Raw genomic sequence first — 144,179 nt, 5'->3', positions numbered from 1 at the left:
TATGTTTACTTAGCGAGAATATTTGTCTGAACTGTTTTACGGGGATGATGGCGAAGTGTGATTGTGGGCAAGTTTTTTTGTTTGTTTGTTTAGATTGTTTGGAGTACAAAGCAGAGTGAGCGTGCGCCGCTGAGGTTCAGCGAAGAAATTGAACATATTTTTTGCGGTGCCTTGTGTTGGCGGCCGTTTTTAACGGGGCCCGCTCGGGCTGCACATCAATTTTAGTTTAATAATTAATACATGTGTGGGGACAGCGCCTGTTAGCTCTAAGCATCAACCGTATGTAAGACGCATATGCTTGGGCATGTCGGTAGTTCATTTACTTTCTTTTTTTTCTAATAGCACAAAAAGACCGAGAACAGAAAACAAGGGCGTGGTGTCCATGTCGTTCTTTTCGGTTCTTTTTCGTTTTGTGCGGTAACACTGCCGTGATAACTCGGGTTGATGCATCGGGTGACAACACAGCATATTGTTTCGCGTTAGGTGCGCCTCGCGAAGTTTGCCTACTTGCTAATACATTCAATTTCGTTAAATTTGTCTTCACCGGTATTTTCGTTCACCCGCAACGTAGCGTGACACTGCCGACAGCCGTGCCTATGTAGCGGATCGAGCACTGAAGTTGGACTTTTGTTTGAACAGACTTTTAGTCTGTGTGTGTGGTCGAATTGCCTACTTGAACAGCGCAAACGCTTGTTTGAACATAACTGCTAACGTTCGAGCACATTTTCAGATTTTTTCCATCATGTGTAACTTTCAAAATGTTCTTGTTATTCAGAGTTTTATTGCCATCGCCTCGCTTTGAAGTTTAACTTCGCTAAGTACTTCAGATGTTAAAGGTATTTTCGCTATGTGAAGCGTATTATTAGTTTTTTGTTGCACAAAAACACTTTATTGTTATACATACTGCACGGTATCTAAGCATGTGTTGCAGCCAAAATGTAAGACTGGGCAGCATATCTATCTGGGAACACAACACGCACAGCCACTGAACAGCCTACGCTGCATCGGGAAGGAGTTATGCTTTCTCATCCTGACAGCTTGATTAAAATAAATGACCCTAATTTAGCAGTATGCAATGGTCTTTGAGTGAAGGTAACAGAGTCACTTTATTCGGCATTTCCCAGCCAATTTTGCGGCTATGGCAAATGTGTTTGAAAAAAAATCGTGCTGATTTAATGCACTGAAAACAATGAACTGCTTGAATAATTCGGAGAGAAAAAATATTTTGGTCACCTGGTTGCCTTTCAAACTTTCCAGACTGTTGTTTGAGTGTTATTTGTGAAAAAAAATATTTTACAAGTACCGCACCTTTTTTATACCAATTTTGGTACATGTAAAGTAAAGGAGCTTATGTAAGGTGTTTGAAACTCAGCAATATTAATACAAATTTTCGGCCACATACGTCTGCTTGTCTGAGTTTCACGTCGGCAAGCGGGCGTACAATTTTGTGCGCTCCTTCCTTTCGTCGCGGTCCACAAGACTGAAGATTGACGATTTTTTGACCCACGAAATTACCCTTGGGCCAAAAGGGACACCTCAGGGGGCGGTGATCTCCCCGACGCTGTTCAATATCTGCATGATCAACCTGTCGAGGGCCTTGAACAAAATCCCGAACATTAACCACACGATCTACGCAGACGACATCACAATCTGGTGCCTCAGCAGATGTGAGGGTCAGGTCGAGAGTGCTTTGCAAGAGGCCATCGATGTGACGGAGCGCTATCTCATCCCCACCGGGCTAAGGTGCTCGCCCGCTAAGTCCGAGCTCTTACTGTATAAGAAGAGGCCCAGAGGCGGTTCTCACCGGTCCTGGAAGCCAGCAATGGAAAGCCACATTACGTTATTCACCGGTAACGGCTCCCCAGTTCCGCGGGTGGACACTATCAGGGTCCTTGGAATGTTTATCGAGTCTAACGGAGCCAATGGAGCCGCCGTCAAACGCATTTGTTCCAAGACCGAAAGCGCCCTCGGACTGATTCGAAGAATCGCTAACAGGCACCGCGGAATCAGGGAGGACAATCTGATCCGGATTATCCACGCATTCGTGCTATGCCACCTCGCTTATTCGGCGGCTATGCACAACTGGCTCGTGTCGGAGCGCAACAAAATCAATGCCCTAATCAGAAGAGTCTTCAAGCTGGCCCTTGGCATTCCCGTTCGAACGCACACGGAAGACCTCCTGAAGTTGGGAATCCACAACACGTTCGAAGAAATTGTCGAAGCCCAAGAGTTTGCACAGTTTGTCAGACTGTCTGGCACCCCAACGGGTAGAGCCATACTCGGCATGCTGGGACGAAACCCCACGGTTGTCGGTCCTGACGCTGTGAAGCTGCCCAACGACGTAAGATCCAAGATCCAGATTGCGCGGATGCCGCGCAATATGCATCCAACCTACAACGAAGCACGAAGACGAGCCAGGGGTAAATCTCTGCTCGCCAGTGCCCGCTTGGACAAGGATCGAGCCTGCTTCGTCGATGCTGCTTCGTACATTCAAGAAGAAGCCTTCTCCTCAGTGGTCGTCGACTGTGATTGCAGAGTCATCAGCTGCGCTACCATCCGCACTTCTAGTTCCAGCGTTGCAGAGCAGGTTGCCATTGCTCTTGCATTGACGGACGGTGTACATGACACAATTTATTCAGACTCCAAGGCCGCTATCAAGGCCTTCCAGATGGGCATGGTGGCTCCCCAGATCCTACAGATTATTCAAAAAGTCAAAGACCTCAAAAAAAAAATCACTCATTGGTCTGGTTTCCTGCGCACCTTGGAACCATTGAGGGTGCCTCGCTCAATCCCAACGAGGAGGCGCACTCGGCTGCACGAGGTTTGACTGACCGTGTGCCGGGTAACGCGTCATCTCCTGGGCGACCTGAGCCTCTCTGCTCGTACTACGAGATATGCAAGCACCACTATCTGTCAAGAAGACTGCTGCCTCTACCACACTCCTCGCTATGCAGGGCCCAAGCTGTTACTCTCCAACTGCTACAAACAAACACTTACCCGAGCCCTGCGGCACTGCACACAATGTACCCTGAACGGTTTCCAAGCCCGGACTGCCCCCTGTGTGGTGGTTATGCGGACTTCGAGCATGTACTGTGGGGCTGCGCCTCTGCCGGTCCCCCTTTCACCCAAGAGGAAATGAAGCGACTCATTAAGGCCCAGGACCAGACCTCTCAAATCCTGGCCGTCCAGAGGGCCCGCGCGAGGGCCGTCAGGTTTAACCTGATGGTCCCCGAGTGGGCCTAGCCAGGTGACGCTGAGTTTACTCGCGCCTATTGTGGACCGAATAAAGTTGTTTCACCCACTCACTCACTCGCCACATACGTCTGCAAGAATTTAGCCAAAGTGTGTTATGTTTGCATTTTCTCATTGCTATACTGCACTTTGTATGAATATCTGAGCTGTGACTACTTACTTCACAGAAAAGATAGTTTGATGAAAAATTATTTTTAGACATCTTAAGCTGTTAACCTCTACGAGAAAAGATCACTCGTTTCACAGAATTGTCAATTTTGTCCGTATTGAGACGCAATTTGCACCACGTGGTGGTCCAAATAAAAATCACCTTTTACCTGAATTGAAAGGAAATAAACAGTTCTTTATATATGAAAAGTTTCATCATTACAGTTTCTATTTCAAGGAATACAATATTTCTTGAATTTTCCCATCAACGGCGATGGGGAACTTCGAGGCGTCGGCTTCTGTATGACCAAATGGCGAATGGGGAAATTGGAACTTCAAAAATTATTTAGGAGCAAAGCTCTTGAGGCCGTGGGTCATTCCCTCCTCTGTAGTCGTACTAGTATTATGTAGCCACTTGATGAGTTGCACAATAGGTAGCGTTAGTGGTTTTCACAGCATATACACGGACAAAATGATGATTCGTGGGGCGAATCGTTCGTCCGTACATTTGTGCTTTCGTCCGTTCGTCTGTGCATCCATCCGTCCGGGCTTCCGTGTGTCGGTCTGTCCGTGAGTCCGTCCGTCTTTCTGTTCATCCATACTGGCGTAAGACTGTCTGTCCATTCGTTTGTGCGTCCGGACGGACGAACGCTACGTCCCACTCATCATCATTCACTCCGTGGATATGCTGTGACCTTTTCTCAAAACATAAATTGCTATGACAAAATTTGGCACATGAAAAGAACTGTTTCTTTGCTTCAATTTAGGTACAAAGTCTATTTTAATTCAACCACCACATGGTGCAAGTTGCGTCTCATTATAGACAAAACAATTATTTTGTGAAACTTGCGATTTTTTCTTGTAAAGTTTGACAGCTTGAGAGGTCCAAAATATTTTTCCTCTAAGTATACCTCATATGGATTAAGCATTCACTCCTCAGATATTCATTCAAAGTGCAGCATTGATATAGAAAAATGCAGATATAACACATTTCGGCTAAATTATTTGAGGCGTATGTGGTCGAAAAATGGTAATAATATTACTGAGCTTCAAACACTAAACACAAGCCCTTCACTTAACTTGTAGACCAAATTTGGCACGGAAGAAGATACACTTATGAAATAATTTTTTTCACAAACATCCAGACGAGATTCCGGGAAGTTTAGGAGGCAGTAACGTGACGAATAAATTATTTGTCTGCGAAATATTCTTGCAGTTACCTTGTTCAATGCAGTAAAATCAGTGCGATTTTTTTTTTCGAATACATTTGCGGTCGTCACCAAAATGGCTGGGACGTCTGATGTGGAATGACCCAAGAGCCAATTCTTCCATTACATAATCGTGTCAATGTCAGCCCATTCAAGAACACTAGTATCATTCGCATTTTAATACGTAACTGTACAGTACTTAATTTTACAAGTTACCTGCACTGAATACCTTCTCAATGCGCATACCGTCATGTATGCTCAGTGGCATTGAGCTTTGGGCAATACAGATAAAATATGTATATGTCGTTGCACGTCGTACTGTATTCCTTTTAATAAACTAATCGAATGAGTACCATGGTAGATCTGCAGAAATACACATGCAGCTGTGTTGATGCATACTTAAGCATAGAACTTGACATTCACTTAGATTGGTGGTTGCATGCAGCTTACGGAACATTATCAACTTGGAGCAGCACCTTTTTATTTGCCTGCGCGAACAAGCTGAAAGGGTAAAGTAGGGTTCATATCTACGGCACGAAAGACATAATGATTCTGCCACAGCGCGCTTTTTCTGGCGTTTATTGCTCAGCATACCTTTTCTTGCATTTTTCACTGCAGGGGAGCCCGATGCCACTGAATATGCTTGCTATGCAGTACATTTATACTTACACATAAGAAAGCAGTTAGTTATGCAGGGTGCATGCTGTATGTTGCACTCTTTGTGAAATTTCAGTCATTGTTCCTTGTGTATTTATTTTAGGTTTCCGGGATTGAATTTCCTGTACAGAAAGAACAGCTTCGCCCCACTTCTTTCGAAGGCACCAGTCATCTCAGCAGCTGAAGATTATTGTGCAAGCAGCAGTGACGAGTGGTTTTGCAGTAAGAAGTATACCAACACTGACATTACATTAATACAACCCCAATTACACTACCTTGTTGAATGCTCTCTTTTTTAATATCGAAATTTATACTGCGAGATGTAATAGGTTTTAAATGTGACTCCACAAACTCGCTTACTCTTTCTACGTGTTTTTTTTTCTGTTGTATAGGTGTCAATCAAACGCCATACGTCTCAGTCGTTTGCCCGACTAGCGCAAATGTTTTGAAAGTTGTGGAAATTTATTGTATTAAAAGCAATGGATTTTTAGTATAGAAAGAAAGAAACTTGGTCCCGTGACATATTTTAAAGTTTTACAGAATGCCATCAGAGTCCTGTTTGTCAAATTTGCAGTTTTTCTATAATGAAGGCAGATGTTAACATATGGGCTTAATTGTTTTTTGCTTCGGCATTATATTCGGTTGGACCTTACCCTACAGGCTAGACTTGTGGGGTTTAACGTCCCAAAACCACCATATGATTATGTGAGACGCTGTAGTGGAGGGCTCCGGAAATTTTGACCACCTGGGGTTCTTTAACGTGCACCCAAATCTGAGTGCACGGGCCTACAACATTTCCGCCTCCATCGGAAATGCAGCCGCCGCAGCCGGGATTTGAGCCCGCGACCTGCGGGTCAGCAGCCGAGTACCTTAGCCACTAGACCACCGCGGTGGGGCTTACGCTACAGGTTACTGCTTGCACTACTGTGGTGTGTGTGTGTGTGTGTGTGTGTGTGTGTGTGTGTGTGTGTGTGTGCGCGTGTGCGTGTGCGTGTGCGTGCGTGCGTGTGTGTGTGTGTGTGTGTGTGTGTGTGTGTGTGTGTGTGTGTGTGTGTGTGTGTGTGTGTGTGTGTGTGTGTGTGTGTGTGTGTGTGTGTGTGTGTGTGTGTGTGCTTTTTCCGCCCCCTATATGTAAAAATAACTAAAAGGAAAAAGGGGGGTAGCCCGTACCACCAGGAGGTATAACGGGCTCAAGCCAATCTAACATAAATGAAGAGGGGAAAACTTCCCAAATTTTTATTTTTATTTGAAAACGCCAATTAGTTAAAAAAATAACATGGGTAAAACCTAGTGAGTGCAGCATGAAACTGTAATAAATAAACTAGTTAGCTTCTCAGGAATGAGCAGGTCGATATGCAGCAGCAGTGTATTTCCCCCACTTGAGTTTTTGGAGTTCGTGTGTGTTTGTGCGTGTGTGTGTGTGTGTGTGTTGCGTGGGTGGTGTGTGTGTTTGTGTGTGTGTGCGTGTGCGTGTGCGTGTGTGTGTGTGTGTGTGTTTATTTTAAATGCATTGTCGTTGAATGCAGAAAGTCCAAAAACAAACAACGAAGTGGGATGCGAGCCAGTGGTCTTGAGGATGGGTAAACGTTGATGAGGATGGTAGCAGTGGCCTCTGTGATGTCGAAGCCCATTTCTTCACCAGGAGTCATGTAGCCAGGCACGTCGGGCTGTCGTTCCAACCAGCGATGCAGCAGGGAACCTTGGGCAGCCTGTTTGCCGCTGCGAACTTTGACAAGGCGCCATTCGCAATAGTAACAAGCTTTAAAAAAAAAGGGGGGGGGGCAGGATTAGGTACTTGCGCAAGCGTTGCGAATCCTATAGTTCGAGTACTTAGGGAAAATGGAGCAGTGATGCTATCGTTATCAGTCGCTGAGGTTTTCCCCCACCTTTGTTGGCATAACTGCGACTGTAATCGAGAGCACTCACGCAAAAGTTGTGATAGGGAGGTGATTCGGAGTATGAAGCGACGTCCTGATAAAGTGTTGGTAGCTAATACGTGTCATGTGGATGTCATAGAAACAGAGTTGCGCATGACAGTCACTAACTGAAGTAGATACGCGCGAGATTTTCTATTGGTCAATAGCCCATTATAATGCGCAGGTAGTGTTGTATCACTTTTGGGCACACGTAAATGGGTCAATGTGTTGCGTGTTCGGGCATTCATTAAAGTAGTGTTGTTCGCTCAAGCAAGGTGCACCGCACATACACCTGTCCGATGCAGTTATATTGAATCGATGAAGATAATACTGAAAGTGTCCGTGACCAGATAATAAGTGTGTTAGGTTTTTAGGAGGCGGGAACCATTGAGGAATTTTGTACGGACTTGTGATCCAATGAAATAGCGTTGTCTCAGGTCCCTCAGTCTGCCAATGGGTGTGCCAATATGAATTCAAGATTTTATAAAACTGAGTTCGTACTGACCGAATAGATATTTTGGCGTAACGCACGAAGCCTGATTTCCCTCCTAATGCAGCTGCAGCGTCAGCTAGCTCATTTCCCAAAATTCCCATATGGCCAGGTACATGAAACATTTTTATAATTTTGCCTGACGAGATTATATGGTTAAGAAGCAGCTTAATGTTCCGAATTCTTTCATCGTTATCAGTGAGACTTGAAAGCTTCATTAGAAGCGATAGACAGTCTGTGTAAATGTGGGCTGGCGTGTTAAAGTTGTTTGTAAAAACGAAATGAAGGGCTTCTTGGAATGCTATTAATTTCGTGTCGTATGCGCTTGAAGCGTTGCGGATCTGAAATTTTCTAACATGATTTTTCCATCCTTTGTCAAAGCAATATATGCCGCACCCCCCGCGTAGGACGTGTATGAGCCGTCAGTGTATACGTGAATGGCTTTTGTTTTGAAAATAACCGCTTCTTGTGATGGTGAGAGTTTAGTGAAAGTAAATTTATATTTTTTACTGGGGTGATGAGCCCACGGACTGCATGGATATAGAATGTCAGCCGGTTTGAATGTTTTTACACCATAATAAGTTACGTTCCGGAGTATAAATAAGGAAAATTCTGCAGATTGTCTGTCCAACTCTAGTGGTAACGGAGGCGCGTTAGCGAGAATCTGTAGGGATGACGTACGTGTGGTGTAAAATGCACCTGTTAAGGAAATTAAGATGGTTCGCTGAACTGATAAAACTCGCGCCCTAATGAATTTTGATGGGAACATAGGCCACCATACCGGAGATGCATACGTGAGAGAGGGCAATATCACTTGACGGTAGAGTCGTCTAATGAGTGTACTTTTTAATGAACGGTGCGATTTAACAAATGCGAGGAGCCGGGACGTGGACACTTCAGCCTTTCCTTTAATATAGTCAATGTGGGCATGAAAATTTAAAGAGGGGTCAAATAATACGCCTAGAATCTTAATTTCTTTCTTGTGTTTGAGAAAAATGCCATCCATGCGGATAGATGGGCAGCGTTTTGATGTACCCATGTGTCCGTTATTAAAGAACACGAAGAACGACTTCTCGGCGCTTACGGTAACTTTTTGTTCTCGTGCCCAACCAGATACCAAAGCCAGGACATGCTCAGCCTTTGCTTGTAATCGGAGTCTTGACTTATCTGTGATAACAATGATGGTATCATCCGCGTACGCCTGTATGTGTACGTCGGGTGGCACGGGAAGATTGAGTAAGCTGTATATTACTATGTTCCACAGTAGCGGACTGATAGGGGATCCTTGCGGGCTGCCAATCGTTGTACGAACTGTCTCTTCTGCAACGTTGGTTGAAAAAGTTACAGTGCGGTTCGATAAAAAGGATTTGAGTAGAAAGTACAAGTTTTGTGGACACCTGTGCTTGCGTAAAAAGTTCAAGACTGCAGGATGCCAAACACTATCGAATGCTCCTACAAAATCAAGAGATATGAGTATGGTAGGAAGTTTGGCTGCCTTGTATGCAGCCAATTTGCTTCGCAGTGTGTATAGTGCTAAAGTAGCACTTTTATTGTGCGTAAAACCGTATTGATCATTGTGAAGAAAATTATTATTGTGCAGGAAATAATACAGACGAGCATTTAATAGTCTTTCTAATACTTTACTGAATACAGAGTTCATAACTATTGGTCTATATGCATTAGGCGAATTGAGCGGACGTCCTGGCTTTGGTATGAATATTACTTTCCCTCTTTTCCAAGCCTGTGGGAAGTGTCCGATTCTTAAGGCGGTATTCAAGATAAAATAGAAAAATTGAGGATGGTATTCAAATAATCCTTTAATGAACGAGTAGGTTAATCCGTCGTGTCCAGGGGCAGAGTGTGAGTTACCCTGTTTCATCGCGCACTCTATCTCAGATATTGTAAAAGGAGGGTCAAAATTATGCCACGGGTAAGGACTAGCCGCAATGTTACGCATGATAGTGTGGTGCATGTTATCTTCAGAACAGCTGTCCACTACTACCAATGTATCGAGTAGTAGCCGGGCGGACTCCATTACAGAAGCTGTGCGAGTGCCGTTAGGTAAATCTAGAGGAGGAAGAAAAGTTACTTGGTGGTGTTTTTGAAATGCGGTTTAGAAAACATCACCATATAAACACCTATTAGTGAGAAAGTCACAAATGTCTTTATCAAACGATGATTTTGCTTTCCTGATTTTGTCCTTGTAGGTTGAGAATGCATCAACGTACAATTTGCGATACATGTCTCGAAGAACGGGGTCAGCTGTTCGCTGGTATCGTCGTCGCATAGCCCGAACACGCTTACGTTCAATAGTCAATTCTGGTGTCCACCAACCATTACCTAAATTACTACGCGATGTTATGCGTCTTGAGTAACGTTGGCTTAAAGCAGAGTATATCGCATAAAACTTGTCTATAACCATGTTTAGGGCTTCAGGTGACCCAATGTTGCAGCCGAGTATCTTTGTGAACCAAGTATCGTCCTTTAATTTGTTAAGAATTTTCGTTCTTCCTAGATTAGTCAATCGTTTAGCACTGCTGGTATGTGCTTGCGAGAACGAGAATTCAATGTAGTTGTGGTCCGAGAGAGTAGGAATTTGGAGAACCTTCCAATGGTAAGCATCGCGAGTGAGGTCATGCGAAACCATGGTTAAATCTATCCATGAATCTGCATACGGAGTTGTGAAAGTTGGGGGGGAGTTGGGGTTGTTCAATATGACTAAGTCATTCGCCGTCACGAATTGGACTACTTGAGAGCCTCGAACATCCCCTATAGCTGGCCCCCACATTCTATGCTTAGAATTGAAATCTCCGGCTATGATGACAGTACAATCTGTAATCAATGAAACTACACATTGCAACTCATCCAGAACTGGGTCAATAGGTCTTTGCGGCGGTGCATACACAGCAATCAGTATTAATGTTTGGTCAAGGCTTTCACACTTTACTGCAACAACCAAATCTGTTACGTGTAAAGGGAAAAAGTCAAAATTAGTGTTGTGCACTAGAAGCATGACGCGAGGATTGTTTGGTGCGTGGAACTTTGTTATGGTGTGTGGTATGCCTTGAACAGTGCCTGCGCGGATGTGCGGGTCACACACGAAGGCGAAATTGAAGTGTTGTTGCGTCATGTGTTCTATCAATAATTTTGTGGCATCACGTGTATGGTCTAGATTAGCCTGTAAAAATTTTAAGTTATTGCTGTGAGTCATGATAGTTCTGATCAATTTTAAATAACAAGCGCAACGCCTTTCCTAAAACAAAAATGCGAAAAGCTGTAAGGAGCCTTTTTTCATGTATTGCAGTGTGACCCGCGCAACCAGCAAATATCTTGAGGAAAGAAATATCGTGTAATTTTGTGGGATTTGTAGTTACTTGTAAGTGTGTGTCATATGGTGTAATTTCGTGTATGAATATGCCGTAATTAGAAGAATAGCGGCAAAAGCAGCGACCTCCATGTGATCCATATAAATGAGTCGAAAAGGATGCGGGCACTAATGCAGGAAATCGTAAATAACACTGCACGTTATAGAGGCCGCTGCGTCCTTCTTTGATGTACACGCCTCCTGGATTATCCATAGTCTGTTCTGGCCCTCATGCGGGCGACACGTTCTCGTAATATAGGACACATTTCGTGTCCAGTTGGATTCGTTGCAAGCATTCGCTGCAAACAATTCCTGGATCGTTCGTTCTAAGAGTGCATGCTTCGCCAAGATGTGTACCCGTGCACTTCGTACACACCACTTTGTCAGGTTCGTTGGCGACAGGACAGGACTTTCTTGTATGGCCGTACGTTGCACAATATGTGCACAATGGCACATGAAAGTCCTCACTCACGCTACATGCTGTCCAACCGAGAAGAACTCGTTCCTGAGCAAGCAGTGAGCGACAGGTGGAAGGATCCACTTCGAGCACATGTGTGAAGTTGCCCGATCGCTCCTTGTACGATACTGCCACTCGGCATGTGGTCGGGTCTAAATGTAGGTTCGGATTGCGCATGTTTAGCTGTGAGATGATGTTGGCGGCTGGCATATCGGAGTCTACACCAGTGAGTTTGACGCGAGGTTTTCGCTTTTGGGGCAATCGGACTGACAATGACATGCTTGTGATTGCGTTCTTTTTAAGTGCATTTTTTAACCTAGTAATAGCGTTATGGTCGTTTGTTAATATTGTTAATCCATGACGTGTCTTTCTGATAGTCAGTTCGCCAATGTTTTCCCTAATAGGGTCAATGTTTGACTTAATAATCTTCGTGACCTCATTGGCAGGATTGGTAGACGGAATTAGTGGGGTTAGAAACATAATATGTTCATGCTCTCGCCTGGTGGTGTGCGTTGTGTGTTGGTCAGCGATTTCAGACCAGTGCGATGGCAGTACAGGGTGAGAACAAGTCTCAGGCCAAACGGGCGGGACCGCGGTAGGACGCACCGTGCTCCGCGCGGCTGCCGCCGCATAAGTCACGGCCGTTTGGACAGGCCGAGGAGCCGAGAGTGCCGCACCGAGAGAAGCCGAATGTCTCGACAGGGCCAACTGGTGACGAAGTTCGTCCATTCGCCCACCCTGGTTTTCTGCAATTGCTCGGATGTCAGCACACTCCTGTACAATTTGTCGGAGCAAACCAATGATCTGGGACCTATGGGTATTAGGTACCTTACATGAGGCATCGAATAAAATATCGTGGATCTGTTTCTGATGTGCGATCACGCGATGAAAAGAAGCTTGCGTCATTTGACCACTTTCGGCAGGCAGCCTTCCATTTTGCGCCTCACCCGCTGCAGCAGGCAACTGGATGTCAGGAACGTCGGGGATTGCGGGAACGGAAGTAACTGGCGCATTCTGCAAATCTACATCGAGCAGCGCCCTGTCCCCGTCCGGCGAATATGTCGAACCATTCGATCGAGGCGAATCCCCCGGACCAGGGTGACTGCCTGCCATTGGAGGCTGTACAGAAACGGCCTGTGGCTCAGACATACCCGAGCGGGTATGAGCCAGCCATGTTGGAACCGGCAGCCGCTGGCCTATAGTACGACTGGTAATTGCGGTCAAATGGCCACTGAGAGAGCCTCGACTCCGTGTCGAACGGAATCCCAAGGTGTTCGAAAACAACCCCTGAATAAATTCAGAGAGCAGGAAGACAGAATAGCTGACCTTTTGCAGCAAAATAGTGGAGCCTGCGTGCGTCAAGCCTCTTCTCTTTCTTCGTCGTCGTGTGTGTGTGTGTGTAGTGCCTTCCACGTCTTTGTCGTTTACGGCCCAGTCTACGTACACATATATACACTGGTCTCATGCAGCTCATTCAAGACCATGGCACCTTATTTTATCAGCTGCATGCATGCAGGTATAAGTGCAGTGGGGGACACCAGTATCTTCCTTCTTCCCTGTCAGCCGCAGAGAAGGTTCATATATGCTTCTCCCTGAGAACAATTGAGGCTGGGGCCAGTTGGCGATGCATATTTGATGGAATGAAGTGCTGTCAACGGCTCTCCTCAACACACAAGTCTAAGCGTCACTTCCTGTGTTTCTACTTTTGTTGCCCGTTAATTGTGCTTCATTTGATCAAGTATGCTCATCCATATAACTGCCATGGTTTCAAGGGGGTTTTCAGTGTACACCCCACTCGCATGGGTGTAGCTTCATCCAACACCCATAGTTTAGGGGTGTTCATAAACACCTATTAAAGTAGGGTGTGACGTTTCTTTACACCCTACGTTTTCAGTGTGTTTCTAAACACCTTATTGTTTAGGGTGTTCCTGGACACCCTAAAGGGTGTTGCCCATGGGACAAAACAAATACACCCTTACGGGTGTAAAAATTTTCTGAGTGTAGATTTCTACTCGAATTGAACAGCTTTGAATTTAACAATCAGTAATACCTTCAAATTATCGGCACGGCAATGGGTACAATAATGGCCCTCAAACTACGCTAACATATTTATGCACCCTATAGAGTCAATTTTTTTCCTCTTGTGATATCAAACTTTCCATGTATAAGTGACACCTCGACAATATATTGATGATTTGGACACATTCGGAAAACGAGCTGCTCAAATTCATACAGGCATTTAACGAAGTGCAGTCAGGCATTAATTTTACACACTCCTACTCTAACACTGAAATAAACTTCCTTGATGTACTATTCGAATGTACGATGGTACGTTGGTAACTAGCGTATACAGAAAACCTGCGGACAGGCAACAATACCTGCACTTCAAAAGCTGCCACCCGCGATATTGCAAGACCAGCATTCCCTATTCCCAAGCACACAGATTCCGATAAATCTGCTCCCGCACCGATGACTTCCACAAAAACAGCACACACATGCATGAAGTACTCCTTTATCAAGAATACCCACCAGCTATCATTGATAACGCCATCGAAAAAGCGGAAAATCTGGACCGCTACACTCTTCTAAACTACCACAAAGATGCCGAACAGCACCGCAACAAAATTGTGTTATTAACTTTCACGAGCGACGCACCGAACATAAACAAGGTCCTTTTCTAACGCACCTTCCTTTTTCCTTCACTGCCAGGAGCCAGTGTATCTAATGAATATTGATGACGGTTCCACAATTACCGGCTTTTTCATATCTTCCTATGCCACCAACATGCACTCGTAGCGCTTAAGTTTCCCCCCGCCGATTTGTGGTAAACTTCAAAGGTGGACAAGCCGCCAGAGTATTGCATTGGAAGGTGCCATACTAAAATGGTCGTCCCACTGTTCACTTGGGGGAAGGGTGGGTGCGTGTGAGGTATTGTTGACAATAATGACATGGTTCTTTTACGTTCGCCTTAGTCTCTTGAGATACTACGCCTTCGTTATCCCGTCGTGTTTTTCTTGCTTTTTCTCCTAATTTTTTTTCCCGCCGCGGTGGTCTAGTGGCTAAGGTACTCTGCTGCTGACCCGCAGGGCGCGGGTTCAAATCCCGGCTGCGGCGGCTGCATTTCCGATGGAGGCGGAAATGTTGTAGGCCCGTGTGCTCAGATTTGGGTGCACGTTAAAGAACCCCAGGTGGTCTAAATTTCCAGAGCCCTCCACTACGGCGTCTCTCATAATCATATAGTGGTTTTGGGACGTTAAACCGCACATATCAATCAATTAATATTTTTATTTTTCTTTATTTTCTTACGTTTCTCTCCCCAGGGTTTTTTTATAGTTTTCTTCCCTCCCCTTCACTCCTGTCTCAAGAAGCTATAAGAAGACATGAAAAATGTGTATATATTATGATGCCTAAAAAAAGACGGGGCTCCCATCGAAACGTTTCAATGGAGTTCTTTAGCGACGCCAGGTAGTAGGCAGACAGCCGGTACGGACGCGAATGCTCGAGCAATCCAGCGTCTACAGCTCGTGCACACGCTCGCGCTTCGCACTCTGAGATGGTCCCACTGGTCCTTGCCTTGCGAATTCCCCACTACAATACCCCGGCGATGAAGACAAGCCTTCCTGGTGACCCAAGGTGACGAAAAAGCGGGAGGGTCGTAGCAAGGCTTGAGACGACTGATGTGGACCGTCTCATGACCAAGGCGGCGCTTTTCCGTGGACGACTTGGGTGGTTTAATCACATAAGTGACAGAAGAATGGCCCTGTATGACGCTGCAAGGGCCAGTATACGTCAGTGCAAACTTGGGAGTCAGTCCGGGAGAATGAAAAGACAGTCGGAGCCACACGAGAGAACCGACGAGGAAAGTGTCCTGAACAAGATCACGGGCAAGGTGATCTTTTTGGAAGGCTTCACAATCGGCTGTGAAGAGTCGTGCAAGCTGACGGCACTCTTCGGCATGTTCGGCCATTTCAGAAACAGGGCTGAACTCGGAGGCATCATGATTGTATGGTAGAATTGTATCGAGTGTGCTGCATAGGTCATGACCATATAAAAGAAAAAAAAATGTAGAAAAGCCTGTTGTTGATTGAATCGCGTATTGTAAGCGTACGTCACGAAAGGAAGAACGACGTCCCAAATGGAGGGGTCGGAATCAATATACATAGCGAGCATGTCTCCCAGGGTTCTATTGAAACGTTCCATGAGGCCGTTCGTCTGAGGGTGGTAGGCTGTTGATGTGCGGTGTACCGTACGGCACGAATGTAGGAGCTGCTGCAGAACTTCAGACAAAAATATGCGACCTCTGTCCCTCAGGAGCTCCCATGATGCACCATGACGAAGAACGAACCGATGCATGATGAAGGTTGCAACGTCACGAGCACCAGCCGAAGGTAGCGCTACCGTTTCTGCGTACCTTGTCAGATGGTCGGCAGCCACAATCACCCTTCAATTACCACCAACAGAGCATGGTAGCGGGCCATATAGGTCAATCCCAACACGGTCAAATGGGCGTGCAGGACATGGAAAAGGCTGCAGTTGACCGGGTGAATGAAGAAATGTCTTGCGCAGCTAATAAAAGGAACATGAGCGAATGTTTGCGTACAATCGTGTACATACCCCACCAGTAATAACGTTAGCGAATCCGCTAATACGTCTTTAGCGCACCGGCGTGCGCGTTGCAGTTCAGCATGAAAATATTTGTAGATATCAGACTGCATATGGCTGGGTATGACCAGCACCCATTTACGACCCGCCACTTGATAGTTCCGACGGTATAGCAGGCCATCCCGTATGGCGAAATGCGTTGCTTGGCGGCAAAGAGCACGCGGGTAACCGGAAGTTGATGCGTCAGAAAGCATATTCAAGAGCGAGACAATCCAGGGCTTTTTTCCGCTGTGCGTATGGCATGCCTGTGACGCTGACGGCAGAGGGGGGAAGGTCAAGGGCTGATATTTCCGTATCATCAGATTTCACGGGTGATCGTGAAAGCGCATTTGCATCAGAGTGCTTTCGCCCCGATTGGTAGACGACGCGTATGCCAAATTTCTACAGGCGTAGTGCCCAACGTCCGAGGCGACCGGAAGGATATTCCAGTGAAGCGAACCAACACAGCGCGTGATAGTCAGTTACCACATCAAATATTTGGCCGAACAAATAGGGGCGAAACTACAAATACTACAAACACGTACAAACAGGGGCGAAATAGGGCCGAAAAAAAACGTCCACACAATCGCGAGGCAATATTTTTCCGTAACAGAATAGTTGGCTTCTGCTTTAGTGAGGGCGCGGCTGGCATAGGCGACCACATACTCCGTAAAACCTGGTTTGCGTTGCGCGAGTACTGCACCAAGGCCGACGCTACTTGCATCCGTGTGTACTTCGGTTGGCGCAGTAGGGTCGTAATGGCGCAGTACGGGTGGTGAGGTAAGGAGTTGGCGCAGGTTTGCGAAGGATTCGTCACAAGCTGCTGTCCAATTCGAAAGATCTGCAGGGCCAGCAAGGAGTTTGGCGAGTGGAGCGATGATGGAGGCAAAGTTCCGGACAAGCCGACGAAAATAGCAGCTCAGGCCCACAGAGCTCCGTAGTTCCTTAACTGTAGTCGGCTTAGGAAATTCGACAACAGCACAAAGCTTGTCAGGGTCGGGAAGGAAGCCGGTTTTCGAGACGATATGACCAACTATAATGATTTGTTTAGCCACGAAGTGACATTTCGTCAGGTTAACCTGAAGCCTGGCGTTTGTAAGGCACTGTAGAATCTTACGCAGACGAGTGAGATGCGAAGTGAAATTGGGTGAAAATACCACAACGTCGTCAAGATAGCACAAGCATATGTTCCATTTGAGACCGCGTAAAATGCTGTCCATCATTCGCTCGAATGTAACGGGCGCATTGCAGAGCCCGAATGGCATTACGGTAAATTCATAGAGGCCATCCGCTGTGACCAACGCTGTTTTCGGACGATCAGACTCAGCCATTGGGACCTTCCAATAACCTGAGTGGAGGTCAGGCGAGGAAAGGAATTTGCACCTTAAAGACAATCGAGAGTGTCGTCAATGCGGGGAAGCGGGTAAACATCTTCGTATTGTTGTTTAGGCGCCAGTTGTTTACGCAGAACGGGATAGAACCATCCTTTTTTTTTGACGAGTAAAACTGGGGAATACCAAGGACTACAAGAAGGCTTGATGACTCCACGCTGTAGCATGTCGTCTACTTGTTCTGCAATTACGCGACGCTCCGCCGGCGACACGCAATAAAAGCGCTGGCACAAAGGAGTACTCTTCTCCGTGTTCATTGAGTGAACAACTGTGTTCGTTCTTCCTAGCACCGCTTTGGGAAAGTCAAACGAACGCCTCAATTCGTGCAACAGGGTAACAAGCTGCTCCCGTTGAGCCGGGGCGAGATGGCGGTCAACAGAACGGTGAAATGCATCGGAAGACACGCTGTTCGAGGCAACATGAGGAATCAACGCGTTCAGCTCCATATTCGGCTTGGTGTCAAAGAAATCGGCAGGCACGATAGAACCTTGATAGATAGGCTGAATGTGGCCCAGCGTCTCGTTGCAGCGCAAACTGAGGGGGCACGAGTTGGGATTGGAAAAAATTCTTTAGGTAGTGTCTTGACAAAGCGCAAGAACGGCGAATGGTAGCGATGTGTGGCGGCGGCTGCCGAAAATGTCAGATGGCGTGAATAGGACCGTAGCGTCAGAAAGTGAAACACAGTAGGCGGGGACAAAATGGGCGCTGAAAAGAGGAAGGTCGCGACGACAAGGTTAGCCACACTAGATACGGCCGCATCAACAGAAGGCGCATCACGAAACGATAACAGCTCCACTTCGGCGCGAGCACAGTCCATGACGGCGTGATTACGTGATAAGAAATCCCATTCTAGAATGACATCGTGGGAACATGAAGCCAACACGTGAAATTCAACGAAGTACAACACGTCTCGAATCACCACTTTTGCTGTACATGCTGCGACGGGCTCAATTTGTTGGGCGCTCGCAGTGCTAAGAGAAACACGGGAGAAGGCATCGTCATTTTACGAAGGGAGCGGCAGATTCTTCGACTTATCACAAATATCTTGGCACCGGTATCAATAAATGCAAGTGTTCATACACCTACAATGATTACATCGATAAGGTTGGTGGGAGACAGGCAAGGACTTAAGCGATTAGACGACGACGCAGCTCGTGCCTCCGGAGCTGCGGCAGTTAGTTTTTCGTCTCAATGGAGGTGGGTCGTCGACGCATAGGTGATACAGAACGACGACTTGTTGAAGGGGAAGGCGAGCGGGAAGTAGAACGTCAAGAAGTGGAGGTTCGGGCACCGGAAGCAGCTTGCGCGTCACGTTCGTGAACTTCAGGTGGCACGTGCGGTGCGTGGTATGGAGGCCGAAACGAGTATTCAGAGTATCTTGGTGCGTTAACTGCGAAGCGCCGACGACATAGACGTGCAACGTGGCCTGGAATTCCCCAAGAGTGAATTCCGCAAAAGTAACATATGGGCCGGTTGTCAGCAGTGCGCCAAGGATTTCCGGCGTGCTGCTGTGTAGCTGGAAACGGCGCGGTGGACGGTCGCACAGGTTTTGGCGTATACAACGGCAGACAAGGCGGAAACATTGCCGCAGCGGCCGCATAAGTCAGTGGCGTGGCAACAGGTGTTGGTGGAGAGGCAGACGTATACGTAATGGCAACGCCTCGGAGACCTGCTCCTGAATAGCCTGTTTCATGGCCGGCGTTAGGCGGTTCGTCGATGCTTCGGTGGTCTGTAGATACAAGAGACATGAAAGCTGTCGTGCGACCTCTTCGCGCACATATTCTTTTATCTGCTCCAGCAGGGTGCTGTCACCAACGACGGCCAGGGCAGCGAGAGAGTCTTCTGCGGTCGTCGACCTTTGAACTGATGCACGTAGTTTGCGAATCTCTTCCAAGCTTTGCCACAAGGTGACCAGTTCGTATACGGTAATTGGACCCTTCGCCAGCAACATTTGAAAGGCATCATCGTCTGTGCCTTTCTAGATATGCCTGATTTTGTCTTCTTCGGTCATGTCAGCGTTAAAGCGCCGGCATAAATGCATAACATCTTCAAAATAGCTTGTGAAACTTTCGCCCTGCCTTTGTGCACGTCCGCGTAGGCGCTGTTCAACACGCAGCTTGCGCTCTGCTGGGCGATCAAACACCACTGCCAGGGTGGTCTTGAAAGCGGCCCAAGTGATAAATTCAGCACGGTGGTTTGTGAACCACAGGCTGGCGACTTCTTTCAAATAAAATGGGACATACTCCAATTTCGAGGGGTCATCCCGCTTGTTGGCAGCGCTCACTTTTTCAAACAGATGCAATCAATCTTCCACATCTTGGTCCTCGGTGCCGCTGAAGAAGGGGGATCCCGTTGGCGCAGGGTCGTAAGCACGATGACCAGTAGAGATTGGGTCATGCCTTGCTGGGTGGTGCCTTGCTCGGTCGTCTGATCAGGCATTGCTAATGCAGTGGGAAGCTTCCGGCTTCGAAGTTCCAGATTTGCGTACCCAGCACACTTCCACCACTTTGCAAGAAAGTTTATTAGTAGGCAGACACAGCCGGCACGGACACAAGTGCTCGAGCAGTCCAGCGTCCACAGCTCATGCACACGCTCGTGCTTCGCACTCAGAGATGGTCCCACTGGTCATTGCCTTGCAAATTTCCCACTAATATATATATATATTCAAATAGAGGTGTTGTACGTCGGAAAAAGCTTCAGACGCAGCTTGGCAAAATATGCTTTATCAGGCAGGTCTGGCTAATGGCGAGCGGCGTGCGCGAGCTACTACTGCAGTCACCGATCATCGTCGTCTTCTTCATTGCCAGCCGAGCGTCCGTTATTCAGATTGATTAATTCATTACAATTACTCCCCGCGAAATAAGGAGCCATCCTGGCGACCTATGGACAAGTAAACACGGGAGGGTCGTAGCAGGGCTTAAGTCTCGAGACGTGGACAATTTCCTGGCCACGACGACGTTGGTCAGAAGATGGTTCCAGTGGCTCAATGAGGTAATTCACTGGTGACGTTTTTTGTAGCACACGATATGGGCCGTGATACTTGGGGACCAACTTGGTACAAAGGCCAGGTGTAGCAGAAGGGACATGCAGCCAGACGAGTGAACCTGGATCGTAGGAAGTAGTGTTAATTGATGCGTCATGGTGGTGCTTTTGGCGTCCTTGGTCTTGGGTTGTGAATGATCTGGCCAGTTGGCGGCATTCTTCAGCGTATGTAGCGGCTTGAGACAAAGTCGTGGACTCTGAGGAGTCAGGTTTGTATGAAAGAATGGTGTCCATAGTGCAAGAAGGTTCGCGTCCGTAAAGGAGGAAAAAAGGAGAGAACCCAGTAGTGCTTTGAATGGCGGTATTATAGGCGAACGTGATAAACGGGAGCACTCGGTCCCAATTGGAGTGGTCAGACGAGATATACATAGACAGCATGTCACCAAGGGTGCGGTTGAAGCGCTCTGTCATTCCATTGGTCTGGGGATGATAGGCGCTTGTAGTGCGGTGAACGACGTGGCACTCACGCAGCAATGCTGTGATGACGTCTGACAAGAATACGCGACCACGATCGCTCAGTAACTCCCGAGGTGCTCCATGACGTAATACGATGTTGTGAAGTACGAAAGTCGCAACGTCTTTTGCTGTAGACGAGGGAAGGGATGAAGTTTCGGCATACCGCGTGAGATGGTCGACGGCAACTATGATCCAGCGGTTACCGTCAGCAGTGTTGGGAAGGGGACCATAGATATCGATGCCGACGCGGTCGAATGGTCGGGATGGGCATGGTAAGGGTAACAAGGTACCGCTGGCGTGATAAGGGGGAGTTTTTCGTCTCTGGCATGTCGAGCAGGCCCGAACGTATTGTCGTATAAATCGGTACATGCCACGCCAGTAATATCGGAGACGTATGCGAGAATAAGTCTTCAGGAAACCTGCGTGTCCACATTGGGGGTCGTCATGAAACGTGGAACAAATTTCGGATCGCAGATGACGTGGAATCACGAGTAGCCACTGACGTCCACCCGGTGCGTAGTTGCGTCGGTACAGCACGTCGTCGCGAGTGGCGAAGTGCTCGACTTGCCGACGCAACGAGCGAGAAGGGGGGGAAGCCGTCCGCCCAGCCAGGATGTCTAGAATCGAAGCAACCCACGGGTCCTTGCGTTGCTCTGATGGCATGTCGGCGATGGTGACGGCAGTGGCATCACAGGTTAGCCTTTCGCAGCAGTCCGGGTCAGGGGGTAGGGGCGAACGGGATAGGGCGTCTGCGTCCGAATGTTTCCGGCCGGAGCGATAGACCACGCGAATATTATATTCTTGGAGGCGTAATGCCCATCGGGCGTGATGAAAGCTGTTTTCTCGCGATCGGCCTCTGCCATGGGTACCTGCCAGTATCCAGAGCGCAGATCTAAAGAAGAGAAAAATTCGGCTCCCTGTAGGCAGTCCAAGGCATCGTCAATGCGTGGCAGCGGATAGACATCTTTGCGCGTGATTCGGTTGAGACGTCGGTAGTCCACGCAAAACCTGATGGATCCGTCCTTCTTCTTCACCAACACAACTGGAGAGGCCCAGGGACTGCTTGACGGTTCGATTATGCCACGTGTCAGCATGTCGTCAACCTGTTCATTAATGGCACAGCGTTCGGTAGTTGACACACGATATGCACGCTGCCGTAATGGCGTCTCTTGACCGGTATCTATACGATGAACAACAGATGACGCTCGACCTAAGGAAGGCTGATTGTGGTCAAACGAGGCCCGAAAACGCTGTAGGAGCTTGATCAGCTGTTCCTGCTGCCCAGGCGTGAGGTTGCAATCAATGGACTTGCGGAATACATCCATAGGTTCATTAGCGTCAGCTGCGGGTGTAATGGCACAAGTCGGTAAGAATGGCTTGTCTGGATAGATCGGGTCTTCGAAAATACAATTTAAGGTCTCAAGGCTCCCCAGACACTCGCCGCGTAGCAGGATGTATGGGCAAGCAGAAACGGTGCACGCATAAAGTACCGCCGAACCATTGGAAAAGTTGATGACGGCAAACGGGAGGACGATGGTTCGGTGTTGCACACTAGCTATAGTTGGTTGGAACAGGAGCGTCGAGTTCGTGGCAGCAGGGGAAAACACAGGCACTAGGACGGCGAACAACGGCGCGATGTGGACGTCAGCTGCGGCAAACACTTTTGAGGGACTGTGGTGGTCGATATCAAGGCACGGATTCGTCAACGTGAGTTCAGCACGAGCGCAGTCGACGAGGGCCTGATGGGTAGAAAGGAAATCCCATCCTAGTATGACGTCGTAAGATGAACGTGGGAGAACAACAAAGTTGACAGCGTACCAAACATCTTGAATAAGAACGCGTGCTGTGCACTGAGCTGTCGGCGCGATGAAATGGGAGGTGGCTGTACGCAGAGCAAGATTCGTAAGTGGCGTTGTAACTTTTCTCAAATCGCGACACAGTTTTTCACTAATTACAGAAACGACGGCGCCTGTGTCGACAAGTGCACGTACAGCAACACCTTCTACTAGCACATCAATTTCGTTGGGCGGACAAAGAGGAGGTCTTGGAAAGTTCAACGACGACGCAGTTCTTGCCTCCGGAACTGCGGCTGTCAGTTTTCCTCTCGAGCGGGGCTCGTGCGCCGAAGCATCGGGGAGACAGATCGGCGACGGGGTGGTAATGACCGGCGAGAATCGACAGGGCGTCGTGGGGACAATGAGTCGGTGATATGAGAAGATGGTCGCTGGGGATTCTGGGCAGCTTGGTAGTTTGCAGAATTCCCATGATCTGGAGGCTGGAAGTTGCGACGGCGACAGTAGCGTGCTATATGTCCCACGAAACCGCATGCGAAACAGATGGGTCGATTATCCAAGGTGCGCCATGGGTTAACGACAGAAGGTGCAGGTGGCGAAACGGGATGGGGTGCCGTGTATGTAGGCAGCGTCGTAGGGTAGGAGGACCCGGTACCCCGGTATGCGCCAGAGACAGGTGGGGCTGGGGGTCTAGCAACGACGGCAGCGTAGGTCAACGGCGTAGGGACGGGTGGCGATGGAGGCAGTGCCTGCGTGACCTGTGTCTCAATGACCTGGCGTAAACGTGGGTCTAACGAGGTCACTGGCGCGGATGCTTCGGCCACAAGAGAAAGCTGACGCGCAACTTCTTCACGAATGAATTGTTTTATGTGGGGCAATAAGACGGTGTGATCAGCAGCGACGTCGTGCACGAGGGCGGAAACTTCAGCCGTATCTTCAGCGGCCCTGCGCGTCGAGACACGCTGCTTACGCAACTCGTCATACTCCTGACAGAGCTGGACAACATCGGTGACGGTCTGTGGGTTCCTAGCGACGAGCATCTGGAAGGTGTCGTCGTCAACTCCTTTGATGATGTGCTTGATTTTGTCGCGTTCGGTTAGAGATTCATCGACGCGCTTGCAAAGAGACAAGACATCTTCAATGTAACTCGTAAAGGTCTCATCTCTGCGCTGGACTCGACTACGGAGACGCTGTTCCGCGCGAAGCCGGCGCACGGCGGGACGACCGAAGACCGCGGCGATGGTGGTCTTGAAGGCGGACCAGTTAGTGATTTCGCCGTCGTGGTTCTTGAACCAGAGGCTGGCCACATCAGCGAGGTAAAAGCGCACGTTTGTGAGCTGGTCGCAGGCGTTCCACTTGTTGGAAGCACTTACGATTTCGTACTCGACGAGCCAGTCCTCGACGTCTTGTTCGTCGTTGCCGCGAAAAATTGGTGGGTCGCGTTGCCGAGGTACGCCAGTACAGTAGACTGTCGTTGGTAAGGCAGCTTGAGAAGGGCCAGGAGCAGTCATGGTGAACGGTGAGGGTAGCGTCCGATTGCGAAGTTCCAGGTTGATGGGAACCCCGGCACCTCCACCACTTCAAATAGAGGTGTTGTACGTCGGAAAAAGCTTCAGACGCAGCTTGGCAAAATATGCTTTATCAGGCAGGTCTGGCTAATGGCGAGCGGCGTGCGCGAGCTACTACTGCAGTCACCGATCATCGTCGTCTTCTTCATTGCCAGCAGAGCGTCCGTTATTCAGATTGATTAATTCATTACAATATATATATATATATATATATATATATATATATATATATATATATATATATATATATATATATATATATATATATATATATATATATATATATATATATATATATATATATATATATATATATATATATATATATATATAAAGACGCTGGTGCTTCGGCGCGCGGATAGCTAGAGCAAGAAGAGAAGAACGAAGTACAGAAGAACAGCTGGGCCAGGATCGGGTGTTGTCTCTTTTCTCTCTATTACAATGGCGCAGCCGACGAAGAAGTAGGCTTACGTCCCGGCTTCGTCATCTAGGACAGCTGCGATAAGCGCCGCTTGAGGACGGTGTCAAGGCCTCTTTGGCAGCTGTTCACCTGCCGCCACTGCCACCACCATTCGGGGACGGCATCAAGGCACCCTTGGCGGCTGCAGTACACGTTACCGGTACCATTTCACAAGAGATGCCGTCCACGCGTCCTTGGCTATAGATTCTGCCGTCAGCGTAAGCCGACAAGTGAACCCTCTGCGGGATGCCACCGGTACGTGTCTTCGTGGTTCATCGGCAGTGCGGGCTTCTCCATCAAGGAACGCCGTTCACGCTTCCTTAGCGATGGGGTCCCACCCGCCGCTTCAGCCACCTTTCAGACCACCTGTGGACGGCGTCCAGGCCTCTCCTGTGGTTCTAGGACATGACCTGATTGAAACCCTGCCACCGTTTCACGGCAGAGATCCACACCGGGTGGCGGTGTGGTAACGGCGTTGAGGCTATGTGCCCGCGAGTAGTCCGCCACTAGGTCAGCCATTTCAGCGAGTGTGTCTACTGGGACATCTCCTGCAGCTACGAGGACCGGGACCATGCTCTGCGGTAAGCGCTGGAGGAACAACTCACGTAACAGCTTCTCCTCTTGAGGGGCGGAGGGGCCGCCAAGGAGCTGGCGCATGCGTCGCAGGAGCTGTGATTGGCGACGGTCACCAAGCTCTGTAGCCGTGATGAGCTGTTGGAGTCTGCTGTGTTCGGACTCAGACTTGCGGGAAATGATAGCTGCCTTCAACGTGTCGTAGGGATGGCTCGGGTGCGGTGACGCTAAAATATCAGCTAAGTCGTCGGCTACGTCCGGAGGTAAGCAGGATACCAGATGCCAGTGCCTGGTCTGTTGGCTGGTGATTTGCCGTGGACGGAAGTGCGCCTCGACCTGCAGAAACCATGTGCTGGGGCTGTTGGGCCAAAATGGTGGCAGCTTGACATGTTGAATCGCAGTGACTGCAGCACCGCTAGGTCTGGCGTCTTCTTGGGCGTCAGGACCGGTAGGATTGGTTCCAGAGCCGACGGGATCCATGCGGGATGATCGGGGCTGTGTGTTCTTTATCGGGTCACCATTAACTGTCGGAGCTAACACGGGAAAGGTCCAGCCCTGACAGCGTTCAGTTTTCAAACTGATTTTTTTTATTATCGCGCTGCATCCGCCGCGCGGCCCAAATGCCAACTTCTTCTTCCTTGACGAGCGGCGCATTAAGGCGCTACAGCCTATATCAGACCGGAGTTGTGACATCATTTTGCTTGGTTGCACGCATCAGCGCAATTTTGTTACAACGAATTGTGTTGCTGCACCCTTCCAGGTATAGAATAAGACGCCGCGATTTTTCATAGCGACGCCTGAACTGTCCTAGTTTTGTTACATGTGCACAGAGGCACAATTCACGTGGAAACAAACTGATTTTGATTTATGTCTTTTGTGCAGGTATGCGAATGTCACTTCAAAGAGAAATATCTCCGCACAACGACAAACTATACAGATTGCGATGGTCGCATCATTGAAGCCAAGATGAAATTGACGCGACTCACGCATGATGCTGTACCTACATTTTTCCGGACAGCCCTGACTACCAGTCGGACACTCACCGATCGAGAGAAGAACCAGTAATGAAGAAAAAACGAAGAGAAGATGAGCAACTTCAGAAATCTATGGAGGAGTCCGTGCTGGCGCACAAGGCGTTAGAAGAAAACAAGATAACATGCCTAGATGACATCTCGCCTTCACCTGCTACAAGAAAATAAGTATTGGTCAGTTGTGAACACCGACGGCCATGTCATCTTTGCGCACATCGAGGCAACAATAGAAGCTCCGAATCTTGTTTCGTCTATAGTCATATCATCGGATATGTCTGTGCGCGTCTCTGTGGGAGGTGCTCGCCTTACGTCAGACGAACGGCTTGGCATTCCAGAAGCAGTTCACGACATGCGTGTGCTGGGGCAACTTCTGGACCGCGTACAAGAGTACTGTCGTAGAAGAGAGCTTGGAAAAGATGAAAAAGTGAATGTAGTGTTAAAGCTTGTGGTTTCTCTCCTCGTGGATATTTCTAAGCAAGGCCTTCTGGAGGATAAAAGAGTAGAAGCAAAAATGTTTCTCAGGGAACAGTGCCAGCTCCTGATGTGCCGAAGCAAAAGGTGAACTGTTAATTCCTTCAACTGTGTTTTACACTATTTCTCCCCATGGTTACAACTTTTTGCGAAGCAGTGGTAACATCGTATTGCCTCACCATTCGACAATTAAACGTGTATGTGTCGCTCATGATGTGAGTCCTTTGAAGAAACAAAATCAAGAAGGGCTCTTACGGAACATGAAAAGAAGGGCCAGCCTACTGAAGTTGCATGAAAGACATGTCACGGTGATGCTTGATGAAATACACTTGCAGCAATTTTTTTACTGCAAGGCAGGCAGGTTAACAGGAGCTTCTGTTAACAGCACTGAACCAGCGAAAACAGCACACGTTTTTATGTTTCAGAGTTTACTGTCAGCATTTAAAGATGTAGCACACATATTACCAGTGTCTAAAATTACAACTGAAGAACTACATGACGTGCTAAGAGAAGTAATAATTATTCTTGAGAAGTAATAATTATTCTTGAAAATTGTGGCCTTCACGTAGTGGCAGTAATAACAGACAATAACTCAATTAACAGAAAGGTCATGTCACTGTTCGCAGAAAGCAACATTTACAAATAGTGTATCCTCATCCAGCGGATCCTCAGAAATCTTTATTTCACATTGTTTGCACACTGCATTTCCTAAAATGCCTTCGAAATAATTGGATTAACCAGAAAAATTCTGACAAGTGCCCATATTATCTGCATTTTGATTGTTATGATGAGGAGAACAAAAGCTGGAAGGTGCATCGTTCACAACATTAAGAAAAACTGCATGAAGCTGAAGAAAATAGTGTTGTGAAAATTGCTTATGGGCTATTTTACAAGGCTCTGAACCCAAGCAACCTAGAGCGACAAAATGTTAAGCTCGCTCTTAAGATAATTAACACCTTCGTGTCGTCGGCTTCGAGAATTCAAGATGAAAGTTTGAATTTGGTCTTTGCTGATGGTACAGCAAATTTCATTGATTTAATTGTAAATTGGTGGAACATCGTGAATATGAAGACTCCTCATAAAGGCTGCAGTCTAAAAGATGTGTGGCAAGAGCCAGTGCGCAATATCAGCTGTGAGCAGCTGCAATATCTGGACAAGTTTGTAGGCTGGCTTGATTCCTGGAAAGACAGAAACGTGCAAACAGGAGCTCTCACCAAAGAGACCGAAACAGATTTACGGCTAACTACGTATGCCCTGATCGAGGTGTCGAGGTACTGCTTGGAGAAACCTAATTTTAGATACGTGCTTCTCGGTAAATTCCAAACTGACTCGCTTGAGGATCGGTTTTGGAGGTACAGGCGACTATGTGGTTCGCAATATAACGTGTTGATAACACAAATGTTAGAGGCTGAGGCTAAGATCCGCCTACAAAACACAGTGATTTTTGCTGACATGCCTGAATCACCGAGTCAGAATGAAAATGAGCATAATGCTGAGGAGACAATCAGGAAGTACGAAATACGCTTGACCAATGCTGAATTAAACAAGCCACAACAGGACATGGCTGCTTTGGTCTACATCGCCGGCGACTGTGCACACGCAGCTCTTAAACGACAACCATATGATGACTGCCGTGACATACTGGCAGTGAAGGAACGAGAGCTAGAAGAAAGTGAATATGTGCTGATTGACAGCATCAGTCGAGGTGGATTGAAGTTCCCACAGTCAGCTGTAATTCATGCAGTCCTCGGCGTAAAGGTTGTTTTCGACAGTGTCACTAGTAAAGAACATTAGCTTCTGTTTCATGCCGAAAGTAATCATCGATTGACTCTACTTAGTGTTCTTATGTATTTGTTGAATGACAACGAAGAATTTGATGCTTGTGCAGCTGGCCACACTCCAGATTCAGTAATGAAAAATGTTTTGCTGCCAGCCTTGAACATCCTGCTCAAAAACTACGCTTCTCTGAGAAATGAAGCGCTGAGCAAAATGAAAGTGAATGGAACAAAAAGAAAGTTAGTTACATTGAAATGATCACGTGTTTACATTTCTGTGTGTATGTGTTTGTGTGTGTATGTGCATGTATAATCACTCCCACAATAAAATTTATTTTTTGCTCAGAAACTAGTGCACGTTAGGTATCACTCTCCGAACTGCTTGGAAATGTGGATATATAGTGCACAGATTTAAAGAACAGTGATAACAGAGTTCTCCATGCTGCAAGAATTATGTTTGGTAAATTCCAATGACCAAGGTGACGAGATATTACAACTCATAAGATATTCCAACCTGTAAACCCAACTACAAAACAACAAAAAAAGCTTTCAGTTTTGTTCATTAGAATAAAAGCGCGTCTTGCGTAGCATTCGGTGACAAGCACCAGCTGTCATGTCCCGCAAACAGATAACGAAAAGGCAGCGAAAAATACGAGGACGCGCTACAGCTATATATGCGACTGTACATATGCGGTCGAGACAAAAGGCACCTCTATAGTGGAATGCCCCAAGATATGACCCAGCCTTGCATTCGACTCTTGATCATCGCATTTACTTAATTAAAGTGAATTAAAGAAAAAGCTGCGTTTATAGGTAAAGCGACCGTAATCAAGAAGCGCCGCGTACGGGCTGAGTGTGGTGACGTCACGGAGGAGCGCGGCAGCCTTTAGTAGTCTAGGGGGCGTTGTTGGAACACGCCAAGAGCCACGGTATCACGCAGAGATTCACACGACTGCCCAACACGGCCGCAACTTCATCGTGTGAAGCCTTCCGAAACCCTACGCAATGGCGAACCCCTGACGACCAGCCAATCTGCTTTTCCTGTCACCAACCTGGACATATTTCTCGTTATTGCCGTCGCCGCTGGTCCAACCCACCACGTCAGAGCTACCCTACTTATATGCGCCCTACCACTTCTGAACGTCCAGCTGCTGCACCGTCCAACTTTTACTCGCCGCCTTCTCACGAGCATCTCCCCACTGACGCCCCTTCTTCCGGACGCCGCCAATCCCGCTCTCCGTCGCCTCGGCGCTTTTCCTCGCCGAGCTTCTCTGGACGATCGCAGAAGGAAAACTAGATATTGCAGCTTATAGCAGCTTATGGAGGTGAAGCTGCAATACCAATGACGCCCGGAAACCCTCTACTGACGCTGCCCACACACCACAGTCTCATTGAAGTAAAAGTCGACAATGTTCCTGTTACTGCCCTTGTTGACACAGGTGCCCACCTATCTATTATGAGCGCACATCTACGCCACCGTTTGCAGAAGATCATGAAGCCCTCTACGACTCAAGCCATACGTGTTGCCGATGGCGGCGCTGTAGAAGTCGTTGCAATGTGCACTGCTCGTGTCAACACCGTAGTCCTTTTTTGCCGTTCTAGATGGTTGCCCCCATGACCTCATACTAGGCCTTGATTTCCTCTCGCCACACTCGGTTTTAATTAACTGTTCCCCTGGTACGCTCATCCTCGACCTTCCCCTGCTCTGTGATGTCTGTGAAAAGCCCGTCAGCCGCTTGGATCCAACCAATTTTGTTCGCTTGCTGCCTCAAGCTGTGACATTCGTCTGTCTGTCATCGACCCCTCCAGTTCTCGAGGGAGACTACATCGTTACACCGATCACAGACACACGACTGATGCGCAGTGTTACAGTGCCGCATACCACCGGCACCATAGTGGACAACTGTGTGTTTTTCCCGCTCCTAAATTTTAGCCTCATTCCTCAAGGGTTGCCCTACCAGTGTCGATTGCTCAACTCGCTGCCATAAGAGATGATGACATAAACGTTGTCGCTGTAACTGTTCTGGACCAAGCCGAAGTCTCACGGTTACCCGGTTCTGCTGAGGCCATCTTTCGAAATATGATTAGACCAGACCTTTCGCCTGATCAGGCCGACGCTGTCTGCCGCGTTTTGGCTTCGTACGGCACATTTTTTATACCTGTGATCGTCCCCTGGGCCAAACTAATATTGTCAAGCACCGCATCAACACTGGTGACTCTGCGCCCATCCACCGTCAGCCTTACCGCGTGCCCGCATCAGAACGAGCAGTGATTCAGAAGGAAGTGGACAACGTGCTATTAAATATACATCATCGAACCATCGTCAAGCCCTTGGGCCTCCCCAGTGGTCTTGGTAAAGAAGAAAGACGGCTCCTGGCGTTTCTGTATTGATTATCAGGACCTCAACAAAATAACCAAGAAAGACGTGTATCCTCTTCCACGTATTGACGACGCACTACACTGTCTTCATGGCGCCACCTTTTTTTCATCTCTAGACCTCCGATCTGGCTACTGACAAATTGCTGTAGACGAAATGGATCGTGAGAAAACTGCATTCGTTACCCCCGACGGCCTTTACTAATTCAAGGCCATGCCGTTTGGTCTCTGCAACGCCCCAGCAACCTTCGAGAGAATGATGGACACGCTGCTTCAAGAATTTAAATGGGCGACTTGCTCACTCTAAAAAAATATCGAGTAAAAAGGGTGTCGTTTTGTCCCACAACAATAATCGTCATCAGGCTTGCGTGTGCTTCCTTTCTTTAAAACTCGGCGCTGGCCACTTTCCTATCGAGAATTCAATGTAACCCTGATAATGGGCATGTCGATCGTGACCGGAATGTACCGGGCACGGGGCGATAGCGCAAGGATGGAACGCAATATAGATGACAATTATTGTTGTGGGACAAAAAGACACCCTTTTTACTCCCTCGTTTTTTTTAGAGTGCTTGTGTTACTTAGATGACGTGATTATCTTCTCGCCCACCTTCGCCACACACCTTGAACGCCTTTCGACAATTCTATCAACATTCCGACAAGCCGGCCTCCAGCTGAATTCCTCGAAGTGCCGCTTCAGTCTTCGTCAAATTACTGTGTTGGGCCACCTTGTTGGCGCTTCCGGTGTACGACCAGACCCGGCTAAAGTACGCGCAGTAACAAACTTTCCCGTTCCGCGCTCTATCCATGATCTTCGCAGTTTCGTGGGCCTATGCTCTTACTTTCGCCGTTTCGTAAAAGAATTTGCGGCACTCGCACGCCCACTCACAGACCTTCTCAAACACGACGTCCCGTTTTGTTGGGGTCCTCTTCAAGCTAACGCTTTCTCTCGACTAATCACCGCTCTAACGACACCACCGATACTTGCACATTTCGACCCAAATGCTCTTACAGAAATGCGGACGGACACTAGCGGTCACGGTATCGGCGCAGTTTTGGCCCAAACTCAGCGGGGCATTCCCTGATCGTGTAATTGCAAACACAAGTCGTCTCCTTTCAAAGTCGGAGCGTAACTACTCTATAACAAAACGAGCATGCCTTGCCCTTGTCTGGGCAGTTTCAAAATTTCGCCCTTACTTGTATGGCCACCCGTTCCTTGTCGTCATAGATCATCACGCCCTCTGTTGGCTTTCTTCACTGCAGGACCCTTCTGGACGACTTGGTCGTTGGGCGTTGCGTGTTCAGAAGTACTCCTACTCAGTTGCCTACAAGTCTGCACACCTCCATCTGGACGCCGATTGCTTGTCCCGCTACCCTGTTGACCAACCAGATGAAGCGGTCGGCGAGCCTGGCCCCAGCATCATGTCCATGTCTAGCTTTCGTCAGATTGGTGACGAACAGCGTCGCGATCCTTCCTCGCGGTCATTGCCCGTCTGGAATCTGACCCTAATGACGTGTCACTCCGCATGTTCGTTCTCCTAAATGGCACGTTGTACCGTCGTAGCGTCCTGCCAGGTGGCCCTGAGATACTTCTAGTCGTGCCCAACCATCTCCGTTCAGCGGTCTTGCATGAGCCTCACGACGAACCAACTGCCGGCCACGTGGGAGTGTCTGACACGTGCGACCGCGTCCGGCGCTGCTTCTTTTGACGTGGTCTCGCGCGGTCGGTTTGACGCTACGTAGCCTCCTGCGGTAAATTCCAACGTCGAAAACGACCTGCCGCCCCCCCTGCTGGACTCCTTCACCCGGTCTCCATCCCTACCGAACCTTTCTTCCGTGTTGGTGTAGAACTCCTCGGACCGTTTCCTGAATCAAACTCTGGTAACAAGTAGGTCGCTGTTGCTATAGACCATGCGAGGCGTCTCTCATAATCATAGAGTGGTTTTGGGACGTTAAACCCCACATATCAATCAATCATAGACCATGCGACCAGGTTTGCCATCACCACAGTGCTCCCCTCCAGCACTGCTACTGACGTTGCCGACTTTTTGCTCCACGATTTAATTCTACATTATGGCGCTCCTCGGCAATTGCTCACCAATCGTGGACGCGCATTTTTGTCACGCATACTCGACGACCTTTTGCGCTCTTCCTCAACGCAACACAAACTGACCACTTCCTACCATCCTCAAACGAATAGCCTTACCGAACGCCTAAATCGCACCCTCACGGACATGCTCTCGATGTATGTCTCATCTGACCACCATGACTGGGATCTAGCGCTACCTCACGTCTCACGTGGCGTTCGCCTATAATTTATCTCGTCATGATACAGCAGGTTATTCACCTTTTTATGTGCTCTATGGCCGTAATTCGACCTTACCACTGGACACTCTACTACCGACTACTACACCTCCGCTGATCGAATACGCACGTGATGCTATCGCTCGTGCCAACCACGCACGTCAGATTGCTCGCTCTAGGCTGTTGGCTTCACAAGCAACCCAGAAGGCTCTCTACGACAGCAAGCATGTCGACGTTGACTTCTCACCTGGTTCTCTAGTTCTTCTCTGGTACCCAGTTTGTCGTGCTGGATCATCAGAGAAGTTGCTATCTCCGTACAAGGGACCTTACCGTATCATTTTTGGATTTTGGATTTGGGGGGTTTAACGTCTCAAAACCACTGTATGATTATGAGAGACGCCGTAGTGGAGGGCGCCGGAAATTTTGACCACCTGGGGTTCTTTAACGTGCACCCAAATCTGGGTACACGGGCCTACCGTATCATACGACGGGTAATGGACGTTACCTATGAGGTCATTCCAGTCTCCGGGACTAACCTGTCTGCAAACACCTCCAGTGACGAAGTCCTCGTCAGTAGGTTGAAACCGTACCGCCCTCTTTCTGAAGAACACGTATAAAGTGCACCGAGTCGGTGCTTTTACAACCGCGGGGTAATGCTACGTAGCTATCGCATGAAGGGTGAACCACTCTGTGATCAGAACACGACGAAGAGGACTGGTTTGCTCTCTCTGTGTGCTGCGCTCCGATTTGATCGGTGTAAACACACTGCCAAATAGTCACGTCCCGTCTCATACATGACAATATGTATTCAAGGAAGCCTACTCACGTATGAAGAAAAGTGGCTCTGTTGGTCAAAAAACCCCCGGAATTTTTCACTTTTTTTCTATGGTCTAGCGTATGCACTTGAATAGCAGGAGCACGGGATTGAATACTAAATTTTTAAATCGTCGTTCCGGGCACTTTGAACCATAGTTTCTCACATTGTAAGAAACTCTGTGGTTTGAACAGTCTCTTGCAATCATACTCATGGAAATGTCCGACAGCGTTCCTGCACCTGATAATATGACTGACATTTTCACGTACAACGAGCTAAGGACCAATACAACACCCCCTACAGATCGCCGTTGTCGGAACCATAGACGCTGTCGAGACGCCCATCGCGGCAGTGTTTTAAATGCGAAGCATTTCTTAGCGAACTTCGGCGACTTTGAGCCTATCTATCTATCTATCTATCTATCTATCTATCTATCTATCTATCTATCTATCTAGGCCTACTCTTTTTAGCCCTCCTGGCCGTTTGGATAATGGTACCGATACCAAACTTGGTATGACATAACATGACTGTATGAAGAACATATTTGTCTAGACATAACTTGAAAATCATGACATGTATATCATGATTTACATTTCATGGTCCTGCAGCTCTTGCGGTGGTCTCGTTCACATGGCATGTTGCAAAACTGGTATGGTATGACATGATTGCATGGCGAACACAAGCGACAAACCCTAACATGAAAATCATGACATGCGCGTCATGTAACAACATGGCTACATGCCACGCTCATGATGCGCTCGCGGCCGTTTCGCTAGCGTCACATTTACCAAATTTGGTATTACGGGACGCGAATGAATGACGAAGGTATGTGACTGGTGCTAACATGATAATCATGAGATGCGTGTCATGTACCAACATGACTACATGCCAGGCTCATGATGCGCTGGCAGATGTTTCGCTAGCTTGAGTTATACCAAATTTGGTATTACGGGACGTGAATGGATGACGAAGGTATGATACTGGTACAAACATGATAAACATGAGATGCGTGTCATGTAAGAACATGTCTACATGCTGCGCTCATGGTGCGCTCGCGGCCGTTTCGTTAGCTTGACATGCACCATACTTGGTATTACGCGACGCAAACGGACGACATAGGTAAATGACACATCCAAACATGACAATCACGACATACATGTCACGTAACAACATGGCTACATGCCACACTGATCATGCGCTTGCGGCCGTTTCGCTAGCTTCACATATGCCAAATTTGGTATTACGTGACGCCAATAGATGACGAAGGTATGTATGTGACTGGTGCAAACGTGATAATCATGAGATCCGTTTCATGTGAGAACATGACTACATGTCACAGTCAATGCGCAAGTACATTTAGACGTGACGCGGTGCGCGTGCTCGCCAGCGTTCATTTCGTATCGTAACGCCGGCGTTGCCACGGCAGGCGCCTGTCCTCCCATATGCTCGCAGGCGCGCGCCACGCTGAATTGTTTTGACGCATGCGCGTTTCAGCGCATCCAGCGTCCCTCCGTCACGAAAAGAGGGAGACGCAGTCTGGGTAACGCATCGGCGCGAAATGCAGCATGTCGCATTTCGCGCCGGTTGCCTTCGGGCTGCGCCGACTGACGCTGGTCGCGCCTGGCGTCAGACTATAGATTGCTCGCCTTTTGCTGTGCCCAGTAAGCGCTACATTGGAGTATATTGGACTCTTCATGATGCGCTCGCGGCCGTTTTGCTAGCTCTACATATACCAAATTCGGTGTTACGTGACATCAATGGATGACGAAATATATGACTGGTGCAAACATGATAATCCTCACACGCATGTCATGTAAGAACATGACAACATACCACGCTCATAGTGTGCTCACGGCCGTTTCGCTAGCTCCACATATACTAAATTTGGTATCAAGTGATGTGAATAGATGACGAAGGTAAACGAGAGATCCAAACATTATAATCATGACACGGAAGTCATGTACGGCATCATTTACCTCCACCTCGTAACATTGTGCTTATTTCAAAGTGACATAGCATTTCTCATTCGTGCTTCGCATATAATCAATTCCCACTGTACGTGAGATCTGCCAATTTTTTTAAACACCACCATCGATACACGCCGCGTTGGCTATTCGTCGAACTCTACCTGCACTTGGATCTTCGTTTTGGCAGTAGCCACCACGCTGTAGTGCCACGGCTGCACCTGCACTTGCTGAACCGGTGCTGCGCACCCACAGCACCGCTGGCACCACTGTGACACTTTTCAGTACTAGCACAGGCAGTGCATGGCCTCCGAGCTGCGGGCGCGCGACGGATTTTCTCTCCGGCTGTCCCAATCACACGGACAGCGCGTGTTTCCAGAGATGGGCGGCACCCACTCTTGTCTCCACACCACGGCACTCTTTCTTTCGGTTGGTGAGTAAAACGATAATCAATGGTGACGTCCCCGATGAATGGAAACTTAGCAGGATGAGCATGATATATAAAGGAAAGGGGGACAAAGCTACCGTCTTATAAACAACTACCGTCTTATACCAGTGACATCAGTGGTCTACAGGCAGGTGATGCAGATTATAAAGGAAAGACTGCTGGCATGAATAAAGGATGAGGGGGTGGTGGGGGAACTGCGGAATGGGTTTCGGAAACACAGAAGGTTCGAAGACAATCTGTTCTCACTGATGCAGTGCCTCAAAATAGCAGAAAAAGAACACAGGCCCCTGTGGCTAGTATTTTTGGATATCAAGGGAGCGTACGATAGCGTGGTTCAAGAGGAATTGTGGAGAATACTGGTTTACTAGGCGTGGAAGATGTAGTCACTATAATCTTTTAAAGGATATCTCTAAAGGTAACAAGGCAATTAAAAAGAGGGAAAAACAGGTATCCAAGCCTGCAGAGGTAAAACGGGTGCTTAGGCAGGGGTGTCCCCTGTCACCCTTATTATTCATGATGTACCTACAAGGATTAGAGGCCAAATTAGAGGGAAGTGGACTGGGCTTCAACCTCTCTTTCGTCAAACAAGGAAAACCTATTGAACAGGCACTACCAGCATTGATGTACTCAGATGATATAGTGCTAATGGCCGACAACAAGGAAGATTCGCAGAGATTGATGGACATCTGCGGTAATGAGGGAGATAGGTTAGATTACAGATTCAGTAAGGAACAATCAGCAGTCATGATTTTTAGTGACAATGAAGGTAGTGAGCTTAGAATAGAGGAGGTCACGCTAGAAATAACAGATAAATACAAATAACTGGGCGTACGGATTAGCAATGGGGCCGAGTACTTAAAGGAACACGAAATTTTGGTCATATTGAAGCTCGCTATTGTAAATTTAATCTAAGAAAATGGGAAGCGTGCAACCGCAAAGCACTTCAAGAGGACGTACTTCAACGTGACCGATCGGCACGATCTGTACGCGAGAAAACAGAAGAGTGCGCGCTTGCTAATGATAGTTTTCTGCAGTGGCGTACCATCTTTCGCGAGTGAGTGGGGTGGGGGGGGGGGGGGGGGGGGGCAAACCTATCAGACTCGTGAGCCGGAATATATGTATATATATATATATATATATATATATATATATATATATATATATATATATATATATATATATATATATATATATATATATATATAAGTCAAGTAGATCCTCCAAGAGAACGGTAACAACGGAAGTGTTTAATTCGACAGTTTCGGCCAGAGTCTGGCCTTCATCAGGAGTCATGTCTCCTGATGACTCCCATGACTCCTGATGAAGGCCAGACTCTGGCCGAAACTGTCGAATTAAACACTTCCGTTGTTACCGTTCTCTTGGAGGATCTACTTGACTTATTGCAACGCTACGGCCATTTTCGCCACCATGCCATATATATATATATATATATATATATATATATATATATATATATATATATATATATATATATATATATACTTGCGCAATTATTGCAATAATGTCGGTCTGCTCCTTCCAGCCATTGATGATAATAGCGCGCGCCATCTGGCGCCATCTCTTGAGCGTCAAGCGTGCTATTATTGCACCGAAATTAAAACCCAAAGCGGCAAGTGCGCGTTGCGGCGTGTTTTGTATGTTGTGTCGGTAATCTTGTCACGTTGTGGGGCGATACTGAAGCTACACGGCTGCTTTCAAGTTGAAAGTGATTGATCACGCACTAAACAATGGCAACAGGGCCTCTGGTAGGCCCTTCGGAGTCGAGTTTTGTGTTCGCAAGTGGTGACGGCAGCTGAAAGCTACCAAGACGCGTATGGCCTGCCGTGTGCCTAAGACTGGGATTGATGGTAAACTTTATTTCTTCAGAAGGAAACTCGGACGATTCTGTTAAATAGCCATCATCCCAATACTGACATCCTACGCTTACCTTTTGAGGGCTCCTGTTGAGTGACGAACGCTACCGCTACGCCTGCAACGCCCATGAGCTTTGCGTTTGGTATTCTAATTCTCGACTATTTGTTTGCACTTTTTGTGTCTCAAATAAATCTTGCCTTGTGTTGAACCTCAGCTTTTATTGTTGAGGTAAATTTTAATTAGTACTTCTTAAACCTTGCTGTCAGTTGCTTGTTTGAAAATCTCGATTTGCGGCCACTTCGTTTTCTTTTTCGCTCTGTACGTTTTCGTGAAAAGTTTCCCCGCGTGATTCTTGCCTCCCCCAACTTTGGATCGGTTTTCCGCAAAAAAAGTGCGAGAATTATGCGAGTAAATGCGTATATATAAGAACCTACGAGGAAAATGGCCACAGGGGCAATGTTGACAAAATTTCACTATGTTATAACATAGCCTCATAAAAATTTAATTCTTCCGTAAGAACATATTGAGTGCTTACCGTTGTGATAAAAAAAAAATTGGCAGCATATCCACGGAGTGAATGATGGAGAGTGGGGCGAAGCGTTTGTCCGTCCATTCGTTCATGCTTCCGTCCGTCCATGCGTCCATCCGCCCGTCCGTTCGTGCGTCTGTTCGCGCGTCCATTTCTGCGTTCGTCCATGCATCCGCTCCTGCGTCCGTTCATGCGTCTATTCATGCATCTGTCTGTGTGTCCGTTCGTCCATCTATTCAACACTCCAAGTACCACCATCTCGCATCTTTTCATCATATATTCGGATGGATGGATGAATATGGCTGTACCCTTTAGATCGGGCGGCGGCTAGCGCCACCAAGCCGTAATACTTAATGAACCCAAAACTATATTTTTTTTTCTTAAAAGTTGAGCTTGAGGGTTCGTACTTTGCAGTGAAGAGTTTAATTTAATTTTCACTCGTGCCTTGACTTTAGCCACCAATCAGATAACCTCCTTCTAGTTAAGTCTACCCGCTTGAAGTTTATTTTGCCCTCCCGGTCCCTAAACCCCAGTGCTTTGAAAAACTCTGCGCCATCATCCTGAACTATAGGGTGAAGCCCTTTACAGAACATTATCAAGTGTTCGGCAGTTTCTTCTTCCTCTCCACACGCACTGCATACTGTGTCTACCCCTTAGTATTTGGCCCGATATGTCTTGGTTCGTAGTACTCCCGTCCTGGCCTCAAACAGTAGAGAACTACCCCGAGTATTATCATAGATCTTTTCCTTGGCAATTTCCTGCTTAAAAGTTCGATAGATCTCTAGTGCGGACTTCTTAATCATGCCCATTCTCCACATGTCAGTCTCCGTTTCCTTCACTTTCTTCTTAACCGATAGTTCTTTTTGGTTTGGCCACCTGCTGTTTTCTAAGTATTTACCAGTCAACTTCCTGGTTCGCTTCCTCCATTTTGTATCCACATTCTTCATGTACAAGTAGCTGAAAACCTTCCTAGCCCAACGCTCTTCCCCCATTTCTCTCAATCGTTTCTCAAATTTTATCTTGCTGCTAGCTTCCCTGCCCTCAAATGATGTCCATCCCATATCACCTTGTACTCCCTGATTTGGTGTATTCCCGTGAGCTCCTAAAGCAAGCCTACCTATTCCACGTTGCTTAATTTCTAATCTTGCTTGAACTTCTGATCTCATGCACAAGACCGCATTGTCGCGAACGTCAGCCCAGGAACCATGACCCCTTTCCATATTCCTCTCACAACATCATACCTATTGTAATTCCACAGTGCCCTATTTTTCATGACTGCTGCATTCCTGTTACCTTTAGTCGTCACGTATATTTCGTGTTCCCTCAGATACTCGGTCCCATTGCTTATCCATACGCCCAGATATTTGTATTTATCTGTTATCTCTAGCGTGACCTCCTGTATTCTAAGCTCACTACCTTCGTTGTCATTGAAAATCATGACTGCTGATTTTTCCTTACTGAATCTAAAATCTAACCTATCTCCCTCATTACCGCAGATGTCCATCAATCTCTGCGAATCTTCCTTGTTGTCGGCCATTAGCACTATATCATCTGAGTACATCAATGCTGGTAGTGCCTGTTCAATAGGTTTTCCTTGTTTGACGAAAGAGACGTTGAAGCCCAGTCCACTTCCCTCTAATTTGGCCTCTAATCCTTGTAGGTACATCATGAATAATAAGGGTGACAGGGGGCACCCCTGCCTAAGCCCCCGTTTTACCTCTGCAGGCTTGGATACCTGTTTTTCCCTCTTTTTAATTGCCTTGTTACCTTTAGAGATATCCTTTAAAAGATTATAGTGACTACATCTTCCACGCCTAGTAAACCAGTATTCTCCACAATTCCTCTTGAACCACGCTATCGTACGCTCCCTTGATATCCAAGAATGCTTGCCACAGGGGCCTGTGTTCCTTTTCCGCTATTTCGATGCACTGCGTCAGTGAGAACAGATTGTCTTCTAACCTCCTGTGTTTCCGAAACCCATTCTGCAGTTCGCCCAGCACCCCCTCATCCTCTATCCACGCCTGCAGTCTTTCCTTTATAATCTGCATCGCCAGCCTGTAGACCACTGATGTCACTGTTATAGGACGGTAGTTGTTTATGTCAGCTTTGTCCCCCTTTCCTTTATAAATCATGCTCATCCTGCTAAGTTTCCATCCATCGGGAACTTCACCATCGATTATTATTGTACTCACTGCCTCTCTCCTCATATAACTCACTGCCTCTCTCCTCATATATTCCTCATATAAAAGCACTGCCATCCAGCGGACATTCCGAGGACTAAACGAGAGGTGGCACACGCACACCAAGGAGGTTATATATATAACCTCCTTGACGCACACTTTCTTACGGATGCACTTCGGGTCTACTTCCCACTTTTAACCACCTCGAATTCATGGTATATACTAGTTCACTGTATTCATGGCACTGCAGCCCAACACTCGCTAAACCTTTCTAAAACCACGGACGTTACGCCCAGCAAGTATAACGTAGCAACATTTTCCTGTCAGATATATAGTGCTTAATGTACATGCTAATGGCTGCTGATGGGAAATGAGAGACAGGAGAATTCGGCTTTTACTTTCTTACGGCTTGCGCTTCGTATCTACTTCCCACCTTTAACCACCTTGAGTTCAAGGTATATACTAGTTCATTGTATTTATGGCACTGCGGCTCAACGCTCGCTAAACCTTTCTAAAACTAAGGAGGTTACACCCAGCGAGTATAACGTAGCAACCCTTTCTTGTCAGATAGTGCTCAATGTACATGCCAATGGCTGCTAATGGGATCGTAGCGTGCGCGTTAACAAAAAGCCGAATGCTCCTGTCTTTCATTCCCCATTAGCAGCCATTAGCGTGTACATTGAGCACTATTTTTTATTGTTCAACAACTCAGAGAAGAAATCTGTCACTGGCACCACCTTGGAGGTCAAAATGATATACTCGTTACACACTGCAACGGCTACGAGGGACGAACGGGTACGTGCCGTTATAAGGAGCTTCGCCCTTAAAGCTACGCCTTAGTTCTTGGTTTCCCCAGCGTGCAGCTAAGAGTGGTTCCACTTTTTTCAGTGGAAAAGCTTGCGCACCCCCCCCCCCCCCCATGGCTGATACGCCTATGGTTTCCTGCCATATTGAAGGAACCATTTTCACTTATGTGCGGATGCTTAGTACCGGTATCATCGTGTCGTGGGAGCTAGTTTCTCCCAGCATTGTCGAAAGAGCTTCAAGACAATGGGGCGTTCGAATGCCCTTGACGGAACCGAGGACGATGCGCTTCGGGTGGAAGGGGAGGGGGGATGGCAGCGGCTGCTGCGATTATTCTCGATCGGACTTCGCAATCAGTGATTCCTGCTACACCGTGCGTGACCGGATCAGACTGGTTAAAGTTAAAGTACGCGCTAATTCTTTCAAAATTAACAAGTACAATTCGTTTGTCCTCCTATTTACTTCTTCTTTTTTTAAATGCATATACTACGCGCGTTAAGACTGTGACACAATATTTCATATGTGCTCGCAAAATCGCCGCGTAATTTGCGCATCTCCTTCTCGGGGCCCCAAAATCGCGAAAAAAAGGTGCGCAAATTACGCGAGTAAATACGATACATGAATACGCACCAAAAATCTATACAGAAAAAGACTGGCGCGAGGAATCGATCTTGCGACCTCTGAACCATAAGTGCCAGGCGTTAATCACTGAGCCCCAGAGGAGCACGTCCCTCGACGTTCAAACGGCAAGCTATTTATATCTACCATTTACCGCTGGTGACACGCGTCTCCGGGGGGGGGGGGGGGGGGGGGGGGGGGGGTATCATGTTTTCAGCATTACCAAGATGGCGCAATGAGCGCGCGTCGCCAAATCGCCACGACGCGGCAGCACGCACTCTCATCTTACGCACGTACTTTGCCCCGCGGAGAGGACATGCGTCTTAGGTGGCTTTTGGCTTTCACCGGAACGATTCTGTTGTAGTTACTTGGCGCACAAATTTCCCTGCAATCGTCGCACATTCTCCAATTGCGAAAAAAGCACGTTTTTTAGACACTGTGAAGCAACAAGTGAGACGCCTATGTGTGTTGATCTGTACTTGCGAGTACGTTTCGTGCGTGATTTGTGCGTGAGAAACGCGGGACACGTTTCGATCTGCTTGCCATTATGCGCGTACCCTTCTAATTTGTTGCTATCGCATTCACTGTTTCGCCTTCGCGGCAAAGCTGTCAACCTGTCCCCACTCCTGTAACAACTTTCCTTACACAAGGTTGATAGCAGTCTGTGAATAAATACATAATATTGACGACAGTCGTGATGACAGACAGGGAACTTGTTTTTTCACAATGCTGAAGAAGTGTTGCGGGGGGCCCCTCCAAATATGAACTAAACCTACATGAACTACCTGCATTAAAGCATTTTGCATCTCACGTTGTGCCATGGGTCCACACAGAATGAAGCCGGAGCATTTATTTGCATTTATAAAAAAATATTTGAGGAATATAGTCAAAAATATGGTTACATTGATGGTGAATTTCCCCATTTTATAATAAGCCAAGGCCAGGCCATCGTGAAATCTGCACTGGGGCAATTTTTGTGGTACATTCATTCATTTTCACAATTAGTATGTGTGTGATGGTGGCAACACATGTTCCCGATGAATTTTGTCTTTAGCCTGCCAAGGGCAGCATCCACTTGGCCTACTTGCATAAACTGTGGACTCAATTATCTACCACGCTTACAAGCGATTGACTGTAGATGAAACTTGGAAGTTAGATCTTTCTTCAAGGACAGACAGACAAAGAACTTTATTTGATCCCAAGGAGCTTTCGCACGAACCTTTAAGGAAAATTAAATTTTTAGAAAGCACCTGAAAATAAGTTGAATGGTGAGTACACATTTTTTGTATGTTCAAAATGTTCAAACAAACGTTTGTGGCAAGGTATTGTTGAAAGCATTTTTAATTAAATCATCCAGCACGGGATAATATGCAAATGTAATTTCTCACAGTAAATGTTTATTTGTGCAAAAGCTTCCAAAGTTTAACAAAGTACTCTATAAGTTTAAATTTGTTCTGAAGAGCTGAATTGCCTTGATTTGCCACCCAAACAGAGCATTGCTGTTAATCACATTTAGCAAGCAATAATTGAGGAGTATGGTCACAAGTAGGGTTTAAAAACATTTAAAAAATAAAGCAATGACGTGTTATTAGAATATACAAAGACAGTCTATGAGTCCTGCCACAGATGTTCGTTTTAACACATAATAGAAGATCACGAAGTGTCCTGCCACAGATTTCTGTTTTAACACATAATAGAAGGCAACGCTCTCTTCAAGTACGTATAGAGACTAAAGCTCTGTCCGCAGTTCTGTAGAATGCCCCATATTATACTGCATTAGCAGAGCCACAGGACATTTTCAATAACTGTCCCGAGTCAAGAGCGAAATGTGGTGTTAAACAAAAGAAAGAGTAAAAGGCCGCCTTGTGTGAAATTGAAGTGTTAATAAGCTTGCAAAACAGCCAAAAGAGCCTTTTATACTGGTCCATATTACCTCAAGCATTTCACAATCAAGCATTCAACACATTGCAGTAGATGTCTACTATGACGAAGTTGCCCTGTTTGATATTACACATGATCGCCACTGTGGCGCACTCAAGCCACAGCAGAATCCACGCTGCACGAAGTGATTCAACTGCACAGAGGTGTACGGTGACTACCTGAATGCCCTGAGTGCATGTGAACCTACCCGGGCAGAGTGTGCTACCAAACCTAATATGTGATGCAGAATTCTCGATAATCTAGCTGCATCCCACCATCTTTAACTACAAAGAAGGCAGCTGCTGGCATGAATTACCAAAGTTTTGCCATCGGCATGTCATGTGAATTGAGCAGAACCTCATTTCGCCATTTTCACTGTTTTTTGAGCTTCCAGACTGTTCAAATGTGTGTCCCACTATACCTGAGCTTTTTCAGAGCACTGTGATATTGATCTCAAAATGCACATGGCAATTTTTTTCTCCCTTCCTGTCATTGATGAAACCGTCAAATTTTTCTCCATGTTTACCCTGTACAGGAGGTCCTAATGCAGTCTCCGACTCTGGGATCTTTTCCTGTAAACTGAATTCCAATAACTTGACTTTATGAAAATTAATAAATTTTGACTATGATTACAGTTTTACCATGTACAACTTATGACCGACTTCATTTTTTGTTGCAGGAACTAATGTGGTATTTACTCTGAATATGAGTATGTAGTTGCTAACAAAAAACAAAAAAAGCACATTAATGATCATGTTGTGGCAAATGTAAAATAACAAGTCTCTTTATTATACAGCACACAACCTATACTGAACAACATGCACCAGTAGTATATTGTTAATTAAAAAGAAAGAAGGATGGTAACTCACATATCAGTCTTTGTGTAACTATTGTGAGACATATGCAACAAGGACTTTGGAACAAAGGCTTAGGTTCAATGCACGAAAAGAAAAAGAAAGATACAAACACAAGAGACAATATTAAGCTGCAGCAAACACTCGACAGGCCTCTGGGAGAAGGTAATGGAAAGGAATTACACATCAATGAGGTTGCATTCAGCATTATAAGTACAAGTTTGCAAAGTGAAACCTCTCGGGCCAACTACACTGATCAATAGCCGTATTTTACTTGCACAACTTCATGTAACTAGAGGGTAAATTCTTCTTTTATTTTATATTTACATCATTCAGGCACCAGTCAACAGAAAGGTCAAAGTCTCGAAAAAAAATTTTTTTATAGATCACTCAGTGCTGTGTCCACACTGCTTTGCGCATGTAAAAAATTAGTTCTACATAAGTATACGGATGCGTTTACTAACAACTTAACCATAGATAGCACACAGCTCAATTCCTTCAGCTATGATTGTTTTGCTTCTCATCGTGACTGGAGCGGGGTTTCACAGCTTTCTGCATGCTATCCCACCTATTACGTACTACCCATAAATCCTGCAGTATTGCAATTGTGGCAATTATGGTAAGTACAATAATGCCCAACAAAGTAATTAAGTGTGCATCAGTCAGCCTTTGAGGCTTTGCAAAAATAAAGGTCTTGCATTTTTGAAGCACATATTTACAGTATCGTGTGTATTTTCCCCTACCCCCTATTTTTTTTTTTGCATCATACTGTTGTATTTTTGCAGCTTTTTGTTCACTAATTCCTAGTTATTAAATCATGGATTCTTACAATAAGAAAAGTCTAACAGCTGTTTTTTGGTGTCTACTTCCTCAGATAGAAAGAATGGCACTAGTCTGCACGGTGTGCAAACACACACACAAAGTTTCAGAAAACACACAATACATTGCATTTGTGTTGTCTTGGGTCTGTATTTGCAAGCCTTCTTTTCTGTCATGTCTACTTTTTCATTAATTTCTTCATCCGTGCAGTCCTCTTTCTTTTTTTTTTACTTGGCCAACCTTAATGTTCCTTGTGGCCCATTTGCCTTACCTGCAACTACCATGCACAGCAAAAGTAAAGAACAAGCGAACAGCAAGCCACCATATTTTCTGTTTTCAGTCAGCTTTTGTTGAACCAAATAAGGCATTTTTGGGGTAACAGCTCTGGAGTAATGATGACCAGTCTTGAGCGTTTCGTTTGATATGGCACTATCGTGTAGTGTCCAGCTTGCAACGTATTCTCCCACTAAGCATCACTTGGTTGTTGAAAATAGTGGTCACTCACATCCAAACAAAAGAAGCCTATATAAATAATATTATTGGAACAATCAGACCAAGCTTCTGGTTAGGTTTGATGTCAGAGTGACACGCTACTGGAAAGGCGTGCAGACTTTTGCAGAGGTAACAGTAACTTATGCAGAGAAGTGTCCCTGAGCTGCGTAACAAAACGTTGGTCCCGAAAAATCAGAACCAAGTGAGACATCCATCCTAAACGAAGAAATTCGGCACACAAATGACCAACGCATTGGTGGCTCAACACTGCGCTTGTCATCGAAAGCAGGTGTAGCTACAGTAAAACACTGCTCAGAGAACCTTTCTTCATAGGCTTACCTGGGGCTACCCGACATAAGCGTGCTTTCTTCATAAAGATAGCGCTTGCTATGATCCACGTTAACTTTCCTTCGCGAGGTCTCCAATTGTTAGAAGTGCTGAAAGCGTGAATTTTGTTTCATCACAGCCAAATGTTGGAACTAGCTCATCCCCAAACTGAATAAACAAAAAACTCTTTCTTGGCTATGATCTTAAGGTTTCCTGCTGTCGATGAAAAACAAAAGCTGCTACATCAGTGAACTGGACTATTAAAGGAAGAGACAGCTTGAGATGCTCGCAAAGACTCCAGACAGGTAGACGGGCCACACAACAAAAGCTCGTCCAGCTTCCATCTTCCCTGAACAAGAGACACCACGAGTGAAACTCAATAGACCTCGTGGTCTGCGCCAAGAAGGTGTCTGCTGAAGAGACACCACGAGTGAAACTCAATAGACCTCGTGGTCTGCGCCAAGAAGGTGTCTGCTGGGTAAGTTTCACTCATATTACTGCAGGATATGTTTGAAAAACGGCCTCGTCACGTTGCACAGTGTGAGGACTAGCAAAGGCCGGGCTTGGTTGGTGGGACTACTTGATGGAGAAATAGATGACCAGGGCTAGCACGGCAGCCCCCACAACCACCAGGACAAGCAGGCAGCATGTCTTCCGCCTGTACTTCCTCTGTTAGGTGGAAAGAAAAATATGACGACAATGTGTGAATTTGGCATAAAGCTACAGAATAGCCGTGTACACTAGAGAAAGCCTGATGGGTAAGGACGGAAGTTTAACCTAGTAGTTCTTGTTTTGTCAACGACTCATGTAAGCTCCACTGAGGTAACAAGAATCAACCCTGAAAACGTTCCAACTAAAATGCAAATATAGTGCCACATGTTGTCACATACATGTTCTCAGTTTTTGCGAAGCTGTTTCGGTGTTTGTGTAACCAAGTTACGTACAGACCAGCTTAATGTGAACACAGTACTATGCTGTTCTCTTGAACAACGAACCTCTGTATACAGGCTGTTTCACACATAGGGGAACACAGAGCGCATAGCACTGCATCGAGCACCGGCAGGTGCTGTGCTGAACAGTGCCAATTGCTACGATGGCAAGCACTGGTCGCATTGTCAGGAAGCGTGCTGCCTTTATGAGCAGTGCTTAGAGATTGAGCACACCGTGCGTACAATTTTGTGCATCTTTTTTTATGCTGCATATTTCAGTAGAACAGAAAAGAATCGATTTCATGAGCCAACTTTCTGTAACCTGGCTCTTCAACAAAAAAAAAATGAAGCACACTGTCAAAAGTAGTTCGGAGAACCCCATTTTCCCCATTAAAACACAGAGGTTATTGTCGCACGACTTTTAGTAAAGATTACCAACTTGATCCCAACAGCAACAACAAAATCTGCAGACTTTCCCTAAGATGCACACAGTGGGGGGGCTAGTTGATAAAGACATGGTAATAAAAGCATAAAACTACAGCTAAGAACTGGACAAAAGAAAGAAGTAGACAGCGCGAGCACAGTCTAAATATTTATTTATTGAATTAATCCCTCTTTCTCACAACAGTAAGAACGCATGCGCAAGAGTCATTCACAGCCATATATCCTAAGATAACAATTTAACACCAAGAAAGTCACACCAAGAAAGTCAAGTTCTTTCTTGTACAGGTAAATAATGCCTTAGTAACACACTTACCAGGCCCATATTGTATTATTATGCAAGGCTTTGATGGTTTCACCTGCCCTTTCATCTTTTGTGCAGTCGGTAACCTTAGCCAGCATGAAAAGCTGTTATGAGAAAGAGGTTCCAAAGAGGTTCCAATAAATCAGTTGTTAGACTGCACTCTTACTGTCCCCTCACTTCCTGCGTCCTGTTCCTAGGCATAGTTTCATACCTTCTCCCCCTGGGCAGGACGCTTTACCAATATGCGGCTAGTACATGTCACCGTAGCACATGACAGGGTTTGTGTGTACTCAAGTGTCTGCACATGCGTGCGGCGCTGCCCCCACCTGACTGCAGCACTAGCCCCATCACGATGCAATGCACTCCGAGTTTTTCTGTAAGCGTGAAAGAGCCTGTACGGCAGCTGCAGTAAAGTATGCAAGTTTAAATATACGTTCAACTCATAATAAATCAGGAAGTCTGCCCAAGCAAGCTTTCTTTTCTTTGTGATGTGGGCTACAGCACAGGAGAGAGGACACTGTTAGGCCTCCTCTATTAAGGCTTCCAGCAAACCTTTATGGTTAACATATGGCAGCGTTAGGTTGAATTTGCTTACACGTGCGTAACCCCTGAATGCTTTTTTAGTGAAACCACAAGATGGAGGAGAGCCCTATTCAACAGTTAGTAGACAGTTAACAAATTAGTATTAGCGTGATAGCGGGGGTTAAGCTAATAGTGCTACCATGCGCAAACATTCTTTCCAGACAGTGCATTATAGATTAGCAAGACAGCATTTCCCTGCCCAAGCTGGGATAGTGGCGTCACCTAGCTGAGGGTGAATGGATTAAAAAGAGTGAAAAGAAAATAACTAAGAATTCTCGCCTGTGTGCCAACGTGCAGCAATATTACTACCTTTAAATGCGAAACATTTCCTTGTGTGTTGCAGACACTTTGAACATTTTTATCTAAGTATCTATGTACTATCTACGTATCTATCCATTGAGCTGGCTACATCTGGGTGCTCTCGTGAGCACCTCCTTAACTTAAATCATTGTGGGAGAGTAGGAGGGCTTCGGGACTGTGACTGCTTGGTCACGACATGAATAATGCGGCACTCCCATCGCGTAGGATGTCAAATCCTTTCTTCCAGACACGTGTGGCACATGCCTGTATGTCATAGGCCGCAGTATGCAGGTATGCACCACAGGTGTCTGACAGTTTAGATCTACCAAATAACTACGAGAACAGACAATGTAAAATCAAATGCGCGAGCATTAAGGAAAACTGACATCAGCAGGGTTGGCTCAACGAATGCAAAGAATAAATGATATGGTCCCAGCAGGAATTGAGCTCAAGCATTTTTTATGGCAATCGAGTATTCTACCGTGCAACAATGCCAGGTCTTGGAACTCCTTTGGAAGAGGACCTTATGCAGGTGTAATGCTGATGAAGTTTCAATTGTGGTTGCAGCGCTGCCCATATAATTTTACACATTACATCACATTACATATGTGCTCCAATTATACAGGTGTCACGTCGGTTTTGCGACAACTGGAGCTAAGTGCCATTCACTGAAGTTGGTCTACGTAGCACTATCTGGGAATACCATCTTTGCAAGCACACAAGCTACATTTCAGCTTGCTGTTTATGGTGTTGCTCATACTTATGTCGATCTTAGCATCATTACACAAGTGTAAACAACTGCTTATATGAAACATATGTGACTGTTCAACATACCTGTCTGTGTGAATAACTTTTGTAGAAATGTTTAACGCCACTTTGTAATGTTTTGCTCAACAAAAAAAAAATACAATACAGTCACCTTTCCTCCACACACTTTGCATGATATCAATTCCTACGGTACTTGAGATCCATCAAATTTTTCTTTTTAAAAATTTAGAAATATTAATAGTAAATAAATATGAGCCACGCATCAGAAGAAGCACACAATTTTTCTCTTGCAGATTTGTTTACACCGATCTTCTAGTTTGGCCTAGGGACGTTCAAAATGGGAAGCAATCTCAAAAACTAGGCTAAGTTGTCTGTAACAATAAGTCGTCGAAGTTACCTGAAAGCAAGCGAAGCCATTTTGCACAGTCAGCTACGAAAGAAATGGATCCATCCCCACCAACACTAAACCCAGTTCAAAGCAGGGGTCCGAAACCGTTGCCTTGTTTTAAGTGCACTACGTAAACCATGCAAACACGGTAACGCAGAACCTGAAAAATAATGCACGTACGGTACATGTTACACAGGTCTTTTAGCATACTTCGCATGCGCATTTCGATCCTGCTGTTCCGCTAAGCTTGTTGTCCCACCAAGGCACATAGTAGGGCTAGTTGGTTGGGGTTTATAATTCATATGGCATAGCACACTACGACAGGGGCAGAGAAGAGAGACGCACACATAGCGCTGTGTGTGTGTGTCCTTCTTCTCTGTCCCTGCCGTGGTGCGCTACGCCATATGAATTAAAAGCCCACTGAACTATAACTTCCTAGTCTGTGGTAGGTTCAAAGGTTGCTGGAGGGAGGCGAAAAAGTTGAAGGACACTTTGTGCCACGAACTGTTCGCCACCGCTAAACAAGCGCTGCCAGTCTACGCTGCGCGCGCCTTCTATCTTATCTTCCTCTTCCCCTTCCCTTACCTTTCGTTCTTATAAAAACCCAAGCCGGACAATAAACGCTCGCTTTTTGCCCTGGCCACTCTGTTCGTGCATTTCGGGGCGCGGCTCAGCCGCGGGGGCCGGTTATAACACTTTGTAAATTCCAAACTGTGTTCGTCGAAAGCTTGAAGCCATTGAACTGATATTGCCATGTCTTTTTTTTGATGCTGCCAGTGGAATGGCACACGAACAGAATGTGTGCATGGTTACTTTTTAGAATTTTTACTGCAAACTGCAGCATTTATATTCTTGTGCTTTGTGCACTGTGCAGACATAATCTGCGCTTCAGCGCTCATAAGCTGATTTATTCTCTCGCGTGAGGGAGAGATGCCACAGCTGACACAGTGTTAGGGAACTAGACGAACACCAGTCACAGCGAGTATGGGACATTAAAGGCTTTCACCGTAACAGCAATGGATTGTGAAAAGACCTATGCCACGTGGTGGCTACTAAAAACCATGGCCTGCTACGAGCAGAAGGAGTCTATGAGTTGTCTGGGCTGACCACTGTAAGTTCTGGAAGCATAATTGGCAAAGATGTGTGTCCAGTTTAAGACATGAGGTGAGCTCCAATGAGCTGACACAACCTACAGTCTCAAAGAGGGGAGGAACACATTTTCATTGTTGTAATAGCACTGCCACTAGTTTTAATAAAATTTATAAATGTGTGTTTCACAGTTTGTTATTTGGTATCAGTTCAAATACATACAATACACTTCAGTATGTTGCGTCCAAGTACTATGGAATGCACTGAGGGAAAGCTACATTTACGAACAGCTTCACTGTTATTGTTCTGTTGCGTTATTCATAATCCAAACAAGAAGTACACTTTCAAAATTAGAATGAGAAAAAAAATCGAGAAATGACTGCGCAATTTTCGCAAGACAGTTAGGGCACTAAATGGATAAACAGGTGTCGAGAGAGACCAAATCTGGCCTAACCAGCAAGATTTTGTGTGGAGATTTAAGGGGGGACGTGGCAAGTAAAACTAATTTTTTTATTAATGTACTGTTTGTGATGAAATTTGGTGTGTGTATGTGGATGATTGTGAGGATTCCAAATATGAAAACCGTTTTCAAATACCTCTTGTACTTTTTGAGTTACAAGCATAATTATACTAATTAATGCTCTTCACACTTAAAGAGATAATTATTGCTAAATGAAATTATTTTTTCATATTATTATGTTCCCAAAGCATCAACTTGTGCAAAGAAGCTATTAGTTGATTTTTCTAGTTCTTGTAACCATAAATAAAATTTCCAAAACATGGATGTTGTTTTGCGCATACATCGCAGTAATTATAAAATGTGTTCTAAAAATTTTAAATGATGAGTAAGAAGAGAGATAAAGCTTTATTGCACTGCTAAAGGCCTCCTGAGCCTAGTGCAAAAAACGGAACGACTCTATCAGTCTTTGTTAAAAAATGACAGATGTTCTAGCGAAGGCACATAGGCGAAAATCAAGAGTTGAGAAAACTGACTTTGAAAGTTCACTCTTGTTTGGAAGTTCACAACATGCCTAAAACACTCAGAATCCTCCTGGGCAGTAATCCTGAGATGCTGTGGCCTTGGCCTCTGTAGAGCGCAACCCAGTTTTGCGCTTCTTTGTCGTGGAACAATGCGCCTTTTGAGCCCTCTTCACCCTTTTGGCATCCTTTTCGGCTGCTCGCCGCAAAGAGCAGTCTCCTGGATTGAAGCCCAGTTGAGCAGTGATCTCTTGCAGCGCACTCTTGCAGCCACCATTGAAACGGCAGACTGCATCTGCAACTGCACTTTCCACACTTCGAAGGGAGGCGAACTGGCTCTTGGACTGGAGTGACCAAATGAGGCTGTTCATACTCTCCACAGCGTTCTGGGTTTTTCCCTGCGCACACCTTTCAAGGAGCTCTTTGTTCGAGAGGCGCTTGTAGATTGGCAGCAGTGCCACTCGCACGTGAGGGGGCAGTTTATGTTTGTGAGGCGGCAGCGGCTCTCCCTTGGCCAATGCCTGATTGTGCGGGCACCAGGAGTCAGTCCCACTTGGGCACAGGTCGTGGTGTGGATCCTGGTCTGTGGATGTTACATGGTAATAAGTGGCCATGATGGCCCTCTCCATGCCAGGAACATCGTTGGGGTGGCTCTTAATGGCCCAGCCATAATAATTCGTCAACTTCTTTATAAGGCCCTGCGTCAGCCGGCCTTTGCCACCCATGCTCAGTCCTCGGCCTTTGGATTTGTGCTCATCAAGAAGGTTGCGCAAGGAAGTGCCCATTCTTTTTTTCACATGGTTCACACACTCCTGTTTCTTAATCAACATGTAGCCATACACCTTGTCTTGCGTGAGGGCAAGGTACGTACGGCTGTCACCGTCGCAGAGCACATTGATGTATCGAAGCTTGTACTTGGTAAACGATCTTTCAAACATCATCCTCGCTGCTTCTACTTCCATTTGGCCTGCATTAGCATCGGTGTTCTTTTGGCACTGTGGCTTGTGTTTCTCAAGCCACTCCTCATAGTTGTCGTCACCAGGCTTGGGGCCAACAGCACAGCCTTGGCAGTAGTTGGACAGGACACAGTGATCCAAGACCAAGCCTGTGTACAGCTCGATTACACAGCCCACGCCAATATGACTTCTGTGCCCCCTCGTCATCCACGTGCCGTCGTAAATGACGTCAATGTTGCCTGGCACTCCTCCTAGGTCCTTGTAAATGTCATGCACCTTCTGTGCACTTTCTGCTTCAATGCGGGTGGCAGCTGATGTGGTGGCAGGGTGGCTGTACTTCCTTTGCAGTCTCTGGTAGGACTTGTGGTGCAGTGCTCGATGCGAAATGTCCATCGCAGAAAAAATGTCATTTATGGCAGATTGTTTTCTGCCAACTGACTGCACAGCCCTCAAAGCACGCACGTTTACCTCAAAGGGGTTCGTTTTTTGTTGCCCGGAGCACCTCGGGGACGACCACGCACTGTTCACTATGCCACAATTGTCACAAAAAAGTTCCATCCTCGCCGCGAGTCCAAGGCAGTGCGTAGTCTCGAGGCGTATCGACCCTTCGTCGCACTTGTTGCACTTTACTGACGAAAGCAGACCGTTCAGCATCTTCTTATTTACAATGAAGAATGTGGAGTCCTTACCGCCGTCATTTTCGTCGCAGCCTTCGTTCAGAAGCTCGAGCTTCCGCTTTGAAGCGGACTTCGATGCTACGGCATCCAAAACATCCCGCCTTGTCTGCGCCCGCTGCGCGATTTCTTCACTGCTCGGAATCTGGGCCGAAACTCGCGATAGAATGTTCGACGCGCGCACGCCCGGAGTTGCAACGGCTGCCGACGCGGTGCCACCGCAATCGGGTTCGCGAGAGCGTCCATCACGGTCGACGGCATCCGGCGGTCTGACATACGACGATGTGGCACATTCCACACTCTCGGCCTCACAACAATCAGCGAAGGGTCTGAGTAGAGGCTCCGTGACGCTTGAAGAGCATGCTCCGTTCGGAACTGCGACTGGGACGGCAGCCGCAGTCGTCTGCCCTTTGTTCCAAGCTTTCCGACGCTTGCCGTACTTGTGGACGCTCCGGAACTTTTTTTGCGACAACATAGCACCGCAGTATGAGCAAGCACTCAGAAGAGACCACTGATGTAAACAAAGCTTGGTAAAAAAAGCACGCGAACTATCACAAAAACAGCCAACTGGCAAAAAACGAAGCGCACGCCGGATGATTCTCGACTCGGCGGCCGCAGATGCGCTCGCGCTTCCAAGGTTGCCAAGGTGCGCGGCGCAGCTTTGACCAGTAAGAGGTCGCGCCTGCTACCACGTGACCCGCGCAGCCAATTGCCGTTCTTCGTTTTCGTTTTTTTACTTGCTCCTCGCGCTTTTATTTTCACTCGGCGAAATACGAGACCGCGACCATCGGGAAGCCGGCTTTCTCCTCTTTCCAAAGCTACCAAAATGGCGGCCCACGGTCAACAACTTGGCGCGTTTGTGCGGCGTGAACAACACCGTTTCAGGGGCTTTTTTTTCGCACTTTTCGGCGACTAGCCTCGGCAAAAACACTATTTGCGGGATTTGTAGCGCACGTTTCGCTGTAATATTTTAGAACAAGGAAGTTGAAGGTCTGAAGATTACGAAAAAAAATAAATCAGAAAATCGCATATTTTGACCAAAATCGGCACTTTACTTGCCGCGCCCCCCCTTAACTGTTTTACAGTGTTTCAAGTAGTGAGATTTCCTAAAAATGTTGGCCCTAATGTAAGAAAGAAGTAGTTTTGACACTATACAAGAACAAAATTGAAAAAGCTGCCAATCTGCAGGACCCAGCCGTACATATTAACTCAATAGGGTAGAGGACGCTGCATAGAATCGTCAGATCCCCCCCAAAAAAGGAAAAACACTGTGCACACATGCTGATGATGATAATTATAATGATGAAGTAAAGACCATTTATTAGCAGTTTGAGTGAGGATGCAAACAGCATGGATGAATAAATGAGAAGGATGGCTGAGAATGCACATTCCGTGGATGCGCAGAAATTGCGATCAATGCGTGATAGTACAGCCACAGAACATCAAAACGCTACAAGGAGATGTATATTAGCACTGTATACATGTTCTTCCCTGCTCAAAAAAAAAAGTTACAATCCTTTGTGGAAACACCCTACATAAACTAATATTTACAATACTGAGTTTCAATATATCCATGGGTCAGAATATGTCTTTTGTTTTGTCATATTTTGTTCCTGTGCATTGAAGTGTGTAGTACTGTGTGACCAGATTACATACTTTTTTACAACTTCTAGCTACTCATCAAGCTTACATCATCAAGGATACATTTAACAGCAGAGCTGTTTAAGCTTTCTATTTGGTGATTTAGCGTGACCAGAAAGCTAAGCTGTGCCTACCGTGTGCAAAGCAGTAAGTCTGCCGGTGAACGCATTTTCTGTCTTCTTCATCTTACAGTGGTGCAACAAAAGAAAAATAATGCGGAGGAATTTTTGGAGCAGCGAAATCTTACTTTTGGAGCACTATAAATGTGAAATCGGAGCAAGCTACAGGAAAGAAAAATCATTCACTTTTTCTCAAAAAAAAGACCAAATTTGGAGCAGTACCAAGAAGGCTTACACTTATAAAAAAAAAGTATGCACAGACCATTCAACACCACCTAAATCGTGCAGAGTAAAGATGAGTGTTGCTACTTCAATAAAAGTAGTATTTTGAGTTACCTTACTGAGCAAACAGTGATAAAGGTCCACATTAGTGTTTGCCATGTCGGTCAAATCCTTTGACAGAATACATAAATTCAAATGCAGATCTACCAAGCTGGTGACCATAAAATTCAGGGGATTCGTGAAAAAGTGTGGCATTGGGGTGTAAAAAAAAAAAAAAGAATGCACACAGTTTTTTTCAGTAGGGCGGCAGAAAAGTCACTGCTCCAAATGACTGCTGGTAACTTCTTCAGAGTTCGGGAATCATGCTAGTGCTCAGAATTATGCTGGGTATGCATGCATGAGTGATTGAATGAAATGTGCAGTGTTCCTTGAATAGTGCCAACAGCCCCTTCCAAAGCATAAGCTTTTCCGCACAGCACCAATGTGCTGCAGCGAAGGTGGCTTAAGCAGTTTTCTACATTGGTTAGAACAAGGCCAAGAAGTTTTCTAACACCGCTACGCCTCTCCCCTCCCCCCCTTTTTTTTCATTATGAGAGTCTCGGCTTGCTTGCAAGGCACATTCTTCCAGATAAAGTAATAACGACGTGACCGTTGGTCTGACAACAGCATCGACTATCTATTGCCTGGGCCACGCAAAACAACTTCAAGACAGGAAAATGTGACACGTGCCATGACGAACAATGTGGTCGCCGCCAACGCCGGCGTTCGCAGCACGTCCACTCTATTTGCACACGAAAAAGGTGGTATGCGCTTCTTGCTCTAGTTGCTAACATGCCATAGCCGCGTTTGCCGACAAGGAAGTTCGTACTTCTTGCGAAGCGATGGTGGCTACGGCAATGCATTTCTGTCTTGAAGCTGCGTCGCACCGCCTATAAGTATCTGCTGCAGTCAGCGTACCAATAGGCGCACGGCTTTGTTACTTTATCTGGTCGATCGCGTTTTGCGAGTGCCCTGAACTAATGAAAATATATCTTGCACCATGGTTCGGGGTTAGGATCTACGTAGTTGGAATGATTTGCAACGTAAACTGTAGATGGACAACGTAGCATCTATTTCTCGCTGAAATTAGCACAGGCGAGAAAAATTTGAGGCTGTTTGGACATTTTGGTGCAACATGGCACATATTCAGCAAATTTTAAAGTTTTCGTGCAGCTCAGTGCAAAAATGAAAAATTGTATCAAATTGGCACTGCTCTTGGGCCATGGCATCTTATGACTGACTGCAAATAAAGACAGTTTGCTTTTGGCCTTGTACATACGAGAAAAAAGGATAGTTAGGGTAATTATTTTGTACCACCTAGTAATTTGGCTGAAATAAGACCTGTGGCCAACACATCTATCGAAGATATACCGCATGTGTAATGAAGGAATTTCTTCAATGCATGTGCCTGCAGAATAGAACAAAAGAGGAGCACAGAACAAATGAATAGAAGAGAGAGGAGAAAGAAAGAAGCACTGAGAGAGAGAACCCTGTAATTATGACCAGGCTTAGTACACGCATATCCATTAAGACCTCACTAATTATCAGCATACTAATTAATATGTTAATAATCCATGTTGGCCAGAAGCGCTTCTTTTAGTCAAAAGTTGCATCCCTAATGCGAGCTTCCCAGTTTTTTTTTTTCACATTCCAAAACAACCCATTTCTCATTTTTCTTAACGTTTGCAATGCAGTGAATTTTTTGTAGCGAAACTAAATCTGCTCAAACATTGAGCAAAAATTAAAAGCAGAAAACGTTGCCTTTAGCCTAAAAGCAATCAAAAGATTATTATAGTTGAACACTCACAAAAGGAAGATCTTCAGAGAGCACTTATTGAATGCTGCATCCACTTGTCCACTAGTGATGATGAAGAGCGTTCAAAGCAGCATTGTGTTCAGAAAAAACACCTACTCAGTCGTGAGAGCTTCTTTTTCGCAATTTCAATGTGTAATATGGCACAACACAAGCTTTACAAGTTAGGCATACAAGACAATGCTTCACTGAACAGCTGCTCCTGTGTCTGTTGAGTGCACATTACTTCCGCGAAATAAATACTGATCTCATGACATTGCCTACGTCTTCGTTGTCCTTGACTGTATTTCCCTTCTCTGGTCACCAAGTATGGAAGTTTATTAATACATAAGATGTCTGTCTTATGCATTACATTGCCTGTTTCCCTCTATGTATCCCTTTCATTGTCAACTAGAATATTCATTACACCTATATTTTTCTTAATGAACAATTTTTTCCCATTTCATAGCATTATGGTTTGGTGGTACATTGACAAAATATTTAATAAAACCACTAAGCAACTGGATATCTCGGGAAACTAGTTGTTCTGCCCAGCTCTTAAGCATTGTTGTGAAATGAACTTGCGTATCGAAATTCAACAGTTTTTTTCGGGGGGGGGGGAGTCGTAAATTACTTTTTTATATAAAATGTGCTCAGGATCCTATTATTTTATTTTGTTTATTTTTCCTTGCAGTTCGTTTTTAAAGCATTCGACCGAGTTGACTTATGATTATGTTAATACAGTAGCCTAAGGTATGGACCAGGTTGGCACAACTTTATATGCACCCTTAGAGACAGACTAGAAGTTCCCAACTTTAATATTCCCCAATTTCAACATGCAGCATACAAACGCTTCGGGAGATGCTCTGCTTTATCATTGCTTTGGAGCAAATCTGCAGCTTGAACCGCAAAAACTTTACTGGGTTGCGAATATTTTGTAGTATCAGAAGTAAGACATGCGTAAGAAAAGAATCCTGATAGCAAAACATTCAGAAGTGCGGGAGACAATGTGACAAAAGTGTTATCAGGAAATTACCTGATAGTTGGCTGCGCTACGCAGTTGCTCCACAGCTTGCCCAGTGTTATGCTGGGTGCTCTCAATGTTGCCCTCAATGGTGTCTGCAAAAGTGACCATTGTGAAGCATGCCTGTTTCAGTGAAACCCAACAACTACACTGAGCCCGTTTACATTGAATTATTCATCAGACTACCTCAACAGAGTAAAAGTACAATGAGAATGAACTGTGGTACAAACATGGCTTGCATATCTGGCAAGGCGAGATCTGCCTGCAATTTATAACATCTTTCTCCTCCTTCAAGTAACAAAAACAGCTATTCATGATTGAATCAGCTTCTAGGAGAGTACAATTGTTCTAAAAGTCAGCTTTCCCTTATGTGGAAAAAAAAACATCTGAAGTGGGTGTGCCGAGATAAGAACAAACACAAGGTCCTGGTTACCATTCCAGAATTTAGGTTGAAGTATTGTACGCAGAACAAAAATTCTTATCTTACTATGAGAACAAAAAGATTTGCTTCCTCAAACAGCATGCATACAAGTTTCAGCCACCAAGCATATCTTTTTAGAAATTTAGCAATTTCTGAACTTTGAATGCACCTAGTAAAAACTTAATACACTTGTTGGTCACGATATTTATTCCCAACAAAGAACTAGTTAATTACAATCTTAGGAGTATTTCATTTCTTTGATGTGGAAGGAAATCTGAGGACGAAAATCACAAACATAGTAAACAACTTGAAATAGCTGCAATAAGGAATTTCTTGCAGTCAATAAATTCAACTAAGGATAACGATACTTTGTATAATTGGCTTGGTATTTGCGCCTACCTCTGAGGCAATTTTTATGGCATTTTCATGCGCCATTATCCTTTAAAATAGTGCTGAAACTAGCAGTGCGTAAAGATTTTAAGTTTCAAAGCTTTCATGAATCTATTCGACGATTACTTTGAAAGGTATTGCAGAGGAGATGCGACTCAAAAAACATGTTCTTTCGAAAATATCATATTTTCGCTTTTTTGCTTTTAATTGCTTTAACAAGTTTAGTTTCTCTGCTTTCACTACAAAATAAATAAAGCTTGTACTTGAACTTGAAGTAAGTGCAAATCGCTTTTAAAAAGCACAACGTGGCTACTAAAGCTAAAAAGGGGTGATTATCTACAGTCCCCTAGAAATTGTTTCCTGGCTGCTTGCGCGTGCATTTACATGAGCAGTTCACCAAAGCCACATGCTCAAATTTACAAGGATTCCTATGCTCTCATAATGAAAGATGATCGCTTCTTTTAGGAATCTGTATAACACGAAAGTGAAATATGTCTTCACAGAAATAGTTGAGCATTTATTGTGCATTGTTCCGCCACAAGGGCAAAGGAATCAAAGCTGAAGCAATGAAGAAGAGCAAGCTGCTCAATACTTGTAATGCACACCTCAAGCAGAAAGCACACATGAAATAAACATACACAGGACAAGCACGGAGAACCAAATGTCATAGCTCGACACTTGAAGCACGCTGCTCAAATTGTGGGGGTGCTAGCACCCCCTGTAAAGTCATTTGCACTTTTCGAATGTTTCGCGTGCTTCACACATAGGCCGCATTTAGGGTTTGTGACCATAGAGCGGTAGGTGGTGTTGTGCTCGCGAGCATTTGTCACCATTATCATCATCATCATGGTCAGCGCGGTAGCACCAGCAGTGGCGCCTGGCGGTGAGGCTGGCTGGTGGCCCATGAGATATGAGCGGTCCTTTTTGGCCTGTGGCAAATGGTGTGAGCAGTTGTCTTTCGTGGTGGGTCCATGGAGACGGCATCGTAAATCGTCGCCCATAGGTCCCTGTGGTCAGTCGAGCGTTGGCGATGCCGCCTTCGCTTTACCTTGTTTGTTATGTTGATTGAGTGTGTTGGAATATTGTATAATGTTGTGTTTTAACATATAAGTGATGTATTCAATTCGGCTGATGACATCTTCTATATAAATGTAATTCAATAAATCTGGTGTTTGGTTTGTTCTGAACGCATCTACTGGTGTCCCCTCTCTCCAATAGTGGCGTTCTCATTCCGAGAGCACACACCAGCTGCTTAGCGTGGAGCTCTTGGAGCATTGGATGAGTATTCACGGTTCAGAACGGCCTTTTATTAGCCGTGTTGAGTAGGCCTAGGGGGGACCTCCATTGCTAGTGTCGGCGGTGTGCTTTGGTGAGAGCAAGGAGATCGGTTGCGGTGGCATGTCTGAACTTGTCGGCATGGTAAGCTTCTTTTGCTGCTCGCAAGTGCTTTTTTTTTAACGATGTTGAGTTGTTCGTACCAGAGCCATGTGGTCCGTATTCCTGGGGTGAGCAAGGCTTAGAGCACGTGGATTGTAGGCAAAGCCTGAAGCAAGTAAGTACGGAAGCCTCATAGGTGGTCCGAATTTCTGTAAATAGTATCTTCTATCTCTTTAGTCCAGGGAGTCTGGCGTTGTTGCCGTCTTGTCTTGCAGCTCGACACCAAGGGGTCGTGACAACATGCAGGATCGTGGGCGCCGATCGCTCGGTAAGCGAGTAGGGCCACCTTACAGAGCTGAGGTCTTGTTGCAGCTGCTTCGTCTGCGCCTATACTAGGTGCTGGGTTGATGCCGGCTGCTATCGAGCAACTTATTAGGCCTGAAGCTCTGTGCAGCCGCCTGTCTCACGTGACACATTTAGGTGGATCGTGGCACTGAGGTGTTGCCCTTTGCTAACCCATTTTATCTTGCGATGTACGAGTTAAGAAAAGTGACCCTTTTTTTGTTTGAACTGGGTGTCTACGTTGGGACCTCCGATGTATTTTCTAGCAGTACTGACCATCGTGCCACATGGGCATTGCGCCTGAAGCCCCTTCCCTTTTGGCCTCATGCATCACTATGTTGAGTGTCTTGAGTGTATGCAGCGGGGGAGATGTAACCCACGGCTGGCTGTTTACTGCACATCGTTGGCGCCACTGGCCAGGAATGCGATTGTAAGATCAGGTGATGGACATGCCTGGGACCTCTACAACTGCCTGCAGTCTGTTGCTCTTGTGAGTGCTGGTCGCAACCAGAAAACGCATCGGCGCGAGTGACGCTTTCTCGCGCCAACGGAAACAATGCCGTTGGCGCATTGATGTTGTGGGACTGGTATTGAGGTGACGTCATCGAGCCGAACAGTGCAGCAGTGTCTAGAGGCAGCAGTGTCGTGGTGCATGAAAACTATAGCGAAACCCCGTTCATTCATTTTTCAGCGGACTGGGTAGGAAAAACGTAACAGCCGAGAAAACGCAAGAGTGAGAAGAGCTCCGAAAATGAATGAGAGCACAGGCACTTTGACTACAAACAATTTATTGTTTATTTATTTATTTATTTAGAGCTGACTGCTGCTTCATTCGCTTGCTATTAAGCACCACTCATTTCTCAACACTAATCTGGAAGGCCACATTGCTTTCAGCGTCGCTTCGGGATGCGGCGTACCTGCGAGAGTAGTCCAGGGCCACGATGGCCACGACGGTAGTCCAGGGCCACGACGCGCTGGTTGCTTGTCGATTGCTTTAAGTTCGTTCAGCTTCCTCAAGGGAAAGCACTTTCCATTTATGACACATCATGAAGGCTTGACAAAGATTGCATTGACAAGTTCATTGGTAACAGGTTTAGCGCACACAGCAGTGACTGAAGGCGAGTCACATAAGATATGAGCGGTTTTCTTTAGCGAGCGGCGGCTTGCGCTAGCGGTTGTCTTTCATGGTAGGTCCACGGAGACGGCACTGCAGGTCGTCGCCCATGGGTCCTCGTAGTGAATAGAGCATTGGCGATGCCACCTTTGCGTTACTTTATTTGTTATGGTGATTGAGTGTATTGAAATATTGCATAAGGTTGTGTTCTAGTGTGTTAATAATTAGTGATGTCTTTTATTTTGCTGATGTTATTGTCGATGCAAAAGTAATTCAATAAATGTGGTGTTTGGTTTGGTTCGACCGCACCTAGTGGAGTCCATTCCTTCGAAGGCTCCACGAAGGAGAAAGAAAGACACACGAAATGAACACACAAGTATACACAAGACGAGTGCTAACGGTCACAATCATTACTTCTTCGTGTGTGAGCAGCGTGCTCCTTTCGTAAACATGGTCGCAGCAGCGAGCGAAGTGACCTTCGTGCTTTTTTCTTTAATCACTGTAACTTAAAAGCAAACTTGGGCTGGAAGCATGTCAGTAAAAAGCGCCCGAATCCCAAGATAAGCGTGCGTGCTAGTGAGCGACCACGTCAGATATCATCTATACACACCTTGACCACGCCATATGGAAGCGCACACACATAGCAACGTGTGAGGCAATGACTTTATGACTGAGTGCGCCCAACGTGGACTTCTCGCGCCATCTCACTGCTGATGACGAAAACGTGCTCAAGTTGCCGAGGTCTTGGGATTGCCAACGATACATGGTGTTTATAAATGGCTTACCGTTAGCATGCTTGAAAACGTACGCTCCATTGTCTAGTGGTTAGCGCTGAGGGTTGGAAGATTACTGGTTCAATGCCCCCAAACAAAAGATTTTCTCTTTTTTAAATGCGAAGCATTTTTTAGCCAACTTCAGCAACTTTGCCCATGCCCGCCCGCCCGCCCGCCTGCCTAATCTATCTAGCCGCTTCAGACTTTTCGCTCTCCTGGCCGTTTGGATAATGGTATTTGTACCAAAAGTAGTATAGCATAACATGACTGTATAATGTGCATAAGTGACTAGTCATAACCTGAAAATCATGACATTTATATCATGATTTACATTTCACAGTCTTGCTGCTCTTGCGAAGGTTCTATTGACATGAAATATTGCAAAACTAGTATGGTTTGAGGCGACTTCACGGCGAATGTAAGAGACAGACCCTAACGGGGAAATCATCACATGCGTGTCATGTAAGGACATCACTACATGCCACGCTCATGATGCGGTCGCGACCGTTTAGCTAGCTCCACATTTGCCAAATTCCGTGTCACGTGACGTGAATAGACCACCAAGGTCAATGACACGTCCAAACATAATAATCATGATAAGCATGTCACGTAAAACACGACTGCATGCTACGCTCATAGCGTGCTCGTGGCCGTTTCGCTACCTCTACATTATAACAAATTTGGTATCGTGTAACGTGAATGGGCGATGAAGGTAAATGACACATCTAAACACGATAGTCATGATATGCGTGTCACGTAAATCAAGACTTGTTGCTACGCTCATAATATGCTCACAGCCGTTTCGTTAGCTTCACATATACAAAATTTGGTATAACAAGATGTGAATAAACGATGAACACAAATTCCACACTCAAACATGATAATCACGATATGGAAGTCATGTACGGCATAAATTACATACGCCTCGTAATGTGGTGCTGATTTTAAAGTCGCATATCAACCTTTCCCATTCATGCTTCGCATATCGATACCTGCGAAGTTCAAGGATTCTGAATCCGGAAGATTTCCACAAGGGGGGTGGGAGTATCACAGTGAATTACCGTATTTATGTGCATAATGAACGCACTCGTATAGTAAGTGCACCCCCAACTTTAGTCATCAAAATTTAGATTTTTTTTTTTCCCGGGTAATAATCGCACCTTCTACATTCATTCGCTGCAGTCCTGCTAACCTACACCTGGCGCTTCCTCACCCCTTGTATCTCTTCAGTTTTTTATTATTTTACCGACCCCCCTCGGCTAGCTCACCCTTCTCCTCCTTCATCTTTGCCGTATTAATTTTCTTTCTATCTGCACGCTGCACGTCCCCGGTCTTATCTGTGCGCCACAGCGGGGTTCACGAACGGTGCGAGTGTAGAGACATCGCAGCTGATAAGCACACAGTGAGCGAAGGTCACGAAGCCGCCCATGCCAACCCACTGTCGCTTCCTGTGAATATATGACAGCATTTGCCATCGCGAAGGGCCATTTGTCGCTATCGCGTCGCAGGTTTCTGGAAAACCAGAGAAAAATCTCGCTTGTCGTTCAGAAAGGATCGTGACTATTTCGGCAACATGGTAGCACCACAGCTGCTTGATCTAACGTGCCCTAAAGGGGGAAATGGAGTTGCCCCGGTAGCACCCTCAATTCTCGCTTCGCTTATTATACGCCAGTATAGGAACTTCTCATGTAGAAGCGAGGCGGTGGCGGCATTTTGTTGTTAATCTTGTTATCGGTGGATCGTTTCGATGCTTGGCGGGTAGCTTGCTGCAATGTTGGTTACTTGCTGCAATTGTAACGACGTTAACAAAAATTTCAATCTCAATACAGTGCTTCTTTGTGTTGGAGTTGGGAGGTTGGCTCTTGCTAATAAACATGTTATTGAAGTACGGCCAAAACTTTTATAAAAAGAAATCTAGTGAACTTTTTTATTTCGTTAATATTGGTTTTAGTGTGAGGGTACCAAAGTATTGATGCATAGAGTAGGTTGAACAATTACCTTGAATGCAGTAAAGCGAACCGCGGAAGTGGAAAGCTTGAGCTCGATTAAGATAGAAGAGTTTTTAATTGCACTTGCTCATTACAGTTTTTATATGTTTTGTGTAGTTTAGGTCATGCGAAATCTAAAGACCAAGGTACTGGTATTTTACTCATTGTCACAGTACAACACGAAAACTGTGCAATTTACTATAAATGATAGCACGTTTAAAATAAGCATGAAAGCCTATGTATACAGAAAAAATTTTATTACCATACACGTTAAAGAAACTTTTTTTTCTTTTAGTAGCATCTCCTCTTCAAAACTGCGTCCATACAAGTACAAGAAGGAAACAGCTCGAAATGCACCCTCACCTATGACATCTCCTTGTTCATGCACTATGTTGGCTAAGTCCTTGAAGATCTGGTTGCAGTCCAGCATGTCCGATTCGATCCGCCGAATGCGTTGCTCCCGCTCCACCAGCAGTGCCTGCAATCCAGAAAAGCATTGCACGATTGAACATTTTTAAGGTAGGCCAACACCTTCGAGAAAAAATTTTACAGCTTTAGTGCAAAAGTTACAATTATGGCTTTGAAAAGTTTTATGATTAAGATAACGAAATAGTTAAAATTGTTAAAAATTAAATTTATAAAAACAAAAAAATGTCAAAATATGCATGTTGTGACAACAGTGATAACAAAAAACACTTCTGGTGCGATTCAAACATGACATGGCAGCTATGTATTGAGGACAATCTAACCTCCCTGACCATTATCACACAAAGAGAAAAAAATAATATTTGGAAAGTTTGTTTTGCATGCAGTTGGCCATATTACAAAAATTTACCATTTGTGATAATTCTACTTGAATGTTTATGTAAAAATATTGATTAAAAGCAGAGCCATCATTGTTCGCGTAACACTAGTATGCGAAAAGTCACGTTTTGAGAGAAATGGCTTTAAAGATTTGAACAAAATGTCCATGTAACAAAAAAACAATCAGTACGCCTGAAATCCACCAGACATTTAGCTTGGGAACTCCTTTGAAGTGGTACAAGAATTTTTTGAGCGAGACAAAAGAAATATTTTTTTCCTAGCTTGTTCGGGTTACTAGGTGACTCTCATCCCCGTGATCCACAGCGAGTCTACGTTTGGTATATTGAATGATTAACTAGTGTTTACGCTTCTTATTTGTCCTATACTTCGCCATGTTTCATGAAATGTCCTAACTTTCTCCTTAAAAAGCCAGAAGTAAGTCCGAGAACTCGAAAAGACAGAGAGTAACACTGACTGCAGAACAAAAACGTGTGCAATTTGACTAGTGTAGTGCTCCAACCAAGCAGGGAAAATTTTGAAATAAAGTAAGAACATGATGTTCCGCAGGCTTTGAAACATACTTAGGCAGCTTAGCATTATGTAATATGTACATGAAAAATGTTTATGATGGCGTGGTAGGTGTTGTGGAAAACTGAAACATTCAACTTCGCTTTCACATGTGTTTATTACAAGGGCTGAAAAAATGATGATAACTCTTGAGCTACTCAAAATACCTACATAATTCTTTCTCTAAGTATTTTTGAATAGATAGGGAACTCGAAAATGTGAAATCCCCCTGAAAGATTTTCTTTTTTTCAAAAAATCAGTGTCTGAAGGTGGTGACCTACCTTAATTTGTTTAAGCAGGGGGGAAGACCACAATAGTATTTTTTTTTTTATTTATTGAAAAATACCTTACAAGCCCGAAGGCATTTAGTAAAGGGGGGGGGGGGGGGGTACAGTGAATGCGGAAGTAAACTTGTAAGGAACAATTATACAATACAAGTTAATAACAGCATAATGTGGTATAACAAAAACTAACAATTAAATAAGTCAGCACCACTTAAAGCAAGACATTACAACTTGCTGATGAAAATGAAGGCCAAAATTTCACAACATAATACAGCTTGAAAGTTAAACACGTAAAACAATCTCACGATGCTATATTAAAGAAATGCATCTCAAGTTTTTGCCAAAACGTGTCCGAATGACTACCAGAGGCGATATTGTCGAAAAGATCATTCCAGATGCGGCTGGCTTGCGGTAGTGCTGACGTGATAAATGTGTTTGTGTTCCAAGCATGCGCGTGAAGCTTGTAACCTGCATGACGAGTAGAGGGGACGTTAAAGGTGCAATGACGATGTTTTGTTACTGTACACATACTTATGAAATAGGCATAACAAGGACACGGGACGGCAAACATGCAATGCTTAAAGAGAATGATCAAGTTTAAGTTGAGTAACACTAGAATGAATTTCGTAGTTCTTAGAAATGTAACGGGCGGCTCTGTTCTGAATTGCTTCCAGCATGTTAATTTGATACTGAGAGAAAGGGGACCGAACAGATAAGGTATATTCAAGCTACGGTCTGACGAAAGTAAGGTAAGACAGTTTGTGAACCTTAGATAGACAATAACGGAGGTTTGGGCATAAACACCTTAAATGTTTTGGAGGCATTAGCACAAACAGAAGTGATGTGTTACAGCCAGAAAATCCTGGTGTAAGGTGGAAGCCCAGATATTTGTAGGATGATGCCCGCGAAAGTATGTCATCTTGTAAGTGGTATGAAAAGTCGGAGATGGTATGTTTTCGTCCAAAACAAACAACTTTGCATTTATTAGTATTTAGTGTCATAAGCCAAGTGTTACATCAGCTAGTGATAGTGTTCCGATCATTTTGAAAGATGTGATGGTCATTTGGACAGTTTATGGGTCTGTAGAGCATGCAGTCATCTGTGAAGATTCTGATATTTGATGATATATTAGATGGGAGATCATTGATGTAGATAAGGAAAAGTAATGGGCCTAGGACGCTCCCTTGTGGGGCGCCAAAAGAAACATACAAAGAGGAAGAGGTAGAATTATTAACGGTTTTGAACTGCTTGCAGAAGGAAAGAAAATTTGGTAGCCAAGATAAAGTGAAGGAGCCTAATTGGAGGGTAGATAATTTTGAAATAAGGCGGCAATGGGCGATACGATCAAATGCTTTGGCAAAATCAAGAAATATTCAATCTGTCTGTAGGCTACTGCTTATGTTGTGATGAATGCCTGTGGTAAATTCTAATAACTGTGTTTTGCATGATGTGCCTTTTCTGAATCTGTGCTGGTTTGGGAAGAAGAATTTGTTAGTCTCGAGGTGACTGTAGACGTGAGAGGCGATTATGTGTTCGAGTAGTTTGCAAGAGATGCAAATGGGTCATACTGGGCGATAATTTTTAGGTGAATTCTTATCTCCAGATTTAAAGATAGGCACTACTTTGGCAATTTTCCAGTTGTCTGACAGTTTTCCAGACGACAGCGACTGTCGAAAGATGTAGTATAATGCAATGCTAGATGTGTAAGCAGTGTTTTTTAGTACCTTAGAGTTGATATCATCAATACTGGCTGATAAAGATGCCTTAATCTGTTTAATTCGACATGCGATACCATCCACCGTGCTTTCAATAGGCTGCATGTACTGGAAGAGGTAGTCAGGGATATGTGGGACATTGGATTGATCTTCCCGGCTGAATACAGATGATAAAAATGCATTAAATGCAGTAGAACAGTCTTAATCTGAAAGTGGGATATTGTTTTCATTAAGTAATGACAACTGGTTAAAACCGTGGTCTGGGGATATGAGGTGCCAGAATTTCTTTGGGTTATTTTGTAAACTGGCATCTTTCACACATAAACTGAACGTTATACTGGATCACTCTTCTCAGGCCGACTGCATATTTTTGGATTTTTCTAAAGCGTTCGACAAGGTTTCCCACAGTTTATTAATGCACAAATTACTTCAACTAAACCTTGACAGGAAATTACTAACTTGGATTGAATTCTTTCTTAACAATCGTTCTCAGTATGTTGCTGCTAACGAGGTGAATAGCCGCCACACCGCTGTTCAATCTGGAGTACCGCAAGGGTCAGTGCTTGGGTCCTCTTCTTTTTCTTATTTATGTTAACAACTTACCTGCGTGTCTTTCCTCTCATGTGCACCTATTTGCTGATGACTGTGTAATATTCCGTGAATTAAGCTCCGATGCCGACGTAACTGCTCTTCAAACTGACCTTACTGCTGTCTCAATTTGGTGTCAAAAATGGTTAATGCAACTCAACGTCAACAAGTGCAAGGTTGTGAGAGTGTCTAGAACAACTAATTCACCTCCTACCTACTCTCTCAATGATCTTGCATTGGATACCGTTTCTAGCTATAAATATCTAGGCTTACACATAACCAGCACTTTAAATTGGGGCAATCTACACTGAACACATAATTGCAAAAGCAAACAGAATGCTTGAGTACCTACGTCGCAACTTTGCTAAAGCTCCTTCTTCCTTAAAACTCACCCTCTACAAAACATTGATTCGTCCTAAATTAGAATACGCTGCCTCGATTTGGGATTCTGTATCTGCCAATCTAATACACTCAGTCAAAATGGTTCAAAATAATTCTACCCGCTTTATTCTTTCCAACTATAACCGCACCGCAAGCATATCGGCAATGAAATCTAGCTTGAACCTACCATCTTTAGCATCTCGCCGTCAGATTCTTCGTTTGTGTCTTTTTAACAAAATATATCACCATCCCCAATTACATAATGAACTTATTTCACTACCAGATTATGTATCACCTCGTCTAGATCATCGTCACAAGGTTGGAGTTCCATTATGCAGAACAAATGGCTGCCACACATCATTCCTACCACGCACGACCATCGAATGGAATCACCTTCCCGCATCAATAGCAACTATCCAAGATCATGAACTGTTTAAAAACGCCATTAGCTAAGACTGTATGAGTAGGAGTCGCACCACTGTAATAACTGCATATCCATTGCTGCATTTCTGTATTCTTTTTCTTTCTCCATGTGCTAATACCACTCCCCTCTGTAATACCTCCCGGTCCTGAGGGTACCAATAAATGAAAATGAAATGAAAAGTGAAGGTTTATTGGTAAAATATTTATCTTTGGCATTGGATATTGCTTTGCAGCAGTCTGTCAAACACTGCTAGTATTTGTCCCAAGCGGAGGTCGTAGCAATGCGTTTCGCGTTACAATACAGGCGTTTTTTCCTACTTCTCTGCTTACGAAGAGATTTGGTGAACCAGGGATTAGATTTATCGTTAGAAATGGTGATAGTTGGGATATATTGGTTTTAAGCGAAGAGATCTTGTCTCTGAAAAGAACCCAGTTTTCATTTACAGACTTGTTGTTGAACAATGGAAACAAGTCTTCACTGAAAAGTTTTTCGACTTCTGCGTTTATTTTGCCAAACTCAGCTTTGCTGTAGTCTCGATTTTTTTTTTTTGGATATTCCTAGGAACGGATAAGTCAAGTCCAATGTTACCTCAATTAAATTATGGTCACTGCAGCCTTTTAAGCAAGAGACTGTCCTCACAAAATCCGGAGTGCTTGTTAGTAACAGGTCCAACGTGTTTGAACCACGGTTTAGTTGATTGATGACTTGTGAGAGGTTAAAGTCCAATGCTAAGTTGATGAACTCTGTTGAAAGACAGCATGGTGATGATAAATTTGTCCAATCAATTAGCGAAGGTTGAAGTCACCAAAGAATTAAACTATATCTGTGCTCTAAAGACCTTTGGCAGTTTCGATGCTATGACGAAGATCACGAACAAATTTATTACTAAAATCAGGCGGACGGTAGCAATTGCCAACCAGAATTTTAGCCTGTTTAGTTACACAGACTGTCCAAACTATTTCAATGATTGAATCCAGATTGAGCGCGTAAAAAGTGAGTGTACTTTTTACACCAAAAAGTGCACCACCACCTTTTCTATCGATGCGATCTTTGCGGTAAATGTTATAGCGTTAACTGCCAGCAAGAACCGCGTTATTTGTGATTGCAGGGTAGAGCCAAGTTTCTGTGAGCCTGAGTATATCTGAATTACTGTCTTCTAAAAATGAGCAATTTGCATCGCGTTTGGGTAATATGTTCCTAATGTTGGTAAATAATATCAGAAAAGAAGGAGTAGCCAAATGTGCTGTAGGTTGTTGGTGGTGCTTTCGTGCGCATGTTTTTATCGTGAGCTATCTTTCTGATAAAATAATTGTTTTGCTGACACGATCGAGTAACATATAGTGCGGAATATAGGTCGAGATTTTTCCAAAAAATGTCAATAAAAACTGGCCGACAAAGTGGCCGATTTCGTCAGTGAGTATTGTGCCAGATCCCTGCCAGTGAATGCGGAGCTCATTCGATCAAAAGCCGTCGAGCTCGCCCGTGAAGCCGATCTGTCAAAGAAAGACTTCAAGAGATCAATTTATTGGGTCCGTCGCTTCATGCGACGCAAGGCATTTGCCCTTTGACGGTGCACGTCGATATGCCAGAAGCTGCCGGAGATGTACGAGGACAAATTGATAGAGTTTCAACTCTACGTGAACAGTCTTCGGCGGCAGCATGGCTACATGCTAGGCCAGATCGGCAACACCGATGAAACGCCGGTGTGGTTCGACATGCCGTCGTCCACGACTGTTTGTGAACGCGGGGCAAAAGAGGTGAAGCTTTTGTCGACCAGAAGCGAGCATTCGCGCTTCACCATTATGCTATCCTACACGGCCAACGGCAGAAAGTTGCCCCCCTTCATCCTCTTCAAGCGGAAGAGGATGCCGAAGGAGGCCTTCCCGCAGGATGCCGTCGTCCGCATCAACGAGAAAGGGGTATATGGACGAGGCCCTAATGCGGGAGTGGATCCGCGCAGTGTGGAACCGGCGTCCCGGAGCACTCCTGCAGCACCAGAACATGCTCGTGTTGGATGCGTTTCGCGGGCACTTGACAGCATCAGTGAAGGAGAGCCTTCGCGACGGAAAGACGGATCTTGTCATCATTCCGGGAGGAATGACATCAACACAAGACCGTGTGCGTGCGCTGTACACCGTATAGATGGCTGGCGACAACCCTTAGACCCCGACAGGCCGGCTGCGCAGGCCACCTCTTGCGACAGTTTCTGGTTGGGTCTCCGAGGCATGGAAGTTTCTGCCTGAAGAGATGTGGGTGCGCGCATTCAAGAAGTACTGCATAAGCAACGCTCTCGACGGCACTGAGGACGACATGCTATGGGAGGCGGCTAGTGTTAAGCAGTCGTCGTGGGAGGAGAGCTCCGACTGCTCGAAGGGCTGAATAAAGTGAATCCGTTAACAATTCCGAGTTTTTTTTTTTTTTTTTGTGCTGGTTAAGGTAAGGGGGTCGACCTATATTCCGCCTCGACCTATATTCCGCATTACACGGTATGTAGGTTTTGCCATACATGCGTAGCCTGTCAACTGAGAGCTTAAATGGCTTTTTTTGCGTTTTAGCAAATTCAATTAGGCTTTTTCTGGTCTGTCGTGTAGCTAGAAAAAAATCTCCTCCGATAGAGTATTTAGACCCTTTTAGTTTTGATGCAGATGCAAAAATTTGCTGCTTATCTTTGAAGAAAGTCAGTTCCGCTATTATGCGCCTCTGTTTGCTGTCTCTGAATTTCCCCAGCTTGTGCACGCGTTCGAATTGTATGCCAGTCAAAGGAATGTTCAGTTTTTCAGTGCAGAACTCGATAATTATTTTTTCAGATTCTGCCCATTCCTCGTTAGGGTCATCTTCTAGTCCAAAAAAGAGCTAGTTAAATCGCCTCTGTTTGTTCTCAGTATCGTTGCATTGGGACGTAATCTCGGTCAAATGGTCCGAAATTTCGTGTAGGGTATTATGAGTCGTACTGGTATGAATGGTCGAATGTATTATTACAATGTTAATAATATTACAGCGTTCCAAAGCAGCACCCAATTAACATTGCACTAATTATTACAGCTGGCTTATGTAACATACACTAGCACACAACTTTTTAATGCAAGTATGTCTGCTTTTTTTATACACCAAAGTGAGAACATTTGCACTGAGACAATATCTTGCAGCATCACATCAAGGCAGTGCCTCAGCCTAGCAAGCTTGAAATTCTAAAACTAGTTTTTGTGCAATGTTGACTGTATGCCATGGATGCTACACAGCATCATGTTTCCAAAAACTATGAATGTTTTCTCTAGTCACTCATGTGTTTAACTGTGTCTTATCATAAAAAAAAAAGTACAATAGAACCCCGATTATAGAACTTTCAGGAGACCTGCGAAACCGTTCTATAATCCTGGTATCCTATAATTGCAACGAATGAGATTATAGGCAGCGACACTAAGCCTTGTTCAAGAAACTGGTACAGACTGCCTGAATAACCCCAGGGCACAATCTTGTGCCTCTACAAAGAAGGTAAATTTAATTATTCTTGCCAATGGCAGCTAATTGCAGCATTACATAGTTGGAGCACGTGCGAGCAAATCTTAATTCTCAACTTAATAAAAAATTCAATCCAATGCCTATCTTTCCACCAATAAATAAAAATTACCTGCACTTGAAAATGAAACCCAAACTATATTGGCAATAGCCTTCTGCAGAAGAGTCAGACACACTGTCAGCGCTATCACATTACAGCAACAGAGCACGACTTCGCATAGAATGCCTTCATTCGTGACTAAGCTGTGAACATTATAATTTGTTGGATCGTGTGAAGTGTAACTAGAAATGTCCCACTTTTGTTATAAACGTTGACGGCCAGTGAAAGTAACTTTGCACAGAAAAAACAGCTGTATCGTGCCCTTGTGCATGCACAAGCTAGTAACTACGAGTGGGACAAAAACAGAACATCAGCTGCATGTCGACCAGAAAAAGTTTCCACGAACTGATAGTGTGAAATATCAGCTTTTCGGCTGGCTGAAGCTACTCTGCGTGGATAGAGCTTGAATAGGTAACGACCCCAGATACGTATGCAGGTGATCGAGGCGTATAAAGAAGCGCATAAACTTACAGGAGATCGAATTTTCCATTCTAAGAAGAGATCTTGCTCACTCTCTATTTTTCTTATCATCAACCTAGGTGAACGCAAGTTCATATTTTACAATCAGAAATATTTGGTCGACGTTTCATGTGGTTTTTCTTTCTAACAGAATCTGAAAGTCACCGTTTAAAGGGAAATGGAAAAATCGTCAAAAAGTCGATTTTGGGAAACCACATATTCAGGCTGTATGTGTCATAAACTACCTTTTCTGTAAATATCAACGTCTAACTCATCGCGAAACTGTTTCAAATAAAGTTTACCACAAGCAGCCGCAGCGCTCGAGCGACACCGGAGCGCTTCAAATAGCCCAACTTGGCGCGATCGCAGTTTCTTGATTGCTTGACGAAGCTCCGCCATTTTAGTGTTGTGTTGTTTCTGAGTTCTTGCACTTTCTTTTCCTGCCACCCGCGGCGACGGCGGCAATGCAGGAGAGGAGCAAGCTGCTCATGATTGGAGGGCTCGCGAGAGCTTTGGAGTTTCCCACGGCAGAGACGTGCCACCGGGATAGGGTGATATGCGCGCGCATCAAGGAGGAAAGGGACCCTGCGACTGCGATTGGCTGCTGCGCGCGATGACGTAGTACTCGTGCACATAATGCGGCTCTCTGTGGTCTGCTGGTCCTCTGTCCCCGGAGCTTTCTTAGTGTTCTGCTCACTATCGTCTATCGTTGCAGCCAATCACGTACTCTCCACGCTTCAACCATTTTTGCGAAATGACTTTACGAAATACTTCTTTATGAGGCGATTTTCAACTGTCTTTACGAGATCGTTGTTGCATTAGCTCACGATGCGTTCAACGAAAAGAAAGACGCAATAAGTGTTCGGTGCAAGGAAGCAATCTATGAAGGTTTTCCGCATGGCGAGCCTCTCCGCTCGCACTTGCGCCGACGCTGATCACGCTGACAGTGCATGTGGAGCAGCATCTTCAACTACGCAAGGGTGTGGTTGCATCAACGCGCCTAGACGCGGGACTCCCGCTTCTCTGGTGCAAAAATTTGGCGGTGTAAGTGCGCCTGGTGTCTCCTGCTCATCGACAGGGGCTTCCACATCCTCTCTTTCATGAATCTCCGAGAGTGCGATCACGTTGTCAGCTGTGCTCTAGCGAAGACGTTTTCTGACGTGCGAAGAGAAAGAGGCGGCGGATCAACAATGTGCTGCTGTTCAAAGAGAACACGGCGCTATGTCAGTGACGAAGCGGAACCTTCAGGCAACGGAGCGCGACCTGGCCATTCAACGAGCAACCGGGAAAGATTCACTGCACTTGAAAAAGGCTAAGAAAAGATATTTCGAGAAGGCGGAAAGGCGGCGAATAAAGAGTGCCAAAAAACACCTCCAGTTATGCTGCAGGGTTGTTTTAGATTTGCATACATGCCCAAAACTTTCAAATAACTTTTAAATATTGTTTTCTCAAAATCACTTTTTTGGCTAGTGAGGCTGCATGTTTCGTTCATATCTGGGGAAGCACTCATCCTACTTTCACAAGTCTTTTTTAATTATCTATGTGAATAGATTTCTGAGGGGGAAACAAGCCAATTTTTTCAATATATTGTGTCTGCTATTTATGATACCTAATCGAAACCTTATTTACAACATCCCAATCGCTAACACTGAATTCAGTGGTCTGCTGGAACTTTTCATTAAGAAAATTACAAAAAAAAGACCTCTGTTACCCCCTCCAATGTCAATCTGAGAATCATCATTGTTAATTTCACAGTTTCAGCATCTTCTGAAAGGCCTGGAATAAGGGAACTATGTGAACTATTCTGACGTACTGCTGTAACTGGAGAACCAGTGAGCTTGATTTCATGAAGTTTTGTAGTAGTTCTAATGCTTTTGCTATTAGTCTATCCTGAAAATTTCATTGAGATATCTAAACAAACAAAAAAGTTAGTATCAGATGGTAGCCTCCCCCTTAACTATCCTACGTGGCTACAAGAAACCCTGTAAAGCTGATATGTGTAATCTGTGGGCTATCTTTAGCAGCGCAAGTTCCCACATCAAAGAAGCAACCCGAACAAAAGCGTCTGGCTACGTCCAAGGTAAACGGAACAACTGTGCGAGCCAGCGCCCGTGGCTCTTGCTCGTGCCCACGCCTGTTCTTCCTCCTTTATTTGCAACAGTGCTCATCCACAGAGCTGGTTTTAGGCAGAAACTTCACGTACGTGGCGAGTTCTTTGCGTCGGAGCAGTTGAGTTACACTCTTACGCCGACCGCTTGCAAATTACTGTAACTACAGTTGTACCAATGTCAATTCCTTATGATTGCAAAACTGCTTATATGAGCTCATCATTACTTCATACCAGCCACGTCTTCATCCGTCATGATGCTACTCGTGTTCAATAACAACCTCCTTACAGCAGTCCTTTTAAAATCCTCAAGCATGGTCCTGAGTACTTCCCTCTCCTGGTTAACAGACACGAAAAGGCGATTTTTACAGACTGAATGAAACCAGCTCACGTGGACGATGGCAAAGCCATCTCGGACAGATAAACTGCTTGATAGTAATGCCTTCATCGCTAGGGGTCAGGGAAGAGCCATTTAGCGGCCAGTGCGCTTCCTGTTTTGGTTGCGTTTCCAAAACAGAAAACGCAACCATGGCGTGTCGTTTGTGTAATTTAGTGCCTCACGAAACACATGTAACCATACCCCGGGGAGCAATAAACGAGGAATCACAAGCGGTCATCCTTTGATAGATTGGAAACGACACAGCGATCAGCTTTGCAGTTGCAAGAAGCGATAACCACTTGAAGGATGAAACCAAACCAGCCCCACCGCGTACGCACATTTATATGCACAAGTGAGAACTGCTGTGCTGCTTCGGAAAGGCAAAAAATAAATATAAAAAAGAACGGAGATATATCAGCACTTGAAAAAAGTTGCACATCTTTCCAAAGCGCGGCAGCTAGAGAAATGATTCATCATGTGTGCATTTTAAACCAGGCACACTTTGGGTGCGCTTGAATGTGCATGAGACTTCCTGTACACCACCTTGTGAAGCATAAAGAAAGCAACAATGGAGAGACATCAGCACATGACAAAAATTTCACACTTTCCTGAAGCATGGCAGCACATGCCAAGCAAGAAAAATGGTCAAAAAAGGCATTCATTTTAATCATAGAGGCAGTGCCGTACCTGTACGGTGACAACCCTGAAAGGGTTAAAAACCTGTACCATATTATATGCCAACGTAGTCATCAAAGCATTATAAAAAGTTATCTCAGGTAGCCCTAATGAAAAGCCGTACACACCTGTTCGTAGTCCATGTCTTGTCTCAAGTGTTGTTGTTGCTGCTGCTGTGTCGGTGACTGGGGACTACCCGGATCATCCAATAAGGCTGCCGTTTCATCTGAAGTTGCTGGCTGGCTGTCCAACCAGCCACCAGTTTGTGTGCCTCCACGACCAGAGGGCTTAGCTGCAGCACTTGGTCGTGCGTACATCGTGTACTTCTGCCGGGTAGCCACGGTCTAGTAGAGCAAAGGCATGCAAGAGAAACACGAGTGAAAATGATTTCACTGACCTAATATAGTTAGACAGCTTTAAATATATTTTCCCCTAAATTTAGAAATAGATAAACTGCTATTATATAAGTGGACCATAGCAAGGTGTTTCACTGACATACAGTGCAACCATCCTGGTAAGCTTCCCAGTGAATATTTACTCTGAATTGAACAAAAGGTGCTCATTTAAGAGGAAATGGAAGTCGAAAAACGCCACTTTTTCCCCAATTGCATGTTTTTCATTTTCATTTATTTTGACAGGTGTAATTTTTCTACTTTCACGACCAAAACAAAAAAAAACTGCAGATTGCAACTAAACTTGAAATAGGTTAAAATCACTTTTAAGAAGAGCAAAGTGGCTACTAAGAACTAAGAGCTAATTTTCTGACGTCACTTTATTAGAAACCCTTTATACAACCATGTTTACACGCCCTCAAAGACAATGTATATCCTGTCACAACGCCTTGTGTAACCATATTATGAAAAAAAAAATTTTTTTGAACACGCATCATTCCATAGTGCGTGTCATAAAAAACTAGCTACAAAAATCTAAGAGCTCATTTTCTGAAGTCCCCTGGATATTGTCACCTGGCTACATGCCATTGCATTTCGCATGCAGAGTTCACTTAAACCACATGCTCAAAATAAGGATGGTTGCTAAGCTATCATGATGGAAGAAATCACCTTCAAAAACACATCTTTAACGCATAGGTGAGCTTTTACTTATACCTTTAAAATCCTTTTTTTTTACGATTCATTTTCGGGCAACTTATTGAGTTTAGAAATCATGTTTTTGATAAATACTGATAGTCCAATCAGGATGAAATTTTGCCCGAATATTACATTAAGGGACACTAAAATAAAATACAGTCAAACCCGGGTATATTGAACTCACCAAAAAACGTTTATTAGTTCGATATATGGCATAATTCAATATAGGCCTGGCATAGGTTTTGACACAAAGGCACATAACAGACTAGAAGAAAAGTACTTTATTAATATGGTGGCTTATTTGCGTGCCCTACTGTGGAACAAAATAGTCCCGGATGTTTTTTGTGTCAACGACTTCGCTGCCTGCAACAGCACGCACGCCTCCACGTTGTCCAACGAGTCGGAGCATCTGAGGCCGCAACCTTCCCCATTCAAGCAATTGCGCCAGACCAACGCAAGTGCACTAATCATTTCGGAGGATGTAGGTAATAGGCCGTCGTCAATTTCCATATTGCTGTCGCCTTGGCTCGTGGTCGGCACGACGTCTGCAATGTAATCCTCATCCTGTAATTGGCCCATGATGGGGACATCATCATCCGCACTGACGAACTCGTCGAATGTCGATCCATCGATAGCACCCGGGAACTCTGCCAGCTCGTTCCAAACTTCGACGAAACACCTGCGGTGTCTTCAGTGCTATCAGAATTTGGGGTGTCATCACCAGGCATGCGAAAGCCGGCCTGCCTAAAGCAGTTCTGGATTGTCTCCTTCTTGACATCTGCCCACGATCTACTCAACATAGAAATAGCTCCGAGCAAGTCGATCTTAAGCTCCCTGCCAACACGAAGGTTCTGCAGCAGCCTCTCCACCAGGCGCTTCCGATAGCCGGCTTTCATTGCGCGTATAACACCTTGATCCATTGGTTGCAGTACAGACGTAGTGTTCGGGGGCAAAAAACGCAGCTCGATGTTTCTGAAGGTCGTACTGCAGTGGTGCGATGAATAATTGTCTACGAGCAGGCACACCTTGCGATTTTCGCCTACCGAATCATCATTCCATGACGATAGCCATTTGTTGAAAAGCTCCCCGGTCATCCACGCTTTTGAGTTTGCTCGGTAGGTAACTGGAAGCGACAGCACATTTCGAAAACACCGCAGTGCCGTGCTTTTCCTGATAACCAGAGGTCGAAGCTTTTTCAATCCGTCTAAATTAGCTGCCAACAGCATGGACACACGAGCTTTGTTTGCCTTGCCGCCGCTTGTCTTGTCGCCCGACACGCAAGTGTCTTGTTTGGCAACATTTGCCAAAATAGAGCGGTTTCATCCGCATTGAAGATATCTTGGGCTCTATATCTTGCTGCGAAATCTCGCTATTTTTCCTCAACCCATTCTTCTACGCTGTCCAGATCGGCCGCTCTGCTTTCACCTGTAAGAGCTTTGCCAACGATGTCGTGCCGTTCTTTGAACCGCTGAAGCCAGCCTGAACCGCCTTGGAAATCATTCCTGCCAAGCAGAAAAACTCGATCATAGGGTTTTCTGCTCGATCATAGAGCCGGACACCGGGATGTTTCGCGACCGAACGTCCACAACCCACTTGTAAACGGCCGCTTCAACATTTTCGTACACAGCGGCGCACACATGTCGGGCGCCACGGGCACCTGGCCTTTTGTCCGACTTGGCCCTGATGTCTGCCTTGTTCTTTAGGATAGTACTCAAGGTGCTCCTTGGAATTTCGTACGCGGCGGCGATGTCGGACTTCTTTTCACCGCGCTCAACCCGATTGATGATTTCGAGTTTTGCGGCGAACGGCAAATTTTGCCTCTTTGCGCAAGCCATGATGACAGCGCGCCAATACATTTCACAGAGCACCAACAAGCAACACCACATACCACGCTGAATCGGCAGCAGCAGGCACACAAGCATAAAGAAAGAAAAAATGGTGCTCACTTCTACCGCCTCCGCGCCTCGGAGAAAGCCCGACGGCCTCTTATTGGCTGTAAGCGCTGCGAGCGGGCCAGGATCATTTCTTGGAGGGGGGTGTTCGCCCGCGCACAACCGGGTCTAACCAACTTTTTCTAGGGTGGCGCCGGCTGTTTTCCCCGCCATTGCGAGGGAAAGCCAGCTTGCTGGGGCACTTTTGAGGCACATAGAGTTTGATGTACCAGTTGTCGTTGCTATTTTCGTTGGATAAAACAGTAACTTTTGCTATATATTCTCAATGTAAACTTACCGTGTTTAGGAATTGTTCGATATACGGGATAATTTGATATAAACGGGTTCGATATAGTCGGGCTCGACTGTAACAATTTACGTCAGAGTGAAAGCTCAATGTATGACATATAAAATGACAATATTATCAACAGCAGTGCCCTATCTACCGAGAAATTAGATTAAATGCACAAGAATGCATGTGCCCCAGTAGGGCATTCACAATATGATCCAGATGACGTCAGATGAACCACATACAATTAGTCACTAGTAATCAATCTAGCTTGACTAAATAAAGAACCTTTCGTGCATCAAGAGACACAATAAAATGCTGCTTGTTCGTTTCTGTTTGAAAAAAGAACTGCCAGGCGTCACTTTGGCGAATGGCGCAAGTGGTTCAAAAATTCAATTTTTGCATGGTTAAACTGGACAGGTCGTGCCATCTAGCGGGGCGCAGTTGAACCAAAACATGTCTGCTATCTAAAAGCCAATGGCAGAAAATTGATCAATGGCCATTGTTGCTGCTGTAGCTTCCGCTGCTTCCGTTCTGCTGCTACTAGGGTCAGCGGCCACGCAGGAAAGCCAGGCAACGCTGTGCACAACAGTGACGTGAGATGGCTGACTTTTTAAGGTGGGTGATTTGAAGAGCGCTAACCCCATGTGGATCCCTCAAATGCGATTTTATTTCAAAATAAGCTTTTCTTTGGCACAAAAGTAACACTAAGAAGTTTCTGGACTGCTATTTTAACAAATACCAACAATTGATTTGATAGTTGCCTTCAGTGTCCCTTTAACTTGTGAAAAGTGCAAGTATTTTCACGAAAACTCAATATCACCTGTATAATCATTGTAAGCCTAAAACGAATATAGTTAGTATTGGATGAGAATTCTAAGCATTTTTACAACACATTTTTCTTGTCCATTGAGATGTCTTATATGCACTTTCTTGATAGTTATTTTCTTTTTACAGTTGATGTAGAGCAATATAAGCCATTAACCACCGAGAACCAGAAATCTTTAGTGGCATAAAAAGTTTGTTCCAAACTATACGTTACACATTGTCATCACATAAAGCTACTAAGCAACCTACTATAAAAATAATTACATATTTGAATATAGCATAAACACCAACATGTATAGCGAAATTTCCTTGCCCTGGGCTACAGATTAACACAACTTTTTTTTTTTCTTCAAATCGCATCTCCCCTTAAACATTGTGTATCATAATTTATCTATACCAATCAGCTCTCCTAAACACCCTTATAAAAATGAGGTGAATTTGGGACGACTTTCTGCCAGCAATGTTAATCGTCATCTATATCTTGGGTGCTTTTCTTGTGTCTCTCCTACTTGCCGGTCACTAACAACACGTCGCTATCAGCATGACATAGCACTTTTAATAGATAAGTAAGGAGTAAACTTTTTTTCAGAAATGAAAAGCGAGGAAGCGACACTATAACAGTTTTAACAGTTTTGTAGAAGAAAGATGCCACAAATACTCCTGTTTGCCTTGGGGACTAACACACTAGATACAACAGACAAAGCAGAGTTTATTGATTGCTTGATCACAGAAATACACCATTAGAAAATTACTGAACGGGATTTTTCCTACACGAAATTCTTTATAGACACCATTGAAAAATTTCGACACAAACAAAAAAATTACTTTATATTGATATTTGAAGCCACTGATGCTGTCGTTGAGAGTTACAATCAGAATGAAAGCAGTTGCAAAAACACATCAAGGTAACTGGCAATGACTTGCAATAAACACTCGTGCGATTATAACACACTCTGAAATTCATGAAGTGAAACAGTCATGGCAGTCTGTAACAAAGTGACGCACATGAAAGGTGATCGAGTTTCACGCAGAACACTTGCACACACTATGAGTTATGCAAACTAGTACAATATTTATGTAGCATAGTACTTACATGCTTTATCAAGGTGGCATGTGGTGCCGGTTTAAATGACTTTAATCCAAAACAGAATCATCAAATTTTGAATTTGTTTTATTAAGCGACATCCTGCAACATCTGAGTTGTAAATGAAACTAAATTTTTTTTGTTTGCTTAGCCGTCAAGTTATAAGAGCTGATACTCACCTATGCAATTAAATTCTGGCATTAACAATGACCAAATAAAAAAAGCCTGACCATTCACCAGAAGTATTTCCAAACAGCTTCATTAAAGGACAAATGAAGTGCAACACCTCATTGAAGCACAACAGAACATTTTGTCACACTCACAACTGATAAGTTCATGAGATGCAATGAGAGGGGTCTAATTGCCACAAACTTCTAAATTTTTCTAATGGCCTTGCATCGACTTCACTGCAATTATATTATCATTTCTTGAGGTATCAGATATGGTATATGCAAAAATTAAAAGCTATTAAAACTTGCTAGGGTTTTGGCAGCTAGAAACGTAATCTAGTACACGCTATGCTGAACTAGATGTCAGAGAGCACGTACCTTCTGCAGACTGCTGTAACGCTTGACAACTTCCTGGAATTCATTGCGAAGCCGGCTTGATTGAAGTTTTTGTTGCTGGAAAAAAAAAAGAGCACGACAGGTCTCACAGTGGAACCAAATGAACTATCTACAATGCTTGCATCATGGAACTTCTATGCTTCAGATAACTCGATCGAGTAGGCCTGTTATGTGCCATATTTGTTGTTGTAGATCAGTCTGCAAATGCTGGCCATTCCTGTAGCTTCCAATCAGTGCATCATCAAAACAAACTCACTGTTTCAGCCTCCTTGATTGTCCCTCATATTTTCAGGTGCTGTTTGCTACCTGCTAGACCAAGAACATGTTGTCCTTGAATAAATCTGTACTGCCAAAGCTCTTCCTGTTGAGACAGAAGAGGCACTGACACCAATGTTGCCCTGGTTGAACACTTCATTCTCTCTTACTGTGCTCACACACAGCTCCGCCTTGCGCTCGCTTCTTCGCGTGTCTTGTGCGTACCATGGCGTTTTGTGCTACCTTTTTCCCGCGCTATGTTCAACATCCTCTCGGGGCCACAGCGTGGTCGCTTGCCTCTAGCAGGTACAACTTTTGAGCAGCCCAACAAACCTGCTGGCTGTTTCTGAACGTGATTCTGAAGTACCTCTAGAATCCGTCCCTCCCTGGAAACACTTCAACCACTTTACCAAGTTTGCACCGCAGCGCTGGCACGTTGTCGTTCTTAACAACCACCAAGTCACCGACGCGCAGCTGTGACGAAGAGGACTGCTGGCAGTGATAAGCTGAGCGCAAGAGAACTAAATATTTCTTCTGCCACTATGTCCACAATCAGTGCAGAAGCTCGTCTTTCTATTTTCTCCCTCCTTCGCAAGTCATGAGCGGTGGAACTAGGTAAACTACCACTTGTTCTTGCTGGTAGTCCTACGACACGCTTGACGATTATGAAATGTGATGGTGTCAGTGCTTCTGCATCCTCTATGTCCTTGCAGAGTTGGGTCAAAGGGCGACAGTCACTTCCATCACGGCCAGCACAGTGAGCAGCTCTTCGTAACAGAGGCCGCTTCGTCCTAGGCAGTGCTTTAGTGAATCTTTCAAGGGTCTCTGAAATGGTTTTTTTTCACATTCCGTTTTTGATTAGACCACTACTGGAGTAAATCTTTGGCACCAGAGTTCAATCGAACACCCATTATTAACGGAGCTACGAGAACCAAAAATGTACCCTTCTCTTCCGCTACGCCTTTCACCTTCAGCTGCCCTCAACTCTTCATTCGAGCGCTCGGGGCTAAGTTCCGCATTCATGGCGCAGGCATCACGATGTGGCGCGAGACTGCATACGCGTAAATCCTGCCGCCAATCCGATACCAGCTGTCTGTGCTGCACATTCAACAGGCAATCAGATCAGCTGGAAACGATATCAGTGGGGCAGAGCATGTCGCTTGGTGTATGGGCGGTTGAAAACACGTTTGGCCGAGTCACAGCGATCTGGAGTGATTCACACTTTAAAGTGTTGTAATAATTTACACAGTTTTCGCAGAGAGCTCAAATCGTCTCTAAATTATTCTCAAGGGTAAGCTCAAGGGTCTCTAAATTACCCTTGGGACTTGGTCTACCAGCCCAATGTGTTTGTAAAAAATCGTCAAAACTATTTCAGGGTCCCTTTAACTGTACGGATGACTAGCTCCCAAAAACCTCCCCACCATGAAGCTTGTTTGGCGATAAACCTCCATTTGATTTTGTGGTCACTTGCATGGTTTCGTATAGTCTTGGGGTTATGTGAATAAATGGTCGATGGTCTTGCCCTGCCTAGATGTAAATCAGCGAAAGGCAAGAATGAATGCGATTGCTGTCATATACAAAGTGAATTCTAGGTGCACTGCCAGTCTCACCACACAGGAGAGAATGGCTGTATAAAGTTTCGCCGATAATTGAGTAGAACAGTAAGTAGTATAGTGGGCCAAAAAAATCTGCTCTCACAACGTTGAATGCTGATGCCTCATTTATGCAGTCTTTCGCAAGGGTGCAACTGGGCCCATCGCTGAAAGCAAATGTCGGCGACGACACAACAGGCACAACTAAAGCACTCTTTTAACGGTTTGTCTGCCCTTCAAAATACAAAAACTTGATCAGAGGTCCAGAAGGGTAACTTGAATTCTGGAATGAAGAAAGCAGACATATGTCGGGGATATCAAGAGCCTCATACACACCGTTGTTTGGTAATAGGATCGGGTGCTTTAAGCTCCTTTGTTCCATCAAATTCCTGCAAGCGGCCTCAAAGTCTGATCAACCCGTCCTAGTCAATATCCAGTCATGTGGTCAGAACAGTGGAACCCAATGGCAAAGGCAGGCTCCCGTGACGCTGACGTGAAGTCACCTTTGCTGGGAAGGCGGTTTTATGGACAAAATTGAGCCAGTATCGCTCCGCATTGTCTAATTCCCGGGACGTCAGCGGCCCTGACATGGATGGCTGTTTTGGAAGGTGTTGAAAGCAAACCTCGAAATACAGGCGATTACTCTGAGAAGCCTGGAAAAGGAGCTGTACTTCTCTAGGTCGAGTAGTGGGGTCGGTGGATGTAAAGCTTATGATGAGACTGTAGTAAGGCCCACCGACGCTGATTCGCTGTTCAAGTGCTGCACCCTCAGCACAGGGCAAGGATTCACAAGCCAGATGACTTCTGGTTCGGCCAACCAAGGAGGTCCAGACCACCACTTTGTCTCTCGTGTTAGAACCACTGCTGATGCTTCATGCGTCAGAAAGTCTGCTGGGTTGTCCGCGCTCTCACAGTGCCGCCAAGTGTAGCCTCGAGTTAGAGTTTGGATCTCTTGCACACGGTTCCTTACAAATGTCTCCGATCAGTGCATATCGCCAGCAGTACGCACCGATACGATCAATGTAGCCCAATTATTGAATCAGGCCAGAAGGAGGTAACAGAAGAAGAGAACTCTGCTATTTTCTGGACGTAATTCCTTAGCCTTGCCAATGGAATACAGGTAAGAAGCTCTAAATGCGGTAAATAAATTCTCTTCAGTGGTGCAAGGCGAGATTCGCTCACGAAGAGTCACACTGTAAAACAGCAGTCTTCTAGAAATCGATGTACGAACATGGCGACTCCATATGCATGAGGGCTGGTGTCAAGAAACGTGTACTGTAGCGTGTCCATGAGCTTGAGATGCCATTTGTGAGGCAATGTGGAATGTGAACGTAGAACAGACCTATCAGTTCCCGACACAGACTTCTTCCATAATTCTTCAATTTCATATGGAAGAGACCTGTCTCAGTCGATATCCTGTTGCCACAGCCGCTGGAACAAGAGTAGCACTGTCACGTGAAATGGAGTGACAAAGCCTAGCAGGTCGCTTAGTCTCGCAAAGGCTCGCAAAACAGTTCACTTCGTCAATGGTTGGGTCAAAATGAATGCATGTACGACTTGCGTAGCGATGATGATGTCATCTGACGAGCGGTCCCAAAGCAGACCAAGGACCTTAGACTTGGAGCTCTGCTCAATAACATTATCGATTGAAAGATCCTTGTTCAAGAGCTGTGCGCATAGAAGGCAGGAATCGGAGCACCATTTTCACAGTTCCATTATGGCTTTGGCAATGACAACATTCGCTTCCCTGCAAATTTTCAACGCCTCCTCTTCGGAAGATGCACCTATGACTAAGTCGTCAAGGCAGAATGACCACTGCACACAGGTGGCAGTGTCTGAGTATTTCATCTTCCATGTCTCAAGGTGGTGCTGCAGGATTGCTGACAGCAAAACTGGGCTAGAAGAAGCTCCGAACGGAACCCGAGTCATGCTTCACTCGACGATTGCCAGAACGGGATGGTCCAATGATGGGAGTTGGTCGATTAACAGGAAACGAAGTGCATCTTTGTATTCCAGTTGGATGCATATCTGGAGGAAGGCCTTTCATATGTCTGCCATGAGGACAAACTTGCTGCTCCTAAACTGCAAGAGAAGCTGCAAGAGCTCAGGGTACAGTTGGATACCTTTATCGAGCATGTCGTTCAAAGACGGTTCACTATATTCATGCGACGAGGCATCGGACACGACACGGACCTTTGTAGCCATGGCTTCACGTCAGACTATCGCATGATGAGGCTAGTAGAAGACGGTCGGCCCAACAGGTGCTGACTGCTCTATTATCTCCATATAACTTTCCTTAGAGTACTTGCTGATGATAGCATGGTACTCCTTCAGGACTTGTGGGTGGTGCTCGAACTGCTGAAATTGATGCTTAAGTCTGGTTTCAGCCCCACTTTGGTTCGTACAAGACATGAGACCTGGCGTCTTAATCATTAGCGGTACTACATAGTGCCCTGCGCTCTTGTATACTGTGCTACGAAAGTGTATGAGTGCTGAGTGCTTGCTGACATTGTCGTCTTGTACGTCAGTTATTCCGATGGCTTCCAAGCACCACATCTTTGATGGGCCTCCAGGGGTGACTTCAATGCACCAGTCGCAGGAACAAGCCCGGAACAAGGCAGTGGCACTTATGTTAGGTGGAGAAAAATGTTAGCTGATGTTAGCACACGCTCCTTGAATAACCCAGCCAAATATGGTCTCAAATGCACATAGAGTGATGGTGAAACGCTCAACGCATCTGGTCACTATCCTCTAGTAGTGGTCTGAACCTATCAAAATGCTTATATGGGAGTATGGACGTTGGTCCTCTTAAAGGAGCACTGACATCAAATTTCAAGATCGAGATGTGCCCATCATTCAATCGCTTGGTATGCATAGGTCTTCTTGGCCAAATTTGAACGGCATACGTCGCGTGGAAATCATTTTAATTCGACGTCAAACAGTGTACAAAAGCTAAGGAGAAAAAAAAAAACGGAAAATAAACTGCCCTGCGACATCGATACTAGTGCTACGTGTTCGGTGTGATACATTCCACAAATATCATCCTAAGTGACGATTCCCTAGTAGCAATGACGTGTACGATCCGAGTGTTCTTATCGTGGCACCGACTGGCGCCGAAGCGCAGAAACGCACTCCCTCGTCGCGTCTTGTCTTCGTCGCAACGTTTTAAATGATTCCGTAAAATTATGAAGATAAAAACCATCTTAAAAAAAACGGTGAAAGAAAAGAGCATGATTAAACCTTTGCTCGACGGTCAGCTTGTCAGGGAATCGTTGTGAGTTTTTTGGTTCCTTCGTTAGCTAGAATTGTAACATAGTGCCACCTAAAACTTACCACGGCATTTTTTTGCCACTAATACACGCTTGAGTGCGTGAAAAATGTGACAGGGCCGCTCAAGAATGAATTCCTGCCACGTCCAGGCTATACATGCAAGGCGGACGGCCATGTGAAGTTACGACAATCCACCAATATTCAAAGACTCTAAGAACGAATGCAGTTAGTGTTCGAGCAGGCACAACAGGAAAGTTCCAAGGAGGCATTCAGTGTCATTCGCCACATAAGCCATAAATAGGAAAAGCATACATGTTCCTGTGGGACTATTTGCAGGAGAAACATAACTACGGTTGCTAGAATGGGAGGTGTGAAAAGCGAGTTGTGTTTCCCTCGCCCGGACGTGCCGCCTTGCACGACCTCTCCGTTAGGCCAAAACACGATGTGACAGTCGGAGGCGCTGCCGACTAGTGTGTTGGTCGCGGTAGTGTAGGCCACTGCGACGGGAGCTCGTCAGCTTCGTCGGAGTTCCACGAGGTTGTGTGGCTGGGTACTTTGTGTTGGTGTGCGTCTACGAATGGCAGAGGATTGACGTCTACGAAATTAAGAAAACTTGGGGAGCCTGTTTCATGTCAGGTTGTGGGATTCAGGGTACAGAACATGCACGGCAAAGGTGTCACTTTTCTGTGCACCAGCATGATGGAACATTTGCGGTTTGGAAGCATGCCATTTCCAAGGCTGGTAGATAATAATTTTTTGTTGTTGTGCAACAAAAAAATAAGTATACTGAAGTACCCCGGCTCGTACTACCAGTATATCAGGGTTAAAGCTATACAGAAAAATTAGGTCACCAAGAAAAACAAACATTTTCGTTCAACTTAAATGTGAACCCGTACAAGCACTGCAAATTTTTTACGTGCACGTATGACAATTACGAGCAGCTAAATTACTAAATGCTTTGTCGAGCTCTTAAAGAACGGAACAATTGCTTTGATAAGTGCATTCATTTGAACGTCCTAATTCATTTCCTTTTTCAGTTTTACTTCACTATATTTTCATTGAGCACGTAGAAAAATGCTCCATGTACAAGTGATGTATACACAACACAAGCGATGCTCGCCTTGTGTATTACACACCCAAATAAAAATGCACGCATCGTGCCCATATAAAGCATTGCGAAACAGCTGCAAGGTCAGATAACTAGAAAAGTGAATATTTAAGGGCTGCTGTACCCACCCAAGTGACTATACAACTTCACGTGCAGGTAATGTAAAGCAGGCTGACAAATGTTTTCCACACATTGTGCCTGCATTCAAAGATGATAGGCAGCTTGTTGTACCGTATAAACCGCAATATAAGTCAAAATATTTTTAATAACACAATAAGCTAAAGTCGCCCCTCGTCTTATATAGCGATGTCTAGCCTAAAGTGTGCCGCTGTCTGGCAACATGTGGCTTGCATGTGCTTGAGAAGCCGAACACGGCCATATCCGAATCCAAATACAATCGCAGGCTGTTTTTTTTCTTTCTCTCTGTCTGTTTTCTTTGTATTCGTGATTCGCTTCCGATCTGTTCCGAGTTTTCGCTCCGTTTGACATTGCGCTGCATTTTTAGTGGTCTTTTTTTTTTTTCGTTCACTGAATATGAGTAGCGGTACGAGAAGGCAGTACTCAGCTGCGTTTGAACTAGATGTTATTGAGTTCGCAGAAGCAAACGGAAATATGGCTGCTCAGTGCCGTTTTGGTGTATCGGAAAAAAGTGTGCGTTATTGGAGGGCGCAGAAAGGGAAGCTGCAGATGTGCAATCCTCGAAAAATGTTGTTTCATGGACAAGTGCCGTTCATCCACAGCTGGAGGATAAGCTAGCGGACTTTGTGTGAGAAGTTTGTGCGCGCTCGCTGCCGGTGACCGTGGATACCATTAGCAAGAAAGCCGTGAAACTCCCTCGAGAAGCTGGGCTCCCTCGAGAAGCTGGGCTCACGAGAGAAGAGTTTCATGCACCAAACTCTTCGGTGCGTTGATTTTCTCTCCGGCGGCGCACATCCATCTGTCAAAAGTTGCCGGAGGGGTTCGAGGACAAGCTTATAAGCTTTCAGCGCTTCGTGAACCGACTTCAGGAGCAGAATGACTACATGATGGGGCAGATTGGCAATGCCAATGAGACCCCCGTGTGGTTTAGCATTGTTTCGTCGACCAAAATCACGCAGCATGGCTCCAAGGATGTGAAGCTGTTGTCCACTGGGAACAAGCACTCTCGCTTTGCCGTCATGTTGGCATGCACGGCAGATGGTAGAAAGCTTCCGCCCTACATAATTTTCAAACGCAAGACGATGCCGAAGGAAGTGTTCCTGCCTGGTGTTATCGTTTGCGTCAACAAAAAGGGATACATAGACGAGGCCATGATACTCGAATAGATAAGAGTAGTGTGAAACCGTCGGCCAGCTGCACTGCTGCGTCTTCGCAGCATGCTGATGTTGGATGCGTTTCATGGTCACTTAACCGACGCTGTGAAACGCGCACTCGGCTACGGGAAAATGGACCTCACTGTGATACCAGGTGGTATGACGTCCCCCCTACAGCCGCTCGACGTTGTGCTAAACAAGCCGTTCAAGGACCGAGTGCTGCTGGAGTAGCAAAAGTGGATTGTCGGGGAGAACCCCAAGGCGCCGACGGGCTGCCTACAGAGGCCTCCGCTTGCGACTGTTTGTGACTGGGTGCTTTCCGCCTGGCGTTCCTTGCCAGATTTAATGGTGAAAAGTGCTTTCAAGAAATGTTGCATCAGCAATTCGCTGGACGGCACGGAAGACGACGCACTGTGGGAGGCGGCCAGTGACGAACTCTCATCTTCAGAAGACAGTGGTGCTTCGTCGGACGAATAGGAGCAGTTGCGATAGTGATTGAGGGGAGCTCCGACTATTGGGGTGCGGTGGGCCCAATTCGCAAACAAATGTGGTTCGGCAGTTTTGGGTTGTTGTCCCTTTTTTTTTATTTTTTCAGTAACCAGGATCTGGGGGGTCAACCTGTATTCCCACTCGACCTATAGTCCGGTTTATACAGTAGCTCAGTAAGCAGGGTGTTATAGAAATTGGCTGCGTCAGCAAAATCCGTGGTCAAGTTCTTTTACATCACGATCTTGTGATCATTTTCCTTTTATGGGAATTTGAAGCGATGCATAAACGACAAGAACATCCACCAGTGTACTTCATCATATTATAGCACTAATAAAATTTGGTAGAAGCCATTAAACTAATTGCTATTTCAATAAGTTTTCAAAGTTTGGGAACATACTGGCTTTGTGGCAGTGCTACCTCAATCGTAGTGAAAGGTCAGCATTTATTAACAAGCAGGGAACAAATGGATAAGGCTACTTGCACTATCAAGGCACGAAACAATACAATTTATCAAAAGTTATTACATGATAATGCTAGAATGCTAAAAAGCTTTAGAAATAATATAATTCCCTGCCCGAAGAAGCTTTTTTTTACTCAGTAATTGTGTAGATAAATATTATCAAGATGAAGATCATTTTGCTTTCACCAAACACGTGAAAAGTAGCTCATTCGAAATAACACTTTATTGACATGATGGTTCATTATGGGTGACTGAGTTATGTACGATTTTTCAAAAATATAGCACTAGCATGGGACATAGAAGTGACAAGACCAGCGCTGTTTTTTCAATAGTTCAGTAAGCACCAACAAGCCTGCATTATTTGACGCTCTATTTATGACTGGCTGTCTGACTTATTAACTACCGAAAGGTTCGCACGAATTCCATTATTCATTTTTTAGTGCTGCTTTAATGGTTGTGAATTCATAAAGTTGTTTATCATGTTAGTAAAGCATTTTCAGAGGTGAAAATCTGAAAGTGACCGACGCGAGTGCACGGGCTTTGGCAGAGGGGGAAAGCTGGCTATCAGGGGTACTTGCCCGCCACCACACACGCCAACAGGGTGTTGATGAGCACTTTCACCCTCCCCCAGCTAAGATGCAGCCCAGATTTCTCCCCCTCCTCTTGCTGAAGAAAAAAATCCTGCCAATGCCGATGTGCGAGCAGGAAGCTGGCAGCGCCTCTGACTACAGCACCACAGCTGCGGGATCGCGACAGGAGCCAGCTGGGAGCAGCCGATTTTCACGCCTACCAATTCTAGCCTCCGTAACATAACTATCACCTAAGTGCCATTTGATATGAAAAAGCACAATCGAATGCAGCCAACCTTGCCAATTTGAAACTGGGTTTGGGTGCAACTGATAGTTCATGACGTTTCCTCCCCAAAGGCGGAAGCACACAAGCCTGCACCAATGAGTGTGTAGTACTCGAGGCTGACATCAGCCGAACAGCCCGAGACCTCGCATTCAGAGAACATTGTGAGGTGTACAAGCGGGATTGTTTCTTTAATCGCAAAGGTGATTGGCTAAAGCACCTAGACCGTCTATGTGGGGCCTTTTTGGACTTCCTACCTTGTATTCAATAAAGTGTCGTGACTAGCGTGGCTACACATTTTAACGTGATAGCCCTACAGCCCTCATCCAAACAAAAGCCCCTAGGTAAAAATTGTAAAGAAATCACATTTTCACTCATTTATCTCTGGAAAAATTTCGTTATGAGTTAAGTGTACAAACTTCGTTAGTCCAAGTTGATGATATTAATGAACCCTACGGGCACTTGCCGAGGCATGAAAATTTATTCATTAGATCGGGAAATTTGTAAAACCAAGTTTCTTTTTAGATCGAGCTTTAACTGTACATTGTACAAGCATAATTCACCAAAGTGGCTCGAACTACTTTCTTCTTTGTGTTTCCATTAGGTATGAAAGTAAGACTGCATTTCCCTACCTTGTCTCCTTGGGCCACCAGTGTTCCCAATTCTTGGAGTGCAGTCGTGGTGCTCTTGATAGTCAGGTTGGCGTTCTGCTGTGTCATGTGACTGCATAGAAGGGCACGCGAAGTCATAAAACAAATAGCATCACCTAAAGGCTAAAATCTACTACAACCACACAGTGCATCTGCATCTAAAACTCCTTCATTTCTCTTGCTCAATTTCATAACACCAGCCACCAACAGCTGCAATACAGGATGTTTCTCTACTCAGCTACATGGGTCGTGGATGGGTATAAGCATTCCCCATTAGGAAGCACTTCAGCTTGGCCTTGAAGAGTAGAATGAAACAAAGTAATGAAGTCCTGTTCAGAGTGTCTTCCTACTGTTATGCTTGGGGTCCAGACCGAACGTCATTGCTTCTGCAAAGGCAAGCAGTGTCAAGGCCAGCAAGCGAGCCCGCCTGATGCCATTACCTCAACGACGTCGTCTAACCTGGTGGCGATGGTGTGTCTTACGCAACGTGCGGAGAGCAGCTCCCTCAACTTATAGGCCCTGATAGCAGCCCAATGATGCAATCGGTTTGGCCAGTCTTATGCAATGCGTGGCAATATGACTTGTCCATGGGTGCAACCCAGCAACAGTTCCTGATTGGAGGATTCTGATACCATCACCAACGGCGGTTCTGATTGGACGTTGCTGATGTGAGGAATCCCCCCAGGCCTATAAAGACCGTGGCACGATGCCAAGCAGCCGACCTATGTGTCAGAGAGAAGACGACAGTGTTAGAGCGTCCGAAGACACCTCTGCTCTTTGAGTCCCTAAGCTGTCGGCCCCAGTGTTGAATACCTAATGCCTCTATTCTATGCTGTACATAAATCTTACCTTAACTCATCGTCGTCTTGTCCGCTCGTCTATCAGCTCTGCGCAGAAGCAGCCGCGAGCTGGGAAACGAGCCACCGAACAACTTTGGTGACTAGTGACCTCGGTTTGATTGATTTGTGGGGTTTAACGTCCCAAAACCACCATTTGATTATGAGAGACGCCGTAGTGGAGGACTCCGGAAATTTTGACTACCTGGGGTTGTTTAACGTGCACCCAAATCTGAGTACACGGGCCTACAACATTTCCGCCTCCATCGGAAATGCAGCCGCCGCAGCCGGGAATCGAACCCGCGACCTGCGGGTCAGCAGCCGAGCACCCGTGACCTCGGTGCACTACGCAACAGCATGCGAGTCGTAACACTATTGACTTGTCATGCTTTGTAACTACACTGCAAGTACAGCCGCAAAGTGCCCACTACGGCATATTTTATAGTTCCTTAATTAGAGGAACACCCACTAGGCATCTGCAAAGTAATATGCACACCTATGCAGCTCCACACTTTGTTAAATATGTGGATGATGATGACAGTGATTTCTTTTTTTTATGAGTACTTTTCAATGGGTCAGCCTTTCAACCACACACGTATCATGCAATTCACATGGTTGGACACATGGTGCTATCCTACGCTTCTGCCACTCTATACTTCTTAATGCAGCTTCTTACAGTATGCTGGTTAACCTCCCTGCCGTGACTGCCCTGTAGAAGGCCTTCAATTACAGATTTCTATTATTTACATCAATAGTAATTCCTTAGCTCACGTAAAATGCTGATTTTTAACTCCCAACAATGCTGCCAACACCGCCAACTCCCTCAACACCGGAATTTCTTAAACATGGGCTTTTAAACATCATTATGTTAAGAGTGGTCGGATAAGCCACCAAGGCTTTTTGTCTTTGCAGCTGAACACGACTAGATACATTCATCGTGCTAAAATACGCAGAATGTCAGTTGTAGGTTCTTCTTAGGTGTGGTGCTTGGAGAAACGACACAAACCAATATCTCAATAATACGTCAGATGAATCGGGGATGTTTTTGCAAAGTAAAGGCCCTGAATACGACATTTGTTTATTTTCGACAGATATGGGGGCTACTGGTTCATTGCAGTGAGAGCTATAGTTAGTCAAATTGGGAGGTGAGAAAAAAAAAATGCGTATCCAAGAAACGGATGCCGACGATGAAGTGAAGCTAGGCCATAAGGTGTATAATGTCTTCGTTGAAGTTGCCGACTACTATAATTATTCGAATTTAGGCCGATAGCTTTTTTTCTAATTTTTTTATCAAACTCCATGGTTGGCTTACATTTGAAGATTGCAAAAAATTTGCCACTTTTCATTGAGAAAAGTAGTGCACAACTAGCGCCACCTAGACGGTAATGTACCTGTTTGTAGCCGAGCCAACACTTGGCTTAAAGGGCCACTCACCAGGCCCCACACCGAATTTTAGTTAGACAGTGGAATTAATTGGGTGTCCTATGAGGAACATTTTGCCACAAAAATTTTTTGAATCGGTTCATCACGAGCGGAGAAAACAAGTTTTCTGAAGTGGCGCAAAACGAGGATGAGAGGAGGCGAACTGGAAACCCTTGCCGCTCCTCTGCGTAGAGTTCGCAAGCCAAATCTCTTCCCCACCCTCTCCAGCACCCGACCCTGAGGTGACGTGCACATGACGTGCCCAAACAAGTCCAACCCCCGAGGACGCGAGCAGCGTTGCTTTGTTGACCAGCGTTATTTTGTGGTCCTCTGCCTGTTCCTGCGGGATGGTTTGGAAACGCTAGCTTAGACGTGGTAGAGTAGATGAGCACAATGAGTGCGCGAACGCATAGAAGCGTTTCACAGTGGTGGTCTGCTCAATGTGCTGACCGCGGGGACACGAACACATGCGAAACGCTGGCACATTAGCATCGCATCTCGTAGAATTTCACGAGAAAAAAATAAAAGAAAAGCGCGCACAATTTTTGTTGCGTCTCATTATTTATTTCATGTTTTATTAATCTCTTAAAGCAACAAGTACATAAACTACGCATGTTGTGTTAAATAATTTTTGCCATGTCACGTGGTATACTGTTGACGTCAGAGCAGACTTGTCTACGTAGAGGACCAACGTCACTGCATTGCCGTGTACGTAGGGCCATTCCTACGCCTACCTCATGCCCTCATTCTCTACGCGTGCGCCGGCAGAGGGAAGGGGAGCAGCTTTCATCTTGAAGTTTGACCTATTTCCGTGGCGTTTAGCGTTGCAAAGTTTGGCAGACGTGATCATGAACTAGTCTACGCATTGCACTTGTCAGCTCAAGATTGTCAAACCTGGTGAGTGGCCCTTTAAGAACATGCATGAGGTCGCCATTTTAATCTTCGTGGAGAGGGTTGACGTTGAGGTGAGCCGTTGGTCATTTCGAGTCTCGCTTCGAGTCGTCTCTGTGTGGCGTAGATGAACGACGCCAAACAGGCAGTGTTGTAACAGTGCCGCTTATAAAAGGAAAGTTGTCCTAGCAGCGGAGTTGTCGTCCAACGTTCAAGCCGGGCGGGATTTTGGAGCGAACGAATAAAATGTGCGTCGCTGGAGGGGCTGCAGCACGGGATGAAATCCCAGGAAATGTGATTGTGCACTTTTTGAAGAAGTGTGGCATATCCAATGTGCTTCACGGCACCAAGGATTGCGCACTATTTGGAGATAGGACAGAAAAGTCAGCGACGAAGACTCGAAATGAGTGCAACATTAGCAAGAGCGGCATCTTTATGATGCAAATAACTACACGCAGTGCAAAAATATACATCAACAAGCACACATAGAATGGGACACGGCGCAATAATCAACGCATTCATGGTTCGATTAACGCCTTCAACAAATCATTCTACCGACTGCCATGTCAGATTGGAATGCACTTGCTCACAATATTGTTAGTGAAAGAAGTTATGTTAAATTTAAAGATTTATTGTTACAGCACCACTATTGTCAGCAGGCCGAATAGCAGCCCTGTTCTTTGCGCGTTTATCTGGCTTCTAATTTTCATGTTTTCCTTCTTTTTTATTGTTCTATCCTGTGTTTTCTTTTGCTTTGTTTTTCCAAGCAGTATTTATTTGATGCCCCCTTTTGACCCGCAGTTGCCTATTGTTAAACCCCCCTTACGGAATGCCCCATGAGGGCCCATAAGGGTAAATAAATGATGATGATGATGATGCTTGCCCATTATGCTATTGTTTCTATCACACATGCTACGTAAAATGTTGTTAAATTGCTTCCAACAACATAAAAACATTAAAGTTTCTGACTGCTGCATACTTCATATTTTTTTTATATCAATGCAGGACTAGTGTGTGTTGGTGGAACAAGCAAATGAATCTTTACCAATGGAAATATCAGTAACTATCTGCTATTTTTCCTAAATCCAACTGAGTATGGTACACCTGCATAAATACACTGTAAAGGACCGTGTCAAAAATGCTATTTCAAAGCGTTTTTTGGAAATTTTTATACACTTCCTCACAAATCCATCATCTAAATAGTAGACTACTCAGTGTATGGTCTTCCAAACAACTCATGTAAAAGTGGCCACTTCACCCCTGCTTTCGCCTATTACAGATAGGCTATCTAAACGTCCAAGCAACATGGGTAAAGATTTAGAAATCCTCTTCCATCGAAAGCTGTCTTATGTTTCAGAGTGAAAAAAAAAAAAAAAAGCGGTAAACTTTCGAACCACACTAGTTTCAGGCCACGCAGTTGACGAATACAATGTTGAATACACAAGAAGCGAAGGGCAATTCAACTTTGCAGAGTGACATCTGCTACTTCCAGTTATCATGGTAAATATTGCTCTATTGAAAATTGAAAGTGCGATAGCAAGTGAAGTGCCAAGCGTGCTGTTTAGAGTTTGCTTGAGTGCTGTATTGGCTGTGATGCACTTCTACCTAACATGATGCTATACTAACAAGCCTAGTGCACTAAATTGACCAAATGAACTTCCAAAATGCACTTCCAACTACTGAAATCAATTGTGTGATCATAACAAAACTTCACTCACAGCTTCTCCCTGAAGGCGTCAGTGTCTGCCTGTGTACCCAGCTGCCTCGATGCCCGTTCAAGCGTTGCCGCTGTGGATAAAAAAAAAAAGTGTCACTGCAGGGCATTTCATCTGTTATAGAGCTGTTAACATCATCATAGTGGATGCGTAGGCACACTGATAATACACAAGTACATGCGCTTAAAACAGCGTGGACCAGACTGACGAAGAAGGTGTAGGTGGCTGCACTGAAACAAAAAAAAACACTAAAAATTGCTGAAAAAGTATGATGAATTTCAGCCCTGTGGGTATTGTGTAGCTTTTAAATATGATAGCACATGTGCCGCTACTTCACTTGGAGGGCAGTGTTTTGATAGCTATGCGTACAGCCACCATTCACACTTTTATCTTTTCCTATCATCGGATTACAAATTTACTCGCTCACTGCATTGAGGATTGCTGGTGGATCATGGCCTATGCTCTTCCTACGTGGCTGTGATGCTATGAACATTTATATGCTGGCCGATGCGATACTTTCATCACACTTGAACACAGAAGTACGTTTCTTCATTCGGGGAGAATCGTATCTCCATAGCATGTTCTCCATGGTGTCTCTAGAATGTAAATAAACTTATAAACTGAATAGGTATAAGCATTCCTTTTCACGAAATTTGAAAGACACTTGAGCTTCACCTTCAAGAGTGCGATGCAACAGCTTAATCAAGTACCGTTCACATTTTTTATTCATTAACTTGTCTTGCTTCACAACTATAATCTCTATATATGAACTATATGAACTGAACATAGAGCAGCTGGCACGCTTTGCTCAGTCATTGAAGCGATACGTTTCAAAACTATTGCCTTTCAACTAAATTAAAAAACTGAGTGCTGCAGTTGATAAGACACTACCTTCACTTCAGTCAGAAACTAGTGGTCAGTAATAATTTAATCCATTACTCCCAGACTGCCAAGTCTATACTCTGTTCCATGAGTTCCGTGCAGCTTAGCTAATGCTACGCAATCTTTGAGCGCAGATTCTTGCGAATCGAGATGTAGTGCCCATTTTGAGAACTCGTTCCATGTCCTCTTGAATTTTACAAGTGGTCTCGTCAGAAGATTTTTACTTGAAGGCTTTCCTGGGCTTTGAAACTGTGATCTGCCCGGTGATTTTGCCTCATTTTTCATATAAAACAATTTTGGTGGCTCTAGGATGCTGAAGAATGAGTTCAAACTTGTTTGTGTTATAACACACAAATGGCAGAACAAATAATGCAGCTATGTTTTGTATGCATTATGCTTTCATCTGTAATGCACAAGCTATTGGTATGACATTGCTTAAAATATTATACAGACGACGTCCGATTTCCCGGATCCTCAAGGGACCGCAAAAACGTCCAAAAAATCGGGCACTAAGGAAAAATGAATGCACGTGAAAACGCACCTTTGTTTGTAGGTATTTTTCGCTGACAGAGAGGGTGACGGCCGGACTACTAAATTCCTATTAAAATTCAGCCAATGCATCATTTAGGTGGCTCTGAAAAGAGCTGACTTAAAAAAAAAATCCGACGTGGCCGGCGCTACCTCATAGGTCAGCACATGGCACAAAGTCGCCTATTTTCTTATGCACGACGTTCTTCTTGCCCGCGATCATGTCTGTCTCAATTTCAGTCAACGTCATATTGCCGCTGTACAACGATAACAGTGTCATCAGTGCTCGCGTCAAATCCGAGCTCGTTGGCTGTGTTAGAGATGGCTTTTCATTCTCTGTGTCGGAGTCGTCAAAATACTCCGTAACTTGAGAAATGATTTCTTCATCGGTCAAGTCCGCACATAGCTCGAGGTCTTTGTCAGCATCGGCAAAGCCCTCAAAGGTTATTCCGGCTGGAATCGGCACGCCAGCAGTGCGCAGATCTTCGAAGGCATCATCCGCGGATGGCAATTCGTCATACACAGTCCACTTGAGGCGAGATGGCCGCCTTGGCATCGAGTGCGATGCCCGTGTGGCGAAAACAGTGTCGCGGAGTCTTTTGCATAACCGCCTTCCATGATTCCGATAGCATGCTGACAGCAGACCTGAAGTCAACAGCGTAGCAAACAATCAACTGCAGACACGACCGCAGAGCTGACAAAACAACACGTGAACAAACACAGTGAGGTTTGGCTTGGCAAAGCCGCTAAGCTACGGCTGGCAACGAATTGACACGTGCAGTTTAGAGGCTACGTGCACGTGCAGTTTCGAGTTTGGCGGCGGCGCTGCTGGCCATACCTGCGAGGCAAGTAAGGCGAGTTCGAGGATATGAAAACAACCAAAATGGCGGCGGCGGTGGCGACTTTGGGTAGGTGGTTAACAGTAAAAAGTCCGGGAAATGGGATGCCAAAGGCTATAAGCGTCCGGAATTTCGGACTTTTTAATACATTGACTCTATGGGGAACTTGACGGTGCCACAGATGAGTCTGGGAAATTGGGCATGTCCGGAATTTCAAGCGTTCGGGAAATCGGACCTCGACTGTGCGTAGTCGACAAAACCACAGCCTTTACATTGCTGTGGCGGAGCCAGCATAGGGTCCAAAACACATGGCTGCATTGCCGAAAGCAGTTGTCGGCCACGTCGAATTCAGCTCTAAACTGATGCTTCCATCTGCTCTAGGTTTATGTTTTTAAGCTTCGACAACCAGATATTTGTGCCGATTCAGCGCCGCTATTGAGACCCACACTCAATCGATTCTGTGGGCCTAGCACGTAACCTCGGGCGCTTCCCGAATTTCGGAAGGAATGCATTGCGCGTTTGTTAGGTTCCTCCAACTCTCGATAGCTTGCACCATTAGTTTAGACATCAGCATGAGGGCACATCATTTGGCATAACGCTGCGCTTTTTTTTTTAATACTGGGCAAAGTGAAAGCTTTAATGACTGCTGGACAACATGCTTGGCAGCGACGAGGACGACATCAGCACTTATAGTGTAGTAAATGTGGAGTAAGAAGCAAGCAGCTGGAAGAGTCCCGCAGCAAACACAGGTGATGTGGCGAGCCGAAATCAAATGATGCAGCTCATTAAAGCCCAAGACGCTGTTTTATGGTGCCAAGGGCCGCAATCAAGAAAATCTACTGGATGACTTAGACCTCGGTGGTTACACAGAAGTGAACACAATTTCCGTTAAATGAAAAAAGTTTTGACGATGTGCAAGCTCACCCTTAGCAGCGCTCGCCGCTTGCAGATTATTAGCAGATGACAGGACGCGGAAGGATACATTTATATGTACTCCCTCTTTTGAATGGTCAAGACGGACGGCAGCTTCCAGAGTGCTACACGGAAGTCGTGAAAAAGAGTATAGCAACTGCACTGTGAACTAGAGGAGGTGACGCTTAATGCCCCCGAAAACAGTCGTACCAACAATCCGAACTGCTACCCATGCCTCTCGCCTCACTGTGCTCCCTACTACGGTTTCTATGACCATTAACAATCAGCACTGGCAGCAAACAGCGCTCCGTGGTGGGGCATGTCTCAGCGCCTTTGTAAAAGCACGACAGTGGGATTAGTAAAGGAAAGGTGCAGAATGGGAAGTAGTAGTAGGACAAGAAATGCGCACTTTGCACCTGCCACAGAAGCAAGTGATATCACGGCTATCAATGTGCAGCCCCACAGGAGCTGACAATCATACAAAAATATAGCCAGCTGTTAAAAAATAGCAGCTTTTTTTTTCATTGGTACTGTTGTGTCTATCAAGTGGAATTTTAATGTTTTCTTAACTGTTGAAAAATATCAGTTTTTTGTTTTTTTTAAGTAGTACAGTTGGGTCTTCCAAGTGTAATTTCAATGCTTTTTTCAGTCTTTCATATTTTTGTTCAGTTTCTACTTAATGTCATTTTAATCTACTAGGCCAGACCATCTTTTATGAATGATAAGAGCAAAATAAGCATGAATGCATTGTGAGGACTATTTCTTTATTAAAAAAACTAATGATACCATCAAAAGCATAGGTGACATTCTCTGTAGTCTTTCATTGATATTTAGTAACTACAAAATAAAAAGGAACAAAAGTGGACAAACAAACAACATAGCACTAGTAGAGCCCGTATAACCAACACTTGCATTACGCCAAGTTGGTAAAGCAACACGCGCATAATGCGAAACTTGTAGTAACACAAGCATAATTATGTGCATTGATGATGATAAAAGAAACAGAGTACTGAAGCATGTCGTAAGTTCCAGAACTCCAGCACATCAGGTAAACTAATTTAAAATGTCCCTGATCCACGAAATAAGATATGAGAGAAGTGCCAACTCTGCCACCACCCAATGGCCAGACCACCTTTTATGAATGATAAGAGCAAAATAAGCATGAATGCGTTGTGAGGACTATTTCTTTATTCAAAAAAACTAATGATAATCTTACAAGAAAACGTATATTTACAGATATTTACAACGATTACACGCGATGACAATGCCTGGCGCACTGGCGGGCTGGAACCAGTCTCTATCCACTTCGTAGTCTTTTCTTTCAGCCAGGAACCCTCTACCGCTTTATGCCCAAATCCCACTACTGTCTTGTGGCACTACCCCGCGGCGTTAAAGCGCCGACCCGGCGCTTGTCACGAAAGGGGAGTGTTCGGTGACACATAAGGCTTCAGTCTGACGACGTGCACAACAGTGGATGGTGGTGGCATTGAGTGCGCTTCGTCGACGACTCGCTGTATCACGTAGGTGAGGTTGGTGATCTTGCGAAGGACTTTGTATGGTCCGTCATAGCGAAATAAAAGTTTTTCTGAGAGGCCGATGTGACGACATGGGGTCCACAAGAGTACGAGAGAACCTGGTGCATACGAAACTTCGCGGTGATGACGATCGTATCGATCTTTCTGAGAGGCTTGAGAAAGCATGAGTCGTTCTCGGGCAATCTGTCGTGCTGCGTCGGCTCGCTCTATTGCATCGCGGACGTATGTGACAGGGGAGCTTGAACCAGCGGGAAGGAGTGTATCAAGAGGCAGAGAGGGTTCCCGTCCATAAAGAAGGTAGAACGGGGAATAGCCTGCGGTGTCATGTCTGGAGGAGTTGTAAGCGAAGGTGACGTAGGGTAACGTTGCGTCCCAGTCACGGTGGTCTGGAGAAACATACATTGACAACATGTCCGTGATAGTGCGATTCAGGCGCTCTGTAAGTCCATTAGTTTGTGGATGGTATGCCGTTGTGAACTTGTGGTTCGTGGAACAGGAACGTACGATATCCTGGACGACGCGAGATAAAAAGTATCGGCTTTGGTCAGTAACGAGCTGTCGAGGAGCACCGTGATGCAATATGATGTCATGTAGCAGAAAGTCGGCGACATCGGTAGCGCAGCTGGTTGGAAGAGCGCGGGTGATCGCGTAACGTGTCGCGTAGTCGGTCGCCACGGCAACCCATTTGTTCCCGGATGCAGAAGTGGGAAATGGCCCGAGAAGGTCGAGCCCTACGCGGTAGAATGGTTCAGCAGGGATCTCAATAGGGTTAAGAAGGCCAGCTGGAAGCGATGTTGGTCGTTTTCGACGTTGACAAAGGTCGCAGCTGGCGACATACTTTTGCACAGAGCGATATAGGCGTGGCCAGAAAAAACGGCGCCGGACGCGATCATAAGTGCGGGTGACTCCCAGGTGACCAGCGGCAGGTTCATCGTGAAGCTGTCGGAGAACATCTACACGCAAATGGGAAGGCACGACGAGAAGGCGGTCAGGACCATTAGGGCGCATGTTGTGGCGGTAGAGAACTCCTTCATGAAGGAAATACAAGTTCAGAGAAGTGGGTGGAGTAGCGGAACTCAGGCTTTCTATGATGGGAAGTAAATCCGGGTCGCGGCGTTGCTCAGAAGCGATATCAAGAAAGTCTGATATTGATAAGACGCAAGCCTCCGTAGCTCTCTCTGTGGCGTCTGGTGGATCCACTGGATACCGTGACAGGCAGTCGGCGTCTTGATGGAGGTGGCCAGATTTATACACGACCGAGAAGGTGTATTCTTGGAGGCAGAGAGACCAACGACCGAGACGTCCCGTGGGATCCTTTAGCGAGGAAAGCCAGCAGAGTGCATGATGATCAGCTACAACAGTAAAACTGCGGCCGAAGAGGTACGGGCGAAATTTAGCGACAGCCCAAACAAGAGCAAGACACTCTCTTTCGGTGATGGAATAGTTCCTCTCGGCAGGGGATAAAAGGCGGCTGGCGTAGGCGATGACACAGTCACGTCCATGCTGACGCTGAGCTAAAACAGCACCAATTCCGTGGCCACTCGCGTCCGTACGAACTTCTGTCGGGGCAGTCTGATCAAAGTGGGCTAATATTGGCGTAGTCGTGAGGGCTGCAATGAGCGCCGAAAATGCAGCACTCTGAGGCGAATTCCAAGTAAATGGGACGTCTTTTTTAAGAAGCTCGGTGAGAGGCCGCGCAATATCGGCGAAATTTCGGATGAAGCGGCGAAAATAGGAGCACAAACCAAGGAAGCTCCGGACATCCTTATGAGAAGAGGGCACGGGAAATTGAGTCAATGCGCGAATTTTGTCCGGATCGGGCTGTACCCCAGATGCGTTAACGAGGTGACCAAGTACAGTTATTTCGCGATGGCCGAAACGGCATTTGGAGGAGTTCAGCTGGAGACCAGCGTTGCGAAATACTTAGAGAATACTGGACAGTCGCTCTAGATGGCTTGCGAACGTCGGTGAAAAAACAATTATATCATCTAAGTAGCATAAGCAAGTCGACCATTTGAAGCCGCGCAGAAGGGAGTCTATCATGCGCTCAAAGGTGGCCGGCGCATTACAAAGGCCAAATGGCATTACTTTAAATTGGTATAACCCATCGGGGGTTACAAATGCTGTTTTTTCTCGGTCCCGTGGGTCAACAGCGATCTGCCAATAACCAGATCGAAGGTCAATGGACGAGAAAAACTTTGCGCCATGAAGGCAGTCAAGGGCGTCATCTATTCTTGGTAAAGGGTAAACGTCCTTCTTAGTGACCTTGTTGAGATGTCTATAGTCGACGCAAAAGCGCCATGTGTTGTCCTTCTTCTTGACAAGCACGACCGGGGATGCCCACGGACTAGATGAGTGTTCGACGACGCCTTTGGCGAGCATTTTCTCGACCTCTTTCTGGATGACAGAGCGTTCGGTAGCGGAGACGCGGTAAGGGCGGCGATGAATTGGGTTGGCATCGCCGGTGTTGATGTGATGGGTCACAACTGATGTCTGGCCTAAAGGGCGGTTGTCAAGATCAAATATGTCCGCATAGAATGTCAACAGACGGTGGAGGTCTTGTGCTTCGGAGGGCGAAAGATCTGGCGCTATCATTTTGGCAATGTCAATGCTTGACAGGTTGGGCGCAGTGAGCAAGTTGACGTGCGGAGTAGGTTGCTGAGCCGACAGTTCAGAAATATCACACTCTTTCAACGACGACATGATGCCTAGTTTAATACCAGCAGGCAGCACATGCGTGGAGAAACCAAAGTTCAAAAGAGACAGATGGGTCTGATTGTGGCATACTCTCACCACGGTGTGCGGGACAGCAATGGAGTGCTTTAGCACAACGTCGGTAATAGGTGAAACGACATATTCACCATCGCGCACAGGCGGATCACACACGAGCTGCACGTAAGTCGCGGCTTGCGGCGGAAGATGCAGGAACTCGGTGGCACAAAGGCGAATTTGAGCGTCATGGGCAACAGCGGCGTCAAAAGGCAGTTCCAACTGAAGAAGACCCGTCGAGCAGTCGATAAGGGCGGAGTGCGCAGAGAGAAAGTCGAGGCCAAGAATCACGTCATGTGGGCACTGCTCAAGCACGGTGAACAATACGACGGTCTGGCGCCCAGCAATACACACGCGAGAGGTACACATGCCGAGAACGGCAGATGTGCTCCCATCGGCAAGCATTACTGCACGCTTATTAGGAGGCGTGATCACTTTTCGCAGTTTAATACAGAGAGCAGCGCTCATGACTGAAATTTGTGCGCCAGTGTCTATGAGGGCTGTAACGGTAACGTCATCCACCAAAAGGTCCAAAATATTGCGGCGTGTAGGAATCGTCAACAGAGGATTTGCAGAATGGGTCGTTAATGCAGCGTCACCTCCGGGAGCTGCACGGTCTAGTTTCCCGAGGTTGAGGGCCCAGGTCGTGCAGGGGACCTGGATCGAGAAATCATCGGCGAGAGAGATCGGCGGCCTTGCGGTGATGGTGACCGGCTGAACCTTCGGCCCTGAACGTTAGTAGGAGCAGGCTGTGGATCGTACGGAGTCGAAAAGCGGCGAGAACTGCCTTCAAAGCGACGCCATGTCCCAGTGTTCCAAGATGAATTGGATGACCAACGATTGCGACAGTAGCGTGCAATGTGGCCGGCGCGAGAGCAGTGAAAACAGATCGGTCTATCATCCGACGTTCTCCATTCAGCAGGGTTCCGGTAGCGGGAAGGGTAGCGGGAAGGGTACACCGGAATCTGGTTAACAGAAGTCGAGCTCTCGGTGGTGCGAACAGCGCAAACAGGTGTGATGCCGAGATTTGCTATTTCTTGGCGAACGACGGCTTGGATGAGGGAGACGGTGGATGCGTTGTCTTGAGGACCGTCAGAGGCGATGGCTGCAGGAGCCATTGCTTCGAGTTCGCGACGAACGATTCGGGTGACATTTTCGGACGATGTAGCTTGCGTGAACTTGGGGCTGTCTTCACAGGTCGAAGTGGCTGCAGTATTAGGCAGACGCGCAAACTGGCGGGTTATGCGACGGTTCTTGGCGTGCTCGAAGCGCTGACACTCCTTCACAACCGCGTCGACGGTGGCGCAATCTTTAACGATCAACAGATTGAAGGCGTCATCGGCAATTCCCTTCAATATGTGAGCGATTTTGTCAGTTTCGCTCATGTTCTCGTCCACCTTTCGACAGAGGCCCAATACGTCCTGTATGTAAGATACATAAGATTCTGTCGATGTCTGCACGCGACATTCCAGGTCTTTCCTCGCGGCCTGCTGTCGCCCAAATGGCCTGCTGAATAACTCGAGAAGCTTCAATTTGCAAACGTTTCAGCTGGTCAACTCCGACTCATGCGTCTCATACCAGGTGAGCGCCGTATCCCGCAAGTAAAATACAACGTTGGCCAGCATCAACGTAGGGTCCCACCTATAGTATTCGCTCACGCGCTCGTACAAAGCGACCCAATCTTCAACATTCACCTTGTCCTTGCCTGTGCCCGAGAAGGTTCCGGGGTCTCGTGGAGGCAGGAGAAACAGAGGAGGCAGCTGCTGCTACTGGTGCTGGTGCTGCTGGTGCTGGTGCTGCTGATGCTGCAGCTGCGGCTGCTGTTGCTCTTGTGGGTGGGCCTGTTGAGCCATTGCAGAAAAATGAAGGTGGCGACCACTCCGAAGTTCCGTGTTGGTTTGCCGGAAAAGCCAGGTAGGCGTACCCAGCACCTCCACCAATAATCTTACAAGAAAACGTATATTTACAGATATTTACAACGATTACACGCGATGACAATGCCTGGCGCACTGGCGGGCTGGAACCAGTCTCTATCCACTTCGTAGTCTTTTCTTTCAGCCAGGAACCCTCTACCGCTTTATGCCCAAATCCCACTACTGTCTTGTGGCAATACCATCAAAAGCATAGGTGACATTCTCTGTAGTCTTTCATTGTTTTTTAGTAACTACAAAGTAAAAAGGAACAAAAGTCGACAAACAAACAACATAGCACTAGTAGAGTCCGTATAACCAACACTTGCATTACGCCAAGTTGGTAAAGCAACACGCGCATAATGCGAAGCTTATAGTAACACAAGCACAATTATGTGTATTGGTGATGATGAAATAAACAGAGTACTGAAGCATGTCGTAAGTTCCAGAACTCCAGCACATCAGGTAAACTAATTTAAAATGTCCCTGATCCACGAAATAAGATATGAGAGAAGTGCCAACTCTGCCACCACCCAATGCATTTGCTTGGGAGAAGCCGTGTAAATGCTGACGCAGTGGTCTAGCTAATAGAGTTTCCTATGAATACACTAGAGGGAACTCTGGCGTTTGTGTCTGTGGAAGCTGCAATGCAAGGTGCTTGAGTGAGTATGCGAATGATAGGTAGTACACGGATTTGTCTAATTTTCGTACTTTTGGCTCTGGTTCTTTTCGCGTGTCTTGAAGTCTTTTTGTTACCAAACAACAATCGGCAAATATTCAGCAGTTGCACTTCACTACTGCAACTTTTTAGGCTCACCAATTCAAATTGTGTCAAGAAGTTTATAACCGTCCATTTTTTCATTCGAAAGAAAACCAAAACACAGCAATAAACAAAGCCACAAGTACGAAGACTGATTGATTTGTGGGGTTTAACGTCCCAAAACCACCATATGATTATGAGAGACGCCGTAGTGGAGGGCTCCGGAAATTTTGACCACCTGGGGTTCTTTAACGTGCACCCAAATCTGAGCACACGGGCCTACAACATTTCCGCCTCCATCAAGTGCGAAGACTAGGCAAATCCGTGTACTACCCATCATTCTCTGGAGGAACAAAAGCCGAGGAGAATGCAAGCTGCAGAGTGAAAATTCTGGCAGAAGTCGTGCTTTTGCAAGTGGGTTGTGGGAATAGGTGGGCACGACGGCATCTCGTGCCGCCTGCATCACCACTCGTATGAAAGCGCTGTTGATAGCCAGCTATAGTTCTGAATGTGCACTTTTATGCAGCTGTTGCACTTCAGAGATGATGCAATGTATTAGAAGGCTACAGTGAGCTTCCCTACTGCGAGTTTAGTTAATTTCGCTTGAGGTCGAAAGCGGTCCTTTTCGAAGCTCGCGACCACTTCTGCGAAAATGGTTGGCCCCGCACCTTCGTCGTTTTCCTTCAGCACTGTGCTGTTGCGTGCCTCAATAAAGGCACCATAAAATTCCTAGATGAGAACAGCAGCGTCTACGGCTCTTAATGCGAGAGGCTGCGGTGAGCCGTTATCGTGAACGATGGTCACAACTATCGGAAAGCAGGATGTGGCCCACTGTTCTCACCAGAGCTTACCCAGCAAGAATTAGACATGCCTGATACATTTATTTTTTAAATAATGATTTTCTATTAATGTATTGCATTCAGTAACAATCATTTCTGGCCAAGTTTCTTTCTATATAGTCGCACTCGGCCGACCCGCATGCCGCTGCAAACGATACCCGTGCGCACGTATCCAGACACACAGGGCAAAGAATGATTGGGATTAAATTGATCGATATGTGGGGTTTAACGTCCCAAAACCACCATATGATTATGAGAGACGCTGTAGTTGAAGGCTTCGGAAATTTCGATCACATGGGGTTTTTAAAGTGCACCCCAACCTGAGCACACCGGCATCCAACATTTGCGCCTCCATCGAAAATGCAGCCACCGCAGCCGAGATTCGATCCCACGACCTGCGGGTCAGCAGCCGAGTACCTTAGCTACTAGACCACTGCGGCGGCGCAAGAATGATTCGGATGTACTTAATCTGGCTAAATAGCAAGAGAAATTAAATAACATTTCACCGCTACATTATGTTTCGTACCTTGAACTTATTGTATCTGCAGAAGAAAAAAATTCGACCTGGTGATTATCCGGCCTGTTCACCCCGTTGCCCTCGTGTATTCAGCAAATTAAACACGAAGTGCAAAGCTGTAAGTTTATTGTAGATTCACGATATAAGCCGTAATGAAGCTGTGAATGGCACACAGGCACTACACAAGCGCGTGTCGCAGCACATTTGCTCATAATCAGCACAAACGTTTCGCTTTTCTAGCTCGTCTATCAGATGGGGGCAGCGGTGCTGCCGGACATGTCCGAAATCGGCTCACGTGGCCCACCTCCCTCTCGCTGGCGCCCGTTGCGCATGTACGAACCGTCATAGTGTGCCCACCATTGCAAGGAGGAGTAGTCTCCTCTTTCCTACTTCTGGTTTCACAAAATGTGACGTAACGGCCTCTCCTCAGTTTATTTCTTCCTACATGCACCATTCCCATGGTCGCCGTACGATTGCAGCACCAGAGTCCCCTTTAGTTAATTTTAAGAAACTATGTTCTAGCTCAGTCCTTCCCTTCATGCATTTTCACTTGCTTTCTCCTCTCCTTGTGCTCATCATAACGTGTAGCATGACCAGTCAAGGCACACAATTCAACACTTGTGCTCATGAGTGCATTCGCTGACTGGCACAGGTCGGCAACGACGTCTGTGGATAGTGGTGAGCAGGCGACAAAACAGGTGGGCAAGCAGGTGCAGAAATGCGGTGAAGTGTGACCATGCGCCTTTATTATAGCAACGACAGAGAATACCCTTGGCGCGTGGCTCCGCTTAATGACAGAGTCACTCCTCGGCCACTTTTTTTATTTGAAGTGCCATCTAGCGAACACACCGTGAAATAAGATCCGAAGTTGCAGAATGTTTCCTTTCTACATGAGTGAAGCCAGCGCTCCTGTCTTATCTTACTCCATAACCTCACCGCTCACAAGCATAACATGGGTGGCTGTAGGAAGGATGAGTTTCAGTGCCAATGTTGTGATAATTGGTAAGGTCACATGCACCAAGACCATATGTTATGAAGCACACTGTAGTAGAGGGCTTTGGAATATTTGACCACATAGTGCTCATTAGCATGCCTGAAGAAGTACATTACCATACCGAAATAAGTACACCTAAGTTGGAGAACACTGACCTTTATATTCTGCCAAGAAATTAGGCTGTTAAAGTAGGGATCAAGCCTGTCTTTTGAATATTTACTACCGTTGAATTGGCTATTTAAGAGAAGTAAGCATCCCACCGAAAGTTACACATGCCATGCATGGAGAGTGAGGTGAACAGGAAGAGAGATAAATCCCTACTTCGTCACTTGGAACAGTACAGCTCAAAGCAGCACACGGATGGCGACAGTGGAAGACAGCACTCACTGCTTACACATAAATGTTTATTGCACGTGATCGCATATATACACGCCCGACACGAAGCAATGGATATGACGGGGAAGACCTACAAATCAAACAGATGGCTGATGCGACAAAAATACCATTTCCTTTTTCGATAAACAAATTGAAGAGCAGCTTACAGAGTCTCTATGTTAAGTCTTGGCCACTTCTGGCCACTTCAATTCTGACCAGCTCTAGAGAGAAATCATTGAAGCGGAGGAAATTAAACATAGAGATGCCCTAAGTTCTGTCGCTGGCATTTGTGTCGCATCTGTGTCGCTCGCATTTTTTTACGGCAACCCAACGCGTATGCTGTGAATTTCTAGTACAGGTTAGCATGGCCACACCTACGACTGACCACGATAGGGAAGCATGCGTGTGCTGTCATTTGCAAATAATATTTTCGTTTGACGTGGCAAACAGCAGACTGTACGCGCCATCATGATTCTGTGTTTTTTTTTTCTAAATAATAAGTGACATGGCCTTGGATATCACGTCTTTCAACTAATTTTACACTTACATATTGACGCAGCTCACCCACTAACGTGCTTATTTTTTAAGTATTTCCTTCTGCGGGGCGCTCAGCTGTTACTGCATTTGTGGTTACACCACTCTGTTCCCGTCTTAGATTGCTGGTATACAGTAGCTTCAGCTTGTATCTGTGTACAAGGCGTATCCTATTTTAATAAAACTACGCGTTCAGCGGTCGCGGTTTGGCAAAATGTTCAATCATCGTTCGTGATTGACCTCTGCAGAATGCAGTGCTGAAAAAGCATTGAAAGCGAAATCTATCAGCGGTAACTTTTTTTTTAGCGAAGTCAAGCTCGTTTGGTGTTTACGCATTGCATCGCTCACCTCATAGTCGGGCGTCGTGCTTGTTATGCCTAGCTACCTGTACTGCTAGTATCTCCACCAGATCGGGTATTAATAAATTTGCTATTACAAAAGAAATACTTAGAGGAACACTTGAAATTATCAGCACATTGTATGCCTGTTCTACTATAGGTATATTACTAGGGCACTTTTTCTCGCCTACATGGCATTACTGACATCATTTTCTCCCACTGGTGTGAGGTCGACGCCTTCAGAACCACCGGCTAATCGTGTAAACATTGCTGCATTTAATGTCAATGACAAATGCTGTGTCCGCGAATTCCACGGTGTCACCGCTGGCCCGATTTCGTGCGGCTGTTAGCTGCTGTGTCGCACTATTTTCGGTATCAGGGTCAGTACATGGCGGCCATGCGCTTTAGCGTAAACGCCGTAAGCTTGTCGTAACTGCATTGATAGTGAGTGTGATTGTGCTGATGAAAAAAAAAAAAAACTACACATCTAAATGCCTTTCATGCTTTCGTCTTGATGCCTCAGTTCCTCTTTCATTGTGCCAAAATGTCGATGACACGTAGTAAACCTACCGTGGATCTGTGCTGGGAGTGCCTATGCGTAAATATCGAATGTGTCAGACAGTCGAAACCATCCATGCAGGATTTGGGACAAATGTTACCCACCTGACGCAAGCCATCCAAAGGCTATACCACTCACAGTGGCTCTCCTTATTGCCACAAAACCCACTTCAATTTTCTTTCATGATTCCAAGGGAATCTGAACATCTTATTTCCCTTGGGTGCTCTAACTCGTGCAACCGGCAGCTGTACAACCAACCATGATTGTGCGAGCGATTTCATTGCAACACAATTGAAATAAAAAACGAGTCTACAGCTCAGAAAAGATGGCCAGAAAAACACCGTGCCACGGATGTCTTGAACCGAAAGCCGATGCAGATGGCACATTCCATGAGCCTTTGCAGGTTCACGCCTCACCTATTGCCTTGTGTGCCCCTCCTCCCCGCTTTCTCGATCTTTTGCACAGAGCAGAGGGTTATATATGTGATCACGTGCAATGAAGATTGAGTTGTTAGCGCTGTGTCCCATGTTCATCCATCACCATCCATGCGCTGCTTTACACTATTATTTATTTATTTACACATACTGATGTGCTAATTGCCCTAAGGCAAGGTATACAAAGATACACAGAAATATAACTAAAAACAATGAGAGTAACGCAAACAGTTAACATAGTAATGTCGTGTCCTAGTAACAGCGCAACAACTTCAGAAAGAGACAAAGAGGACAGGAAAGCGTGCCGACTGTCAACTGAATTTTGTTGAATGTGCTACGACAACTTTTATACTGAGCACAAGAACAGTGCTCATGCGCGACGACAAATGTGTGACTATGACAAAATAATCGTAACCGAGAAAAAATACTCTCTCGCTCGGAAAGGATAAGTGAAGGTGTACTGATGCATTGATTTCAAAAACCGTGTTTTATGAAACACAGGACTGTACTTGAATTCTTTACAGTGTTCTACTTTAAAACACGGTTTTTGAAAAAAGCAAGAACAAAATATGAAAGAGATTTTTGAAGCTTTTTTTATCAGGAAGGCCAAGGATCAATGCATCAGCACACCTTGACTTATCCTTTCCGAGAGAGTATTTTTTTCTCAGTTAATATTACTTTGTCACGGTCACACATGTGTCGTCTAGCATAAGCACTGTTATTGTACTCGGTATAAAAGCGGTCGTAGCACATTCAATAAAATTCAGTTGACAGTCGGCGCTCTTTGCTGTCCTTTTTGTCTCTTCGTGATGATGTCGTGCTGTTACTAGAACACAACCACGATGAACCAACTCGTCCAAACTAAGCTCTTGCTGCTGCAAATAATAATGTCGTGTGAGCATTAAGGCAAAAATATCAGAACATGAAAAGATAAAACAAACAAATGTCATTTGCAAACAGATCAGCATTAGTTATACTATTAATTATGAAGTACAAATCTGTTCTTTTGAACTTCACCCACATTTCGTGTTCACCACTCGTGAGCATGAAGTCAAGTCATTATATTCACATTACTCATTTCACTCTGCATGAGTACTTTATATTATCGTCCCAAAATTCTTCAGGAACTCCAGGTGCACAGTGTAGAAAATGACCAACCACACATTAATCAGGCAGTAGGCAAAGTGATTGCATATGACAAAAAAAAAGGCAGCCTGTGCTAGCTCGAAATTAGTGCCCCTCTAGTGATACAGAAGCTTGTTCCCACTTAGAACAACACAATGATGCATTTTTCAGGACAAGCAGCTGCCGAAAGTATCAAGAAAATGACACGGATGTGGCTACTGGATACCGAGTATGCTATACATGATATTCATGCTGGTGTTAATGTAAATACAACACTGTGGGAAGCTTCAACAATGCACCCCGCAACCAGAGAAAAACAAGTAGGAATTTTTTCTTTACTCACTGTCATTGTTGATGGAAAATATTGAGGAGCTGATGTTGTCGCACAGCTGGTGATAGCGTTGTGGAGTGTCTGGCATGGAGAAAAGAGAGCAGTGGGTCTTGGCATCAATCGTAATGCTAAAGGTGCGCGGCCGAAACACACTGCATCAAATGAGTGATAGAAGTAGTCACACGTTACAACATTTCATGAAGAGAGTTGGTACCTTCCGGTAGCAATATGTGTGACAAGGACTTCATTGAAGAACAATCACCAGTTCTCCTGGACGGTGATAAGATAAGCCATCCAGGTACATTGGAATAACACATGGCATGTTGCAATGCAGCACTTTCTTTGTAATAACTGGCAATAAATGATAAAGGCATGCATCTACTTTTACAAATGGACGACAGCCCTCGAGATAAAAGGTGAAAGTTTGGGAGGCTAATATATCAACACCGCAAACCAATTAGCTGAAATACAGCAAAAATACTGTTGTTATGACAATATCATCACACATTCTTTTGCTGCTTAAGATCAGAAAAGAGGCCGAGCAAGCTTGTAGGTGTGGCAAATTTCAGTGCTTGCAGAACTTGACACATTCACACTCGCTAAGCAGGTCAGCTAGAGATACAGCATAACTGCCTTTGCTCTTATAAATTCAAGAAGCGATCTCTCACCTATGACTATAAATTGCATGGCTTGTTAAACAAAAAAGAAGAAAAGAGGTGCTGCGTTGCTGGCTGTACACTGCATACACATTAAATGTGTGCAGTGTTTGTAGAAACAACTGCACGGTGTATGTGACTGTACTATATAGAATTGCGTTCGCCTGTGTGCTCATACAGAATGTGAGGAGGAGGAGGAGGATGAAAGGATGAAGAACAGGGAGGTTAGCCAGTTCTCAGGTACCTCTAGGGTGCCCACCTGCACTGCTTGTTACTTTATGGACGGCAAACCAAATGAATAACTTTGTGCCGGGGACAATCAATCGACAAGATAATTTATGGCTGCTGGTAGATCGACGTGGCTCGCCGTGTGTGCTGCACGCGTCTGAATATTTTGTGAATAAAATCGCTCACTATTCGCGCGCAGTATGTTTTCCAGCATGCGCTATGACGAAGACTGCAACGAGTATGACATGAAGGCGCCGATAAACTTGTGTTATCGGTATGATCGCGGCCGCCATGAAATGCATACGCGCGCCTCTGCCCGCTTCAAGGGAGGAGATGACATTTCCACGGTAACAGCTGTTTTACGTCGTTCGCTATAATTGACGGGCGTAGGCAGCGATCAATCGTGTGGAGTAGTGGATCAACTTACCGGATGAAACTCGTGACGGGCTGTCCATGCCACCGAATCCTTGCTGCGTGCTCCCGTAGTTTTGGGCGGTGCGGCCCCCGCCGGGACTGTTCCACAGAGACATCGTCGGAGCCTTGTCAAACGCACCTGACAGGGCACACCCACCAATCAGCGCCAGTCAGGCCGATGATGCAGCAGTCCAGATGGTTCAGACGCAGCTATCACCGCTGTCAAAGCGGCGACTATGAACGTCACACCGTTCATGCGCTGCACGGCGATGTAGAAGAAAACAATGTCAAGGTGCCACAGAACGCCACCAGAGCCCGAAGAGCGGCTGTCGCAACAGCTGTTATCTGTACGGACGGATGCTCACACGGAGTCCGTACGCTGGATTGAAACTTCGTTTCGTGCACTAAAGTGATCAGCTGTCGCGAAGCGCTCCGCCGACTTCTTGGAGCAAATCTTGTACCCGCAACGGACCACCGACGACAGCGGTGTACGCTACGAAGAGCAAGATTGCTCCGGAACGGTGATTAGGCGAGACTGATACGACTCTACCGTGGAAAGAAAGATAGGAGATTTCGTGGGTTCAGTAAGCGTTGACGGACGCACCCACGGCACTGCCGGGATTCACAGCATACTTCAGAAGTGAATGCAGTGGAGGGCTATTTGAGTAACAAACACAACACGAAAGAAACTTGGCACAACTTTAGACAACACACGCGTGGAGAGATGAAAGCACGAGGGGGCGGAGACCCGTAGTAACGTTGGTAATGTGCGCAGGATCGCTTCCCTGATTTTACCACAGATGACGCCACTTGATAGGTGCGCAAATGTGGCGCGGTGCTTCTGAATATTTCGCTTTGTCATACGCCGCGGCGTGTGTACCGATGCAGGAGTCACGCCTCAGTTGCCAAGATGTCATCGTCAGGCGAAGGGGGTTTGTCAGCGTTTGTTGACATCATTGTACCCATTGGACCACCTCTATCATTGGGCTTTTTCCTTCCTCTATCAATCACTGCGATCTCGTCCTATTTATTGCAGATCAAGTCAGTCTTGTACCGACAAGCAACTCTGTTGAAATATTCAGATTAAAATCAAAGGATCAATTTGTGCAGCATGAACAGGCACTAACAATTTACAACAAAAGAGTGCCTACTAGAGCTCGTCGGATGGTATTGCATTTTCGAAAGTAATATACTGTAATAAAAGTAATATACTAATATAATAAAAGGAAGACAGAGAGTACAGAACGCTCTGTCCTATCTATCTTGCTTCTGAAACGTTCCCTCCGCACTAAGACAGTGTATTTCTTTCAAAAATACATTTTACATAAGCGTGCACCGACATAATTTGCATTCGATTCACCCTGCACTTTGTTTCATAACGTTTCATGGTGCCGCTTGCGTTGATCAGTAAAGTCGCAACTTTCTGGTTGCAAAGTTGTAACAAAAGATGACGTATATAAACCCAACGCCCCCTTTAAATAGAGGAGGCGTTCATAACTCAAAATGCATGCATTTCAAGATTGCGCAAAAGGAGGCGTTGATGTTTATGACGTAGGCGTCATCGACGAATACCGGCGTCGGTGGTTCAGTGGTAGAATACTCGCCTGCCACGCGGGTGGCCCGGGTTCGATTCCCGGCCGACGCAATTTTTTTTTTCTGCTAATGTGCATCAAGTTATGGAAAATTTTGGGCCAGGAAAAGCTCGGTGAATTTCATAGATGTTAAACTTCGACAGCGGGGGGCAATCGCTTGATTATACGCTGTCTTGTAATCCCTCGAATAGGGATCACAGCGTTTGCGTTGCTTTGAGCCATCTAAACTCCCAAAGAAAGGAGACAAGCCTGGAGAAGAGATTCATAACTACAGTTCAAGGTGTCAGGCTAGAACGGCACGAAGCTATTGAATATATAAGAACAAGGATGAGAGGAAAACTTCAACAAGAAAGTTCCGTATGCACCTTAATAGAGAAGGAATGATCAAGTAATGCAGGAGCTCCATTTTCGCAATGAGAGGGGGAAAGGGCTGAAAAGAGGGTTCCTAGTAGTACATCAACAGGCACTGATGGCATCCCGATTATGCTGATAAAAAATTTGTCCCAAGTATAACCAGACTTTGAGAGAGCCAGCGAGCAAAACAATAATCTATGGTGATGGTCGTAATGAATGGAAACTTAGCAGAATGAGCATGATGTCTAAAGGAAAGGGGGACAAAGCTGACATAAACAACAACTACCGTCCTGTAACAGTGACATCAGTGATTTACATGCTGGTGATGCAGGTTCTAAAAGAAAGACTGCATGCATAAAAAAACGATGACGGGGTGCCGGGAGAACTGCAAAATGGGTGTCAGAAACAAAAAAGGTTGGAAGACAATCTGTTCTCACTGACGCAGTGCATCGAAATAGCAGAAAAGGAACACAGACCCCTGTGGCTAGCATTTTTGGATATCAAGAGAGCGTACAATAGCGTGGTTCAAGAGGACTTGTGGAGAATACTGCACACACTAGGTGGAGAAGATGAAGTCACTAAGCTCTGAAAGGATATCTATAAAAGTAACAATGTAATTATAAAATGAAAAAAAAACAAGTATACGAGCCCACAGATATAAAACGGGGGCTTAGGCAGGGGTGTCCTCTGTCACCCTTGTTATTCATGATGTACCTACAAGGATTAGAGACCAAATTAGAGGGGAACAGACTTGGTTTCAGTTTCTCTTTCATCAAACAAGAAAAATTCTGGGAACAGCCACTACCAGCGATAATGTACGCAGATGATATAGTGCTATTGGCCGACAACAAGGAATGTTTGCAGGGATAGATAGGCATCTGTGGTAAGAAGGGAGATGGGTTAGATTTCAGATTCAGTAAAAAAAATCAGCAGTCATGATTTATAATGATAATGATGGGAGTGAGCTTACAATACAGGATGTCATGCACGCTAGAGATAACGTATAAATACAAATATCTGGGCGTATGGGTAAGTATTGGGACCAAGTACCTAAGGGAACACGAAATATACATAACGACTAAAGGAAACAGGGATGCAGTGGTGACGAAAAATAGGGCACTGTGGTATTACAATAGGTATGATGTTGTAAGAGGAATACGGAAAGGTGTCATGGTTCCTGGTCTGACTTTCGGCAATGCGGTCTCAAACAAGATCAAAAATTAAGCAACGTGGAAAAGGTAGGCTTGCTCGAGCAGCTCACGGGAACAACCCAAATGAGGTAGTAGAAGTGAATATGGGATGGACATCACTCGAGGGCAGGAAAGCTAGCAGCAAGATAAAGTTTGAGGAGCAATTGAGAGAAATGGGAGAGGAGCGTCGGGCTAGGAAAGTTTTCACCTATTTGTACACGAGGAATGTCGATACAAAATGAAGGAAGCGAACAAGAAAATGGACAGGTAAATACATTGAAAACAGCAGAGAGCCAAACCAAACAGAACTCTCGTTTAAGAAGAAGGTGAAGGAAACATATACGGACATGTGGAGAATGGGCATGATTAAGTCGGGACTAGAGATTTATGGAACTTTTAAGCAGCACATTGTCAAGAAGAGGATCTATGACTATCCTCGGGGTAGTTATCTACTGTCTGAAGTCAGAACGGGAGTATTGCGAACCAAGACTTATCGGGCCAAATACGAACGTGTAGACACGGTATGCAATGCGTGTGGGGAGGAGGAGGAAACTTCCGAGCACATTATAATGTTCTGTAAAGGGTTTCACCCTTTACAGAACACCTACAGTTCAAGACGATGGCGCAGAGTTTTTCAAAACACTAGGGTTTAGGTACTGGGAAGGCAAAATAGGCTTTAGGCGGGTAGAAATACCTAAAAGGAGGTTATCTGATTGGTGGCTACAATTAAGGCACGAGTGAAAATTAAGTTCTTTACTGCAAAGTGCCAGTGCTTAACTTCACCATTTCAAGGGGAAAAAAAGATAAATCTAGATTTCCTCACTAAGTATTACGGCTAGGTGGCGTTAGCCGTCACCCGTTCTACAAGGTACAGCCATATCAATCCATCGATCCATTCATCGTGGGCTTCTCACGCTCGACAGAGCGCGGAAAGTGAGGGGCGTCTGCTACGCGCTGTAGTTTTTAGCGCTGGGTTTCCACAAAGGGCGCTTGAAGTCTACTTATCTTCAAGAATGCGATGTGGGATGGAGCTTGCCAATCTTTAGGCGTTGTGTTAGTGCCTGGGACAACACGAGAATGCAAAAACTCAAGGCATCAGCAGGCCTGCCTCTAGCCATCAAGCTTGAGAATATTCGTGCCTGTGTAAAAGCGCGCAAAATGAACAGGCATCAGAAGGAACCAAAAGAAGCTTGTTCGCACAGCTAATCGAGCATTGCGCATGCAAGAATCTATCGTAAAAGAAAAATTAGTTCATTGAACTCGATTTGCCAATATCAGCTTTTCAGTTTCATCGATAAGAAGAAGCGTGCATTGCTCAGTCTGTCAAGCAAATCATCAATACGCGGAAATGAGTACACGTCTTTTTTTTTTTTTGACACGCGGTTGAGCTTGTGGTAGTCCACATAAAAGCGTAAGCTGCCGCCTTTCTTCTTAACCAGCACTAATGGTGATATGACGTCATCGTCGAGGGTTCTCTGGGCCTGTTGTTGAACTGCTTCGTGTTCTTTCGGTGCCACGCTGTATGGGTTTTGTCGAATCGGTCTTGCCGTCTCTTCGGTTTCAATTGGGTGCTTTGGCAGTGGCGTTCGATTTACACCCGAGGTCGATGAGAAACAATAGCTGAACCGACGGATAACATCTAGCAAACTCCGCGTCTGTGCTGGCGATAAATCTGTGTTCACGTTAACAGGTTGCGGTGCTGAAGCGGCTGGCATCTCTGCCTGTTGCACTGCGAAGCACTCGCGGAATTCTACAATTTTGTCGAAGTATGCAAACGCGGTACCCTCTGTAATGTGTCGACGCTCGTTGCTGAAGTTCGTCAACAGGGCCTCTGCTTGCCCAGACACTACACTGACGAGACTTATGGCAATAGAGATTTCTCGAGAGAGTAAAAGCGTCGATACTTGTTCCGCGACACCTTCTCCATTATGCTGCGTGTCACACATGGCAGAGACGAGGCGACATGATAACGGCGGTATGGTCACGCGTCGCCATTGACGCGCATGGACCTGCGCTGCAGCGCTGCGCTATGATCTGCTGAGAAGGTGAGTACACCGTCCGGTATATTTATTATGGCACCGTACTCCCGCAAGAAATCTATACCGAAGATGGCCTGTTCACGCCACTCTGAAAGAATAACGAAAGTGCCACGAACGCTGAATCACCAATCTTGACTCTTGTGGTGCACTTTCTGATAGACGGCCGTAGCTGGCCTTCAACTCCTCTAAATGACAGTCCCATCCATTCCATTTTCACCTTATTGCGCTTTTCGGTCACATTCGCACTCATTATTGAAAAGTCCGCACCAGTGTCAACAAGGGCCACCACGTCGTGACCATCAATTGAAAGTGTAAAGTCGGCGGTAGCAATCTCATCTTTCGTCACTTCATTCAAAATATGCGGTTCTTTGTGCGGCAGTAATGAAGAGTTTTCAGCTCTTCAACAATTCGCAACCTCCATCCCCCCCCCCCCCCCATATCGCGGCTTTTAGTTTCTCCTGAGTAAACTGGGAGATCTTCCTCTCGCCATGTCCGTGGTGCAACCTTTATTAGATGGGGGAAAATGATCAGGAGAGACTGAGCGTGACAGGGACCCAGGAGAAACGTCTCGCGGGATCTTCGTGCTCGTATCAATGTTGGGTTTTCCATTGAAATAGCGCGGAGAGGTTGTGGACGAAACTACTTGGTGCCCGGCGACGCGAAAAGGTCAATACCGCCTCATGTGGCCTGCTTCCTAACAATGGAAGCACAAGGACCTGTAACTGGGGTTACGCTAGATGTGTGTTTTGTGGAGTGGAGGTCGAATCGGCGTCGAACTTTTCCTGTAGAAACGAGGCACTGTCGGCAGTGGCAGTACTGATGTGGTGGCGGCACGTTGGATGGCTGTCGACGGAGAATATATGCATAGGTTGGCCTAACCGTGTCAATGTTCGGCTCGGGAAGTGAAAGTGCTTGCCTTATATCTTAGAGAACAACTTCGGTGACCGACGAATTTGCGCAGTCATTCGGGGGGGGGGGGGGTCAAGATTCTTCACCTCTTCTTGCACGATTTCGCGTATAAGGCCACGCAAAGAACACTCGTCAGGTGTCACAGTGGTCGCGGCGGTTGCGCTGAAATTCATGAAAACAATCCGGTTCTTGGCCAATCCCCCAGCGTGGGTATGCGCCACATCGTCCAGGATCTTGGCTTGACTTGACTTGTCCGCTGTTGTTTGGGCGGTCGTACTGGTGGTACATGTATAGCGTAGCTGTAGTGCGCGTTCGATGGTGGTCGCCTCCTTCGAAAATTCATCGATGCTGGAAGGTGGGTTCCGCACGAAACCAGCAAAGAGCCGCCCTCTAACACCGCGCATGAGGTGGCTGATCTTTCTGCTTTCGGACATATCGGGATCACGTTTAAAAAAAATTGGCCCCGTATCTGTATGTTATCTGCAAATGTCGTCGAAAGACGATAGTCTTGCGTGTGCAGAGAGTGAACAAAACATTTATTTCATGTTCTGCGCAAGAAATTCAGTGAATGGTATTCTGGAGGCGCTGCGTTGGAGTACCTCGAGTGTGCAGCGAAGGCGAACGAGCGCATCAAGCCACGTCACACGTGAGACTTGAGCGCCATTTGGCTTTTTTTTTTTTTGAAAACAAAGCGCGTGGCTCTGAGACGGGTGTGCGCGTCCGCCTCAGAGGCGATAAGGTGTAGATCGCAATGCGACGTGTAGGTGACACAACCACCTAGTCTTAGCAAAGCGTTGGAAACACTCGCCTTTTCGTGCAAGCGTGGCATGGTCAGCGCAGCGTGATAAGCACTACGGTCCATTAATCTGCTTATGTATGGATTTTCTAGTAAAAGCCGCTCATGCAGAATATGATCGTGTTGTTATGGTGCCCCAGACATGCGCAATAATTGCTTTTTAGTTGACAGTTGCACAAGTATGAACGCTAAATCTTGAGCAACAATGGTGGGTGCTGCGGATGGGGTTGACCCTTTCCAGTGCCCGGTGCCGTTAAGAGTGGACAAACAGACAAATGTACAGACCGACAGACAGATCAAATTTTTTGCGTCGAAGGTAGCCAAGAAAGACTACACAGTAAAAATTTTTGCACCCGAAAGGGTGTAAAAAGGGTGCTTTTACGAGAAAGCACCCTTTGCAACACCCTTTAACACCCATAAATGGTCGATTGAAAAAAAAGCACCCCTTTGTTTGGGTGCTTGCCTCGATAGCACCCTAAAATAGGCTCTAAGGGTGCTTTTGGGCCTGAGAAGGGTGTAGGTGCCGATTCATCAGATGGAATATGCAGGATAAGAAGAACACATAATTATAATATTTGGGATTTTACGTCTCAAAAACCTCGATATGATTATGAGGGCCGTCGTAGTGGAAAGCTGCAGAGATTTTCACCATTTGGTGTTCTTTAATGAGCGCTCATATCGCACAGTGCAAAGGCTTCTACCTTTTCGCCTCCGCCTTAATTCGACTGCCACGGCCGGCATCGAACCCGCGACCTTCGGATTGGCGGCCGAGCAGCGCAGCTACTGCACGAATATGTGGACCTTGCGTTAAATTACGGCCTAATTGACTTAGAATGTGTGAAGGTGCTCTCCGAATACAGCAGAATGTCAGCAGAAGCAAATCGCGTTTCATCTATAATGGCAATTAACTGCAATCCATGTTACGAAAGCTTTCCTTAGCGTTGGTTATAAGCTGCATGTTTGCTGTGGATTATATACACACAAATAATGTTCGCTCGAGTATGGGTGTGTGTGCGTGTAAGCGCGATTGTGTGTACACCCGTGCATGTGTGCGTGTAAGCGCGATTGTGCGAGTCCGTGCTTGTGTTAAGCGTGCCTGTGCACATGTGTACGCCCATGCATGCGTGCGTTTACGGTCGCGTGTGTGTGTGGCCGCTTGTGTGTATACGTGTATGTGTGTGCGCCTGTGAATAAGTGTGCGTGTGCATCAGCCCGTGCGCCCTCAAATTTCGTGTGTGTGTGCGGGGGGGGGGGGCACTGCTTCTTAGTGTTTAAGGTCCCACACCTGTTCAGACTGGGAGTCTATATGGGAGGTGGCTTAAGAAATGGCGGTGGTCAAGGCACTGTACACTAACTATTCAGTACATGGAAAACAGCTGCACATTTTGTACCTCATCATTGCTTACGAACTTGCTGTGGTAACTGATTAGCTCCGTTGAGGCGCTTCTACGCTCGAAAACGTGGGTTATGACCAATTCACACGGAAAGCTGTCATTGTACTTATGCACAACCATCGTTTATATTAACAACGTTTAACAAGAACGTGCACTGCCTTTGCTACAGGTGCTTAGCTAGCTCATTGGGCAACCATATGGAATTATGTGCTGATCATGTGGTCAGCAAAAAGTTTGTTATAACAACCTCGGCACGTTTCGTGGTGCATGACAAGCCTTCTAAACATCCGCTACTGTGGATTAATTTGTTCCAGCTTCGACTACGCATTCAGTGTTTGCGGCACCATACGCGGAATCGCCTGACACAGACAATGCAAAAAGAAATTTCTCTGGAAAAAGGTGTAGCGATGCTCTCCCGCTAATGCCACCGAGGACGAAATAATTATTGTTTCTGGCCATTCCATGGTGCACTTTGTTTTGCGCAAGTTTTGCTTCACTATTTTTCGCCCACTGCAATCGCATTCCGTCAAAATACTCAAAGAACCCGAGGCTGGTAAATAACCTGCGTCGCTGTGCGACTGGCTGGAAGGAGAGTGGCCGTTTACAAGGAGTCATTCCGCGTTGAACGGCCGTCCGCCGTATGCGCCATAGCGTTTGCCCTTCGGCGCCGTCCTGGCGGGTTTTCCGCTCCTCCCCCCCCCCCCGCTCAACCTGGCCAGCGTTGCTCCCACAACGGCGGCGTAGATAAGCGAAGAGTTGCGTCACCGAACACCTGCGTCGACAGCTGCGGCGCCGCCACGCCGCCGCCAGTGCCTCCTCCTTCTCTCTCTCAGTGTTGCCCTCTCTGTCTCATCAGTCTTTCAAATGCGTTGCGTTGGTCGGGGGTCTTGGTCGCTGTGTGTGTTACAGCGAACAGGCGCATACTCAATGGTGGTCACGCATGACACCGTGTTCGAAGTGACGCTCGGATTAAGGAATATTCATGGAGTGGCGGACACGGACAACGTGGGCCTGTTAACGGTGAGTGTACTGTTTTCGTAGGTAGTAATCATACAGCGCTAGGTGGGCGCCTGCAGCAGCTCTGCCGAAGTAGGCTGCCAGCCATTTACAACAGCATGCGTTCGCGGGCCTGTTGCAGATGCCCGATTAAACGTGGGACTTAACGAGTTCACACTGCTATGCGCGATGTTGTGTAAGTGCCTGCATCACTCATACAGTGAGTGATGTGATCACTTAACAAGGGCGGGATTAGTTGCTGATCGCACATTGTCTCTACACTGCGCAATGTGATTGATATTGTTTTAAGATGTGCTTTTGGCTACATCGTAATAACATTTCTATTAATACTCAAATGTGCAACGTGCTTCTGTAGGTGTAAGCGCAAAAAAAGAAAGAAAAAGCAAAAATTATGTACAGAGGCGCACTGTACGAAATGGCTTTTTTTTTGCTTAAAGACGGTATAGTTGGAGGTGCTGATATGCCGCGATGCTCCCAGCACGTGCGCCTCGGTCTTTTAAGCTATTTAGGACAAGTGCCACCAGCAACAGGGGAAGATCTAGGAGACTTCCAAAGGCGCGTTGTTGTGGCCATCGCCGTGCGTTGTTTTCCCTCGTTTCTGTTTGCTGTTTTCGTGTTTCGCTTTCATCTGCGATAATGTTCGGCGTTATAACAGAATCGAGAGAGTATACGTGACCGTTGGAGCTATGTGCGGTTGCTCTAGCATAAGTCATGGCTGCTGCAACGTAGTCGGCGTCCGCGCGCGTTGGTGTCGTTCGAGCGCTCTTACTTGCGTGATTGTGTTTAACTGAGTATTTAGGCACGGGTTACGTTTGTAAATCTCGTAGTCAATAATCGCTAATAGCGTGCCCCTGATTGCCATCAGAGGATGGGCTTGGTTGTCGAAATATGCCAGACGCTTTTTCTGAAAGCACGCTTTGAAATTTTTTTTTTTAAAAAGAAGTACTTTCATACGTGCAAGGCAGTGCCTATTGCAGGCCCGCAACTCTTTGAAAACTGGACGAGCTATCATATCTTTTATCAAATTACAATGAATTAAGATGATTGAATTATAGATGACGAATTTCTGTGCTAGATTAGGTGCACAAAACACATGTTCGCAGCCCTACGTCTAGAAAGCAGGCAAATAGGAAGCACAGCGTCAAATTTGGATTAGATTCCATTGACGGAGCGTCTTGTGAGAGTAGAAAGAACGAGAAAATTGTTCATTTTTGATGCCCTTATAGAGGCAGTCAGAATTGCACTGATTGGTGACTTGTAACAATTCCTCAGATTGTTAGAGGCGTGATTTAAGTAAGTAAATCTTTTGCTTTTTTTTTGCAGACCTCTTCGCTAGTGCCACGCCCAAGATCATTTGTTCTCATGTAAAAGAGAAAGCAGAGATGTCTTCACTGTTTGTACATGAAGAGGTAAGTTTTTTGTGCGTTTTGCTTAATGCTACATGTTCTAAACGTTGTACTTTAAGAATTGTTTTTCGCACTGGCTCACTACCCTAGAAGGAATTTGATTCTTAAGTGAGTTCAGGCTTTCGTAAGTGCCATTTTTGAGCTGTAGTCTGACACTTCACCTGATTTCGGGAATTCGCTGTATGCTGGAAAACTCTTATCTTTGTCATACGAAATTATTGGAATGTATAGGTTGTATGCTTCGAGTTCAGTGTAATGTCAATTACACGCCATTTCGAAGGATACACACTACACATTCTTTATATATGGTGCTGCCAGAACAGCACGAAAATTTTTTTATGAGAATTCATATTTGCTCTTATTACAGGATGAGAGGGTGCCGCTGACGTCCTGCGTAGTCTACCCTGGACCCAGCCTAGAGCAAGCCTACTTCCCGAACCTCCACATGGATAACCGAAAAATCTTCCGTGTCAGTAATGACGAAGAAGGAAGGAGTGACAGCACTGATGAGTTGATTTTTTTTTTATTTTCAACATTGTCTACGGCCGCAAGGCCTTTAACAACCACCGTGATTGAGCGGCTTTTTCTCGGCGTGAGTTTGGAGTTTATCAAAGAAGTTGTTCAGGCAGTACGACGCTGAAAATTTTAGTGTCACAATGCCTGAACAACTTCTTCTAGTGTGGTCATGGTAGATGAACAAATATTGTTATTTGTGTAAGTTATTTTGCTTAAATATAGCTGGACCATTCCATGCCAAACGTCCCAGCCACTTTGGCGACCATCTGAATTGTATTTGAAAAAAAAAAAATGTGCTGACTTACTGCGTTGAAAACAGTGAACTGCTAGAATACTTCAGCGAGAAAAAAAGTTTTGTTCATGTGGCTGGCAAAAGCTGCATGTGGCACATTATCGGGTTACCACCCCATCTCACAACGAGGGGATACCAAGAGAGGTATAGCCACGCTGATTAGCAAGAAATTTGCTCACATAGTACATGAGGTATTACCCACCCGCAGCCGCCTGGAAGCGATACTCGTCGAACTCGTACCAAACCGTTTTTTAAAACAAAGCGTTTTTATCCTTAACGTTTACAGCTCCCCGACAGACTACAGACAGTCCTTCCACGCGCTCTTAACTAAAGCCACAACGCTCGCGCGAAACTCTCCGCTTGTTATAGCAGGCGACTTCAATGCCCCCCACCCGTCATGGGGTTACCCCCAGGCAACGGCTAAAGGCACTAACCTCACGCGAGCAATTGACGACTTGTCCCTCACACTCATCACAGATCACCGATTCCCTACGAGACTTGGAACATCGGTACAACGCGACACTACGCCGGACTTGGTATTTACCCGTAACGTCACAGGCCACACCTGGACCAATACGCAGGAAAACCTGGGCAGCGATCACTTCATCATACGAACCGAACTACCCAACGCATCAGCCCCACCCCGTACATTCACGCTAACGGACTGGGATGCCTTCCGCACCCTCCGCAAAAACAACACAAAGGAATACAACACATTCATCGAACTACTCACCTCACTTCAGGAAGACATAGCCAAAACAACGAAAACAATACAAACAGAACTCGAGGTCCCGAGAATGGACCCACACCTCGCACATTTGCTCGAGGCAAAAGCGTCAATACTCGCGCGCTGGAAAACACAACGACTAAACAGACGCTTACGAAAACGTCTATCAATACTGAACCAAGACATTGCCAAATATTGCACGGAGCTCACACGACTCCAATGGCATGAACTCTGCTCGGCGGTCGACGGCCGCATGCGAACTGGGGGTAAATGGAACCTCCTAAAATACATGCTGGACGACTGCGAAACAAAAAACAACCAGAGTCATGCCATAGACCGGCTCCTACACTCGCACAAAAAGATGGGAGAAACAAACTCATCCTTTCTTGAAGAAATCTCCAAACGTCACCTCCCCTTAAACACAGCACAACCCACCGACTACCCAGAAATAGAATGCGAAACGATACCCGAACTCGACGAACCCTTCACGGAGTCAGAAATTCGGGAGGCATTACACAACCTCAACAGCAGATCAGCCCCCGGTCCTGACAAGGTAACCAACCGCCTGTTGCGAAATTTAGACGACCAAGCCATCACACTACTCACAAAAGACATTAATTACATGTGGGAAACTGGCCAGGTACCTGAACAATGGCGCACGGCCACGGTAATCCTTCTCTCAAAGCCAGGTAAACCACTCAACTTCGACAATCTACGCCCGATTTCCCTAACCTCATGCATAGGAAAAGCAGCTGAACATGTCATCCTAAATCGTGTATCGCGCTACATAGAGGATCACGAACTCTTTCCGTTCAACATGGTCGGGTTCCGTCCGCACCTTTCAACACAAGACGTCATGCTATTACTAAAGAAACAGATCTTCGACTCAAAAACGAGAGATGTTCGTGGCATTCTCGCCCTAGACCTCACTAAAGCATTCGACAGCGTCTCACACCGCTTTATACTGGAATCCATTGCCAGCCTTGGTCTCGGTAAAAGATTCCAGGCGTACATTCGTTCTTTTCTGCAAAATCGAACAGCTCAGCTGCATTTATCGCAACTTACATCCGATACTTACACATTAGGTTCCAACGGGACACCACAAGGGGCAGTCATTTCTCCACTCCTTTTTAACATAGTAATGAAGGGACTATCTGACAAACTCCGCGACATCCCAAACATAAACCATGCTATATACGCAGATGACATCACCATCTGGTGCCCGGGAGGCTCATTGGCGGAGTTGGAGCAAGCCCTTCAAACTGCTCTCGATACCACAGAAGCCTACTTAAAAAACACTGGACTTCGTTTGTCGCCCACAAAATCAGAGTTGCTACTGTACCGGCAATCTCGCCAAGGCGTTCGTAACTTAACACCCTTAGGTGATCTACCCATAGCGCTACACGCCAAAGATGGGCAGCGAATACCCCGAGTGGACTCCATACGCATTCTCGGCCTCCTCGTCGAGGCCACTGGCTGTCATGCAAGAACAATTAAACATATCACAGCAAAAACAGAGAACATGCTCCGACTCATTCAGCGAGTCTCGGGTCGTAGACGAGGCCTTGGAGAGGCCAACCTTCTGCGCATATACCACGCGTTCCTAATGAGTCACATCAATTACGTCGCCTCTGCCCACAACTGGACGAAGGTAGAAAAGACGAAACTAAACACACTCATGCGCAAAAGCATTAAACAAGTCCTTGGTTTGCCTCAAAACACGAGCACTTCCCGTCTCGACCAACTAGGCATGCACAACGGCATCGATGAAGTGATCGAGGCCCAGACCACGGCCCAAGTGATCCGCCTCTCCTCCTCCAAGGCAGGCCGCCGACTTCTAAGCGAGGCCGGCATGTCCCCACACCCCTGCCTTGAACGCGCAGTAACCCTCCCCAGAGTTGTCCGAGCTACTTACATGGTAACCCCATTTCCGCGAAATGTCCACCCACAACACAACGAAGGCAGACGGCTGGCCCGCGCTCGCGCGATCCTAAACCGTATCGGCGCGAATCGCAACTCTACCGCATTCGTCGACGCAGCGCAATACGGTAACTCCTCCTCTTTCGCACTCGCGGTAGTAGATGGCGACGGAGCCCTACGCTCAGCCGCCTCGGTTAGGCTATCAACAAGCGCCATAGCCGAACAAGTTGCTATAGCTTTAGCGATGACCGACCCCTCACTCACTAATGTCTTCACAGACTCTCGCGCCGCCATTCGGGCTTACGAAACCGGCAACATCGCTCCAGAAGCAGCCCGCATTTTACAAACACGGAAATATACGGGCTCGCACTACCTCTCTTGGTTCCCTGCCCACATGGGCAAAGACGTTCACCCACAACAACCCAACCTCAACGAAATGGCTCATGATCGAGCACGAGAACTGACCCGCCGTGACGATCAATCAGCCACCGAAGAGCTGGGCCCAGACGTGCAGTTTAATGACCCACTACTCACCTTCCATGAAATTACCTCCCACTACCGACACAACAGAAGCCGATACCCTTTACCCCATTCAAAACTAGAACGCGCGCAAGAAGTAGCCTTTAGAATGTTACAAACGAGATCGTACCCATCACGGGGCCGACTCAGCCATTATAACTCAGACATAAATTCACAGTGCCCAGATTGCACAGAAGTGTACTGTTCACTCGCGCACATGCTCTGGCAATGTCCCGCGTTACCTCAGGGACCTCTCACCAGTGAGTCCGACTGGGAGGAGGCACTCAGGAGCCCCAATCTCCGAAACCAACTTAAGGCAGTCCAGAGGGCCCAAGAACTGGCGGAACGCCACCACGTTCCCGCCCCGACTCGGGCGTCGCCTACGGTAGCGGCTGCTAGGATGTCCCACGTGGGCACCCTGGTGGCTTAAACTCCTCAGGACCATATATTAAAGTTCTTGACTGACTGACATGTGGCTGGCTGGCCTATAACTTCCTGGCATAATGCCGTCTGTGTGCTGTTTGTGGAAAATTTTGTTTTAAAACTACCGCTTATTTTTTCTAAAGCAAATTCGGTCTACCTGTTAAGTAAATGTGCTTCTGTAAGGTATTTGAAGCTCAATAATAATAGTGCAATTTTTTTGCCACATTCGCTTCCAAGAATAAAGTCAAAATGTGTTATGTTTGCATTTTTTATTGCAATATTGCACTTTGTATGAATATCTGAGCAGTGAATACTTACTCCACAGAAGGTATATTCTGAGGAAAAAATATCTTTATACCTCTCAAGCTGCTGAAATATACGAGAAAATATCACGAATTTCACAAAATCGTGAATTTTGTACGTATTGAGATGCAATTTGCTCCATGTTGTGATACAATGAAAACTCATCATTATACCTAAACTGTAAGAAAATGAAATTCTTTTCTGTAATAAAAATCTTATCGCAAAAAGGACAGGAAAGAGCGCTGTCAACTGAATTTTATTGAAGGTGCTACAAGCGTTTTTATACTGAGCACAAGACCAGGGCTCATCTGCAACAACACATGTGTGACTATGACAAAATCATTTTAACCGAGAAAAGAATACTCTTTTTCGGAAAAGATAAATGAAGGTGTACTGATGCATTGATCCTTGGCCTTCCTGATAAAGAGTTCTAAAATCTCTCATTTTTCTGCTTGCTTTTTTTTCAAAAACCGTGTTTTATGAAACCTAGGACTACACTTAATTCTTTACGGTGTCTGGCCATGAGACTACTATAGCCCTTCTTAACATTTGAAGCATGCTGTCTTGCTTGATCATTGAAGCATTGCCCAGTTTGTCCTATGTTTACTTTTCCACGTGTTAGCGGTATCTCACACACATTAGATTGGCATTCAGTAAACCTATTCTAGTGACGAATGGTGCAAGATTGACTATTCCTGTTGCTGTAAGTACATGCACTTTTGAAAGCTTGCAAGGGGTGGAAAACAACAATGTCATATCTGCTGGCTCTTTTCCTAAAATTGTGAGACACCTTATGTACGTAGTACCATGTGACATGCAAAGGTGATTGGTCATTCTCTGTTTCTTTTGGTCCTGTTTCCTTTAACTTTACTTTCTGCAGGAGGGTTTCGCAAACAAGTGTGATGATGCTGTTGGGGTATTGGCTGGTGCTATCAGCCCAGGAGTGCTAAGAATGTTCTGCCTTTTGATAGTGGGCATTCAAAATTAATAGAAAGAGGAATTGATACCACATGTATTCAGGCCACCCTTCAGAAGTCATGTTAGCACAAGGGTGAGGTCAGGCTTAAAAACCAGATTAAAAGACTAAAAGACGCTGGGTATCCCAACAGAATCTTCACACCCGTTTGCAAAACCCTCCTTCAGAAAGTAAAGTTAAAGAAGACAGGACCAACAAAAAACAATGACCAAAACCTTTGCATGTTATACCACATCACGTGTCTCACAACTAGAAAAATAGCCAGCAGATATGATATTAGCGTGTTGTTTTCCACCCCTTGCAAGCTTTCAAAAGTGTGTGTACTAAACAGCAACAGGAATAGTCAATCTTGCCCCATTCGTCACGAGAATAGGTTTACTTAATGCCAATTTAACGTTTGTAGAAATATTTTTTATCAGGTAAACCAATGATCAGTGCATCACTACGCGTTCACTTATCCTTTCCGAGAGGGAGTATTCTTTTCACAGTTAAAATTATTTTGTAGTGCTCACACGTGTCGTCGCGCATGAACACGGTTCTTGTACTCCGTATAAAAGCGCTCGTAGCACATTCATTAAATTCAGTTGACAGTCTGTGCTCTTTCCTGTCCTTTCTGTGTCTTCCTAAAGTTGTCGCGCTGTGACTAGCACACAACCACGATGAACCAACTCTCCCAAATTAAGCTCTTGTTACGTAACACGTAGACCAAGTTTCGTATGGAAAGAAGGAGCGGTGCTTTTAAAATAAAATTTTTCACATACAACACCTAGACGGCATTCCAGAAAGTTCAGAAGGCAGCCACGTGACCAAATATTTTTCCTCTCCTAAATATTCCAGAAGTTCACTATTTTCAATGCAGCACGAGTTTTTCGAATACATTTGAGATGGTTGCCAAAATGGCTGGGACATTTGGCATAAAGTGACCCAGCTGTGTCATTAGCCATAATTATGCATTACCTCTTTTGTTTTTTGTGTGTCCTGACTCAGTTTTGTGTTCGTTTTTAGCATATTGTGTTTCTGATTATTGTATTGGTTTCTTAAGTATTCGCTAAAGTTATATGTGCGAAAACCCGTATATGTTTGCATGTACATCATCTCTCATAACCAATTGTTATACATCCAGGAATACAAAGCTTAAACCACTGTGATTGTATACATTTGAAAACACTATCCATATATATTTTTGTGTGCATCACTTCTTGGGAACGATTGTGTACATGAAGGCGTATATAGTGAAATCATGGTGATTGTATATATTTGAAAGAATCATAAGTATATATTTGCCTGTATTTCATTCCTATTAACCGATTGTGTACACGAAGGAGTATTAAACTGGAAACCACTGGGATTGTAGATACTTGAAAGAATTATAAGGATATATTAGTGTGTATTTCATTTGTAGTCTCTATGTACTTGAAGCAGTATACTAAACTGAAACCAGTGTAATTGTATGTTGCAAAGAATTGTCAATAAAGTGAAACTGAAAAAATATAATAAACATTTGAGGTGTTGCATGTGTAGTGTACGTATACATGAACGTATATCTGGTGAAAAAGTTGTGTGGCAAAAGAAAAGTTTATGTTTTATTTGCCTATTAAATAAACGCAATATGCAAGGGCAGCAAGGCTTCATTTTCTGTAACGCACATTATGCATATACACTGAAGTATATATAGATCCAGCACAAGTTCATACACGATTGTACGCGTTTATATTTTTGCCCACACGCAATGAATGGAGCTCGACAGGTGGTGCACCATCGATAATCAGGACCACTTTCTTCAAGTAGTGTTTAATCAGTGCATGCTGATATCTAGGTGGCAGTATTCGCCACCCCTGCCATGGGCACTCAACACCCTTGTGCACCCTTCTCGCACCCTCCTCAGAGGGTGCTAAAAAAGTGATGGACATCGAAGGCACCCTTCCTTAAGGGTGTTTTTTTAACACCCTACAGTTTTTTTACATGTACACCCTATTCTAAGGGTGCATGGTAAAGCACCCTTTTTGGAAGGTGCTGAATTAACACCCTTAGGGTGTCGTCCACGGGACAAGCTCATTTACACCCTTCTGGGTGTAAAAATTTTTACTGTGTACCGTCTTTTAAAAAATGGGTTCCCTCGCTATGAAGAAAACGCAAACGGGAACGGAGGCACAAAGAAGCATATCTGTGGAAGCTGCCGAGTTTGTACGTGGTGATTTTGAGGACCATCTGAAATGCACTTGCGAAAAAAAAAATCGTCCTTTTTTCTTGCATTGAAGTAATCGAAATGCTAGAATGTTGTGTCAAAAAGATTTGGTTAGGTCACGTTGGAGTTTCTTCGAGTTCGCAGAACATTGTCAGATTCGAAGGCATCATGCGCTAACAGACAGAAACGTAAGAGATCCAACACAGTGTGCTCACTTCCACAATTTTATTGCCAGGAAACACCAGCCTATTTATCCGTGCACAGTGGCGCCACCAGTACACCCGCTAGCCCACCATAAAAGCCCTCTCTCAATCTAAAAGGGTCCATTGATGGCGCAATCACACACGCGTCACTTTTGCGAGTGATAGCTTGGGCTTGTTGTTGTTGTTGTTGTTTCCCTGTAGAAATGGCTCGTACCCAAAGAAGGGGATTGGCCGATTTTAAGGTGAATTTGCCCTAAACTTTCAGCATTGTGTCATTCCTACAATTTTTTTTGTAACTTAATTTTGATTTGAAATACCGATATCAAGTTTGCAGAAAAAAAATAAGACAAATTTTGAGACAGCAATTTAGCAAGAAAATCGTTTAGTCGCAGTGATGTATTCTTGAACGGCGAATAAAACATCCCTGTGGCTGAAACCCAGTGTAGAGGCTCCAAATGAAAGAAGATCAGGCTGTGATAGTTGCAAGCCCAGTCTTTGAAGAGGTGGTGCTAGTATGCTTTGCCTGAATAAATCGAAACGGCGACAATGTAATAAAAAATGACTGATCGTTTCCTCTTGATTACAGTAAATGCACATAGGGGAATTCAATATGCCTGATCTATGCAAGTAAAAATTGAGGGAGGTAACGCGGCAACGAAATTTCGTGATGACAACTTCCATCATCCTTGATTTAGTCAGTTCACTGCGCCAGGGAAATAACAAGTGTTTGTACTCTGGAGAAGCCGTCAGTGCAGGGTCAGATAAATTTTGCCTGATTTTAAGTGTGCGAAATCGCGCCACCGTAATGTATACTGTATGGGGGAAAATAGGAATAATTGGTGTCGAAAGGGATGCCTTCGCAAGAGAATCAGCTATTTCGTTTAACAACAAACCTTTGTGCCCTGGTGTCCAGATTAAATGAATACTTCGGAGATGACAGGGGATTAACGATTTAAAAAGTTTCACTATAGGTGAGTGACCAGATGCGGACAGAGAAGAGCACACTGATAATGAATCAGTTATGACTGCTACAACTGGAATGGAAATATTTACCTTTCGCAAAGCTAACATTATTGCCATGAATTCAGCCAGAAAGACAGGAAGAAAGTCCGGTAAGCGAAGTGAAAATGACCAATCAAGTACGGGGCAATATATTCCAACGCCTGATTTTTCATGTGATTGAGATGCGTCCGTTGCTATAATGACATTTGTTGGCAGAGTACTTAAATGGTCCTGCAATAAACCATTTAAAATGCCTGTAGGTAATAGCTTTGCGTGAGTTGGGAAGATATCATGGTAAACAATTTCTGGAGAATTTTGTTGCTCAGTTAAAGGAATCAGATCACGAACGTGTACATTTAGGGGCTCAAGTAACGATTGAACAAATACTATTTGTGGTTTGGTAAATCTGGGCCAATGCACGGAGAAGAATAGGTCAGGATTGGAAATAAAAATAATTTGTTCAGGGTTAAACGGTGCTTCATATAGTCGTAAAAAGGTCTGCACAGTAAGAATGTTAAAGCGACATAATAAGGTTGGTATTCGTGCTTCAAGGTATAACACTGCATTTGCAGTATACTTTGGAAGTCCTAAGCAGAGCCGTAAAGCCTCTCTTTCCAACAGAACGAGCGGCCGAAGTTTGTAGGCTGGCGCACCAGAAAAAAGAATGCAGCCAAACTCCAACACAGGTCGGACATACATTTTATATATAATCAAAAGTGCCTTTCTTCTCATACCTGATCTGCAATTGCTCAACCTCCGCAATACCCCCATCGCGCGTACTGCTTTTGTCGCGATGTATTCAATGTGAGGGCGCCAATTTAGATGCTCATTATACATAACTCCAAGATATTTCAATGATTGTACTTGTGGGATATCTTGAAGCTTGTAATTAATAGATATGTGCACGGGATCTTTGATTGGAAAAACGAGAATAGCACATTTACCGGTATTGAGGTTCAACATCAATCCATCCAACCAATGTTCTATTTTATTAAGATATGTTTGCAAGATAGTGTAGAGACAGTGGAAGTCATGTGACATAGCAAAGAAAGCAATGTCATCGGCATAAACATAGGTTTTCACTTCTGGATGAACGGGGATGGTACTAAGCAATATGTTGAATAAAACCGGGGAAAGTACTGACCCCTGAGGTACACCTCGGGTTTGCTTGTGCTTACAGGAAGAGAAACCGCCTTGATAACAATAGAATTCTCTTCTACTTAAAAATTCCGTCACCCATGCTACTATATAAGGTGGAAGTCCATGACTCCATAACTGATTAGTCAAGATAGAATACTCTACACTATCATATGCTTTACATATGTCTAACGTTACTAAAGCCGCAAAGTGCTTTTTGTGACGGGCAATATGAATACGACTTTCCAGATCTACATGTGCATGCCATATGGAATATCCAGATCTAAAGCCAATTTGGGAAGAACTCAACAGTTGTTTCTCGTTAATAAACCTAATTATACGACCATGAAGTACCCTTTCAATAAGTTTTACTACATTAGATGTTAAGGCTATCGGTCGTATGTTGTCTAAATTATAGCCTGCCCCCTGTTTCTTAAGCAATGGTATAATTTTCGCAATCTTCCATTCAGAAGGGATCCATGCTCTTCTAAGGGAATAATTGACGAGACCTAACAGATCATTCGGATATTCCCTGTGAAGTATTTTTAGCATTGTATTTGTTATTCCATCGGGGCCTGGTGCTGCATTTGGCAATCTTTCCATAGCCTGATTTAATTCGGAAGTCGATATTTCTGTGTAGTCATAGATGGTTGTTGTGTAAGCCGAATTAGGAAGATGCGTTGAGAACCTGTTTTCTAATTCTTTAGCCAACTGATTCAAAGATTCCTGTAGTTCCTGTGAGGTGTAAACTACTGAGTCAACGTTTCCTGGTATAGGGGTCTTCTTCCTACCACGAAGGAAGTTGAATAAAGCACGTTTGTTATTTGATTTAGACAAGTACTCGAAATGTTCTTGGTCATATTGCTCTTTCGCTCGCGATACAGTGCGTTTAAATGTTGCCGCAATGAACTGATAATCCTTCCAATTTTTTGGACTCTGATTACATATAAGTCTTTTCCATGCGGCTTTTCTTCTTCTATAATCTCGTGTGCACTCATCATTCCACCATCTACTAGGTTGGGCACTTTTGGATGACGACGAAGCAATTACAAATTCTGAAGTGTTCTTGGAGATTTTTAAAGCAGAACAGAGATTTCTGCCGAGGTCTTCATTTTGACCACTGGACACTGCCCTAATGTTGGAACGCAAGCAGTCTTTAAATTTTTTGTAATTGATCAATGTTTTCTTTGTCCTTTCAATAGATTTCACAGCACATGAGATTTCAAAGTATACAGGAAGATGGTCACTGTTTGAAGAGAAATCAATTGTTTTCCAAGACTTTATTGAAACACTTGGGCTGCAAAACGTGAGATCTAATACCGATCGTGTCCGTCCGCGAATAAAAGTAGGCTGTCTATCATTTAGGCAGGTAAGATTTTTATTAATCATCCAATCCCACAGAAGAGTACCAGAATGGTCTGTTCGAAATCCCCATGAAACATGATGTGAGTTGAAATCACCAGTCAGAAGGAAATCATTCTTGCAATTAGCTAAGGCAGTATCTAATTGTTGAGTATTATGCAAACCCGTTGGAAAATATGCGTTTATAAGTGAAAAAGGGTGGTGCCCGGGCAGACAGAGGTCTATTGCCAAAATTTTACAGTCTGTGGACATAAGCTGAAAAGCTATGCTCGCTGTGCGGCAAAATTTATTCGAGACTAGTATAATTAGACCACCTCCTAGTGATGGACGGTCTAACCGAAATGCTCTAAAATTGTTTAAATGATAATTCTTAACAGGGTTAAGCCAGGTTTCTTGTAATAAAATTATATCCGGATATAACTGATTAATTAAGCAAAGTAAGTCAGTAGAAGCAGAAATCAAAGACCTACAATTCCACTGTAGTACTTTCAAGGTATCTATGTTGACGAGCGAAACACTTCAGCAACGGCAGCTTCTAAAATACTCTCCTTAAAAAGTGCACTGGCATTTTCGCTGCCCTTTTTGGGTTTTGTGTTTGGGCAAGGAGATTTTAATGGAGATCCAGTGCGCTTCTGACGCCTGAAATCTTGGCATACGTCCATTTCATTCTGATCCTCCACGTGGGTCGACGTAGAAGGTACGGACGAAATTGGGGTTTTCTCCTCGCGGGATTGTCGCTGTGGGGCTAAATTCGGTATAACTTCCACTGCACAAGGTGCCGACTTGGCCATCGGTACTGCTATCGCAGAAGCCAGCTGTGTCATCTGTGAGCAAAACACTTGAGAGATGCACTCACTCACGCTCGTAACTATGTGTTCCAGCGCTTTCGACATCGCCTTTTCTACTGCAGCCTCAATAAGATTAAGAATCTTCGTCTCACTTAGTTGTTCGTGCCTCGACGCGACTCCGGCATATCCAAAGGCTCTATCCTTCACAACTGTTATTGCTTCTCGCCGCGAGCAACGACGTCTGTCCATGATTTCTAGAAGTTGCGTTTCATTGGACCTTGCGGTGCAGTTCAGATAATCGGCCGCGTGATTTCCTGCACAGAGGCAGCACTTTTCGATTTCGGCGATGCACTCCTTCGATGGGTGGGTATCGCCACAGATGCGGCAACGTGAATTTGATTTACAGCCCCCTGCACTGTGACCAAAACGCCAACAGTTTTGACATTGGAGAGGACGAGAAGCGAGACGTTCGACTCTGAAAATGAGCGGCCATATTTTCAACTCGGATGGACAGGAAGTGCCGGCAAAGGTAGCAATAACCGACTCAGTAGGGACTTTCTCACCGTTAACTAATCGGTTGCATCGGTACACAGCTATGACCCCAGCATCAGACAGCTTTTCCAGAGTCTCAGCGGGCGTTAATGTAGAGTCGACTCCTCGTACAATTCCCTTAGTGCACGCTAAATGAGGCGGGATAAATGCACTTACCGGGACCGAAGCAAATGTCTTGCATTTTAGGATGTCAGAAACGCACGAAGGATCTGACGATCTGCATACCAAACCACCTCTTCCGAACTGACGAACATCACTTATCAGCTGAAAGTGCGGCGTCATGGCCTGCAACCCCACCTGGATCGCCTTCGGGTTATTGAGCCTAATAAATCCACCACTCGAGGGCACCAGCGCAACAGGGATGCTTCCAACACCACTGCGGAAAAAACATTCCAATGGCAATTCATCATTAGGCAAGGAGGCTGACCAAGGGCTATGCCCTTGGCCAGGAGATGAATTAGACATTAGCACTAATTCGATTGCTTAAAGAAGTAATATGCCACGTCAGCTAGTTTCAACAGGTCAAATTCACCCAAAAACTCAGCCAAACCACCGTCCGAAAGAGTCCGAAGGGACGAGCCCGGTTCAGAACGAAGCCCGGTTCAGCGGAAGATCAGCGGTGATGGCGTCCGAACAGTTGACCACGCTCCCCTTCACTTCCTGGCAGTCACTCGCCGGAACAGGAGCTCGCGCGCTCCTGTTCGCTCCTGGAAGCTTAGGCTTCCATTATCTCTCGGACACTTTTCTTTCTTTTTCGCTAGTTCCATGCAAGACTCCTACATAGGTGCACAACCCTATGATAATGACGTTCGAGAGTTGATCGAAGCCCAAGCTATCTCTCGCAATGGTGACACGTGTGGGAGTGCACCATCGCTTGACTTTTAGCTCAGGAGAGGTCTTTTATGGTTGGCTAGTGGGCGGGCTAGTGGCGCCACTGCACACGAGTAAACAGGTTGTTGTTTCCTAGAAATAAAATTGTTGGAGTTAGCAAATCGTGTCGTCGTCTCTCTTATATCTCTGTCTGTTAGCGCTCAATAAGTTCTCGAGCTTCGTTTACCAACACGCCTAAAAAATGGCAATACTAAAATTGTCAGAGTGTTCTTTGTCAGAAACATTATCCTGAGAGTATTGCTGCAGTACCAACTTTGGTATTGATACTAAACAAAACAGCGTGTTTGTATCCGGGGTCCGAAGCTCAATATTATCCAAATTCTTTCACTGCCATGTCCATCTCCAGAAAGTTTGCCGGAATGCTGTGAGTTTCCATTTATTCTTTGAATATTGCGCCATGAATGACTATCTAAGTGATGAATACTAACAAGGTATATGATGCATTAAAAATATTTTAGACCACCAGTGTAATTAAATTTTATTAGAAAAACAAAACTTTGAGACAACCATCATTTCGATCCCTATTGAGACGCACTTTACACCACGTAGGGCGGAAGTTTAAGATCAGCTTCATATATGGGTATATAAAAACTGATTTATCATTCGAATTTTTCTTTTATGGCCACCAATAAGATTTGAAATGCTCCATTGATGCCTACGTTCCCATATGTTCATGCGGTGCTTCCTCGGTAAGTTTCCCAATGGTTATAAATAGAAACCTTCGAAAAATATTGTCTCCATTAAAACAAAAAAATATAAAGTTAAAGATTTTATATAGGATGATCTTTTATAAGTTGATCAAATATCCGAACATCTAAGAGCATAAATGCACACCACAGAAATCTTTACAAAAATAGCGTGATTCTATCCTCCTCTGCGTCACTATAGTGTACTAGTCCAGAATATACTGGGTAGTGGGTACAGGAGAAGGCACGTTTCATGCGGTCACTTGAAGCGGCGAGTGTTGATAGGTTCTGCAGGTGTGTGGTGGCGCTGTGGTAGAGCGGGCGCGACAAGAAGAATCGGGTCATGGGTCCAAAATAATCCTTCTTGGAGACATGAACGCTTAAATACAGGACCTTGACGGATATTCAGACAACAAGGGCAGGTTATTGCTTGATCTCTGCGAGCAACATAGTCTTGAAATAGTTAATGCGGGGCCTAAGAGTGAGGGGCAGATCACGTGGGAAGTTGAACGTAGGCAATCGAGCATTGATTATTGTCCTATGACAGAGGAAATCTATGACAAACCTAGAGAAATGCTGAATAAAGGCATAGCTTTACGAATGGAATGTAAAAATGAAAATCAGAACATAGCATGAAAGTTTGGAGGTTTGTATTTAAATTACACTCAAATAACATATATAGCCGCAAAAGTCGAGGACGAACTAGCAAAACTACTGGGCCAACACTGGTAGTATAGTGAGCACTTACATGTAATGACGAAGGAGATAGAAAAAGAGAAGAAAACGACTTCTTGGAAAGGAAAGAGGTGAGCACGCGCACCGCATCACGTCGAAATGTATTGGCGCTTTGACTGTGGCATATAGCCATGTTCTCACATGACCCGCATCTCATGATTTTCATGTTTCAGATTTCATATTTCATTTCAGATGGACATGGCAGCGAAAGAATTGGGATAATATTGAGCTTCGGACCCCGGATACAAACACGCTGTTTTGTTTATTATCACTACCAAGGTTGGTACTGCAGCAATACTCTCAGGATAATGTTTCTGACAAAGAACACTCTGACAATTTTAGTATTGCCATTTTTTAGGCGTGTTGGTAAACGAAGCTCGAGAACTTATTGAGCGCTAACAGACAGAGATATAAGAGAGACGACGACACGATTCGCTAACTCCAACAATTTTATTTCTAGGAAACAACAACCTGTTTACTCGTGTGCAGCGGCGCCACTAGCCCGCCCACTAGCCAACCATAAAAGACCTCTCCTGACCTAAAAGTCAAGCGATGGTGCACTCCCACACGTGTCACCATTGCGAGAGATAGCTTGGGCTTCGATCAACTCTCGAACGTCATTATCATAGGGTTGTGCACCTTTGTAGGAGTCTTGCATGGAACTAGCGAAAAAAAAAGAAGAAAAGTGTCCGAGAGATAATGGAAGCCCAAGCTATCACTCGCAAAAGTGACGCGTGTGTGATTGCGCCATCAATGGACCCTTTTAGATTGAGAGGGGGCTTTTATGGTGGGCTAGCGGGTGTACTGGTGGCACCACTTTGCACGGATAAATAGGCTGGTGTTTCCTGGCAATAAAATTGTGGAAGTGACCACACTGTGTTGGCTCTCTTACGTTTCTGTCTGTTAGCGCATGATGCCTTCGAATCTGACAATGTTCTGCGAACTCGAGGAAACTCCAACGTGACCTAACCAAATCTTTTTGACACAACATTCTAGCATTTCGATTACTTCAATGCAAGAAAAAAGGACGATGTTTTTTTTTTTCGCAAGTGCATTTCAGATGGTCCTCGAAATCACCACGTACAAACTCGGCAGCTTCCACAGATATGCTTCTTTGTGCCTCCGTTCCCGTTTGCGTTTTCTTCATAGCGAGGGAACCCATTTTTTAAAAGACGGTAGTCTTTCTTGGCTACCTTCGACGCAAAAAATTTGATCTGTCTGTCGGTCTGTACATTTGTCTGTTTGTCCACTCTTAACGGCACCGGGCACTGGAAAGGGTCAACCCCATCCGCAGCACCCACCATTGTTGCTCAAGATTTAGCGTTCATACTTGTGCAACTGTCAACTAAAAAGCAATTATTGCGCATGTCTGGGGCACCATAACAACACGATCATATTCTGCATGAGCGGCTTTTACTAGAAAATCCATACATAAGCAGATTAATGGACCGTAGTGCTTATCACGCTGCGCTGACCATGCCACGCTTGCACGAAAAGGCGAGTGTTTCCAACGCTTTGCTAAGACTAGGTGGTTGTGTCACCTACACGTCGCATTGCGATCTACACCTTATCGCCTCTGAGGCGGACGCGCACACCTGTCTCAGAGCCACGCGCTTTGTTTTCAAAAAAAAAAAAAGCCAAATGGCGCTCAAGTCTCACGTGTGACGTGGCTTGATGCGCTCGTTCGCCTTCGCTGCACACTCGAGGTACTCCAACGCAGCGCCTCCAGAATACTATTCGCTGAATTTCTTGCGCAGAACATCAAATAAATGTTTTGTTCACTCTCTCCACACGCAAGACTATCATCTTTCGACGACATTTGCAGATAACATACAGATACGGGGCCAATTTTTTTTAAACGTGATCGTGTTAAAGGGCTACTGACACAAAATTTCGGGGCCGAGATGGCCTGCGGGGTCGATTCTCGTGAACATTCGTATATCATCTGCAATATATAAACAGCGAATACAGCTTGAAAGGTATTTTAAATTAATTTTAATAGTGCTATAGACACCATCGAAGGGGACCCCGAGGGGCCCCCGTACTTTCCTCACGTCACCATGCTGCGGTCAACAGTACAAGTAATGATAACGTCATAGCCACCATTTTTCTTTTGGCGCGTTAGTTCCCGAAGTATATATTTCTCGGCGGCTGGTTGCGAGTGCGTGGACGTGGCGCACGCTAAGAAAGTTTTGGGTTTGTGTCATGACAGTCCCGTTTTCTATTCAAAAGTAATTGTTGATGTGGACCGTGCGGAAGTGCATCACAGTTCTGCGTGCTGACATGGTCAAGAGCTGCACACGCTAGGTGGCGACAGTTGCGCCCAACTTTTAGATCTATCTGATACCGAAGGTGAAAGTGATTGATAATGAGGGGCCTGTAAATAATTATCTGTCGTGTGCTGCAATAAACGATGTGTTTTGTCGTGACTAACAGGCCCCCAGCAACGCAATGCAGCAGAAAAACGCGATGCCAAAGTTTTTGTGTCAGTACCCCTGTAAAGTG

At 45.4% G+C, this 144,179-nt stretch overlaps 1 protein-coding gene, 1 long non-coding RNA gene and 1 other non-coding gene across 3 annotated transcripts; 2 read left to right on the top strand and 1 right to left on the bottom strand.

Moving 5' to 3' along the window:
• Positions 1–47,349: 47,349 nt before the first annotated feature.
• Positions 47,350–116,296, bottom strand: LOC119170827 (syntaxin-7). The gene is made up of 9 exons (XM_037422093.2): positions 115,774–116,296; positions 114,475–114,543; positions 98,285–98,354; positions 93,400–93,490; positions 83,432–83,506; positions 77,792–78,007; positions 66,028–66,142; positions 59,272–59,354; positions 47,350–47,682 (listed from the first exon to the last, which is right to left on the bottom strand). The coding sequence occupies exons 1-9, from the start codon at positions 115,874–115,876 to the stop codon at positions 47,590–47,592; spliced, it is 915 nt and encodes a 304-aa protein (XP_037277990.2). The 5' UTR covers positions 115,877–116,296; the 3' UTR covers positions 47,350–47,589.
• A 1,038-nt stretch (positions 116,297–117,334) lies between these two features.
• Positions 117,335–117,405, top strand: TRNAG-GCC (transfer RNA glycine (anticodon GCC)). Its single transcript has one exon. It is a non-coding gene; the product is annotated as a tRNA-Gly (tRNA).
• A 7,512-nt stretch (positions 117,406–124,917) lies between these two features.
• On the top strand, positions 124,918–127,324 carry LOC142785116 (uncharacterized). Its single transcript, XR_012888859.1, has 3 exons — positions 124,918–125,054; positions 126,375–126,460; positions 126,825–127,324. It is a non-coding gene; the product is annotated as an uncharacterized LOC142785116 (long non-coding RNA).
• Positions 127,325–144,179: the final 16,855 nt, after the last annotated feature.

This window comes from Rhipicephalus microplus, chromosome 2 (assembly GCF_043290135.1).
Source record: "Rhipicephalus microplus isolate Deutch F79 chromosome 2, USDA_Rmic, whole genome shotgun sequence".
NCBI lineage: Eukaryota > Metazoa > Arthropoda > Arachnida > Ixodida > Ixodidae > Rhipicephalus > Rhipicephalus microplus.
The sequence above is the reverse complement of the archived record's forward strand: the minus strand, read 5'-3'. Positions and strand labels throughout refer to the sequence as shown.

Excerpts from the sequence above, each read along its gene's own strand:
- LOC119170827 (XM_037422093.2), bottom strand. The coding sequence starts at position 115,876 with ATGTCTCTGTGGAACAGTCCCGGCGGGGGCCGCACCGCCCAAAACTAC. Across the intron at positions 93,491-98,284 it reads GACGCCTTCAGGGAGAAGCT|TCACATGACACAGCAGAACG; the intron begins GTGAGTGAAGTT and ends CCTTCTATGCAG. Across the intron at positions 83,507-93,399 it reads TGGTGGCCCAAGGAGACAAG|CAACAAAAACTTCAATCAAG; the intron begins GTAGGGAAATGC and ends TTTTTTTTCCAG.